Source organism: Scaptodrosophila lebanonensis, unplaced genomic scaffold (genome assembly GCF_003285725.1).
Source record: "Scaptodrosophila lebanonensis strain 11010-0011.00,11010-0021.00 unplaced genomic scaffold, SlebRS2 tig00000168-arrow-arrow-pilon, whole genome shotgun sequence".
Classification (NCBI taxonomy): Eukaryota; Metazoa; Arthropoda; class Insecta; order Diptera; family Drosophilidae; genus Scaptodrosophila; species Scaptodrosophila lebanonensis.
This window is the reverse complement of record NW_022060601.1, coordinates 339154-444439: the sequence shown is the minus strand read 5'-3', so window position 1 is coordinate 444439 and position 105286 is coordinate 339154. Positions and strand designations below refer to the sequence as shown.

Genomic DNA, 105286 nt, shown 5'->3' with positions numbered 1-105286 from the left:
TGTTGCGCTTTCAATGGAGTGCACAAATCGAAGTTGCTTTCGAGTCGATCAAAAGGTATTGAAACACACATTCAGAATTTGGATTTAAATCAAGTTGAGCATAACGGGACTAATCGTGATTTGAATCCTGTAAACCATTTGAGGTCGGCGCTGCTAATTTGTATACCCCTGTACTAGAGATGGGCACGGGCCGGCTATTTTCGGCCCGACACGACACGGCCACGAAATTAACTTTTGGAAACACGTACGCGCACGCACGACGAAAATTTTTCTTAACACGGCCCAACACGAACTTTTTATATATTAAATATAAACATTTAAAAAATATATATATTTATATATATATGTATATAAACATTACAAATTTTTATTCAGAAAGATTATCTTATCAATATTTGAGCTAAGAAGCCGAGTACGTCGCTCATTTAAAATATGTCCAGAAGTGGAAAAAACTCGTTCGCTTGTTGCAGAGCTGACAGGGATATTGAGTATATGCCTTGATAATTGCCGTAGCATTTTACATTTTGTTGTTTTTTTTCAGAATGTTAGCACACAAATTCCTGGATCAACTACACTACTTATATAGTCATCTATTTCAATATCCATTCTTGACCTGTCCAATTTAATTTTTTTTTTTTAATTATTAGTGTCTAAAAATTCAGAAAAGTCGTGTTGACTATTGGGTGCTTCGTTTTCTGATTTTAGTGTTCTTTCGTGTTTCCTCGTGCGTGTTTTGTCGTGCCTTTTTGGCTCAACACGAACACGCACGGCCACGCACGAAATCGGAATTTACAACACGAACACGCGGGCCCACGCGTGGCACGAAGTGCCACGACAAAAAACACGGCCCGTGCCCAACTCTACCCTGTACCCAAAAAGGGTACACTGATAAAAAAGTTGCGTAGTAGAGATGAATATTTTCATATTCAATTTAATATTCGTAAATTTTACCAAAAACATATTCAATTAGTGAATTAGTGAATATGAATAATATTTAAAACAAAGAGTAAAACTTCGTTATTAAAGTGTATCATATTCAATTTAATGAGGAAGCATTTTAAATATTAATATGCACACACTTTAAAAAACAAATACTTAAATTTACTATATTCCATAGTAAATTATAATATTTTTTCCTCAACTTTAATTTGAAGTTTTTTGTAGTCGATTTAAATATACTAGAAATATATTCGATTTCAATTGACTAGAATTCTGAAGTCGGTTTTAAGCGGTGGTGTGATATAAATACAAAGTGTAACCGCTTGACATACAGATATGGTCGTTAGATGTGTGTCAAGTAAGTGTTATTCAATCAGCTGCCCTCCTCACTTTTAATATTAATATTGATCCAAACTATATCCATACTAAAAGGCATAAAAAAACATCAAAAAAAAAATTCATAATGACAAAAGAATTTTAAAATTACTTTCTGCTAAAAATGGGTCTATCAAAAAAAAAAAAAAAATATATATATATATATAGAAATAAAATATGCATCATGGAAATTCAATTTGGAAAAAGAGTTGAAAAAGAAACAGTAGAGTAGACAAAAAAGTATGAAAAACATTTTATAATTATAAAAAATAAACCTTTGCTGTGAATGAAACCCACGTCTCCATATCATCACTTGTGATTTAATATCGTCACACTTTAAATTTAATATTTTAATATTAAATTTTGAAATTTAAGTATATACACTTCATATTTACTAAAACACACGATGGTACAAACCGATGGTAAAAATAGTTAAATCTACGTGTAAATATTGAAATTTCCGTGTTTTTATACTTGTACTCTGTACATGAAATGTAACAGGCAGAAGGAGGCGTGGCAGACCCCACAAAGTATATATATTCTTGATCAGCATGACGAGACGAGTCGATCTAGCCCTGTCTGTCTGTCCGTCTGTCCGTCCGTATGAACACCTGGATCTCAGAGACTATAAGAGATAGAGACACAAAATTTTGCACAAAGATGCGTTATGTGTGTATTCTATACGAGTTTGTTTTATTTTTTTGATTTCCCCCCCCCACTTCCCCCCTATGGGGGTTTTCCCAATTTTCCATTCGTATAATCGCCTATATCTCGGAGACTATAAGACCTAGGCACACCAAACCGATTTAACAAGAAGTTATAGCCATAAATATATTTGCTGCTGCAGCGCTGCTCAAGCGCTGCCCGCGGCTGTTGTTGATGCTGGTGCTTTGGTTGACTGCGAACATGCTTACACAGACACGAATATACGAGCATAAACATAAATACACTCACATAGGCGCAATTGCTTTGTATATGTGCAACTAGCAGGTATTGTCCGTCTTAACCCGGCTCAATATAATGTTTCAAATTGTATTTATTTTGTGTGTGCATAACCTACCCATATGTTTTCACCTTATAAGTTACCAGTAGGAAGGCATTTAAGGTATTTAAATGAACATTTTCTGTTCTTGAAAAAATTGTTCAGTAGTTACATTTTACATGACCACTATAACTAATATTTTTTAAAGCTCGTTTTCCCCCCTTTGGAGATAGAATTTTCCAAAAGCCTTTCTTAGTGTGCTCCTACACTATGATGGATACTATGAAAGGATACGTGAGTCCAAATTTCATCTTTTACCGTTTGGGCTGTGCGTTGATCACCAATTAGTCAGGACAAACTGTTTTATATATAGAGATAACGCAACGTTTTAAGATAGACTATGTGCAAAAAAGGGGAATAATTATAAGGGTATATTTTAATTTTAAATTCACGCACAAACTCGGAATATGAAACACGGCACTCGTGTCAATGCCGTGCAGCGATGAGCCACGATCAAAAAGCACTGACAATTCTCATCTCAATTTGCTAGAGTAAAACTTTCGATAGTTGAAGCCACCGATACCATCAAAATATCGAAGTTTGAATGCAATAAGCAGAATATTTAAATAATAAAATCTATTTATTTATTGAGATCAATAAGAACAAATCATATACATACATACATACATCTGCCCGCAATGCGAAGCAGAATATGCGTAGCTCCGTTATTCGGTTTCTACTTTACTATCGCATACGCAGTCGTTGCCTAGCGACGGTAACTGTAAACTTTTGGCGTTTGCCTTTGCAATTAACATTAAATGGTCAAAACGAAAGAAGAAGAGCGAGCCAATGATTTGCAGTTGTTGTTGTTTTTAGAGCATTATTTTTATACCCTGTACCCAAAGGGTACAAGGGTATATTAGTTTTGTGCGAGTGCACATGGAACACACAGAAGGAGGCTTGGTATATATATTCTTGATCAGCATGACAAGCCGAGTCGATATAGCCATGTCCGTCTGTCTGTCCGTCTGTCTGTCTGTCTGTATGAACGCAAGGATCTCCGAAAGTATAAGAGCTAGAATAACCAAACTTGGTATACAGATTCTCCCGAGACCGAGAAAGGACGAGTTTGTTCATTTTTTCTGATCCACCCCCCCCACTCCCCCCCCCCCCCCCCCCCCCCTATTAACGATTTTCTATAACTCCCGTAATTCTTGGAATTTTGAACTAAAATTTGGTAGTCACATTAGGTTAGTTATTATATAACCGTATACCAAGTCTCATTATGATAGAACGATCGGAAAGAAAGTTATAGCCATATAACCAGGCCCAATGCACACATACATACATATGTACAAGTACACAAACACGCATAAGGCACGATTCTGATGTAAATGTAAATGTATGTATGCATGCATGGAATATTTTATATTTAATTTAGTTAATTTATTAAATTAATTTAGTTAATTATTTAAATTAAATTAATTAATTAATTTAATTACTTTTTTGTGGGGTGGTACAGGGTATTTAAGAGTTGAGCCTGCTCGACTTTAGCATTCCTTTCTTGTTTTACAATCAAACAACTGTGTTCGATTGCCCAATGTATACATAAATACATGCTATTTTCATACACAGGCATACGTACCTACATATATATGTATGGTTCTCTTTACTTTTTCAACCGTACATAGAGAACTGCAACGGCTTCTCTGCCCGCCCTGCGTACGCCCTTGGTTGTTGCATAAAGTTATTAATGAAAACCCTAATGCCAAATGCACTAAACAAAGAAAAAATTACTTTTAAAAATGTTATATAATTTGCAATTAATTAACATTTCTTGCTCTGTCAGTGCAAGACGAATGTACATACATACATATGTAGATACATACATATGTACATACATAGATGTGCACATATGTATGGATATTCACACATTAGTGTCTCACATTTTGCTTTGGCTATTTCAATCGTTTGCACGCAACTACACGAACAGCTGCTGGCATGTGTGTGTGTGTGTGTATGTATACTTAGTTGTCCCCAACTGTTTGATATTTTGTATTGTTTGTTCTCCCTGCTTTTGTAAAATGCATATTTTGAAAATCCTTGAATGCAAAGTTGTAGATTTAGTTACGTAAACTACATTACCCAAATTTAAATCGATCGGACTAAATTATTAACACAAACTTTTCATTTGAAATAGTGAATAAATATTAAAACCCCAATAATTCAAGCTCCAACACCAATTTCAAAAATCTAAATATGCAGTTTTGTTTGTATTCTTTACTTTGACTTTGGAAACTAAGTTTTAAGTCGATCGGTTGAAAAATGCGGATTTTTCAAACAAACTTGGAGCTACTTTTTCCCCCTTTGGAGCTCGAATTTTCCTACTTAGTGCGCATCTACACCATGATAGGATACTTGAGCCCAAATTTCAGCATCCTAGCTTTTACCGTGTGGGCTGTCGGCTGTTGACGCGGTTTGCTTTTGTGCTCCAACATTTTTTTTACAGGAAAACTCCCATATTTTGGGCCCCAAAAAAAATATCAAAAAACCAAGTATACAGTTTTTCCTGTAATTGTTCTGAGAGTATACAAACTAAGTTTGAAGTTAATCAGATGAAAACTGTAGATTTTTCATACAAACGTTGGAGCCTGTTTTCCAAGCTTTGGAGCTCGAGTTTTCCAAAATCCCTTCTTAGTGGGCACCTACACTATGATAGAATACTTGAGCCCAAATTTCAGCTTCATAGCTTTTACCGTTTGGGCTGTGGGCTGTTGACGCGGTTTCCTTTTGTGCCCCAACATTTTTTTTACAGAAAAACTCCCATATTTTAGGCCCCAAGAAAAATTTCAAAAAACCAATTAATAAGTTTTTCTTGGAAATTTGCTGGGAGTATACAAACTAAGTTTGAAGTTAATCAGATGTAAATTGTATATTTTTCATACAAATGTTGGAGCCTGTTTTCCCCCCTTTGGAGCTCGAATTTTCCAAAATCCCTTCTTAGTGGGCACCTTCACTATGAAAGGATACTTGAGTCGAAATTTCAGCTTCCTAGCTTTTACCGTTTGGGCTGTGCGTTGATCACCAGTCATCAGTCAATCAGTCAGTCAGTCAGTCAGGACAAACTGTTTTATATATATAGATGTACTTGTTTTGCCACTGGCAAGTGCGTTGAAAATGGAAGCCGCTTTGTTTTTAAATGACAACGTTGTTAATTTTGAAATGCACAATAGTATTCTTGCGATATTACAAGATCAAAGTATACAAAAAAAATATTGGACAAATAAAAAACAGAGAGAACAGAGATCTCGGCCAAAAATTTTTTATGATGAAGTAATAAAAAGCTACCGGCTTGACCAGTTTAAGGAGCATTTCAGAATGAGTCGGATAACTTCCGAGGTACTTACTAAAGTAGATTGATAATTTCAAAAGCATACAGTTTTTAATTTAAATGCATATTTTAAGTTGCTTTTGAATGTTGTGGGTCATGAACCGACGGGATATAAGGAGCCTATACAAATGTTGTAATCGAAAAAAAATATTATTTACGATTTGGCTATTGAGTAAACAAGAGTCACTTCATTCTGTTGGAGACCGACTTGGCATCCCACCGAGCTCTGGCCACCAAATATTTATGTTCATCTCGTGGCATTCCGGGAGTTGTAGGAGCAAAAGACGGATGCCACATTCCTATTAAACAGTCGTTTGGAAACGCTCATGACTATTACAACCGAAAGCAGTCCCACTCAATAATTTAGTATGCGACAGTGCCTGTCGATTTATTGATGTTTTTATTGGACAGCCAGGTAGAATGCATGATGCACGAGTATTTACATCTAGCCCTTTGTATGCGCAGATGGTAAATGAAAATAACCCACTCATTACAAGGGACATGCACCTTATCGGCGATTAAACATACCCACTGTCCTTAAACTTATTCCGTTGACAAGTTATTGAACGCTCCTTTGGGCTTTTAAATGGAAAAATACGTAGACTTAAGTATCTCGATGTAAATTTTGCAAACTTCCTCGTAAGCGCGTGTTGTATGTTGCATAATTATAGCCTGTACCCAAAGGGTAAAAGGCTATACTAGTTTCGTGCGAATGTATGTAATGTATGTATGTCTGTCCGTCTGTATGAGCGCAAGGATCTCAGAAGGCACAAGAGCTAGAATTACCAAACTTGGTATCCAGGTTCCCCCAAGCCCTAGGCAGGTCAAGATTATTTTTTTATTCTGATACACCCCCCACTCCCCTGCAATTCGTGTTTTTTCCATAACTCCCGATTTGGAACTAAAATTAGTTACTACATCGTTACCGACACCGCTAGTGATTATGTGTCTGTATGGCAAGTTTCATCATGATAGGTCTGAAGAAAGTTATAGCTATAAATAAAATCGCTACCCATGCTCTGCTTGTAGCTCTGCCCGCAGCGCTGCCCTCAGCTGTTGTTGTTGCTGCTTTGGTTCAACTTTGTGCTGCATACATACACGCATATAAACACGCATAGATCCGATGATGTAAATGTATGCTGTTGAAATTGTACATAAGCATGTCTTCTATGTATATAATAAATTTGATTTGATTTAGTTAATAAATTCAATTTTTATACTCTGTACATAAAATGTACAAGAGATTATTAGGTTTGCGGGAGCTGAAAAATGTAACCGGCAGAAGGAGGCGTGGCAGACCCCACAAAGTATATATATTCTTGATCAGCGTGACAAGACGAGTCGATCTAGCCCTGTCTGTCTGTCTGTATGTCCGTCTGTCAGTCTGGCTGTCTGTCCGTCCGTATGAACACCTGGATCTCAGAGACTATAAGAGATAGAGACACCAAATTTTGCACAAAGATGCGTTATGTGTGTTTTCTATACGAGTTTGTTTTATTTTTTTGACTGTACCCAAAGGGTACAAGGGTATATTAGTTTTGTGCAAGTGCACATGGAACACATAGAAGGAGGCTTGGTAGACCCCACAAAGTATATATATTCTTGATCAGCATGACAAGCCGAGTCGATATAGCCATGTCCGTCTGTCTGTCTGTCTGTCTGTATGAACGCAAGGATCTCCGAAAGTATAAGAGCTAGAATAACCAAACTTGGTATACAGATTCTCCTGAGACCGAGAAAGGACGAGTTTGTTCATTTTTTCTGATCCACCCCCCCCACTCCCCCCCCCCCCCCCCCCCCCCCCCCTATTAACGATTTTCTATAACTCCCGTAATTCTTGGAATTTTGAACTAAAATTTGGTAGTCACATTAGGTTAGTTATTATATAACCGTATACCAAGTCTCATTATGATAGAATGATCGGAAAGAAAGTTATAGCCATATAACCAGGCCCAATGCACACATACATACATATGTACAAGTACACAAACACGCATAAGGCACGATTCTGATGTAAATGTAAATGTATCTATGCAGGCATGGCATATTTTATATTTAATTAGTTAATATTTAGTTAATTAATTAAATTAATTTAGTTAATTAATTTAATTAAATTAATTAATTAATTAAATTACTTTTTTGTGGGGTGGTACAGGGTATTTAAGAGTTGAGCCTGCTCGACTTTAGCCTTCCTTTCTTGTTTTCATTTACCCCCCATCCACATAGTCCAAGATGCCTTATGTGAATACGCAAAAAATGTGTATTTTAGAATTTCCCTTCTTCCCCCCTCTCCCACGCAATTCATAACTCCTGTATTTCTTGGAATTTCTCAATCTTGGCAAGTACCTCAAGTTTGTGTTTATAAGTCCAAATGTCAAGTTTCATAATGATATGCCGATTTAACAGGAAGTTAAAGCCATATATGTATATATGACCAAGCAGTGACCGCAACTGTTGTTGTTACTGCTTGGCACACACATAACACATAGCTTCTCTACTTGTTTTTATACTCTGTACATGAAATGTACAGAAGTATATTAGGTTTGCGGGAGCTGAAAAATGTAACAGGAAGAAGGAGGCGTGGCAGACCCCACAAAGTATATATATTCTTGATCAGCATGACGAGACGAGTCGATCTAGCCCTGTCTGTCTGTCTGTCCGTCTGTCAGTCTGTCCGTCTGTCCGTCCGTATGAACACCTGGATCTCAGAGACTATAAGAGATAGAGACACCAAATTTTGCACAAAAATGCGTTATGTGTGTATTCTATACGAGTTTGTTTTATTTTTTTGATTTTCCCCCCCACTTCCCCCTTATGGGGGTTTTCCCGATTTTCCATTCATATAATCGCCTATATCTCGGAGACTATAAGACCTAGGAACACAAAATTTTAGTCCCAGTTGCCTTATGTGAATACGCAGAAAATGTATATTTTGGAATTTCCCTCCCTCCCCCCTCTACCCCGCAAATCGTAGCTCCCGTAATTCTTGGAATTTCGAACTAAAATTTTGGAAATACCTCCAGTTGGTTATTATATGTCCGTATACCAAGTTTCACTATGATAGACCGATTTAACAAAAAGTTATAGCCATAAATATATTTGCTGCTGCAGCGCTGCTCAAGCGCTGCTCAAGCGCTGCGGCTGTTGTTGATGTTGCTGTTTGATTGACTGCGAAAATGCTTACACAGACACGAATAGATGCGCATAGGCATACATACACTCACACAGACGCAATTGCTATGTAAATGTGCAATTATAAACCCTTTACGTGAGTTCGAATACCGAGAGAGGTAAAATCGATCAAATTTTTTTTTTATTTTCTTAATTTTTTTTATTTCCTATAATTATTGTAAACATATGTACAGAGTATTTCAAAGTCGGGACACCCGACTTTAGCTTTTTTACTTGTTTTGTTTTGCTTTTAAAGAAAAAGAAAATTATATATGCATTCTAGACTAACCGATTATAATTGATTTAGTAAATTTTAATGGAAATATTTGATCAAATAAGTGATAGATTTAGATTATTCAAAAATGTCTGTAATATTTCTTGCAAATTTTGCTGGTTTAGTCACAGACACAGGTGAATTTTTGGCGATGTTGCCGAGAAAGTAAGGTTGTGTAGCTGTTGAATCAGAGGTGCAGCCGAGATTATTAAAGTTGCTTTGTTTCAGCACGAGATTATAGCCGCAGCAGGTTGGCCCTGGGGGGCCGAGGACACGAAACTCGATCTTTAAACGAAAAGAAACAGAACAGAACAAAGCTAACTTTATTGATTTACCTGGTGTAAAATTAACTCTGCTTCCTTTTACAAGTATTTTCTCTAATGTTCTAATGTTTAGTCCGCCCCTTAAATAAGATCTTTACTGCACCCATGATCCATATCAGGTTTTCTTAGCAATCGTCGGCCAATATATATTTTGGTCAAGGTCAATAATGTGGGTCCAGATGAGCCAAATCCGATTTGGCACAATGCCAGGCACGCGTCTCTCCAATGGAATACTGCCGCTTATTTGCCGATCGCGGATTGCCTAACTGTGGGGGCCGCCTTGGCCAACGATTTTTCGAGTCTGGCGAAAAGCCCACATTCGCTTGCTTAGGCATTGCGCAGTTCTACGTGTTTACGTAGGCCCTACTTGATATGCCATATTTTAGTGGGCGGCTTTTGTGCAATGTCCGACAATTGACGTGTGTTTGAACAGAGCTAAGCCACTGAAACTGGTTCGCAGGTACAGCATTCGAATTCAATTAATCGAAAGTTATTAATTTATGCATTTATATTATTATGCCAGTAATTTTTTCATTTGTCTTTTTATTGCATACACATTTAAAAGAAAATAACAAGTGGTTATTATTAAAAATTGTTTTGGCAAAAGAAAACAAAAAATAAAATCAAAACCGAGTCGATCCGATCTGAGCAAGGTGACCAAAACTAAAAGCGCTGACGACACTTAAATGCGCTTCGTATACGACCTTTTATGCAAATGATGATGCACTGATCAAAATTATAATGCAAATGCAACCCATTTAAACCTTGGCATTCCGAAAATGCTGATTTGGATGTCGTTCGTAATATTGATGTCGCAGTCAATGTCCCCAGCCACTTAAATGCATTGTTCCATTTATGTTAGATGCCTATTCATACGGATACTGACCCAATTACGTTCACATTCAAAGATTGACATATTGGTGTCCACGTATGCCAGTATAAAAATACAATGAACCAAATGTTGCGGGTATAACTATAGCGCGTATACCCGATATGAAACGTAGGTTGCAGCGACACCATCGCAGAACCAGTTTATTTTATCACGCTTCTACACGTACTGCAAAACAAGCCTCGCAACCGCCGGCCTTGACCGAACCAGAGATTTGTGCAACAGTTCAGAAATGTGCTTAGAGTGCAAGCTGTGACAAAAGCCACTGACCCAGGTCTCGGCTAATTCTCATAAGCACTTCAAAGTGCTGAGTCAATATTTGCTGTGACACGTTATATGAAATTTTAGCACGACTACCACTTGGTCGTCCCAAGCATGAATCGCTCCAATGACCAGCGTCGAACTTGAGTGGAAATCTTTGCCACGACTCACCATCACAATTGATGGGTAGTTGGCCCTATCGTGTTGCTAATAACACACTTTGCCAGACCATAGAAGTTGATGCCAATTTGGCTCAAAGTACAAAAATCAAACATCTCAACGCTTTACACGCATTGGTCCCACAGCCAAGCTTTAACATATTTAACTAATTTCCGGACAAAAAAAATAAAAATAAACACAAATTTTGGCAGTGGGAGGGTACATCTAAATTATTTATCTTCACATTTTTTTTTTTAACTGTACTTATGGTTTTAAATTGTTTCCGTTAAGAAGCGAGAAAGAAAAATGAAATGGTACAGTCGAGTGGGCTCAAATTGTAAATACCCTTTTAACCACCAATGGGATCATACATCGTCCGGGTTACTTTCAAGTAATAATGACGATTAAATCAATTTTTAAAATTTTTGACGTGTCTACGCTGTGCAAGTTTGATTTATTTATTTTTATTACTTCTGCTATGGGCGTACATAACTCAGTGCCCCGCTACAGAATTTCGTCAATACTGTAATACCACAATTCAAAAGCTACCCTAACCACATAATTTCTATATAATTATCTACTTTTGTTTAAAATTTCATCTAAATCAGTTAATTCTAAGAAAAGTTATTAGCGAAACAATTTTTGCATAGAATTTTTTTTTTTTCGTGTTTTCCCCATGTATATGTACTACACTCATACTATACTAATGTTTTGCTACCCCAACTGTTAAGTTGTTTAGTTTCTTAGAATAACCGTTGTGGTTACGACCTATTGACTGTTAATTTGACGCTTCTGTAATTGATCTGTTAATGTTTTGTCTAAATATTTGTGAGCACTTGTATATGCACACTCTTTTCAGCTCAGCTGTCATAAACGAATAATTGCGTCAACTAGCCCATGTGCCGACAACTTGTGCTGAAAAATTGCTTCGCCCTTCCCTCTGGAAAATTCAAATGATTATACCCTGTACCCGTAGGGTAAAAAGGGTATATTAGGTTTGTGCAAAGTATGTAACATGCAGAAGGAAGCATCTCCGACCCCATAAAGTATATATATTCTGAATCAGCATGACGAGAGAAATCGATCTAGACATGTCCCTCCGTCTGTCCGTCTGGATGAACGCAAGGATCTCAGAAACTATAAAAGCTGGAACAACCAAGGTTGGTATCCAGATTCTCCTAGGTCCGAGAAAGGAAGAGTTTATTTATTTTTTATAGCCTGTACCCAAAGGGTGAAAGGCTATACTAGTTTTGTGCGAATGTATGGAGGAGTGGCAGACCCCACAAAGTATATATATTCTTGATCAGCATGACGAGACGAGTCGATCTAGCCCTGTCTGTCTGTCTGTCCGTCTGTCCGTCCGTATGAACACCTGGATCTCAGAGACTATAAGAGATAGAGACACCAAATTTTGCACGAAGATGCGTTATGTGTGTATTCTATACGAGTTTGTTTTATTTTTTTGATTTTCCCCCCCACTTCCCCCCTATGGGGGTTTTCCCGATTTTCCATTCGTATAATCGCCTATATCTCGGAGACTATAAGACCTAGGAACACCAAATTTTAGTCCCAGATGCCTTATGTGAATACGCAGAAAATGTATATTTTGGAATTCCCCTCCCTCCCCCCTCTACCACGCAAATCGTAACTCCCGTAATTCTTGGAATTTCGAACTAAAATTTTGGAAATTCCCCCAGTTAGTTATTATGTGTCCGTATGCCAAATTTCATTATGATAGACCGATTTAACAAGAAGTTATAGCCATAAATATATTTGCTGATGCAGCGCTGCTGCAGCGCTGCTCAAGCGCTGCCCGCGGCTGTTGTTGATGTTGCTGTTTGGTTGACTGCGAAAATGCTTACACAGACACGAATAGATGCGCATAGGCATACATACACTCACACAGACGCAATTGCTATGTAAATGTGCAATTATACACCCTTTACGTGAGTTCGAATACCGAGAGAGGTAAAATCGATCAAATTTTTATACCCTGTACCCAAAGGGTACAAGGGTATATTAGTTTAGTGCGAGTGCACATGGAACACACAGAAGGAGGCTTGGTAGACCCCACAAAGTATATATATTCTTGATCAGCATGACAAGCCGAGTCGATATAGCCATGTCCGTCTGTCTGTCCGTCTGTCTGTCTGTATGAACGCAAGGATCTCCGAAAGTAAAAGAGCTAGAATAACCAAACTTGGTATACAGATTCTCCTGAGACCGAGAAAGGACGAGTTTGTTCATTTTTTCTGATCCACCCCCCCACTCCCCCCCTATTAACGATTTTCTATAACTCCCGTAATTCTTGGAATTTTGAACTAAAATTTGGTAGTCACATTAGGTTAGTAATTATATAACCGTATACCAAGTCTCATTATGATAGAATGATCGGAAAGAAAGTTATAGCCATATAACCAGGCTCAATGCACACATACATACATATGTACAAGTACACAAACACGCATAGACACGATTCTGATGTAATTGTAAATGTATGTATGCATGCATGGAATATTTTATATTTAATTAGTTAATATTTCGTTAATTAATTAAATTAATTTAGTTAATTATTTTAATTAAATTAATTAATTAATTTAATTACTTTTTTGTGGGGTGGTACAGGGTATTTAAGAGTTGAGCCTGCTCGACTTTAGCATTCCTTTCTTGTTTTTTTATTTTCTTAATTTTTTTTATTTTCTATAATTATTGTAAACATATGTACAGAGTATTTCAAAGTCGGGACACCCGACTTTAGCTTTTTTACTTGTTTCTTATAACTTCCGTAATTCTCGGAATTTTGATAATGTGTCCGTGTGCCAAATTTCATCATGATAGGTCAATTGTGAAGAAAGTTATAGCCATAAATAAAATCGCTGCTCATGCGCTGCCTGCAGCGCTGCCCGTTATTGTTGGTGCTGCTTTGGTTCAACTTTGTGCTGCATACATACACGCATATAAACACGCATAGACACGTGATATAAATGTAAAACATGTCTTCTATGTATGTATTAAATACATTTTCTTAATTAATTTAATAAATTAATTTAATTTTTTTTTAAATTTTTTTAATTTTTCTTTTTTTGTGGAGAGTACAGGCTATTTTACTGTCGGGCTTGCTCGACTGTAGCGTTCTATCTTGTTTAATTTTCCCCCGCTACCAAACTTTGCACACATAATTAAAAAATAATGATCTACTGTTGTTTAAAATTTTATTCAATTCGGTCAATTCCAAGAAAAGTTTTTAGCGAAACAAATTCTCGCCAGTACACGCCAGTACGCTCCTTCAATACTAATATTATATTAATTTCACATTGTTTCTAAAATATATATTTAAATAATAAATCAAATTCTTATGAGACCTACTTTCATACATTCTAACTGATCATGATCACAAAATTTAGTATTCATGATTTGGATCTTAAGTGTACTCTTTTGTCTTTGTATACCGCTTTTACGATATTGGCACTCGGAATGAAAACGCAACCTTTCTTCCATTTACATACATATGTATGTATGTATATCAAGTTGATAGAGAAAAGTCCGACAGAAGCTAATTCCAAGCAGATGAATGCTCAGTCAGCAGCGAATGCTAATTCGGAAGAAGGGCAGGCAGTGAGAATTGTTTGTCCGACTAATACTGCTTATACTATTAGTTATATTTTAGCATACAGACTTCGTTCGAGACAGACTTAGTTCGAGTCGGATTTGCCAGGCGTAAAAAGAAGTCTTATGGCAGTAAAATTGTCCGCCGCTTACCAGCTTTTGTTGCCGTTGTTGTATTGCTTGTGAAAAGCATACTTTGTAGATTTATTGTGTTTGCTGTTGTTGTTGTCTATCTGCTTGTTTCACAGTAAGTATGAGCGTTTGCGACTTCGTTTCCTAGTTCCTTAAGTGATTTTGGCTATTGCTTGCTTGCCTACTCGTGCGCACTTATTATCTTGTTGGCATGCAAGAGGTAATGTTTATGCGTAAGCCTGTAAAAATTAAATATATACCTACATACATATAACAATGTTGTTGCTAATTGAACAGGTTTCATTTAAATGCGCAGCTCTTTCAATTGCTATGCAAAATAAACCAAAACAAAAAGCGAAAAGCAATAAAAGATAAACGGAATTATGTACATACATGCATACATACATACATACAAATGTATACATACATACATATGTATAAATACCAAAGCTTACATAAACCTGCTAGCACAGACCAAACTTTATAAGCGCAAGAGCCGGCATCACACACACACACCCAAACATATATGTACATATGTATGTACATAGCTACATACATATGCACACACTGTAAGCCTATAGTATAACATTTTGATAGTCCGATTGTGTAATTATGACCATATGTATGTACTTACAGCCCACGCCCTGCCTGTAATACCTCAATCATATCGTGTCTCTTCACTTATGTACACGTATGTACATATGTATGTACATATGTATGTATGTATGTATGCATGTATGTAATTTGAAATCGGAGTCGGAATCGGACTTGTGCTCATGAAAAACATGACGAATACTCCAAACTCCACAGAGAACAGTTCATTGAGCTTCAGCTTCTAGCATGCCGATCTGCCTTTATGACTAATGACCATAATATAATGAAGACAAAGTTTTTGAGAATGTTTTTGATTGCTAAATTTACAATAATTAGTCATTAAATTTATGCATTTAATTAAAAACGTAAAAAAGTATCTAAAACTGAACCTGCTGCTGTCTGGCAAGTTATATTCTTTCTGTTGCTGTTTTTGTTTTTGTTTGCTGTGGCTCTTCGAGGAAGTACCAAACACAAATCTGCGAAAAAATTACAGTAGAATTCTTCAAAATGTACATACATATATACATACAAATATATACATAATTTTATGTACGTGTATATGGTTTTACTATCTTAATTACGCAGCTTTTTCGGTATAACCATGGTAAGCTTCGCTTGATGCTTCAACTTAATCACTTCGTCACGAATGACAAATAGCGTGATCTGGTTGCACCGAAGATATGTAACTGTCGTGTGACTTTCAGCCGAATGCAACGTATGCATGCCATTGCCCTTCGAGCTCCATTCGATTTCAGTCTGCATCAGCTTTAACCATAGCTCATTACCATATCTCAAAACATACCAAAGCGACGGCAAAGATAGGCACACGAACATACGCCTGCCGTTTCATTGTTAATTGTCGAAACTACGTAAGTATTTAAAATTCCACACAACAAAAGCTTGCATTGAACGCAGCGAGTGCGGCAGCGGCCTAAATGGCAGCAATGGCCAAGGTCGGTGCAAGAGTTGACGACGAAAGCAAATTGTTCATTTCATTTGCTTGCAAGACCATGCAATAAAACCAACAACAGATTCATATACATATATGTACTTACACACATATGTAAGAGTACATATTCTTATGTGTGTAGGTACAAACAAGGATGCACATTTTACATACACACACAGATTGATGGACGCATTAAACTAGAACAAATGGCCTGATGTACCCTGTATTGAAATGCTTTTAATAAATTTGTTTGAATTTAAACTTATTACATGAAAATAAAGCACAAACAAGGGAGAACGCTACAGTCGAGCAAGCCCGACAGTGAAATACCCTGTACCCAGGTAAACTTCCGGCACTGAGGTATATGCGCCTCTAGCAGAAGCAAAAGAAAGAAGAAGAGCGAACTTGATGCGCTATCTATATGTCGACTGGTGCGTTAGAATCTGCTATCTTTGTCGATTGTCCAGTGAGAATTTTATGACATCTCATCGATTGGAAGTGTAGTTATTGCGTTTTAAGTGTCAGTATGTTTGTGTTATCGGTGCGAAAATGAGCTTCGAAAAAAGAGCCAACATTAAATTTTGTTTTAAAATTGGTAAAACTTTTACCGAAATTGATGAAACAAGTTTATGGCGATGATTGCCTATCCCGTAGCAGAGTGCACGAGTGGTTTCAACGTTTTCAAAGTGGTCGTGAGGACATAAATGACGATCAACATGTGGGCCAATCAAAATTCGTGATCACCAAAAATGCCATCAAAACAGTGCGTGAATTCATCAAAATTCAGCCGAAATCATCATTGAAATTGATGGAAATGGAATTGAACATCTCCAAAACATCGATTTATCGCATTTTGACCGAATATTTGGGCTTACGAAAGGTGTGTGCACGGTTTGTTCCGCACAAATTGACTGACGACCAAAAATTGCTCAAAAATCAACCGATTGTGACCGATTATTTGACCAAAAATCTCATTTTAACCATTAACCACTCGCCGTATTCACCTGATATGGCACCGTGCGACTTCTACCTTTTCGGAAAACTACATTTGGCCATGAAAGGAAACCGCTATGCTGACGTTGATGCCATCTAACAGGCGGGGACCGCCATCCTCAACGCTATACCGACAAATGACCTAAAAAAGTCGTTCGCTCACCTTCTTGAACGTGCAAAACGTTGTATTCAGGCGGAAAGAGACTATTTTGAAGGCGACCAATAAATTTTTCCAAAAAAAAAAAAAGTTTTCGTTTTTTAATAAAAGTCCTGGAACTTTTTAACCTTGTAACTCGACAAGAGACAGGGGTCTGTCACACCTCCTTCTGTGCGTTACATACATTCGCACAAAACTAAAACATATATATTCTTTTACCCTTTGGGTACTGGGATAATTAGAAAACTAACGCAAATCTTTATTGGGAGCAAAACATGATCACATAAAAATAATTCCATTGGTATGCTTTTGAGCGTCTGCCGCAAGTGTCTGCCAACATCAACCGCATTGTACATTTTGATAATTAATGCTGACGCCAATGTAGATCAATTTACATACATACTTGTAGTTACATAGGTTGCTTTAAATTTTGCTTAGTTTCGTAGTCAGTTACAATCATAAGTCTCTGCTGCATTTTCATATTTAACAATTTTAGGCTAACGGCATTGTCGTTGCCGAAGACAGATAATGGAACTAAGTCAAACCTGTCTCTGCTTTTGCCTCTGCCCATGCCCATGCCCATGCCCCTGTTGTTTGAAACATCTCCTTGTTGTCTGAATTGTGTAAACAAAACTTCTAATTACCCGGCGCTAATGCGCGTTCGAATATTCCGGCTGTGGTAAAAAGTCTGCACTGCCAAAGCTGCTTGCCAAAAGCAACTGCAGCGACGAAAACAACAACGGACGCAACAACATCCACAAATCAAATTCAAAGCACAACACCGAGTAAAAATTCACACAAAATGCCAAAGAGCCAAAATGTTAACTCCATTGCAAAGGCAAGACCGTGCAACGATTCAATTGGAACCACCGTCGCGACGGTGGCACCTTGCTCAACTAGCCGTCAACCGCTTGCCCCTAACAAACCGTCAGTGCTGTGACATTGGAGATTTTCCCGCTAATTGCAGGAGAGAACACCAATTCAAATGTAAATTATAATACCACTCGTAGGTGTAGTCAGATAAACACATCAAAGTTACAAGAGTACTTTATTATGTTTTTGCAATGTGGAAAATGTAACAGGCAGAAGGAGGCGTGGCAGACCCCACAAAGTGTATATATTCTGACTCAGCTTGCGAAGACGAGTCGCCTAAGACGGGTACTGCTGTCTGTCTGTCTGTTCGTCTGTCCGTCCATATAAACACCTGGATCTGAGAGACTCGCCAGGTGTCCTATATGAGTACGCAGTACAATTGTATTTCAAAATTCTCCTTCCTTCCTCAATCCCCACATTTCCCACATTAGTGATTTTCCATAACTTCCGTAATTCTTGGCATTTTTTTAATCAAATTTGGCAAATAGTTTCTGCGTATTCACATAAGGCATCTGGGACTAAAATTTTGTGTCCATAGGTCCTCTAGTCTTTGAGATATAGGCGATTATACGAATGGAAAATCGGGAAAAAAATAAAACAAACTCGTATTGCGTAGACATAAGGCATCTTTTTGCAAAATTTGGTGTATCTAGCTCTTATAGTCTCTGAGATCTAGGTAATCCTACAGACGGACAGACGGACAGACAGGGCTAGATCGACTCGTTTTGTCATGCTGATCAAGAACATACATATATACTTTGTGGGGTCTGCCACGCCTCCTTCTGCCTGTTACATTTTTAAGCCTGCGCCTACCTTATATACTCATGTAAGTACATTTCATGAAGATAATATAATCATTGGAATATAGAGCTTATAGTAGGGGAAAAAATAGATCGCCACAACAGGACGCAAATTTATGAAATTACATCCCGACATTGCGCAAAGTTCCAAATGTTATAAAAATTGTACAAATAAATTTCATTTTTAATAAGTCAAATAAGTGGAATTCTTTAGTGGGATGAGATTCGCTTCATAAACATTTGCTTTGTATTTTTTTTAACAATTAATTGGCGTTTCCGCAAGTTCTCGCTGGCTTAATTCAGATGGCATATTTGCTTTTTATTTAACTCCGAAATAAAAACATTCGAAGTTCTGTGGCACCGACGGATTTTTTTTTTTTGAGATTTCAAAAACAACTGTATCTTGTATATGTCTGTATGTTTTATCGTAATAGGCAAATTTTAAAGGAAGTTGTAGCCATAAATGTAATCATCCAAAATGTATGCCTAAGCTCTGCCAGCAGCTATTGATGTTGTTGTTGTTTTGGTTCACATTGATAGACCAATTTTAATGGAAGTTAGGGTTATAGATGCTGATGCAAATTAACAATTGTGCACCCGTTGCGTGAGTTCGAATCCCGAAAAAGATAGAATCGATAAAAAAAATTAGTTTCGTTTTTATTAAATTTTGTTTATTGTTTTTTTTTTTGTCCTTAAATTTTGGTAAATTTTAAATTTCTATAATATTCTACACAGAAGGAAAGACTTTTTCGAAGACGGGTCACCAGACCAAAGCTTTTACACTTGTTTTTAATTCGATTCACTTGTTGTAGTAAAGTTCAGTACTTTCCATACATGCTCTGTTGACAGCAGGAATTATATATCTCCTCAAATGGCCATTAACCGTAGGTTTTACCTCTTTAACGAGCTTGAGGTTTGCAAATGAAATAATTCAGGGTCTTATTAATCTAATTCATCTGCTATGCAAGGAAGCAGTTGGAATTGGATGCATTTACTGGTGCTGTGTTTTGATCAAAAATATAAAATAAGCTCTTGTTGCCGTCCGGCTTAGGTTCTTAGATTCTAAATGCCAGGTTTGGTTAGAGGCTCTCATAGAAACGGACGGATATAGCTAGACTGATTTGTCCCGTTATGCTGATTTACTACTAAATAGTGTAACTGGGTTGGAGATGTTTCCTTGTGTCCGTTATATATTTTCACACTCTTTATCTCGTAACCATTTTGCCCTTCTGTTACAGGGTAGAGGTACAGATAAATGCATTTCAAAATGCAAAATCGGGGTTTTATTCTTTGACTCAAATGCAGGAATCAGCTGAATTTAGGGCTGAATTTAGGGAATAAAGCAAAAAGTCGTGTAAAAAAAAAAATTGATCATACATATGTTATTTTGAATCGTGCTAAATGGAACAAAGTCGTACAACCATATATACAAGTATGTAAAATTTTTAATTTTCAAACCGTGTTAAATCAAAGCCGTGTAATAAAAGACCGTGTAAAAACAGAATTAGGTGTATTTTTATATGACACAACTTTTATTTACAATTATCTGAAAACGGTGCCAAATAATGCCTGCTTCAAAAAGAAATTAGTTGTTTAAAACATGATTCAAAACTGGCTATGAGTTCATCTTTGCAGCCTAGTATATTTGAGACAAGAGAACTATATAATGTTTCGTTTTGTACGTGTATGTACACATGCATATGCATTTATTATAAAAAGTTAACAATTAAATATTGTTATCGGTCTTTTAGCGGTTACTCTAGCTTCTTTTTTTGAAAACTCTGACACCATCAGCCAACAGTGCTAGCAGCCACCTGCCATTAAAACTAAGTCAGCCGCTGCATGTTGCTTGTTGTCGCTTGCCGCTTGCCAGTGAAAAATGTATGCAACATGCAGTCACTAGTTGATGTCGACGTTGCAGTTGCAGTCACTAGTTGATGTCGACGCCAATATTGAACTGGACTGCGTCGTGTGTGCCGTGATAATGAGCATGTAGCTTCGAGCTTTAGACGGGAATTTTGCGGGCGCCGCATGCCGTTTTCTGCTTACTCGTTCCGCGGAACCAAGCAGCAAAAACTCGCTCAATGGGCCGATACTGTGCTGGCGCTGCCACAACTAATGCTGCTATGTATTGCTGTTGCCACACGCCGGCCAGTTGCCTAATTTTTGTTGGCCAGCGGCGGTAGTGGCGTTGGCAGCAGAACTGGCGGCGGCAAAAGTAGTGGTCTAATTGCCATTTGTGGAAAGAGAATGTTTTTGGCCGGAGCAGCAGTTGCAGTTGCAGTTTGCAGTTGTTGTTGCCCCGGCTCTGGTTCCGTTTGTAATTTCGTTGTCGCAAGAATATAATCGCGTATACATACATACAGACATATGTGAATATATACTATACATATGTTGCATGCTTGTATGTAAGTATGTATGTAAGTATGTATGTATGTATGTATGTATGTATTTATGCGCGAGCGGTTAGTCGTGCCGGCATTTACTCAGTTGGCTTTATGGCGAAGCAAGCTGCAAATTGTTTGCAATCAGACGCTCTAGCTGGTTTCAGCACAGACTAGGCCGGGCAGGCCAGGTCGGGCGTTTGAGTAATTTGATATTGGCAACCAGATTCGCTTTCAATGCATTTGTGTCAGTATGTTGTTTTTTTTTGTTTTTATTTTAATTGCTCTATGAGCTTTGCACAGATTAATGAAGCAGGTGCTGGTGCTATTTGCGTCCAGACAGCCGCAAATTCTTGCAAAACTTTTATAACCAACAAATTCTTTTCATGCCTATTCGATGCTTTTAGTGAGTGACTATTCATCGTCATCAATGTCTACATCTTCTTTTTGTTTTTGTTTCGCAAAAATTGTTATAGCAAAAGAAACAACATTCTGCGCTTGACTCTTTACTGCTGCCGCCACTTGATTTTCAGCCTCCTAAATACATAGATAGATGGGTTTTTATAGCGCTCGCTCGAAAGCATAAAAACAAGTTGTAGTCCACAGAGCGGGCAACAACTCGCAGCACAGGCATTGGCCAATAGTTTAGCCATAATTACAAATGGGTATAGGTTGTAGTCTTAATACTAGTTAATACATAGAAGCCAATGTTGCTGCTGAGATTTGCGACATCGTTGACACTTATCAAAGACAGGTGGCAGCGAACGTTTGACTAGCGCCTAGGCTCGCTTCCTCGCTGACTTATTTTCCAACGCACTTGCCCCGGCTGGACTTACAGCTACTACTATTGACTATTTTCAGAATGACCAAAATTCCATTTGAAAACATCATTCCCATTTTCTGCAGAACCATATTAGTATTCCCGCACCTATGTTTGTAGGTATTAATAGTTCATTTACAATATTTGAGTGTTGTGGTTTTTATGCTCTGTGCCGGGAGGGTAAAAGTTAATATTAATAATACGAACGCCTTAAGGCGTTAACTATATATGTATTCTTAATCAGAATGCAGAGACAAATCGGAATTAGACAATAAATAGCTATATTTATTGTTTGCTACTTCTATCGTTCGGTGTGTTATAGTTTCAAAATTAATCCTTACTTGAGTAATAAAGTTAGCAGGTTCAGTATTTAAGTTATATTATTCCATATTTCATATGCTTCTTATATCTAATCTCAAATAAACCATAATTTAATTTCCGATGTAAATGTGCAAATTTATATAATTATTCCACAATTGGGTACAGAATATTTCAAAGGCGAGGCACTCGACTTAAGCCTTTCCACTTGTATTTATTTTATTTAATTAATTTAAATTTTTTAAAATTTGCTTACATTTTTATTTCATTTTGTTTTTAGGAAATGCTATTTAAAGTCTGAGCATAGAAAGAGAAAATCGTTGCTGGCAATATGAATCAAATTATGTATACATTTTTTGATTTAGGATTAGTTCTAAGTTACAAATGTTAAATAAATAAGCAAAAGAAAACACAAAAACCAACAATTTTGGAACACAAGCCCAAGATAATATTAATTTTGGTTGTGGTATATAGTAGACTTGTCTTATACTTGTCATATTTGTTTGATTCAGACCAAGTTGTATTTTTACCGGGGAAACCCGACTTGGGAACTGTAATCAATGTTTGTCTCTACTTTACATTTGAAAAAATTCATTGAACTATTAAAAATTAAAATTTAATATATTTCCAGTATACCTAAGGCCACTAAAGAACTTTAAATCTACGTCGAGAAAATATTAATCAAATTATGAATTTTATTTTTATTTTTAAGCGTCTTGGAAAGGGTAGAGCAGGATTTAAAGTAGTCGGACTCGCATATTGCTTATTTTGTATCTTTGTATCTTTTTAAATAAAGCACTGTAAGCTGGACCTGAGATTCTAAGATAACGCACGATCAGCTGTTGGTGAAGAAGTGACACAACGCATGCGTGGCAGGTGGATGAAAACGACGATGACGCTGCGTCTATTGTTTTGGAATGCAAAGCACGAATTACAATGCAATTCAATGATGGCGGCGACGATGACGTTTTATTCTGAATGGAAATTGGCTAGATGTGCTGCATCAGCGGTCACACGCACAAACTGAGAGAGCCACACACGCACATTAACATGTTAACACAAGACACATATGTAAGCTTTAGTTGGTGTTCATATTCGCGTCGCGTTGAAAATTCGGTTAGCATTTGCTTTTGAAATTCGGTCCACACATACTTGTATATATGTATTTATATATAAATGTATTCCTAAGCCAACGCCGCTGCCAGCTTTTTAAGCTGCTGCGGCGCTGTCGCTGAGCGGTCTTCGCATGCTTGGCGGTACTTAGACAATCAGTTGACGTTGAATGTTTCGTCTTGGCGGTCGCTAGATTCAGTCGCTGGGCAGCAGCAATACCCAAACAACCGAAGTCGGGCTGCAAATCGAACTATCCCAAATTTTGAATAAATGTAAATTTAATAACAAATTAAATAAACGTACTTATAATGAAACGCGCCTGGTAATTGGAAACAAAATCCGAATTTGTGCAATTGTAGATGTAGATTGTACCTTTTTTTTGTTTTTACATCCATTTTTTTTTAAACTGTTGTGTTACATAAAATCAAAGGGTTTTAAAGAAATTGCATTGGTCCAACATTGAGGAACCAATTAGAAGTCCTAATAATTGTCGCATCAACATTAATTGGAGCTTCAAGACTTGGTAAATTTTAGTTAACAGTTTTGAAAATTCCACAAAGCTGAAATTATCTGTGATTATGTGCAATAGAACGGCCCACTAGTTTCAAAGTATCAAGACCAATTGAAAAGTCTAAGCAACAGCTGTGTGATTATAGTATATTAGTTAAAGAAAACTAAGAAATGGCCACGAAAAGAGGCCAAAAGGCGCTGCAATTGGTGTTGCTACTGATGCCACATCTTTGTTGCCAAGCACTGGACAGCGTTGCCAATCCCACATGCAACCTAAAGGACAATTGCAATTTAGGCGACAATTTGTTAAGTGTTGGTAACACTGTAAATAGTGACAGCGCCAACACGGGCGGTGACAAACTGGAGAACAAAATCACCTCCATATTCGAGGACAAAGTCAACTACAGTCTTAAACTGTTTGCGGATAGTGTTACGGAAACGATTATTGAGTACAGCGCCCTGGGTACCGCCAACCTCAGTACCTCCCAGACAACAACGGAGAGCGATTCGCTGGAAGACGACGATCAAGATGATTTCGAGGACAACGAGCGTGGTAAGTTACGGTACAAAGTCACAAATGAAAGCGAATCACCAGTTCCTGCGTTCGATTTTAATATCAATACTATGAATTGAAAATTGTAATTACCTTTATAGAAACCAATTCGAAGAACACTATAAATACATAGAAAACAGTAAAATAAGGAATCTAGAGTCGAGTGGGCTCAACTCTTAAATACCCTATACCAACTCCCACAAAAAAGAAAAACAAGATTTTAAAAACATTTTAAAAAATTACATTAAGTAAATATAAAATACTCAGTACATACATACATAAATGGAGACATATGCTTATGTACAGTACGGAATGGAAGTTATGGAAAATCATGAATAGCGGGGGAGTGGGATGCTTCAGAAAAAAAAACGCGCTGCTTTGGTTCAACTTTGTGCTGCATAGATACACGCATATAAACACACAGAGACACGATTCTGATGTAAATGTATGCTGTTGAAACTGTACATGGACATATCTCCACTTTTGTATGTATGTATTGAATAAATTGTATTTAACTTAATTAAATAATTTAATTATTATAATTGTTAATTTAATTTTTTTTTTCGTTTTTCCCTTTTTGGGAGGCACAGGGTATTTAAGATTTGAGCTTGCTCGACTTTAGCATTCCTTTCTTGTTTATATTTAGGTAGAACCAATAACTCCCGTAATTCTTGCAATTTTTCAACAAAATTTAGCAAATACCTCCAAATACTTGATAGGTCAATTTGAAAGTTATAAAATGTAATCTCTGCCCAAGCTCTGTTCGCAGATGTTGATGTTGTTGCTGCTTTGCACAAACACACGAGGCACGCACAGACACGCATAGGCTCGCATACACTCACATATACACAGTTCCTACGTAAATAACGGAAGTTCTAATACCCATGGAGGTATTATTGATCAAAAAATGTTTGTTATATTACAATTTTGTTACTTTCTTCAATTTTTAAGTTTTTTTTTTTTTTTTTTGAATTTCTTTAAATAATTATTCTACACATAAGTATACGCATAGAGTATTTCAAGTCGGAACACCCAACTTTAGCTTCTCCACTTGTTTTAAATGTTGAGTAGGAAATATAAACAATCCGGCCCATCGTATATAAATGAATGAATAATATGGTCTTAGTCAAGTAAGACAATATTTTAATATAATTTGCGTTTATACTTTTGTATGCAATACAAAGTGCAACAACAATAGCTGTTGGCAATTCATGGGCAGAGATCATTTTTATAGATATGGGATATAATTGTCAAATCTTGTGCAAGAATTTCGGAAGCTGTGCAACATTAGTAATGGCGAAGGCGTGGGGGTGTATCAAGAAAAACACAAACTTGTCCTGTTCAGGGAAATACATATAAATACAAGGCTTGGCTTCTAGCACTTTCTATCCGGATGAATAAATATTCCTTGTAACGCCTTCTACTTTGCTTCTGCTTTTAGTACGGATATATATATTTTTTATTAGCTAAAGTTCTCTCGGTATGTTAGGTACATGAGGTGTAGTAGGTAAGGAACGTAAGAGTAGCGATATTCCTTTTTTTTGATGTTTTTGATCCACCAGCTTCGCATTCGAGCGTTTATGTTGCCAAAAGCGTGTTAAAGAGTGGCTTCACTGTTTCAGGTTGTATCAAAGACCTCTAATCTTCTCTTTGCTAATTGATCTGTTTTTTCGTAACCCCCAATGCGGCTATTGCCCAGTATCCAAAGTAATACTATATGTATTATTTGTTTGCATACGGCTTTAATTTATATACCCTGTAACCGAACGGCAAAAAGGGTATATTAGTTTTGTTTCCCCGGGAGTTTATTTTATTTTATTTTATTTGATTTTCTCCCAAAACAAACTTTAGCATCAAATACGCTCTTCTTCTTCTTCTTTTTGCTTTTTCTATGGGCTCATAGAACTCAGGAGATTCGCTTGCGTTTTCCAGGGTATTGCACTGTTGAACCTGCGTGACTGTAGTATTCTCTCTTGTTTTTTTATACGCTTGGCTGTCATAAAAGATTTGCTCAATTTTCTTTGCTTTTAATAAGCCTATCTGAAAAGGACTTTCCTACTGGCCACAACAAGGAGCGTAGTGCTGGAATCAAATTGCTAATTCATTCTCTTAGGTTAATCTAATTTTGGTGAAATTTAAAATAGAGATAGGAAAAAGTTTATGTAATTTTTTTAATCCTTCCAGTTTCTCCGCTATTAGCAGTCCACAATCCACAACTCTCGAAATGTTTTGTATTTTCAGACAATTTTTAGTTTTTACGTTCTGTTTGTGCTGTTTGTGCTTATTTGTCTCAATACCAAGTTACATTGTAATACATTTATTCTAAAGTTACAGTCATAATTATCTCTATTTTTCAGTACCTGAAAGGTGAAAGAATGTAACAGACAGATGGAATCGTGGCAGGCCCCACAAAATATGTTTATTCTTGATCAGCATGACAAGACGAATCGATTTAGCCCTGTCTCTTGTTTGTTTGTATAAACACCTATGTATATCTCAGAAGCTATAAGAGCTAGAGACACGCAATTTCGCACACAGATGCTATATATGTTTTTTTGATGCGATTAGTTCTAGATCTCCGAGAGCTCCCGGTCGCAGTTTTTTATAACATACACGAATACTATATGTTCATACTCGTACTTCCATAAAATATGGCTATGTGCAGATCTCTTGGTAATTTTTTTACGGCGACGATTTAAGGTGATATTGATACGTTCGTATATATGGTATGTGCTACGTTAGAGGCCTTCACTGGCACCGCCGCTGCCAAACACTTCAGTTGTAATTTCTATCACTTAAAGCTTACATTTCAATTGTCCAATTGCTCATGTCGCGTACTTTTGCATAACCTTTCAATTGTCGAATTCGAACAACATACTCGTATGCATTGGTTTTTATCCGCATGCTGACAACGCGAAATTGCATAACATGTGCGTACATTAAATACATATATAATATAATATAATATCATATTATATATATAGTACATATACACGTGCAATATGTATTGTTCGCTTCAGTTCTCTAAGTTTCCAAAACCCATGGAAATTGATACATATACCGTTAAATGAATGGATTGTTTTTTTTTATTGCAAACATGTGTGATGGTCCATTGTTGGCTGATTGAAATCAAAATCTTTGAGTAGGACGTGCCCATTAATGCGTTTGGTCATTAACATATTACCACATTACCCCTCATGGCTGACTTGGCCGACCGTTTACAATTACATTTTGGCCAGTCGACTAATTTCAAGCGAACTACGTGACTTCCAGCACAGTGCCGCAAGTTGGTTTTGCATATCGGACATAGAGTACTATATCAGAAAGCACTGGTCTTTCAAGAATCTACAAATGCAGTTTCTGACGAGGCAAAACTTTTTTCGGGTCCCAGGGTATCATGCTCCACCATGAAGATAACAAGAAATACTCAATGTTTGCTCATTAGCAAGTCAGCTCGTTTTTTGTGCTGTTTTCTAACGATTGGACATGGCTAAGCATTAACTGCACTTATTCTTGCTAAACATTTCAACCTTGGAGTATCTAGCATTTGCCCGAATGCGCGTTCAATATTTGTGTACACACGAGTACTCGTACTTGAAGCGGTGCGGTGGTAAACAAAAAAAATTTTAAAAACATTTGGCAACTTCCTTCAAAATCGCTTACCAGAGGCCTTTGACTGGATCTGTCCCTTGCACTAACGCTTTTTCGTCACATTTCGAGAGCATTATTACATTTGTGACCTATACTAACTACTATGCTGCCGAATATTTCAACAGTTCGCAATGTTTCTAGCCTGACAATTATACAACAATTCAAAAATAAAGTTGTATGTATTTTTTAATAAAGTCCCGTTCTAAATCAACACACTTTTTTTAACTTTATAGATAAACAGTTTTGAAAATTCCACAAAGCCGAAGTTATCTGCGATTATGTGCAATAGAACGTCCCACAAGTTTCAAAGTATCAAGACCAATTTAATAGTCTAAACAACAGCTGAGTGATTATAGTATAGAAAACTAAGGGCTGCTGATGTATGGGATGGCGCATTTGACCGAATAATAAGCGTAGACACAAACTCGATGAGAAATGTAAGCAACTAAAAAAGGAATTCAATATCTCATATCTATGGGCTTAAAGCATCAGACACAAACGACTCTGGCATTCCATTCTTGTTTTCTTTCAGTGCACTGAAAAGTGAAAGCTTTTTTCAAATGCCTGAAATGATACAACTTGATCAATTTAATTAGTTGTCAATCCAATATTTGTTGAATTTCTGGGAATTCTCGTTATTGTTGCGATCATCGCTGGCCCGCAATTGACTTCACCTAACTGGTAATGTTCCGTTATTACATACGTATATGGGCATCGAAATAGTAACCAGTTTCTAAAAATTAAATAAAATCAAGTCATAAACGGATTGTTGCTTACACCTTCTCCCACCTTCCAGCTCTAAGTCGGATGACATGATGTGCAAATTTGACTGCCAAAAAAGGGTACTCATATATTCGTTCCCGTATACGTGTTTGTAACTGGCATTTGCGTGCAAGCTTGTTTGCCAATTGTTTTTTCTGTTCTTTATAATTTTAAATGGCAAGGTTTAATCGGAATTTAAAAGTCACGCGTATGTATCTCATCTTTTCTGTGATCCAATGTTTTCAATGATATCATTTGGCAGATTCCAGCTTGGCGAATTCTAAAATTATTAGGAACCAGCATTGGCAACGACAAGACCAATACCGAACGTAACTGCCAATTCAATGAACAAATAATATATATATGTAGTGTAAACAATGTGTCAGCTAGCTAACTGGCCGTACAAATAGCCAAAAAATAGCCTCCCTCATGCCCAACAACGACTAATACTGACAACGGCACCAAAAAAAGCCGCAAGAAAACTAACAGACTACCGCTCACAGTGGCTTCTTATTTGAATAATTTTAAAAATTTACTGCCACGTCAAGAATTATAATTCGTGTATGTGAATACAAATAAGAAGTCTCTAATGCTTTTAAATCGATCATGGTGGGGTCGAGTCAAACCCAGCACTCTAAGTCGGCTGCACCTTATGAGGTAGAACTAGCGCCAGCAGCAGCTAGAACAACAAAAACAGCAATGATCCAAAGCAATGGAAATTGTCCAGAAATTCAAAGTACAGTTAGGTTCGAAAATTCCATTGTTGTACGCCAAATTCCATTAAGCCATTATCTTTTGAGCTGATAAGTAGAAGTTTAAACACGATATGATATTAGCAAGCGAAATTGGCTGTTTGTAGTAGTACCAGAGAAAAACATAACAAGTGGAAAAGGTAAGTTCTGGTGATCCAACTTTGAAATACTCTGTACCCACGCATATGTATGTAGAATAATTTTATAATTTTAAAACAAGAAATGGAGTCCTGCGGACTTAACTCTTAAATACCCTGGTACTACCTTCTAAAAAAAACATGTGCATATGCTTAGAATAATTATAGAAATTAAAAATATTAAGAGAATTTTAAAAAAATTTGTTGATCGATTTTACCTCTATCGGTATTCGAATTCGAATATTCCCTTTACGTGAGAAAGGGAGTATGATAGCACATTTACATAGCAATTGCATCTATGTGAGTGTATGAATGGCTATGCGCGTCTATTCGTGTCTGTGTGAACATGTTTGCAGTTAACCAAAGCATCAGCATCAACAACAGCTGCGGGCAGCGCTTTAATGATTCTACACAGAGTATAGTATTTATCAGAGTATTTCAAAGTTGGGACACCCGACTTTAGCTTATCTACTTGTTCAGTAATTTATTTATGTATCTGCTATGGACTTACATAATTTACCTTAATTAATGAAGTTAAAATCTCTAAACCTATTGCTGTCGAGCTACGGAGAAAACCTAAAAATAAATAAAAACGTTACATTGTTAGCAAATAACCCCAGTTTCGTGTTTTGGCTCACGTTTACATCGATGCTTAATATCGTATGTGAAAAATAGATACTGTTTGAGAAACAATAGCAATAAAGTTCATGAGCTGTGAGGGCGCTGCCTGATGACTTTTCCCTGGAAGATCGCTTGATTGCATTCGATTGCTTTTGTCACATGAGTGCCAACTGTGTTCTTAAAGCTATTGCAAACAAGAAAGGAATGTTATTGAGCCGACTCGACTCTAGCATACCCTGTACATTCTTAAATACCCTGTACCCATTCCCGAAAATGAGAAAAAAATTATAAATTTTCAAAATTATTTTAAAAATTTAAATTAAATAAAAAACAAGAGAGAACGCTACAGTCGAGCAAGCTCGACAGTGTAATACCCTGTACCCAGGTAAACTGCCGTCACTGAGTTATATGCGCCCATAGCAGCAGCAAAAAGAGGAAGAAGAAGAGCGGACTTGTTGCTGCAGTTTGGGGGGGTTGTACTGGCGAGAATTTGTTTCACTAATTACTTTTCTTAGAATTGACCAAATTGAATAAACAACAGTAGATAATTATAAATAAATTATGTGTGCAAAGTTTGGTTTAGGTAGCATTTGAAATGTGGACGCTATTGACGAAATTCTGTAGCGGGGGAAGGGGGGGAAAATTCCAAAAAATAAAATAAACTTGTCCTTTCTCGGACCTAGGAAAATCTGGATGCCAACTTTGGTTATTCTAGCTTTTATAGTTTCTGAGATCCTTGCGTTCATCCAGACGAACGGGCAGACGGACGGACGGACATGTCTAGATCGATTTCTCTCGTCATGCTGATTCAGAATATATATACTTTATGGGGTCGGAGATGCTTCCTTCTGCATGTTACATACTTTGGACAAACCTAATATACCCTTTTTACCCTACGGGTACAGGGTATAAAAAAACTTTAACAGCATACATTTACATCACGTGCCTATGCGTGTTTATATGCATGTATGTATGCAGCACAAAGTTGAACCAAAGCAGCAAGAACAACAACAACAGATGCGGGCAGCGCTGTGGGTGGGGGTGTATCAGAAAAAAATATAAACTCGATCTGCCTTGGGCTTAGGGGAAATTGAATGCCAAGTTTGGTTATCCTAGCTACTTGTATTGTGCTTGCTGAGATCGTTGCGCTCATACAGACAGACGGACAGACGGACATAGCTATATCGACTTGTCTTGTCATCCTGATCAAGAATATATATACTTTATGAGGTCTGCCACGCCTCCTTCTGCCTGTTACATTGTTCGCCTCGCACAAAACTAATATACCCTTTCACCCTTTGGGTACAGGGTTTATAAATAAACAAAATACAAATATACATATGTATCTTCCCAATGCTTGCCGGGAAAAGCGAGCGCGATGCGCTGTTAAACTACGACAAAGCAATCGAATAATGGTAATAATGAATGATTCTATGGAATGCCCGAAAACAACATACTTATATACATCATGCATATATAAATCGCACGACGATTGTGCCTAATTAAAGCGATGAGCGGACGGTGATAGCAATTTATAATTGCGAAACGTTAGCTGCCCGACAATGTTAAGTTTGATATGAGAATTTTGAATCTAAATTCTTCCTTGTCCATTTGCGATCTCCGCAGTCGTAGTATGTATGCAAGTAGCATACATTCGCACGCAAATATTTGTATACATATGTATATATAGTACATATATACACGTACATACTTTTGAATGTATCGTACATAAGTCCACCCATTCCCATCACCAACATCTTTGGTAGTCTCAGTTCCAGTCTCTAGACGGATGCAGGCAACGAAGCACACCGAGTCGTGTTCAGAATTCTTAATTGCAAACAAAAGGAAAATTAGCAACTTGAAAATTCACTTAGCATAAAAAACAAGGCCCGATCAACCGTGCTGTGATTATAATAACAAAGGAACAACACCACAACAGCAGCAGCTAAAACTGAACTGATCGCGGACTGCATGCTGATGTTTGTGGTTTGCCATATACAGTTCAGACTATTTGGCGTTGGCGTTGGCGTTGCGTTGGCGTCTCGGCTTGGGGCGGGCCACGCGCTCATTCGAATTTCAAGCCCCATTCCTTCATTATGAAGATAACGCTACAGTCGAGCAAGCCCGACAGTAAAATAGCCTGTACTCTCCACAAAAAAGGAAAATTAAAAAAAAATGCAATTACTATATATTGAATTAATTAAATTAAATTAGAATACATGTTTATGTTCAGTTTAAACAGCATACATTTACATCACGTGCCTATGCGTGTTTATATGCGTGTATGTATGCAGCACAATGTTGAACCAAAGCAGCAAGAACAGCAACAGCTGCGGGCAGCGCTGCCGACAGAGCTGCAGGCAGCGCATGAGCAGCGATTTTACTTATGGCTATAACTTTCTTCAGAATTGACCTATCATGATGAAATTTGGCACACGGACACATTAGTACTAACTGGATGTACCTACCAAAATTGATTTTACAATTCCGAGAATTACGGAAGTTATAAGAAAAAATACGAATTGCGGGGGAGTGGGGGGTGTATCAGAAAAAATAAACAAACTCGTTCTGCCTAGGGCTTATAGGAACCTTGATACCAATTTGGGTTATCCTAGCTCTTGTACTTACTGAGATCCTTGCGCTCATACAGACAGACGGACAGACGGACATGGGTATATCGACTCGTCTTCTCATCCTGATCAAGAATATATATACTTTGTGGGGTCTGCCACGCCTCCTTCTGTGTGGTTTTTTTCGGCAAAATCAATTTATTTTATTCAAAATAGTCTCCTTCTGCTTCAATACAGCTTTTAGCACGATCCAAAAGCATGTCGAACGAGTGTTTTAGCTCGTTGGCCGGTATGGCCGCCAGTATGCCGGTGCAAGCCTTTTGAAAAGGTAGAAGTCGCACGGTGCCATATCAGGTGAATACGGCGAGTAAATCGATGTTTTGGAGATGTTCAATTCCATTTCCATCAATTTCAATGATGATTTCGGCTGATTTTTGATGAATTCACGCAGAGTTTCGATGGAATTTTCGGTGCTCACGAATTTTGATTGGCCCACATGTTGATCGTCATTTATGTCCTCACGACCACTTTGAAAACGTTGAAACCACTCTTGCACTCTGCAACAGGATAGGCAATCATCGCCATAAACTTGTTCCATCAATTGAAATGTTTCGGTAAAAGTTTTACCAATTTTAAAACAAAATTTAATATTGGCTCAAGATCATTTTCGCACCGATAACACAAACATACTGACACTTAAAACGCAATAACTTCACTTCCAATCGATGAAATGCCATGAAATTCTCACTGGACAATTGATAAAGATTGCAGATTCTAACGTACCAGACATATAGATAGCGCCACCAGGGGGTGCTAGATTCAAAAAGTCCGTTTTACTTTGGAATTTACCTTGTATGTACTTTATTGGGTTGGAGATGCTTCCTTCTGCATGTTACATACTTGGCACAAACCTAATATACCCTTTTTACCCTTTGGGTACAGTGTATAAAAATGTAATTTAATTTTGTACGGTAGTTTTTATTTATTGAATCTTCTCGTTTAGATACTAACGACAAGTATGCAAATCATAATCTAATATTCTATATTTATTTAATTAATTACAATGAATTATTTAAAATACGGCCCTAACTGTTATTACTGGTTGGGGATGTCTCTTCGCCGGAGTCGTGTATGGCTAATAGCCAAGTTAAGTACTGCGCACGTTAGAAAGAGACTTGTTTTTACCTTGCCGATTTCATCTTTAACAGAGCCTACATTTAAGTCTTTATGAATATTTTCATTCCTCATGTACCATGGTGTCCCTACAGTGATAGTTCTCAGTACCTTCAATTGAGCTCTCTGGATTACTTCTAAATTATTAAGTATTAATTATTAAATATGTCAAAATGGGTTTGAGAATTGCATTAAAAAAGAGTAATTTGCATTCCATGTTTAATGGTGAACGGACGTTTATAAGCCAATGTAGATTACTAGCTTTAAATTTCAATAGATTTCTCTTCGCTTCGATGTGCTTAAGCCAAGTAAGCCGCCTATCAAAATAGACACCAAGGTTCGGCCATGGCCATGGTTCGCCGTGGGTCGCTGCCGGCAGAAGCTGAGAGTTCTACGACCCGATATGCAGGCATATGTGCTGTGCTTGTGTGTATACAAGAATATTTTTGAAGGCGAAATGTGCGCGATCTCTTTCATTCTATTCCTGCTGCCTTATCCGTTTTGCGTGACACAGCTGTATTTGTGTATTTTGGAATATCCCTCTCTTCCCCCTCTCCCACGCGATCACTAATTGTTCATAACTCCCGTATTTTTTGGAATTTTTCATTGACATTTGGAAAATCCTTCCAGTTGGCTATTTTGAGTCCGGCTTCATTCATTATTCGGTTTCATTGTGGTAGCCATATAGCCACTATAGCCATATAGTTGTATGTGTGTTATCTTGCCCAAGCATTGCCCACAGCTGTTGTTGTTGTAGCTGCTTTGCATAGGCACACGAAACAAACACAAACATGCATAGACACATATTCGTATGTTAGGGTAAAATGATCAAACATTTTTATACTCTGTACAAGGGTATATAAGTTTTGTGCGAGTGTACATGGAACACACAGAAGGAGGAGGTAGACCCCACAAAGTATGTACAAGTATATCCTTGATCAGCATGACAAGCCGAGTCGATATAGCCATGTCCGTCTGTCCGTCTGACCGTCTATCTGTCTGTCTGTATGAATGCAAGGATCTCAGAACGTATAAGAGATCGAATAACCAAACTTGGTATACAGATTCTCCTGAGACCAAGAAAGGACGAGTTTGTTCATTTTTTCTGATCCACCCCCCCCCCCCCCCCCACTTATCCCTATTCAAGATTTTCTATAACTCCCGTAATTCTTGGAATTTGAATTAAAATTTGGTAGTCAGTAGTTTGGTAAGTTAACGACTATATATCCGTATACCAAATTTCATTATGATAGGTTGATCAGAAAGAAAGCTATAGCCATATAACCAGGCCCAGTGCACACATACATACATATGTACAAGTACACAAACACGCATAGACACGATTTTGATGTAAATGTAAATGTATGTATGCATGTATGGAATATTTTATTAAATTAATTAATTAATTTAATTTCTTTTTTTGTGGGGTGGTACAGGGTATTTAAGAGTTGAGCCTGCTCGACTTCAGCATTCCTTTCTTGTTTCTTCTGTTATAGGCGCATGTAATTCTGTGCCGGAAGTTTGTCTGGGTACAGGATATTTTACTGTCGGCCTTGTTCGACTGTAGCGATCTCCCTTGTTGTGATTTGTAAATTATTTATATGAAATTTTTTTTCTTCTTGCAGCTTATTTGTACAACATAGGCCAACGCTTTCTGGCAATATCTCAACCGTTCGATGCGTCACGAAATCCCGAAGCCTCTGACCTGTGTCGAGCCCAAATGCGCATCTATATGGATGCACTGAACAATTTTGATTTGTGGGCATTAAAAAGTAAGTACTAAGTAAGACTCTTCATTGCTAACAGTAAGGTGTGTCTTCGTAGTCTTCATAGTCATGGCGTTTACGTGTGTCTGCGCCCCGCCCCTCTCTCCGTCTTTAACATCTTCATTGCCGTCGTTGTCGAATCTGTGGTTAATGACGCGTTACTCATACACCCAGTAATTTAAGTTATATTTTTTATGTCGATGACTGTAGTACCACAGTACCATACTAAAAAACGAAACAAAGCAAAGTAACAAAAAGCAGGCAAAATGACAACTAAATATTCATGTGCAATAAGTGCAGCGAGTACAGCGAGCTGTTGACCAACTGCCCCTGTTTGCTTGCTTTAGGCTCATAAAACACTACACTTAGCCTACGCATGCCAGCCAATCAAAACACTTGCACTCGGTCCAATACATACTATGCATTAAGTGTTGTTGTTGCTGATAAGAACGCTTAGAACGCTTCGCGGGCCTCTGTGATCACATGTACGTGTATTCTAGTTCTGCTTGTTCGATCAGCTGCAGAAGCAGTAACAAATCTGAGTCATTGCCAACAAACATGCTGGCATTGTTGTTGCTGTAATGTTGCTGCTGTTGACAGAGGCAAGCCGCAGCGTGACCGCCAGACAAACCGAAATCAATTGCAAAAGTTGAGTGCAGAGTCAAAGGCATTGCATGAGCAAGTTCTCAATAAATGCATACGTATAGTATAGTACTGCCTATTTAGTATATACTATACATACATACATACATATTTCATGCGGCTAAAGTGAAGGCCACGCGTCGAACTTTACCCACATTCGCCTTGCTAGTATCAGTAGCGCTAGTGGCAGCAACAGCAACAGCAGAAACTATGGCAGTAGCAACAGTTACAATGCCAAAAGCTTCGAGCAAATTTTGCCTACTGCAGCATTTCGCAGACGCCACTACAACAGATTTATAAAAATAAAAACAACGACAGCACCAATGAGAACGTCAAGTGTTGTGCGAGCTTGACATGAAATGAGCGGCTGGACGGCCTGGCCAGCTGGCCAGTTGGCCAAGTGGGTGCCCGTGAATCGCGCACCGGCTGCTGAACGTTCAGAACAAGAACGAAATTGCAAGTGAATACACGGAAAGTCGACAAGTTGGTACACTCTATTTGTAGTTATGTTGACTTGTTTGGATTTAAACAGTTAAATCAGTACTAGTTAGTACTACTTCTCAAAAATTATACTATCGACTCTGACATCGCTTGATTTCCAGCAAAAAAAGGAATATTCGAATAAAAAGCATTTGCGCGCAAAAACACGACACATACATACATACATATGTATACATGTGTGTCCATTCATATGTACTTCCTAGTTTGTATACAATTTAACAAAACTGTTATATTATTTTCAAATTATGGGACTTTTTTGAACATTTAAGAGCGTATACCATTTTTTGGTGGCGTCTGCTCCATACGGCTTGGCAAATTCAAGAAGCTCTCCTATCCATTCTGGCCATAAAGTATAAGAAACGTAAAAACAAGCTGGCACACGACTGTGCCGCCGCACCACCGGCAAGTGTGCGAAATCACGGTCAAGGTCATAGCATTTATTCAATTGACAATTGCATTGTACACACGCTTTATTCCCAGTTGGCGTGGCATTCAAGCTAAACGGCAACAGTTTTATAACCATGCACACATACATACATAAATAAATACTTACATACATGTACTATACATACAATGTAGATTTAAATATCAACCCCTTCCTCTGTTGCAGTGCACGATGCTAGCGGCAAATTGAACTCGGGCATTCTGAATGGCAACATTAATCAGCCGGGCGACTTTGATCAGTGCTTGGGCATTCAACAGCGGCTACGTATATCTTCTAGTAGCGTTCGGGACAACGATGAGGAGAGGGAGGAGCAGCAGCAGCAGCAGCAGCAGCATGAACTGACCATGCGCGGCCAGTATTGCTTGGCCTATGCGCAACCTGTGCTGCCACACAAGTCCAAGCGATTACAGGCCTTCTTCAAACTAATGCAATCGCATGGTCCGTTCAAGAGTGAATTCAACGATGTGAGTATTAAATATACATACATATATACATATGTACATACATATGTATGTTCAAGTTCGTTGCCCAAGTCTTTTGTTTTGCCATTGCATTCATATGTTAAATCCAATCATACATTCATGCATACATAAATTTACACAGCAGGGTAGAGAAGGGGGAGTGTGGGGTGGGGTTGGGTTGGGCCGGTGTGGGGGTCGGCGTGGGAACCGCCTCAGTCTCGACTTTAGAACATCTTCAATTATTTCAATTAATTTATATGGGAACGTTGCGTTGTAAGTCTCGGCGCCAATTTATATGTACATATGTACATTTATCTATATACGAGTACATAGCATACATACAATAACACATAACTGTGTCCAAAATATAGTCATATCAATGTATGTATGTATATACGAGTATGTGTTTACGAACACAGTTTAGCGAGCAACTGTGAAAAAACCACTCGCCATATATTCAAAATACACACACCTCTCGACATTGAACTTGACGAAGAATGTGAGTAAAACGAGACGGTGAAAAAATTTAGTTTCTCCGATTACACTATACAGCTTAATATTAAAGCTGGAATGGACTAAGTCGTTGTCAGCTTGTTAGACCATACATTTATACCGACTCTTATCTACTGTGATCTGCAAGGACAGTTAATTGTCCTCTAATGCTTGTAGCGACCAGAAGAAGGCGTGGCATCCCTCATGTTTTTCTAGGGCGCATATGTATGCATGCATAGTATAGTATTGACATAAATGATTAGAATGTCTGTCTGTCTGTCTGTTTGTCGTATGCTTCTCTCTCACACTTGTCTCTCAGTGCTTATATTTTCACATGGGAATCTGATCCCTGCAAGCAGATCATTTGACAAAACCTACTGGATTGGATTACTGAATCTTAAAATTGCCGTCAATCAGGTTTTAAAGTTTTGCTGGTTTTCGTAGTTTTATGGAAAGTTTGCTGTCATTATGAAAGATGTTGCAAATTATGTATTTATTATTTATTAATATAAAGATACATTTTCAAAGGTATATAAGGCTCGGTGTCCGAAGTTGTTTGCTTTCAATTAAGCACGGCATATAAATTATATTGTCATACATTTTGCGGTAATGGCTCAGATTAAGAAAAACAAAGATATTTTTACTTGTTTGGATATTTGTTAAAAAAAATATGTTTACCCTTTTCATGAAGACTTTGATAAAGAACTGCATATATATTAATTATACAAGTATATGTTATAAGTATATCAGAAGTGCTGGAAACCCCAAACGTATGCATATTTTTGAATATTCTCTCCACATTCTTGGCATTGTTCGCGAGAACACCATTATCGTCTTTAGAAAAGTGATAGTCGGAGAAGAAATTAGTTAACCGTTTTTGTTATTAAAGTAGGATTTATCGAAAAGGTGAAATCACAAGAATTGGTAAAAATTTGTAGACGGCCAGAAGGGCTGTTCATAGACAGATCTACTGCCAGCTAATTGGGTTTGCTCTTGGTGTTACGGCTTTCAGTTTGTCTCTAACGTTGGAAAACAATAAAGCAATTGCCAAGCAAGCAAATTATTTTCATAATTTATTACAATGTTAAAATAAAAGAAGTAGAGAAGTTAAAGTCGGGTATCCCGTCTTTGAAATACTCTGTACATATGTGTAGAATAATTATGTAATTATGTATGTGTGTGTCTGTGTATGTCTCGTGTGCACGGCTTCAATGCTTTGAATAAACAGAAAAAAACAACAACAGCTGCGGGCACTGCTTGGTCTCAAGTACATATATGGCTATAACTACCTGTTAAATCGGCCTATCATTATGACACTTGGCATTTGGTCTTATAATCACTATCTGGTGGTATTTACCAAGTTTGAGTTCGAAATTCCAAAAATTACGGGAGTATCGATTTGCATGGGAGAGGGGGGAGGCAGGGAAATTTCAAAATACACATTTTCTGCGTATTCATATAAGGCATCTTGGACTAAAATTTGGTGTCCCTAGGTCTTATAGTCTCAGAAATATAGGCGATTATACGAATGGAAAATCGTGAAAACCCCCATAGGGGGGAAGTGGGGGGAAAATCAAAAATATAAAACAAACTCGTATAGCGTAAACACAAAAGGCATCTTTGTGCAAAATTTGGTGTCTCTATCTCTTATAGTCTCTGAGATCCAGGTGTTCATACGGACGGACAGACAGGGCTAGATCGACTCGTCTCGTCATGCTGATCAAGAATATACATACTTTGTGGGGTCTGCCACGCCTCCTTCTGCCTGTTACATTTTTCAGCTCCCGCAAACCTAATATACTTCTGTACATTTCATGTACAGAGTATAAATAGGTGTCTAAACTTTTTCTGAACTGCACAATTCAATTCTTTTTAACCAGCTTTTATGGGGTTTTAGTTTTCAAAATCTCCGAATACAAATATGACCACAACAATAAAATTGTTTTTTTTTTGTTTCTTTCTTGTTGCGTGGTGTAGAAGTGAAATTGGGTACAATATGCAAATACAATACAAATCGACATATAGTGTGTATGTATGCGTGCGTTTGTTTAAAGCGATGAGCTGCTCCATAACTAGTTCATTGAACTTAGTTATTATTAGCGAAGTGCGTCAATTGATTGTATTGGAAAAAGCTTTTAGGCAGCTTTCGTTTAAGAGAATTGACAGTAGGGAGTATGGGTTAAAGGTCACTAAATACAACAAATGTTTCTCCCCCTCTTCAGCCTGGTCACCGTGTGCCGCGTTACTCCTTGGTCAACTGGGGCATCTGCGTGCCCGCAGGATGCACACACCGGGACGTTGAGTATAGTGTCGCCGAGTATTTACGCAATCAGACGGCGGCAACTGGGATCAGCTTTAATGTGCGCGTCGAGCCGCAAATGTGTCAGGTGCGCAAAAGTGAGCCCTGGGATCGAAATACAACTTGGGCAGTGCGCTTCTTTGTTCTGGTGCTCTCGATGGCATTATTATCGACCATCTACGATCGCTGCACGAAGACGCAGGCGCAGCAAAGTATTTACTCCACCATGCTCCCAATCATCCACAAATTTGACATTCTTGGTAATTGCAGATGAGTGGTGCACGGCCTTCTCCTTGGACAAGAATCTCCGGTGGCTCTTCAGCACCCGTAGCTCCCCCAGCGACATCGAGGCAGTGCACGGCATTCGATTTTTAAATGCTATGATGCTGATCTTCTCGCACAAGTCTATGGCCATGTTTTTCAACCCGTACAATAACCGCACCGAAATGTCCGAAAGCCTGGGCCGCCCCTGGACAGTGATTGGGCGTGCAGCCTCCCTCTACACGGACCCCTTTCTGCTTTTTAGCGGTATGCTGACAGCCTATTCTCTTTTCGGTCGCCTTATGAAAAGCCAACCCATTCGGCTGAAAGACGAGTACATCAGTAGGCTGATGCGGTAAGTAATAAGTTTATTGTCAGCGTACTGAGTTAGTGTGAAAGTTATGACCTACATATTTTTGCAACATCTGATCTATTGCATAACAGCTGGTAGCAATGTAACTCACAAAATGTCATTGATACGTGCTTCGGCTGGTTGTGGGCCAACTTCATACTCGTACAAAAGAAAAGTTGTTAAAATAAAAATGTTGCCCAGTTTCTGTCGAAGAAGTTATTATCGAAAAACTTATTGCTTAGATTATTTAATTAGTTTATTAACTTTCCAACGATAGGTAAGGTGTATGGGATTGTGTCCAAATCATCAATTGGCCTTAAGCGGTGATATATGTGTATATATGTATATATATATACATATATCTATATATCCCTATCCAGGGCGTACGCAGCTTTTACCAAATTAAAATGTTGATTAATTAATGCAGGATGCATTTAAAAAATAATGTATGCATATGATCAATGAAAAAACAAATCCAACTCAGTTCCATTTTAATGGGAAATAGTGCGTCATAATAATGTCGACTTTATAACAATTTTTTGCCTGGCTACTACACTCTAGTATACTAACTGCCTTCTGTTTTTTGATTTGCAGCATTGTACCGCCGCTGGCGGCACTTATCCTTTTCTGCACTTATGTGTTGCCGTTGTGGGGTTCGGGCCCGCAGTGGAACCTGGTGGTGGGCCATCATGCAGACATTTGCAAGCGTCACTGGTGGCGTAATCTACTCTTCATCCATAATTACTTTGGCTTCAGTGAGATGTGCCTGACCCACACGCACCACTTGGGCATTGACACAGAGTTGTTTGCTGTGGCGCCACTTTTTATCCTTGGCCTGTGGCGCTGGCCTCGAAAAGGCCTGCTGACTTTGCTACTGCTATGCACGATTGGCACGGCAGCGCGTTATTATACGACGATTGTCAACCAGCTGTCTAACTACATCTATTTCGGCACAAAGTAAGTAAAGGATCTACATCGATCCCATCTCCCGTGCCTTTATTTGCCACATGTGACCATTTGCCACTTTAGCATTCAGCGTCTGTTCCGTACTGCCGATTACATGTACTCCTTTCCACCACATCGCTCCACTGTCTACATTATGGGCATCCTGTTGGGCTACGCCCTGCGTAAGTATCAGGGCGTCAAGCTGAGCCGCAACCAGTTGCTTTTTGGCTGGCTAATGGCTACGATCTGTGTGCTTGCCTCTCTGCTAGGACCAGCTCCTATGGGCGACATCAACTATGTGTATAATTCTACACATGCGGCCATATACGCGGCCTTTGCACCCATTGCATGGTGTCTGTTCTTCTCATGGATCGTCTTCGTTTCCCACAATGGATATAAAAGTGAGTCGCTCATTAGCACTTTTAAAATGAATTAATAACCTTGGCTTTACAGACAAATTTACGAGACTGTTTGCCTGGCGCGGCTTCCAAGTATCCACAAAGCTCTCGTATGCCATTTACCTGACGCAGTTCCCCGTCTTCTTTTTCAATGTGGGTCGACGACGCCACGTTCATCACTACTACAACTTCGTTTCGATAATTGTTAGTAGATACAATCTAAATTAGTAACGGTGCACGGTGTGGTATTTTTCAGAATAATCACTTATACACATAATCACTAACTGGATGTAATTGCCAAATTTAAGTTCAAAATTCCAAGAATAACGGAAGTAATGGGAAATCGCGAATAGCGGGGGAGTGAATGCGAAAAAAACACTCGTCCTTTCACGGATTTATGAGAATCTTGATACCAAGTTTGGTTATTCTAGGCCTTATACTTTCTGAGATCCTTGCGTTCATACAGACGGACATGTCGTGGAGAAGACTTTAAAGAATACGCAAAGCGCATGATTTAAACGCGCAAAAGAAAGTTTAATATACATATATACTTATAATATACATGTTACGGTTAAAATACCACACCCCACATCTCTGCTTCGTATTTAATAATTGTTTCATTTATGCAGCTGGATACCAACGAATTCATATCGATCTTCCTGGCCTCCGTGGCGCTGACAGTGCTCTTCGATGCGCCCTTCCAGAATTTGAAGAAGCTGCTGATGAAAGGTACATCTAAAACTCGAGACAAAGCATCAGCGGCACAGAGGACAACTGAGACAACCACGCCAAATGGTACTGCCCAGCACGCGCACGCCGATTAGTTTAACATGTCGTATATTATCTCGTAGCATTTAGTGGCAATTTATTTAATTTACTAGACTAACGCGAGTCCTGTCGCATTCCTCCTGTCACATGCCTTTAGAGTTGGAGCTTAACTCGTTTCCTTAATATATACATATGTATATATTAGGTATACATACATAAATATATGTGAAATGAGTGCTTTTCACGAGTCATATATAATACCAATTATTGCTTTTTGCATATACATACATACGCATTTGTATGTTGCTTATTGCTGCTCATTAGGTCCGACTTCGAAGCGGACACTTGTGTTCCGTTACTTTAAGTCAGGTCGAATGAGTTCTTTTGTTATATGTATACGTACCTATAATTGCTTAGTACTTACGGCACTGTATATAAAAATAAAATGTTGATTAAGCTAATCTTCAAATTTTTAGATTTCGCGTCTCACAGATTATATGCTATTTTATTACAATGCTTCGATTGCGCGATAAAATTTGTGGCTACAATTATTTTCCTCTCAAGAGGGAACTTCACAACTTTACCTTCGTATCCCCATTCTCATCCTGTTCAAGCAGCAACAATAGACAATTTGGCTCAGCAAATATGTATAGCAAATATGACTAAAAGATTTTAACTGCAACACAATTGTGAGCGGCGTTATCAAAGCGGAATATTAGCGAATCACTAACGAAATTAGCTATTACTAACAAATAATAACGAGAAAGGAATGCTAGAGTCAAGAGGGCTCCATTCTTAAATACCCTGTACCCACTCTCACAAAATGTGAGTCTATGCGTGTTTGTATGGGTCTCTTGTGTCTGTGCTAAGCAGCAGCAACAACAGCTGCGGGCAGAGATTACATACACTTATGGCTTTAACTTGGTTATTCGGTTTGTGCAAAGTGTATAACAGACAGGAAGAAGCATTTCCGATATATTTGTATATTCATAACCAGTATGCCGAGGAAAATCGATTGAAACCCGTCCGTCTGTCTGGATGAAGGCTTGTATTTCGGAAACGGCTGAGCGTACATTAACAAAATTTGTTATGTAGACTCTCCTAGTCCCAACTTGATTTTATCTTTAAATTTGTATACTCTGTACATGAAATGTACAAGAGAATATTAGGTTTGCGCGAACTGAAAACTGTAACAGGCAGAAGGAGGCGTGGCAGACCCTACAAAGTATATATATATATATATCGTTGATCAGCATGACTAGACGAGTCGATCTATGTCTGTCTGTCCGTATGAACACCTGGATCTCTGAGACTTTAAAATCTAGGGACACAAATTTTAGTCTTACATATGTACATAAATATGCAGAAAATGTGTATTTTGTAATATTCCTCCCTCCCTCTCTTCACCGTAATTAGCGATTTCCCATAACTCTCGTAATTGTTCGAACTTCGAAGGTAAATGTTTACAATTGGTGATGAGTCTGTATGCCAAATTTCATAATAATAGGCCGATTAAACAGGAAGTTATAGCCAAACAAGTACGCTCTAACCTCATGTATTGTTGTGTGTACTAAATGCAAAGAACTACTGTAGTAATGAACAACGTAATAGCAAGATGAAAGGAATGCTACATTTGAGCGGGCCTAACTCTCAAATACCCAGTAAACGTTCCTACAACACTGAAGTTACAAAATATTTTTAAAATTTAGTTTCAATTAATTGAATAAAAACTATTCAATGCAACATTTGAGTATAAAGACTTACTCTTGACATAGTAAGTATGTACACAGAAGTAATAACTTGATGCAATTGCCAAATTTGTGTGTTGTGATGAAAATCGCTAACAGCAAGGAAAGAGGGGAATGAGGAAAATACACTTGTCCGTACGTACACTTTTAAGCCATATGTGCGGCAACTTTGATGTCTCTAGCTGCTATAAAGAGATCTAGGTTCATACAAACAGGCAGGGATTAATCTACTCACGCTAATCAATAATACCCATGTTATGGTGTTAGTCACGCCTTCTTCTGCCTTTTACATTTCTCACTTTGCACAAACTTAATATACCCTTGCACCTTTTAGGTACAAAGTATAACCATATATTTGTCCCGCTTGTTCGTTTTTGCTCATACTTAGATTCCGGCGTTTTCACAGAGTTTATTTATTAGGACACAACATAAATACATACTTGATGTAATGACCCACGTGCATTGTTACGAAAATTGGTTTTCACAAGAAAAAAAAATGAAGAAAAAAAATGTAACAAAATCGACACATTGGTCGAGCACTAATAGTTTGTTGTGGCCTCTAACTTTGCAATTCGTTCACAGCGTCAATTTGCTAAACATAATTTAAAAAAGCACAACCAAACTTCACTTATTCAAAAAAAATGTAATTTATTGGCTCCCGCCCACTGCAGAAGTTTTAGAAAGTCGAAGCTTTAAAACATGGGGTTAAGCTATGATTTCATGTGTTGTGGGCTGTTGTGGATCCAGTTTTAAGCAGCGTTTTATTTGCCAGCCTGAACCGTTTTCTTGGGTTTGGCTTGGGTGCCCTCACGGAAGCCGTTGCGGAAACGGCGGCGCACAACCTTCAGGTAACGCATGCGGCCGGTGCCAGTGGTCTTCCTCCTCTTGGCTTTCACAGACCAGTTGTCTGCAAGCAAATACAAAAGTGGATGATTCAGAAATTGCTGCATAAAGAGCATGAAATTTGTATCGTCGATAACTTACATGAACGCAACTTGGCAGCTGGATAGCCGCACTGGGCGCATGTTGACTTCTGAATGTGGTAAGAGGAGCGTCCACAACGACGGCACAGCGTGTGCGTCTTATTATGACGTTTACCAAAGCTCGAGGTACCCTTCGTCTGTAAACATAATTATGTTAGAATCACTATATTTTTGTTGTTTGCACTATGTATGTCGCGATGTCATTAAACTATTCTTGCTGCCTAAGTTCTGCCGCGTGAAAATAAATTGCAGCATGTATTAGGCCGAATAGTAACATTGCAATAAATTCATGTGAATTTTCTCGTTTAAATAATTAAATTTATAATTTAAAATTCGCACGGATGGCACAAAAATTTATTGATTTCGTTTATGCTTGTACTCAAATTAATTGTTAACGCACCATCTTGTAAGGCGAACGCTCGAAGAAGAAAGAGCGAAAGAGAGGCGTAGAAACTCAACGTCAGTTTGACAGTTGCCACAAACATGGCGGCGGTTGATATGGCAACACTCCTCAACAGCTGACTGATGACAACAGCTGTGGTGGTATCACTGCTAAAAAGCTGATGGTGGCAGCACTGTAACAACTGTCTTTACATATCTGGCAAGGTTGTTGTTATCGCAAATACATAGATACGATTAACTTTTGGCGCTCCTGTTCGATTAAAGAGTGTAACATTTTAGTTTTTTACAATAAGCACTAATCAAGCCATGTGTTGATTCAAAAATACACAAAAAATACGTACGAGTAAACACGATCAAACATTTAATATCATTTTAACCGCTCAGCAACACCAAATAGCAACAATCTTACACGAGGCAGCAGTTAAAGTCACAATGCACAACTAGTGATGCCAGTTTGAATTTTTCCCGTCAAATCTAGCTGTTTTGTATATGCAATTGCGGGAAAACTAAAAATTGCTGGCAGCGGTAATTCTTGTTTAAAATGTGGAAATGTGGCATCCTTATCATTATTTTTTGTTATCGATATTTGCCAATCCCACCACTAGTTTAAATAAAACTAACATCATTATCCTAATGTAATTTGTAAATTTGAGAATAAAATCAAGCAAAATGAATAACAAGAAAAGTGCCGGAGTGCTTTGCTAAAAAGTTAAGAATTTAAAGCCTGGCTACAAAAAGATTTCACGAGCGAACGGAGAGTTATTACAAGTACACCTAATTCTGTTTTTACACGGTCTTGTTTTAGACAGTTTTGGTTTAACACGGTTTGAAAACTGAAAATTTTATACATACATATGTATATGGTTACACGACTTTATTCCATTTAGCACAATTCATTTTGCATATGATCAATGTCTGTTTGTACACGGCTTTTTTGTACACGACTTTTTTAGAAACCAACGTACCGTGTAAAAACAGAATTAGGTATACAGGGATTTGCTCGCTAATACACTTACAAAACAACTTCAAAAGCCCCGGCTTTGAAATACCCTGTACCTATGTATGCCTAGAATAGTTAAACAAATTTATAAAATTAAAAAAAGAAGAAATTGTAATAAAAAATTTTCGTTCAAGGAAGGAATAATATTTATTTGGAACATTTACATCATTGCGTGAGCATGTGCGCTTTAGGGTACATACATACATATGTACATACATAGTGTGCGCTGAAACGAAGCTGAAGCCGAATTGCTTGCGTTGCGAGCAAGCTGACAGGCTTTCATAGTGAAAGACGAATTCAAGGCTTACATATTTTCTTTAGCCGAAAATTTGTTTAAACATCGATGTTTTATTTCCGATGTTCGATGTTTTTTACTTTGGCGAATTAAAATTTCCGGAAGACAGCGTTTTGCCCAGTACCACAATATCGATGCCATATGTATTGGTGGCAATAGCAATGACGAAAATCAAATGCAAAGAATTTTTATACTCTGTACATGAAATGTACAAGAGTATATTAGGTTTGCGGGAGCTGAAAAATGTAACAGGCAGAAGGAGGCGTGGCAGACCCCACAAAGTATATACAGTGAAACCAACAATTATTCGTACACTCTTTACTTTTGACTTTAAAGGCCTATATCTTCGCTGTTATTTATAATACACAACAATTTTTAATTTCAAATGAACACTTAATATTTATATTTTATATTTTAAAAACAATAACAAACAATTTCATAATCGGTAATGGAAAAAACTTAATCTAATCAAAATAAGGCAGGTTTTTACGTCCATAAATTATTCGTACACTTAATTGTTTTCAAATTATTTTTCTTAAATTTACATCTTATTTAAATTTTAATATTTTGTAGGCCCGCCTTTGGCCTTAATAACGGCTAGTAAGCGCCGGTGCATGCTCTTCACCAAATTATTGGTCTCTCTTGGTTAAATTTTTTGCCACTCAGAAACTAATGCGGCTTTCAAGGATTCCTTGGATGTTATATTGTGCTTCCGTATCCTCCTCTCAAGCAATTCCCATATATGCTCTATGGGATTTAAATCTGGTGATTGGGGTGGAGATTTAAGCTGCTTGCAGTGATATATCAGCCACTCTTGTACCAAATATGATGAATGTTTTGGGTCATTGTCTTGTTGGAAGAAGAATTTTTGGAATCGAGCCCGAGCTTTGTGGCACTTGGATGTAAATTTCTTTCCAAAATACTTTTATAAATGTGCTTGTCCATTTTTTCATCTATGAACACCATGTTTCCAGGTCCAGATGCAGCTATACATCCCCAAACCATTACATTTCCTCCACCATGCTTGACGGTGGGAATAATGTTTTTCTCTTTCATGGCTTCATTCGCTTTTCGCCAGCTTTTGGGAGGGCCGTCGTGCCCAAAAATGTTGTATTTGGACTCATCACTAAAGATAACGTTTTCCCAAAACGAATCTGGTTCATTTAAATACAGTTTGGCGAATTCCAGCCTCTTTTTTTTATTAACCGCCGAAATGAATGGCTTTCGCCGTGCAATCCTTCCATGATAACCAGCACTGTATAGGCAATTGCGTATGGTTTGGTGGCACACTTGTTTGTTGCTACACTGTTCAATATTTTTGGATAGTTCTGAAGTGGTTATTTTTGGGTTTTGGACAACAGCAGCTACTATATTTCGCTCATCACGCTGTGTTAGAATTTTTGGTCTCCCAGCTTGTTTATGATTTGCACCCAAACTCCCTGTGTTTCCGTACTTCTGTATTATACTTTGTACAGAAGAGTGTGATCTGTCGATTAATTTGCCAATGGCGCGAAGAGAATAATTTTCTGTATACAATTTAAGAATATGTTTGCGCATATCAAGTGAAATATCCTTTCCTCGCCCCATTGCGTCTATATCAATCAAAATTCGTCTCAACACTAATTAAAAATCAAAGAAGAATGAATGAAAACTAATGTACATGCTGAATGCTGGCGACGGTAACGAAATTCCTTAAAAAGAATTGCCAATTACAGTTACATGCGATGAGAAAACATGATAAGGCACAAAGTGTACGAATAATTTATGGACGTAAAAACCTGCCTTATTTTGATTAGATTAAGTTTTTTCCATTACCAATTATGAAATTGTTTGTTATTGTTTTTAAAATATAAAATATAAATATTAAGTGTTCATTTGAAATTAAAAATTGTTGTGTATTATAAATAACAGCGAAGATATAGGCCTTTAAAGTCAAAAGTAAAGAGTGTACGAATAATTGTTGGTTTCACTGTATATTCTTGATCAGCGTGACAAGACGAGTCGATCTAGCCCTATCTGTCTGTCCGTCCGTATGAACACCTGGATCTCAGAGACTATAAGAGATAGAGACACCAAATTTTGCACAAAGATGCGTTATGTGTGTATTCTATACGAGTTTGTTTTATTTTTTTTATTTCCCCCCCCCCCCCACCCACTTCCCCCCTATGGGGGTTTTCCCGATTTTCCATTCGTATAATCGCCTATATCTCGGAGACTATAAGACCTAGGCACACCAAATTTTAGTCCAAGATGCCTTGTGTGAATACGCAGAAAATGTATATTTTGGAATTTCCCTCCCTCCCCCCTCTCCCATGAAAATTGCGATTTTTTCTAACTCCCGTAATTCTTGGAATTTCGAACTCAAATTCAAATACCCCCAGTTAGTTATTATGTGTCCGTATGCCAAGTTTCACTATGATAGACCGATTTAACAAGAAGTTATAGCCATAAATATATTTGCTGCTGCAGCGCTGCCCGCGGCTGTTGTTGATGCTGGTGCTTTGGTTGACTGCGAACATGCTTACACAGACACGAATATACGAGCATAAACATAAATACACTCACATAGGCGCAATTGCTTTGTATATGTGCAACTAGCAGGTATTGTCCGTCTTAGCCCGGCTCAATATAATGTTTCAAATTGTATTTATTTTGTGTGTGCATAACCTACCCATATGTTTTCACCTTATAAGTTACCAGTAGGAAGGCATTTAAGGTATTTAAATGAACATTTTCTGTTCTTGAAAAAATTGTTCAGTAGTTACATTTTTGTTCTTGCCAAACTATTTCGTTAAACGAACATGACCACTATAACTAATATTTTTTAAAGCTCGTTTTCCCCCCTTTGGAGCTAGAATTTTCCAAAAGCCTTTCTTAGTGTGCTCCTACACTATGATGGATACTATGAAAGGATACGTGAGTCCAAATTTCATCTTTTACCGTTTCGGCTGTGCGTTGATCACCAATTAGTCAGGACAAACTGTTTTATATATAGAGATAACGCAACGTTTTAAGATAGACTATGTGCAAAAAAGGGGAATAATTATAAGGGTATATCCTAATTTTAAATTCACGCACAAACTCGGAATATGAAACACGGCACTCGTGTCAATGCCGTGCAGCGATGAGCCACGATCAAAAACCACTGGCACCGATACCATCAAAATATCGAAGTTTGAATGCAATAAGCAGAATATTTAAATAATAAAATCTATTTATTTATTGAGATCAATAAGAACAAATCATATACATACATACATCTGCCCGCAATGCGAAGCAGAATATGCGTAGCTCCGTTATTCGGTTTCTGCTTTACTATCGCTTACGCAGTCTAGCGCCTAGCGACGGTAACTGTAAACTTTTCGCGTTTTGCCTTTGCAATTAACATTAAATGGTCAAAACGAAAGAAGAAGAGCGAGCCAATGACTTGCAGTTGTTGTTGTTTTTAGAGCATTATTTTTTTACAATCAAACAACTGTGTTCGATTGCCCAATGTATACATTAATACGAATGTACATATGTACATGCTATATTCATACACAGGCATACAGGCATCCGTAGAGAACCGCACACATAGACAAGAACTGTTGCTTGTTGTGTGTGAGTGTGTGTATGTGATGTCCCCAACTATTTGATATTTGTTGTTGCTGCATAAAGTTATTAATGAAAACCCTAATGCCAAATGCACTAAACAAAGAAAAAATTACTTTTAAAAATGTTATATAATTTTCAATTAATTAACATTTCTTGCTCTGTCAGTGCATATGTAGATACATATGTACATATGTACATAGATGTGCACATATGTATGGACATTCACACATTAGTGTCTCACATTTTGCTTTGGCTATTTCAATCGTTTGCACGCAACTACACGAACAGCTGCTTGCATGTGTGTGTATGTAGTAGAGTTGGGCACGGGCCGTGTTTTTTGTCGTGGCACTTCGTGCCACGCGTGGGCCCGCGTGTTCGTGTTGTAAATTCCGATTTCGTGCGTGGCCGTGCGTGTTCGTGTTGAGCCAAAAAGGCACGACAAAACACGCGCGAGGAAACACGAAAGAACACGAACATAGCACGAAATAAAATGAACAACTAAAGTAATAAAAAAACGAATGTTGGGTAAATAATCAAAATATATCGATAATTCGATTACTTTTAGCGTTTGCCCATATTTTAGAACACAAGCTAAATACATTTTTAGACAATTCATTATCAACAAAAGTTTTGTCTGTGACATATGATAATATAAGGGCTAAGCTTAAGATTGACCTCGCTAAGCAGCAGTTGGCATTTACCACCGACCTTTGGACAGATATGTATACACAGCGGACTTTCATATGTCTTAGTGCCCACTATATTACAGATTTGTTTGAACTTAAAGTTGCTATGTTAAGTGTAAAAGAATTTGTACTTTCTAAAACAGGATCTAATATTTTGGAACAAGTCAATTCTATACTTGATGAATATGAGCTACGAAACAGTCTTAAGAGTAGTGTCATAATAACAGACAATGGTTCAAATGTTGTTTCCGCATTTAGCCACCACAAAAGGCTTTCTTGTCACAATCTTAATTTAGTTAAAAAATTGGTAAAATATTTTAAACATTCAGAGCTTAATTGCAAGCTGAGCAAAACTTTAAAACAGGAAGTAAGCACAAGATGGAATTCAATCTATATTATGCTAAATAGCATTTATGATGTTAAATTAGAAATCCAGCATTTGTTACTGGAAAAAAATGAATTAAAACGTATTTCAGGGATTGACTTTGACCTGATGCATGACTTATTCAATTTTCTCAAACCATTTAAAGAATGCTCAGAGAAGCTTAGTTCTGAAAAAGAATCAACAATTGTTATATTTGCGTTGTGGTCTGAAAAGCTGAAGAACCACTGCGACTGGGGCGTTGTCGATTCTGCTGTTATAACAAAACTAAAGAATCGAACCTTAAATTCTTTAAAAAAAACGTTTTGAACCAACCACAGTTCATTTATTGGGGCTATTTTTGAATCCACCTTTTAAGGAAATGAACTTTTTAAGTCCCGATAAAAAGGGGCACGTCATTCTGACACTAAAATCGATGCTAGCTGAAATAAATGATAGCTTAAATAACGATTTAACACTTAAATAAGAAAACGAAGCACCCAATAGTCAACACGACTTTTCAGAATTTTTGGACACTAATAATTAAAAAAAAAAATTAAATTGGACAGGTCAAGAATGGATATTGAAATAGATGATTATATAAGTAGTGTTGTTGATCCAGGAATTTGTGTGCTAACATTCTGGAAAAAATCAACAAAATTTAAAATGCTAAGGCAATTATCAAGGCATATACTCAATATCCCTGTCAGCTCTGCAACAAGCGAACGAGTTTTTTCCACTTCTGGACATATTTTAAATGAGCGACGTACTCGGCTTCTTAGCTCAAATATTGATAAGATAATCTTTCTGAATAAAAATTTGTAATGTTTATGTACATATATATATATTTTTCTTTTTTTAAATTTTTATATTTAATATATAAAAAGTTCGTGTTGGGCCGTGTTGAATGCAAAGTTGTAGATTTAGTTACGTAGATTACATTACCCAAATTTTAAATCGATCGGCCTAAATTTATAACACAAAATTTTCATTTGAAATAGTGAATAAATATTAAAACCCCAATAATTCAAGCTCCAACAAAAAATTTAAAAAACCGAGTATGCAGTTTTGTTTGTATTCTTTAATTGATTTCAGAAACCAGTTTCAGTTTTATGTCGATCTGCTAAAAAATGCGGATTTTTCAAACAAACTTTGGAGCTCGTTTTCCCCCCTTTGGAGCTCGAATTTTCCAAAATCCCTTCTTAGTGCGCATCTACATCATGATAGGATACTTGAGCCCAAATTTCAGCACCCTAGCTTTTACCGTGTGGACTGTGGGCTGTTGACGCGGTTTGCTTTTGTGCCCCAACATTTTTTTACAGGAAAACTCCCATATTTTAGGCCCCAAAAAAAATTTTAAAATACCAAGTATACAGTTTTTCTTGGAATTGTTCTGAGAGTATACAAACTAAGTTAATCAGATGAAAACTGTAGATTTTTCATACAAACGTTGGAGCCTGTTTTCCCCCTTTGGAGCTCGAGTTTTCCAAAATCCATTCTTAGTGGGCACCTAGACTATGACAGGATATGTACAGAGTATTTCAAAGTCGGGACACCCGACTTTAGCTTTTTTACTTGTTTCGTTTTGTATATGTTGCATTCCTACCTTCGCAATAGTTTCAATTTTTGAAGGCATTTCTGCTACATCAAGTCTGAATTTTGCTGAGGATAGAATTTTGCCAGGTGATGCATGAGCTCGTTGGTAAAGAAGTTACCTAATACTCATGGTTAAGTCCAATAGGTGGAAATAAAACTCTAATTTGCCAACGAGAACTTGTGTCTACCGATAATACTGTCAATTAAATCAACGTTAAGATCCATTGTCTGCAAGGTGTTTTCAACAAAGGAATTGACGTGAAATAATTGTCGAAATACAGTAGAAAATCTTCATGTTGCGGTATTCCTCTAGTTAATCTCCCAGAGTAATTTGATGCTGAAGCAAGAACCTGGCTCATATGGTGAGGCTACATTTCCCTTGCCAGTGATTCAAATTTGTAGAAGAACCCGGATACACCCATAATCATTTATGGGGTATACTTGGGTTGTATCTCTTCATAAAATGTATGCTTTTGATGGAGCAAGTCTGCTCATCGGCAGAATTTTAATTTAAAATTTTAAATTTAAAATTCTTGATCAAGCGATCGTAATTGAAACAGGCAGTCATGGTTAGTATCTTTGTTCATTATGGTTTCTGTTCGTTCATAATTTCTTGAGAGGCATATTTCTTGCACGGTTCATATCCTAATTTTCGTGCTCCAATATTGGCCAAACTTTGAAAGGTGTCCTTAAATAGGTAAAAGACGACACAAATAACATCATGACAATGAATTGACGAATTTCCAAAGCTGTGTGGCGCTAACATTTCAGTAAGGATCCTTTTGACTGCATAAAGATTATCATTTATTTATTTATTTAGTAAATCAACAATAATATATAATATTATAAAATAAAATAAAGATATTTAATAATACAACGTTATAATTTCAACTTAACAGATAAGAAAGCCTAAGAAAAAACTATACAATAACGTCTATTAATGCCTCCGACCCGTTGGGGGAATTTTATTAGCCATTTGGTCAGCTATGCCCCGAATCACAGGCATATGTGGTCAGAGACATTATTGACCTAACAGGCTAAAAAAAATAGTAAGTAGAGAAGGAAAAGTAATTCAACTTAACAGCTAATTACTTGTAAGTAGAGTAAAAGGAGTAAAATCTCCAACCCGATGGGGGAAAATTTGAAAGCCAGTCTGGCAAGCTATGCCCGACTCACAGAAGTAAGTGGTCAGAGATTTCCGCGGAGATACCTATGAAGGATACATTTTATAGAATAGAGAGAGAGAGTTCTGCCGAAAGAAAATGTGAAAGATCATTGTAATTAGACCGCAAATGACCCGAAAACGATTGTGCACAGCGTAATCAGTTGTGCATCTAGACAAAATGAATGGCCTTGTTGGTCTACAAGGAACTGAAAAGTTATGGCGACCTTAGTTTCGCACTTATAGTTAAAACAAAGATAAATGAAAAAAAATGAAGGCTGCGATAGTTTCATTATCTCGGTGTTCATCAGGAATTGAAGGTGACTTTCATTTAAAATTAAATTAATAGATTACTTTAAATTTTCATCGCCTTACATGGAGCACGCTCAGGGTCCACATCTGTGACATCTATGACAGGGGTACCTCTACCTTTCACGTCTAACTCATTTGGACGTTCAGCTTGACTCTCCGTTTTCCGTGCTACTAACTTCGTTATCCTCTGGCAAGTAATCCTAGTGTGTTGCAGGATATGGCATCTGAGTTTGGGGCGAAAATAAGTTTGTGGTTTGAAAGAAGTGGCCAGGACGTGGGAATATGGTATATGTTGTTAGTGGGACTTTGGTAGAGTTGCCATTTTTTTGTACTCTGTAGCCAAAAAGTATAAGAGTACGAGTATATTAAGTTTGTGTCAAAATTTGTGGGAAATGTAACAGGCAGAAGGAAGCTTCTCCGACTCCATAAAATACTTACATATGCATATGTATACTTGATCAGCATGAGAAGACAAATTTGAAAAGCTATAGAAACCACATGCGCGCGCAATTTACACACAGACATATACATAAGTAACTACATATATACTTTTATTTTAAATTTCATCCAAATCGGTCAATTATAAGAAAAGTTATTAGCGAAACAATTTCACTCCAGAGTGAGTGTTTTTGATAGTTTGTCGACAAAAAAGTTGCTGTTTTCAATTGAAAAGATTCCAGATTCTATTAGCATAGTATTCTAAAAGTAGCGCTGGAAGGTTAATAGTTTTCGGAGGTGGATGAGGTCGCCATAGCCGTAGATTGGAAATCAGTTTTAAATCTGTTAACGGTGGTTATGCGAAAGTTGTTTCTATGAATAGTGCAGCGAAAGTTGTGTATGTGTTGCGGAATATGACCACCAGGAATATAACCAAAAGTTTTCTATTGATCTAAGCAGCTGGATGAGGTTTATTTTTTTGTTAATTTTTTCTTTTGGGGCAATGAAAATATGGAAATCATCTCTGCAATCTTGCCAATGTGATTCGCGCTCATTGGAATATATTAGGTTTGCGGGATGTGAAAAATTTAACAGACAGGAAGAGGAGTAGCAGACCTCACAAAGTATATATATTCTTTATCAGCATGACAAGACGAGTCGATCTATGTATGTCTGTCTGTCCGTCTGTCCGTATGAAGACTTAGATCTTAGAGACTATAGGAGCTAGAGACTTTAAATTTTGCACACAGATGCCTTATATGTGTACGCTGTGCAAGTTTGATTTAATTTGGTTGGTTAAATTTTTTTGATTTTCCTTTCACTTCCCCGCTATGGGTGTTTTTCCGATTTTTCCATTCATATAATCGCCTATATCTCAGAGACTATAAGAGCTGGGGACACTTAATTTAAGTGTCTTATGTGAAAACGTAAAAATGTGTACTTTGGAATTTCCATGAGTAGGAACTACGATCGGGTCCAGGTGTGGCTCCTTTAAGAGAGTTACGATTGGAGCTTTACGCAGGTCTAGGCAGTAAAAAACATAAGCTTTTCCCTACTCGGACTTCGGAAAATCTTAATACCAAGCTTGATTATTCTAGCTGTAATATATTCTGAGCTTATACAGACGGGCAGATAGACGGGCATTTATAAATCGGCTCATGTTGTCATGTTGATCAAGAATACAAGTACAAGTACACGTACACACAAGAATGCCTTGGGAAGAAAAAGCTGAACAATAGAAGATCGTCAAAATTAAATACAAAACTGCCAAAAAAGAAAAGCAAAACGTGTCTGACACTCTCAAGAGTAAAACTGTAAACAGTACAATTTTTATTTAAGAAATAAATTATTATTATTTACATTGGAAATAATGCACGAAGTACAAAAAATAATGCACATTTTGCTATTGTAGTAACGTTAAATCGAAATATGTAGATACAACAGGGATTTAAAAATAACTAGGCATAAAAATGTCCATTATAGTATATGCGAATATTGCAGCAATCAATCAATTACTGCAGATCAATTTTGAACTCCCATCCTCGTCTACAACAACTGTTGCCTGCGATGGCACACTGACTACAATATTCCATAAACAATTCGATGCTCATTGCAGTCTGCAGTTAACTGTTTACTGATTGCGGGATTCAATGATACGTACTATTTTGTCTGTGTTTATACATACTTACATACATATGTACTATAAGTATATATGTAAGTAATTGTTTGTAACTATGCGTCTATACATATAATACTACTATGCGCAGGTCGATTTGGCTTCTGGCTTTTCATACAAAGGCACGTGTACTACGTGTACTTGTATGTGCCGCAATTAGCCAAACCAAGTGGCTCATAGTTTGGTATCAGCCGCTGTTGGGTCGGTTTACGAGCGGTCGCGGTAGCGGTCGGTAAGGTTGTTCCTAGTGGTGTTTATTGTGTTGGTGATGCTTTACTTTGCTCTGCTCTTTTTGCCTACAACTCGTATGTGTATGTATAACTAATGGGATTTAAGAATAAGCCAACCATGCCTCTTTTCAAGCGCCAAGTGATGCCTCTTCTCCTTCTTGCTTTCTACAACTTACTGATGAAAATTTTAACTAAGAACTTTAAAGAAGCTAGCCAATAAATATGTATATAATATAAGTATACATTTACATGTACACAAGTATAAGAAGCCTACACGAAAGTCGGGGAGTGGCGCCGAAGTGGATGACACCTTTATATGTACATGTATACGTACATACAGGTATGTGCATACATATGTACATACATACAAGTACCATATAGCCATATAGCGATTATGAAAAAAAAAAAATCAAAATTCGTATTCGTATATAAATGGTTAACGACTTGAACTAAAACCTTTTCTAACATTTTTTGCTATCAACTTAGAAATAAAAACACGCGGCTCGATGCGGCTGCCTTGAAATTGAAGAAAAAAACGTTTAAAAGTAAAAATAAAAAAAAAGTTTGTTGTGCACTCGGTCCATGCTTGCTTCACGATCGCTTTATGATTAAACGTTCAATGTCCGCTTAAGGCTCCTTCTGCTCCTTTCATTGCTCCACGTTGATGGTGATGACCATGGTTGGTCAATAGTGGGGGCCGCCGCCACCATTTCCACCACCGCCGCCGTTGCTATGCCTGTGGTGTTCGCGTCGTCCGGCGGATTGGTCACGATCGCGGTAATCTCCATTTCGGGAGCTGCTTTTATGATGGTGATGGTGATGGCGCTTCTTTTCCCCCTTCAAGCACACATCGGAGACAACCATCTCTGAGTTGTCGCGCATCCCATAGTTGTCGCGACCACATCTGCAAGCGTCAGCACCAGTGGAATTAGTGGGATCGAGCCAACATTTGGCTGGTCAAGGACTCACCTGTCCAAGTTCTCCCGCGAACGCTGCATGTTGTCACGCAGATTGTCGCGTGAGCGGGTCATGCTGGGCGGATCGAGCGTCTCCTTGCGGCGCAGCGCGTTGTGTGAGCTGTTCTTGGAGGCGGACTCGTGCAAATTCTCCCAGGCCTGGCGATAGTATCTGAAAGATTGCGCGAAGGACATTAGGATCAGTATCAACATGGCGAGACTATCACAAACCTGTTCAGGCCGTTGCGAGAGCCTGAGGTGGAACTGTCGAAGGAGGCGACTGTGTTGCAATCCGGAGAGGCGCGATGGCGATAATGTTGTGTGGTGCGATTCCTGAAAACGAAATGTCTACGTATTAGTAAGCCGTTGGCTCAGGTGTGCGGTTAGCAAGACAAAGATCAAGCGAGGTGTGTGGATTGTGCCGAGTATTATGGGTTATTTATATTTACATACATATATGTGTATCTAGATTCAATTAGCACAATGATACACATAAACACATACATATGCGAGTACATACACAGAAAAAGTGCAAAGAAAGGGGAAGAGCTATAGAAAGAAAAAATTATGATACGATTACGTTAGCGTGCAGGTGAAACGACTAAAATGATTAATTACATGTACAATTTAGATTCCATAGATATAAACCTCATACCAACAAGTAATAATCTGCGGGTGCCATGGTGTATAGTAATATTCTTAGATATTTTAAACATCTTTCGAATTCACCCATAATTTCTCAAATTAATTTGTACTTTAATGAACATAAACTAGTCAAATTCGAATGCATAAAATGTATTCGTATTAGGATATTCTGCTTCTAGCCCTAATGAAATGTATTAAAAAACTGGTTTTAGTGTTGTATTTTTTTGCAATTGGTTTATACATAATACCTCGTCCCTGTAAATGATCTTTGTTTGGGGCTGGGGATATCCCCAAGATGTCCCAATATGCCGACATCCTGTTTTCCTAAAATGGTTCACATTGTACCGATATTTAGAGCTACATATGTGGTAAGTATTATGTAGATTGCAAAAAAACTTTATGGATTAAAGGTTCCAAAAAAATGTAGGTACTCTTAGAATTCAATGAAATCTACCCATTTGTTATCAATAGAGAGAGAGAGAGAGAGAGAGAGGGAGAGAGTGAAATAGACAGTGGGGGAAATCAATGGGATCAGTGTTTTTGCCACATTGGTGAAATTGTGTGTGTTCCCTTAGGCAGTGCATAACAACAACAACAACAATAACAACAACAACGGAAGCAATAAAACAACTGCTTGTTGAAGAGAGCATGGAATGATTGAGGTGCATGACAAAATGAAACAGCAAGTCGGTCACTTTCGGCTTTCAACGAACTTTCCGGATTGAATGTAGGCTTTGGCTTTAGCTGTGGTGTTGGTTTTAGTTTTGGTTCTCTTGGTTGCATGTCGTAGTAATTATTGTACTAGTAGTAGTAGTTAGTGTTGTTTGTTGTTCTGCTTGATTGATTGAAAATTGTGGTGGTATGTTGTGGTATTTGTGTTTGCTACTAGTGGACTTGGACTTGCTCTGCTTACATTTGTGAGTATGGCAGCTATATTTCAGTTGTACTGTTTTAAAAGGCACTCTCTAGGCACGATTGCTTGGTTGATTGATTGACTGTTCGTTTGATTGCTGATTGAAGCATGTATGCAGTATGTGGTAATAGTAGTTTGGATGTAGTTCATCTTTGGCACATATTCGACTTTATATCGTAGGTAGTTCGGCTCGATTTATTTAATTTAGTCAATTCTCTTTCTTTAGCTTTTGAATTTGGTCGCTCTTTGGCTTGCGCTTCAATTGACATCATATGTGCTCCCTCTCTCTTATCTCTTTCTTTTTCGCTACTTGTGAGTGCTGCTAAAGAGACCTGCCCGGGCGCGATAGCTGCGTCCGTAGGTGCTTAGCTCTCGGCGTCCCAGCTTCTGGTCGTCAAAGGGCAACGCTAGAACGCTGTACCACAGGGATTGCGGCGGATCGCAGCGAAAACTAGAGCTGGTGCTGTTTACGCCTATGCCCCCACCCTCGCCACTGGCATAGCCACCGCCGTAGGCACTGTAGAGCCGAAGTGGTGCTATAGGATAGCCGCTAGCTTTGGTACGCGTCAGCTTCGCCGTAGACGCGTAGCTGGTGGCGCTTGTGGTTGTGGCTGTTGCATAGCTGGGAAGGCGTTGCTTGTACTGCGACGGTGGCGCAGGTTGTTGTTGCCGCTGCTGCTGATGATGGTGGTAATTGGTAAAGTGTTTTGCATTGTGCCGTCGTTTGCTGTTCGGGGTGCTGACGAATGATTGCCCAGAAAACAAAAAAAATGAGAAAAAGAGAACGAAACGAAAACGAAAAAAAGAATTGAACAACGAGAGAAAGAAAGCGTTCGATGTTGATGTGCAAGTGCGCTCGTGTGCGTGTATCTACATATGTGTGTTTCAGAAAGAGCATATTTAGTGGGGAAGATCCTGGCCTAAAAGATTCTCTGTGTCTGTCGCCTAAAAACAACCCGTAAACTAATGATAATAACTACAATGTTCAATCCTCTCCGACCCCCTGACATGATATGAATTGATATACTATATGTAGCCATGTCCGTCCGTCTAGATGATCGCCTTGATTTCGGAAAGGGCAGAGCCCAATTTGTCCAAACTTGGCCTTATCCCTGGCCAACACGATTTTCTTGAATTTTTTGGATTTTTGCCCCCTTCTTCTGTTTGGGGTTACTGTACAATTCTCTCTTATTGTAAGTTCAAATAGTTCTAATGCATTCTTGTATTTTATTTTTAAGTTAAGCTATATCATGCTATTTTAAATTCGGATCGAAAAGGAGTGAAATAAATAAATAGATAAACATATGGGTCAACTCGGAATAACTTTCAGCTGTTGCATTTAATTCTGTTTTATTAGCTATTACGATATTGAATTTAAGTGTTACGAATACAATTTATCCAAAGGGTTTTGTAGAATTTGTGCATGGAACCTAAATTTGGTTTCTAATCTTGTACGAACTATGTATATTTTGATAAGGTTTGTGCAAAGTTTGTAGCAGGGAGAACGACCCCATGAAATACATATATTCTTAATCAGCACGATGAGGGAAATCGATGCAGCCAGGTCCGTCTGGATGAACGCCTGGATTTCGAAAACGGCTGAGCCCACAGTGCCCAAACTTGATATGTAGAATCTTCCCATCTCCTGGCAACACGAGCTTATTTAATTTGTTTGATTCACTCATTGGGCCAGACGGCCGATTTTTTTGAAAAAATTCAAAAATTGCATGGAAAAAATTCTTATTTTGATATTACTTTCTTAAAAAGCATACCCTAACTACAACAAAAACATAAATATTTTTGATCTTTATGCAACACTGTAATATTGATAATACTTCAAAGTCAGTTGTTCGATCTGCAAAGCGTTTTGGTAAAAATGGTGCGAAATTTTTTGCTAACTTTGCGAGCTTGTTAATATCTTAATTTTGAAAAATACGTCAATGTTAATAATGGAAATTAAAGGCCTGGGTATGTAGGAAGTTTATATAGAAACAAAATTTGTTCGTATTTGTTAATTGGTTTTTTGTATGCATTTATTTGTGTTGTTCATATTTTTATAAAACTTAAACAAAGTGTCCGTCTATTGTGGAGTGAAAACATACTTTCTTCAACTTTGTACGAAAAAGTAATATTGCCAAATTAAAGTTGAATATTTATATTAACTTACATATGTTAAATATGCTTTTTGCGACTTTTTGCGACTTTTCGGCCACTTTTATTTTGTAGCTGATGTTGAAAGTGCACAGAAATCTTTATTTGTAATCACTAGAATACCCCTAAATCAATCGGTCCAAAATGAAACACAGTTCTTATACATGTCATTACAAGCACCTGTACCAAATTTCAAGTCTTTAACTTCATGCTTCGAATTTATGCCAAAAAATCGGCAGTCTGTCCCAATGTGCACTGTTGAACTTTGTTTACTGTAGCATTCCCTCTTGTTTCAATTTCAGATCATCTACACGAAGCTGTGGCCAATATGTTTGTATGTGTGTGTGTGTGCGTGTGTGTGTGTGTGGGTGTGTGTGGGTGTGTGTGTGTGAGTTTATGCCTGTGTGCGAGTATGTACGGTGATGAGTGCGTGCATTTGTAGAAGTCAAATTGAGTGCACTGCTTGGGCAATCAACATCAAGGTAAACTCTCTTCCGTGGACACATATGTATGTATGTATGCAAATACAGTTAGGTCTCATAAATATGTAGGAATTTTTACATACATACTATGTATGCTTATTTCAGATGAATTGCGCAAAATGTACATGATGCTCAGAGTTGGGAGGCAGGCGCTGCGAGATAGTTCCAGGGTTGTCGATACGAGGAATGAAAAACGTTGGACACTAAATTTCTGCGATTAGTTTGGGAAAATTGTGCTTAGAGGGTCCACAGGAGCAGTGTCAGGTTTTAATGTATCCGGTTCTTGTGGGGCATTGGCCCTGCCGTGATATCCCCACCCGGAGCAAGTGCATTATATAAATACATATGTATACTACGTACTATTGTTGAATGGTTTGCTCACCTTCTCACTAGGATGACAATCGTCGTAATGACAGCAGCCAGAAAGACAAAGCCACCAAATGCGCCCAGTGCCACAATGGCACCAAGATTAAGCTTTGCTTCCTTGGTCTCTTTGCGTTCGGGGTTGTCCACGGAGAAGGGAACATTGACATTGGGTGATTGGTTTTGCCGTATGTTGACACTATCTGCAATCTCATTGTCTTGCGGATGTGAATTAAGAATAATCTGGTGTGTGTTGCGCGTCGTTGTCTCCGGAATTGCTGTGCTGGGACGGGTGCGGGGCGGCGTGGGGGCCCACGTAGATGATGCAGTGGATGTGATGGTATAGGCAGGTGTGCTGCTTGTTTTTTTTGGAATGAGTACAGGGCGCACTGTTCGGCGTGGCGGGAACTCTTCACGCACTGTACCGGGCACCAAGAAGTTGACGTCCTCTTCAGAGTCAGCTATGAGGAAGTGCCAAGTTAAGTTAGATAGAGAAAACGCAATGGAAGAGAGAGTGAGCGATTATAACTTTTTACTTACATTCGCCATTGATTTCCACCTGGGGTGTATTGCTACTGGGATGCGTGGCCACGGTGCTGCTAGTTGTCGGCGAGGACGGCCGGAATGGTGGACGGGTAGTGCTGGACACAAGCTTGGGTCGGTATGGCGTGGAGGCCGGCAATCTAACGGTGGGTGTGGGTGAGGGTGCAACAGCTAGCGTTGGTGGCTCTAATTTTATGCAGCGTGGTAGGGCACTGCTCCACTGGCCGCTAGCAAGACAGGTGAGGATCTGCGGTCCTTCCATTCGGTACCCTGGCGGGCAAGTGATATCTGCTTTGGAGCCATAATATGTACCATTGGGTGCACTGATTATGGTGTTGTAATAATTGCCTGGTAAGGTATCGCACTCAACAACTGGAAGCGAAAATGTGAATGGTAGAAAGGTGAATAACACTGACAAAAAAAACCTTCTTATTTAGACAATTTTGATGAAATTTCCCATAGTTAATAATCAAAGTAGAATGTTTGGTGTATCTCGGCATTTACACGATCAGATGATCATATAGACTGATCAGCGATGCTGATGAAAATACTAAGGACATGGAATCTGGTACAAAGGCATATACCTTTGATGTCAAGATGCCAGATTATAGCTGAGGTTTTATTTTTCTCCGACTATCTTTTGTCCATTTTTTTAATGGGTTAGCATCCTATATTAATCACATTGGGCGACCAGGCATACTTACTATCACAGCGTGGTGGGGGACCGTTCCAGCGTTCATCAAAGTCGCACGTGAGCAGTGCGCGACCGATCATCTCGAAGCCCTCGTCGCAAGAGTACTTTACAAGACTAAGGTATCCGACTGTGTTGTTCAGCAAGGCGTAAGAACCGTGCGCAATTGAAGCTGGAAGACCGCATTCGATATCTGAAGGGTGAGTTTTATGGGAGTGAAGAAACTGTTATTAAATCACTGCTAGGTTGTACAGGCTAGCTGCCTTAACTTACATTTGCACACCGGGGGAAACTCGTTATAAAAACCCGTCTCCAAACAGGTGCGAGTGGCCGGACCCACCAGCAGATGATTAGCGTCGCACGAATACTTGATCTGAGCACCAACCTCAAAGCCATTCAAGGCAATCATAGTAGAGTTCGGGGGTTGTTCGGGTCTGCCACAAGTCTTAGGTTGATGCTGGCAGATGAAGTTAAGCAGTGTATTGCAATTTGTGTCGCTCCATAGCCAGCCCTTAGAGCCGTCAAAGCGTGCACAGTCCTCATCGCCTCCCGGATGGTTCCAAAAGGAGACAGTTACTTCCTCTCCATTTACCCATTTCCAAGTGCTACGATCGTTGCCATCGCGTACCGCACCCATCCAGTACTGAGAACTCACATCACTGCGATGGCGTCGCCACAACTCCCAGCTGATAAAGCCCTGTAGTGCCGGATTGCTTTCGCTGATGAGAGTCCCGCCACGTGACCGGCAGAATGAGAGGGCATCGAGAAAGTTCAGCGGTTGGCGGTTGTAGAATATGTAGCACTTTCCATTATATGAAGCTAGTGCGCCAGGTGGCTGATCTCGGAATGTTGGACAGCGTTCAATGGGCAGCGCTTGATCAGTATAGACAAAGGCTTCACATATGGACAAAGGATTCGGTGTATTGTTTTCTAGATGCACACTAACAAAAGCGCCAGGCATTGGGGGATTGCAGGGCAGGAACAGCGGTTGACCGGCCTCCAAAAGGCCCTTGAAGCGATTACAGATGGGATTGGTACCCAGATCAGGGCGATTGTTGCCAACGCGCACGACAATTGTAGCTGGTTTGTTACCTGCCGGAACAAATGCCGATGAAATATGTAATTAGTAAATGCTTTGAGTTTAATACTGCATAATGGAGCTAACGCTGGACTTACTGCACAAAAACTAAGCAATTGTGCCTAATATCGTGCTGTGAATCTCATCGTGCTAGTGAAAAGTTATGAGTCTCTTGAAAATAGTGTCAATATATTTATGTTAACATATACAGAAAGCCGAAGTTAAGATTATACAATACATTCGTGCATAAAGATATGAGTATTCAAACGAACTGCTTTGTAAATAAATGTTTTCTTAATATGTTCATGGAGTGATTTCACAATTCATGAGAAAAGGATTTTTAAACTATGTTCCCCAATACTTAACTATCTAATTTGTTTTGGCAACATAAAAAAATAAATTCTCTTATATTCAAAAATGGTGGATACCATCCGCATTAATTATAACTATAGAAAAAGCTTCAGGTATTTTACTCAATGTGAAATGAGTGTGGTATTGATTGCAAGTTTTAGTATTTCTTTGGATAGTTATTCAAGAAATTTTCGACCGGTTCAATTTATTTCAATTAGAAATGCGTAAAAATAATAACCCAAATATTATAATAATAAAGTTGCATCAATTTTTTTAAACAATTACTTTATCCATAATTAAGAAGACAGTTCAATTCATTTAAGAATAATGTTTTTTTCAGTATAAGAAGGTACAATGGGTGTCTGAGTATGTATGCAGTACGGAGTTGAGCAAAAGCAGCAGCAACAACAACAGCTACTGTCACAGCTTTGGCAGAGATTACATTAATGGCTATAACTTCCAAATTGACATATAATGATGAAACTTGGCATACGGACACACATTCATTAACAGATATTTTCCAAATTTGATAGAAATATTCCAAGAATCGGCGTAGCTATGGAAAATAGCGGGGAAGCACATTGTACTTGTGCAGGGTATATGGGATCAAAATTTGGTATCTCTAGCACTTATAGTCTCTGAATATACGAACAGAGTTTTGGAACTCGCCTACCGAGGGAGTGGGTATAAACTGACACAGCGTACACATATGAGGCATCTGTGTGAAAAATTTGGTTCCCCTAGCTCTTCTAGTCTTTGAGATCTAGGTGTTCGTGCGGACAGACAGACAGGGGTAGATCAACTCATCTTGTCAGGTCATTTATAATAGAAGTATATGCATATACTTTGTGGCGTCTGCCCCGCCTCCTTATTAACGCCTCAGACTCGATGGGGGAATTTTATTTGAAAAGCGGTTTTGATTTTTGGAACCTGTTTCAGTTTACAGTGCCACTATTCATCGTTTCAAGTATTTTACGATAGTACTGACATTATTTGAAAAAGCTTTTCAGTTTATAAGCAAAATCTACTACTTGGTATAACTATATTTGATGGAAATGTACTCGTATATCCCATAGTGTATCGTCGGGAATTGTTGTTATTTCTTTTGTTTGTTTTGGTAACTGCTTCTGCTGACTCTGCCAGCAACGGGTCAAGCTGGTTCAACGGAGATGGCCGCGGCTGTGGTGGTGGTAGCGGCAGCAGCAGCAGCCGCCGCAGCCGTCGCAGCCGCAGTGGCATTTGGCTGCAGTGAAAGTAATCATAAATTTTCGATGCTCGCATAGTGAAGGCGAGTGAGTGAGTAAGACGGATATGGAAGTTGGAGTGGGAAAGCGATTTGCAAAGCGACAAGGCGCACACCTAATCCGCGCTGACATAGCCACCGCAACACACTCAGTCATTAAGCCAGCGCCACTACAGCCGCTGCAAAAAAATCACATAACAATCATTGAAGCAGAAGCTACAATTGCTGCCGCTGCCGCTGTTGCCGTCGTCGTTGCCGTTGCCGTTGTCGTCGCAGTTGAGACGCAGTCTGTGCCAAGTGAAAGCATTGGCAATAGGGAAACTTTTCAAGATATGTGGCAGCAACTGCTAGCGACTAATAGTGGTTTGGGCTCTTAGTTGGCAGTTGTTTGCCTTTCCCGCCGCTCACGTTGCGCAATTTGGCAACCCTTTCCCCAAGTCTTTTGACACGACTGTCCCGATCTCCCTGCCAAGTGTGTTTTGCCTTAGCGGGTATGTGAACCGACGACTTCGTGTAGTTTTTTCCATTTAATTGAGTTTCTCGCGTGGCGGGAAAAATCAAGAAAAATTTTAAGACATGAGCCACGGCAGAAAACAAAAATATACCAGACACTAGTATTGACATCGGTTGATTATGCGTCAGTGTCGACGATGTGGATATCGTCGATGGTGGTCGATAGCTAGTGGTGCACTGCATTGCAAAATGCGTTAAATGACGGCGTGAGCTCCAAATTTGCATGTTTTTCTGAAACTTGGTGGGTTCTACTTACCGCAACAGGATTTGCCAAAATCTAAACGCACCAGCTGGACCATATAGGGTTCTAGAAGGTTCACATACCACCAGGGTGATCGTTCCGGCTTGGTCAGCGAACAAGTCTCCGCCGTAAAGAAGGCCGATGTTGAGCCATCGATAGCTTTTTGCGGTGCCCCTGCACCTTCTGTTGAGATTTGCATTGGGGCTTTACCTGCAGCCACGTTCAGCACTGCAAGAGACAGATAATAAAGGTATGAGAATGGTCGACAAACTTCCAGAGTGTATATTTATAAACTTCACTAAAAAGTGCAAGGGTGTTTTGTATTTGATGTGTAAGTTTGCAACACTCAGAAGGAAGAATGGTGTCAGGTGGTCAGGTGATGGAAAATCACTTTCCCCACAGTTTTAGAACTATCGTGATTAAGCCTTGTGCCGAGGACTACATAATATCATGTCAGATCGCTAAGTAACATTGCTGTCATAAAAACAATATAGTTTAAACCAAGTGGAAAAGCTTAAGTCGGGAGTCCCGACTCTACACATGTGTAAAATATTTATAGAATTGAAAAAAATTTCAAAAAATTGTCACGAATTTGTAACATTACAAACATTTTTTGATCGATTATACCTCCTTGGGTATTCGAATTCCGACAAGGGGAAAACAGAGCTATATCGACTCGTCTTGTTATGCATACACTCACATAAAAACGAAGTGACACGATTCTAATGTAAATCTATGGTGTTGAAACTGTACAAATGTAAACACTTATATATAGATATGTGTATATATTGAGTGATTTATATTTAATTTAATTAATTAATTAATTAAATATTTTAACATTAATTATAGCCTGTACCCAAAGGGTGAAAGGCTATACTAGTTTTGTGCGAATGTATGTAACACACAGAAGGAGGCGTTGCAGACCCCACAAAGTATATATATTCTTGATCAGGATGAGAAGCCGAGTGGATATAGCCTTGTCCGTCCGTCCGTCTGTCCGTCCGTCTGTATGAGCGCAAGGATCTCAGAAGGTACAAGAGCTTTGAATTTTGATATCAGTTTTAGAAGTTACGCCCAGTTAGTGCTTATGAATTCTAAAGAATGTTATAGCCATAAATAAAATCGCTGCCCATGCTCTGCTTGCAGCGCTGCCCGCAGCTGTTGTTGGTGTTGGTTCAACTTTGTGCTAGATACTACACGCATAGACTCGTGATGTAAATGTAAAACTGTACATAAGCATGTCTTCTATGTATGTATTAAATAAATTTTCGTAATTAAATTAATAAAAATTTTTTAAATATATTTTTTTCAATTTTTTTTTTTGTGGGGGGGTGGCCCCCCCACTCACCCCTATTTATTCAGAAAAAATGAACAAACTCGTCCTAAAAAAATTTTTTTTGTGGGGTGGGTACAGGGTATTTAAGAGTTGAGCCCACTCGACTCTAGCATTCCTTTCTTGTTCTGATTCTCTTCCCCCACCCCCCCTCTAGAGAATTTCGTCAATTCCGTCCACATTTCAAAATCTACATAAAACAAACTTTGCACACGTAATCTACTTGTATATACAATTTCTACTTTTGCTCCAAAGTTTAGTACTACGCCCACAAACTGCAGCATCAAATTCGCTCTCCATTTTCTTTATGCTTCTGCTATGGGTATTTCACTGTCAACTGTAGCGTTATTTGTTGTTAAAATGTATCTTTCATGATTCGAAGTAAGCAAAATCAAATGTTTGGTAGGATCTGGGGATGTGTGATGATTCTGCATCCTCGATATTGAAAAGTAAAATATTTGCCACAGCTTCTCCTCTGACGGTAAAATAAGAATCTACCATATATTAGTCCCAAGGAATGTTGCTATTTGATGGCAAGGTTCTCTCATTGTATTTACTTATAATCATTTTCCCACTGCTGTCAAAATTGTTCTCCAAGGTCTGGGCTCTAAAACTTCTGGCTAAAGCTTCAAGTGCTAATTGGCCATGAATAAGTGTTGATGCCAACATTACCCTGACACGCTTAGTGGCACAGAGTTCTTTATTTCATGTGTTCACCGCTGTGTGCCCAAGTGAGCTGAAAATTTGTCAACAATTTGTCATTAGCCAAAGCTGGTCGCAAGCTTTTATACCTCTATGTATGAGACTAAGATTGCATGTTGTTGGCACTGTTTTTGTAATTGTTGCGTTCTTTTCTGCTCATTGTATTTAACAGGCGTTTGAAAATGTGCGATTGTTGTTGCCAGTTTTCTCATTTTCTTTACAATTTTGGTTACAAGGCCGCTGGCTTGTTGCCTAAATGCAAATTATTTAAAGGCAGCAAGCGCATACAGACATTAACACATGCAAACCAAAGTGTGTAATTATGAGTGGAGTCTAAATCGATATAAAAATTCCTTTCCGAGGTAAAAAGCTTCGTGGAAAAAGTAAAATACATGAATCTAGTTTACACAATTCTATTACAGTTTATTAGTACTGTGTACAAATACATAAATCATTTATTGGTGAAATCGAGTCTTCAGTGCTTTTTTAGTCAAAGAAACTTTGCTGTTCCTTAAAGACATGCAAGATCTTGTACACCATTAAGTTTAAGTCGTTGCACCACTAACTATGCTTTGCACAATTCGTTTTGGGTTCTAACAATTATAATCAATTTTTGCATTTCTTTGGCCCTGAAAGCTCTATCAATTTGATTAGATCAAGTATACAGAATTTTCCAAGGTCAGAATATAATATTTTAATATCAATTTCAAATATTTTTAATTTTGTTATTTTTATATTTGATTGAATACATATTTGCCTATTATTAATATTTGCGACTGTGACCCTTGTTTTCATATTGACAATTCTTTGTCAGAAATAGATAAAATATAAAAATTATGATCCTAAAATCAAGCAAGTTCTCCGATAGGGACATATCTTTTTATTTCAAGTTGGCAACACAGTAACAATCGGCTATACTAAATTTCGAATCATTGGGCGCATTCACCAGAGCACTTTGATCACTGACCATGGATCTCTGATAAGTCGCAGCTGAATGTAGTTTTCAGTTCATTCAGAAGGGAATATCGGTGAAGTAAAAAAATCAGTAAAATTACTGATCAGTGATCAGATTTCCCTGGTGAATGCGCCCATTATCTTATATCAAAGAATTGCGACTATACAAGTAGTAACCATTGTGTAAAGAATGAAATTTTTGCAGCTAAAATGTTAAAAATGTTGACAAATGCTAAACTGTTCGAAGCTGAAGCTAAAGTCGGGTATCCCAACTAAAAATACTCTGCAAAAAATTTTAGAAATTAGGAAAATTGAAAAAACGTCGAAATTGTAATTTTACAAAAAATGTTTTTTAATCGATTATATCTCCTTAGGTATGCCAATTTCCATAAGGGGTTTTTTACCTGAATTAGCAATTGTGTCTTTGTTAATTCATGACTGATTTGTGATTTGTGGCTATTACTCCCTTTAAAATTGACATATTAAGGTCAAACTTGGCATAATGTTAGCATTATATTTGCCAAATTTGAGTTCAAAATTCCAAGAACGACGGGAAAATCACATATTGTGGGAGTTTGCTAATTCAAGCTTTTATACTTTTCGAGATCCTTGCGTTCATACGGACAGACGGACGGACGGTTATATCGACTCATCTAGCCGTACTGTTGAAGAAAATACATATATGCTGTGGGTCTGTGGTCTGTCACACCTCTTCTGTATGTTGCATACACGAAACTAGTATGTATACTGTATTGAGCGGAGCAGGATTGGTGCGAGGACAATAATACGCGACAAAGTTTTGTGGATGAATGGACAACGTCGATAGCTCGACTGCTTTATTTATATATAAATTCTTATCCTAGTTCTTATGTTATCGTCTACATACTATCATCGATTCCTTATCTTCTACGATGTGTGCGTGCTTTATCAGGTAGCTCATGTTAGCCAGCCGCAGCATGCTCATCCAGCGCGGTGGCGAGCCTTAGCTAATGATTTGTGTACGTACACATCCTTCTCTATTGAGCTGGCGCCTGCCAGCTACGAAAATGTTGGTGTTATGTTCGGCATCTGAGGCCGAACTCATTATTATGTGTATAAGAGAGCATATCTGTGTCCCTTATCGAGGTTTTATCTATAATGTACCATTCGTGGTCCAGACAGAGCAAATCTAGCTTATCAATTAATTTACGTTTATTTAGGACCTCGTTAGGATTGAACATACTTGTATACTCTTTCATCCCTTGGGTACCGGGTACAAAAATCGAAAATCGCAGTATTCAATCATAAATTCTAATCCAAATACAAAGCTCAAAATCAGTGTACTTGGCTCATACCATGAGGTGATACTGATCATACCTACATTCGCTTTTTTGATCAGCAGAGACGATTGCAAAAGTGAAATTTTTATGCTTGTAAACTTTTTTTATTTCACGCACTTCAGTACACACCATTTGTTGCTGTTGTGGCTGTAGTTTTTGGCCTCGACTGGCCTAATTACATCGCTACGCATTTCTACGCGCCAGCAAGAGCGACAGACGTGGCATTGAAATTCATTAATCAGATGCATCTCAGCAACTTGCGACGCAGCCATTATCTCCGCTATTGCTCGAAAAAATTGACTGCCCGTCTCCTCTAACGCTTTCTTTTTTCTCTCTTGCTGCTACTGCAGCTGATTTCGATGATGACGATCACACGATTACGGATGACACTACAAGTTGTGCTTGAGCTGCTGTTGCTGCAGTTCCCGCTTATACACGTAAGCGCAACTTTATAGCCGACTTCCGCTGCAGCTGCCTGTTGCTTTCGTTCTAAGCGAGTGCGCATGTACATATGTATGTTCTCGTACTTATGTATAGTACGTGTACGTGCGTGTGACCAACAGTTTCATTGACTTTAAAGTGCGAGTAAATGTTATCCACTGTCTGTCGACGCCACATGCCACATATTACAGCCACATTGGTTAGCCGTTTGGGGGAACCAACAAAGCTTATAAAAAAACCGTGGAGAAGCTAAAGCTAAAAGTCGGGTGTCCCGATTTTGAAATACCCTGTACATATGTATGTGTAGAATAATAATTCATGTCTATGGGTGTATGTCTCTTGTGCCTGTGCAAGGCAGTAACACCAACAATTGCTAGCAGTGCTTGGGCAAAGATAACATACACGTATAACACATATAACATACACATATAATATATATAACCTCTATCTCTTACATATATAGTAGTCTCGGTGATCTAGGTGATCATACGGACGGACAGACGAACAGACAAACATAGATCGACTAGTCAAGAATATATATAATTTTTGGGGTCGGAGATGCTTCCTTCTGCCTGTTACATACTTTGCACAAACCTAATATACCCCTTTTACCCTACGGGTACAGGGTATAATAACAACACATTTATATTGTTTTGCAATATTTGTCCAAGGACTACTACAATTTTGATCGTGCAACACTGAGAATAATTGTGAAATATTTAAATATCAACATTAAAAGTATATGCACAAATACTAGAAGGATATATTATAACAAGAGAGAACACTACTTTCGATCAAGCCCGACATTGTAATACCCTGTACCCAGACAAACTTCTGGCTCTGAGTTATATGTCCCATATCAGAAGTAAAAAGAAGAAGAAAACAATTAGAGAAGGTAAAGTCGGGTGTCCCGACTTTGAAATACTTTATACATATATGTAGAATAATTAGAATATACTCTTGTACATTTCATGTACAAGACAAAAAAAAGGACAAATGGTTTTTTCGGCAAAATCAATTTATTTTATTCAAAATAGCCTCCTTCTGCTTCAATACAGCTTTTTGCACGATCCAAAAGCATATCGAACGAGTGTTTTAGCTCGTTGGCCGGTATGGCCGCCAGTATGCCGGTGCAAGCCTTTTGAATGGGCTCTACGTCTGCATAACGCTTTCCTTTCATGGGCAAATGCATTTTTCCGAAAAGGTAGAAGTCGCACGGTGCCATATCAGGTGAATACGGCGAGTGGTTAATGGTTAAAATGTGATTTTTGGTCAAATAATCGATCAGAAGCGTCGATCGATTCTGAGCAATTTTTGGTCGTCAGTCAATTTGTGGGGAACAAACCGTGCACACACCTTTCGTAAGCCCAAATGTTTGGTCAAAATGCGATATCGATGTTTTGGAGATGTTCCATTCCATTTCGATCAATTTCAATGATGATTTCGGCTGATTTTTGATGAATTCACGCACAGTTTCGATGGAATTTTCGGTGATCACGAATTTTGATTGGCCCACATGTTGATCGTCATTTATGTCCTCACGACCACTTTAAAAACGTTGAAACCACTCGTGCACTCTGCTACGGGAGAGGCAATCATCGCCATAAACTTGTTCCATCAATTGAAACGTTTCGGTAAAAGTTTTACAAATTTTAAAACAAAATTTAATGTTGGCTCTTTGTTCGAAGCTCATTTTCGCACCGATAACACAAACATACTGACACTTAAAACGCAATAACTTCACTTCCAATTGATAAAATGTCATGAAATTCTCAATGGACAATCGATAAAGATAGCAGATTCTAACGCACCAGTCGTGCGTGTTGATATGCGTGTATGTATGCGGCACAAGGTTGAACCAAAGCAGCAACAACAACAACAGCTGCGGGCAGAGCTGCAAGTATAACTTTCTTCAGAATTGACCTATCATGAGGAAACTTGGCATACTCATATTCACTAACTGGAGGTATTTACCAAATTTGAGTACAAAAACCCAAAAATTACGGAAGTTATAAAAAAACACGAATTGCGGGGGAATGGGTGGTGCATCAGAATAAAAAAAAAATTGCTTAGCTCTAGCTCTTATACTTCCTGAGATCCTTGCGCTCATACAGACAGACGGACGGACGGACAGACCGACATGGCTATATCGACTTGTCGTGTCATCCTGATCCATAATATATGTACTTTGTGGGGTCTGCCACGCCTCCTTCCGTGTGTTACATACATTCGCACAAAACTAGTATAGCCTTTTACCCTTTGGGTACAGGCTATAAAGAGTGTACTTGATGCTTCAGCTTGTACTTTCTACAATGGACTGTTTTAGATAAAATTTTTATACCCTGTACCCGTAGGGTAAAAAGGGTATATTAGGTTTGTGCAAAGTATGTAACATGCAGAAGGAAGCATCTCCGACCCCATAAAGTATATATATTCTGAATCAGCATGACGAAAGAAATCGATCTAGACATGTCCGTCCGTCTGTCCGTCCGTCTATTTATTTATTTATTTATTTGTTTTTTGGAATTTTCCCCCCCTTTCCCCGCTACAGAATTTCGTCAAAAGCGTCCACATTTCAAATGCTACCTAAACCAAACTTTGCACACATAATTTATACATATTTATATACTGTTGTTAAAATTTTAACAAACAAATTCTGGCCAGTACAACCCCCCCAAACTGCAGCAACAAGTTCGCTCTTCTTCTTCCTCTTTTTGCTGCTGCTATGGGCGCATATAACTCAGTGACGGAAGTTTACCTGGGTACAGGATATTACACTGTCGGGCTTGCTCGACTGTAGCGTTTTCTCTTCTTATACCCTGTACTAGAGATGGGCATGGGCTGGCCACGGAATGAACTTTTGGAAACACGCACGCGCACGCTCGACGAAAATATTTATAAACACGGGCCAAGATGAACCTGTTATACCCATTAAATATAAAAACGAAAAATATATCCATATTCAAATTCAAATTTGTATTAAAGAATATGCACTCATCTATATTTGAGCTAAGAAGCCGAGCTCGTCGCTTATTTAAAATTTCTCCAGAAGTGAAAAAAACTCGTTCACTTGTTTGAAAAGCTCTCAAGAATAATGACTATATGTCTTCATATTTGCCTTAGCAATTCAAATTTTGTTGTTGTTTTTTCCAGTACTTTACCACATTTATTCCTGGATCAACAGCACTGCATATATAGTTATATATTTCAAAATCAATTCTTGACCTACCCTGAATACTGTCCACATTTCAAAAGCAACAGAAACCAATTTTTGTACACGTAATAGAAAAGAAAAGCTATTAGGGAAACAATTTCACTCCAGTACTACGCTTACAAACTGCAGCATCAAATTTGCTCTTCTTCTTTTACTTCTGATAGAGGAGCATATTACGCAGTGACGAAAGTTTGGCTGGGTACAGGGTATTTACCTGTCGGGCTTGCTCGACTGTAGCGTTTTCTCCTGTTACCCTATGGAGAAACTTAAACTCGTGCTTAAGTAAATATGTACTTACCACAAAACGGTATACCCTCTGGTACCCACTGTCCCTTGTCGCAAACACGCCGTGCGGGACCGAGTAGCTCGAAGCCACGCTCACAAGTGTAGGAAGCGACTGTGCCTTGTGTGAGATTTGAGTTCGAGAAGACGACAGTACTATGAGCTGGTGAGCCCAAAAAACTGCATGCATCTGTAAGAATAAGATATAAGAAACACATTAAAAAATAGTAATGTTTAGGCTCTGTATTTAATGGTATCTAAAAAGTAAAATAGCATTTAAGGCTTGTGAAAAGTGAGCTGCAAGGAGCTGTTGCTGCTGCTTTAGCTTAACTCTGTACTGCACACATTCTCACACACAGACTCGCGTTGACACATAAACATATTTCCGATGCAAATATGCATTCTAAAGTACTACCGATACAAAATTGTCAATACCCAGTACCCGTAGGGTAAAAGGGTAAATTAGGGGTGCGCAAAGTATATAAACCAAATTTTATATACTTAATCTACATATAATAATGTACTTTTCATCCAAATCGGTATTGGCGAAACAATTCCACTCCAGTACTACCCCCACAAGCTGCAGCATCATCTTAGCTCTTCCTCTTCTTTTTGCTGCTGCTATGGGCTCATATACCTCAGTGACGGAAGTTTACCAGGGTACAGGGTATTACACTGTCGGGCTTGCTCGAGTGTAGCGTTCTCTCTTGTTCCATTTGTTATTTATTACCTGCTGTTTGGCAATTATGTTGGAAGCAATAAGCAGCAAACACCGACCTATGCGCAAATCAAATGGAATTTATTGGATGCTATTGCTGCGATTGAACTAACCAGTTGTTATGCCGCTATCTACGAGTATAACCTGCCTGGCATTTAGACAAGTTCCGTTCCAGTTGCCAATTGACAAGGCGTTAAATAATAACAAGCATTTGTTTGCCAAATGATCTACTTGTTATTGTTGTTGCTGTAGCGTGAGAACACGGTTATACAAGAGAGCTACATTCGAGCAAGCCCGACAGTGTAATACCCTGTACCCAGGTAAACTTCCGTCACTGAGTTATATGCGCCCAAAGCAGCAGCAAAAAGAGGAAGAAGAAGAGCGAACTTGTTGCTGCAGTTTGGGGGGTTGTACTGGCGAGAATTTGTTTCGTTAATAACTTTTCTTAGAATTGACCGAATTGAATAAAATTTTGAACAACAGTAGATAATTACATATAAATTATGTGTGCAGTTTGGTTCAGGTAACATTTGAAATGTGGACGCTGTTGACGAAATTCTGTAGCGGGAGAAGGGGAGGAAAATTAAAAAAAAATAAAATAAACTCGTCCTTTCTCGGACCTAGGAGAATCTGGATGCCAACATTGGTTACTCTAGCTTTTATAGTTTCTGATATCCTTGCGTTCATCCGGACGGACAGACGGACGGACGGACATGTCTAGATCGATTTCTTTCGTCATGCTGATTCAGAATATATATACTTTATGGAGTCGGATGTTCTTCCTTCTGCATGTTACATACTTTGCACAAACCTAATATACCCTTTTTACCCTACGGGTACAGGGTATAAAAAACAACATGAGCAACAGAACAAATAACAGCAATAATACAACAAAAACAAAACCAAAATCAATTTATCTTGCATTTGTCAATACACTTTACAATGCAATTTGCATTCCATCCAACCCAAAACAAGTTTTGTTTCTAAAATGAACAAGAGAGAACGCTACATTCGAGCAAGCCCGACAGTGTAATACCCTGTACCCAGGTAAACTTCCGTCACTGAGTTATATGCGCCCATAGCAGCAGCTAAAAGAGGAAGAAGAAGAGCGAACTTGTTGCTGCAGTTTGGGGGGTTGTACTGGCGAGAATTTGTTTCGTTAATAACTTTTCTTAGAATTGACCGAATTGAATAAAATTTTGAACAACAGTAGATAATTATATATAAATTATGTGTGCAGTTTGGTTCAGGTAACATTTGAAATGTGGACGCTATTGACGAAATTCTGTAGCGGGGGAAGGGGGGGGAAAATTCCAAAAAATAAAATAAACTCGTCCTTTCTCGGACCTAGGAGAATCTGGATGCCAACTTTGGTTATTCTAGCTTTTATAGTTTCTGAGATCCTTGCGTTCATCCAGACGGACGGACAGACGGACAGACGGACGGACCGACATGTCTAGATCGATTTCTCTCGTCATGCTGATTCAGAATATATATACTTTATGGGGTCGGAGATGCTTCCTTCTGCATGTTACATACTTTGCACAAACCTAATATACCCTTTTTACCCTACGGGTACAGGGTATAAAAAGAAGTGAAGTATTGTGCACTATACCTTATCATCTAATCAAGAGAATGGACTAACTTAAATTATTTTATACTTATGTTCAAATGTAAATGATTAAAATGCATACATATAATTAATTAATAATTAATCGTATAGTACATACATTTGATCATGTATATATAGTATATTATGTACATGGCTCGGAAAAACTGTTCTTTTAAATGCTTAATACACCACCCCCCACCCTTAAAAAAAAATTATAAAAATTAAAGCAACAATCAATTTGCAATAATCTTTTCCATGTCTTGTCTTGTCAAGGTCTGTTCGCCAGTTTTTTTATGAACCTTAAAGTTGATTTCCAGCACTTATATACTTTTTCTCTCTGATGAACTTGATATTTATGACATAGGTGTAATATATTTTTGAATTTTACTAATATACTTTTATTAACTTTATTTAATTAATTAAAATAAATGTACATATATCTTTTATAATTTTATTTTTTGACTCATGGGAGTGGGTACAGGGTATTTAAGAGTTCGGCCCGCTCGACTGTAGCATTTCTTTCTTGTTCTGTATATAGTAGTAGTTCCCAGACACTGATGTGTACATGGCACAACAGCGTTAATTCAAAACATGTTACTGCTGGTTTGTATAAATTGGCGCTTCATACATATATATATGTACATACATATGTATGTATAGACACACATACGTGTATAAATCTGTATCTGTAATTGCGAGCATATCGCAGGTTTCATTTGTAAAATATACCCCTTACGTAAGCGTACTGCTGCTAAAGCATCAGAAGCACAACTGCCACTGCAACGCTACTGCTGTTGCTGCACCTAAATGAGGCATTCAGCATTGCTAAGAACAACTACATACAGTCAGTCACACAAGCTGTATTAATGTACATTAGACATTCGAACTGCCGGAGACTGGGGCTTTGAATCGTCAAGTAACTGCGCAGATTCTGCCATGATTTGACCAAAGCAACTATCAAAGCACCAGCCTTAAGTTGCAAGAAGCTGAGGCTACAGCAAGTGCATAGCACTCTTTGTGTCTGCATCTTGCCACACACTCCATACCATTCTTCGTCGTGTTTTTCCTATTTCCCTTTTCTTTCACGGCAAGGCACACAATAAACGTTGATTATATAATACAGAATGTACCATCGCGTGCCACAGTGGTAAAACAGAGAATCAAAGTAGCATTCTCGGACAGCCGAGAGGCGCTTAAGGTACTGGATTCCAATTCCGATAGCTCCAGGGTCATCACTGACTGTCGTTGATCTCAGCTCTGCCCGCAGTTGCTGTTTTCTCTCAACTCTGTACTGTTCAAAAACACACACACGCGCATAGATACACAAAGACGAAACCTAAATGCCCCTACAATATGTCTCTAAGCACGTTTTATATATTTTGTGTTCAATTTCAATAATTTTATTAATGAAATTTATACATTTTTATAGCCTGTACCGAAAGGGTAAAAGGCTATAATAGATTTGTGCGAATGTATGTAACACACAGAAGCAGGCGTGGCAGACCCCACAAAGTATATATAGTATTGATCAGGATGGCAAGACGAGTCGATATAGCCATGTCCGTCTGTCCGCCTGTCTGTATTAACGCAAGGATATCAGAAAGTATAAGGCTTAGAATAACCAAACTTGGTATACAGATTTCTACTAGGTCCCAGAAATTACGAGCTTAAGTTTTTTCCGATCCACCGCCCCACTTCCCCGCAATTCCGTAGCAATACATATAATCTCTGTCCAAGCTCTGCCCGCAGCTGTTGTTGTTGTTGCTTTTTTGGTTCAACTTTGTGCCATATATATTGAATATATTTATATACCCTGTACCCAAAGGGTACAATGGTATATTAGTTTTGTGCGAGTGCACATGGAACACACAGAAGGAGGCTTGGTAGACCCCACAAAGTATATATATTCTTGATCAGCATGACAAGCCCGTCTGTCTGTCCGTCTGTCTGTCTGTATGAACGCAAGGATCTCCGAAAGTATAAGAGCTAGAATAACCAAACTTGGTATACAGATTCTCCTGAGACCGAGAAAGGACGAGTTTGTTCATTTTTTCTGAATGAACAAACTCGTCCTTTCTCGGGCTCAGGAGAATCTGTATACCAAGTTTGGTTATTCTAGCTCTTATAGTTTCTGGGATCCTTGCGTTCATACAGACAGACAGACGGACATGGCTATATCGACTCATGCTGATCAAGAATATATATACTTTGTGGGGTCTGCCACGTCTCCTTCTGTGTGTTCCATGTACACTCGCACAAAACTAATATTCCCTTGTACCCTTTGGATACAGGGTATAATTAGTAAATTCCAAGAATTATGAGAGTTATTAAAAATCACGAAATGCGGTGGAGATGGGGGAGGCAGGGAAATTCCGAAATACACATTTGCGTATTTATATAGGGTATATTGGAATAAAATTTGGTATCCCTAGGTCTAATTCTCTCGGAGATATACACATGTGATTATATGAATGGCGTTTCTGAATATTCCACATAGGGGGGAAGTGGGGGTGGGAAATCAAAAAAATAAAACAAACTCTTATAGCGTACACACATAAGGTCTCTATCTCTTATATTCTCTGAGATCTAGGTGATCATATGGACGGACAGACAGACATAAAGCGACTCGTCTTGTCATGCTGATCAAGAATATATGTATATACTTTGTGGGGTCTGCCACTCCTCCTTCTGCCTGTAACATTTTTCACCTCCCGCAAATAATACGCCCACAAACTGCATCATCCGAATTTCGTCATTACTGTTCCGAAAGCTATATATATATATATACAATTATCTGCTTATTATGCAGTTCGGTCAATTTTACGAAGAGTATTAACGAAACAATTTCACTCCAGTACTACCGCCACGAACTGAAGAATCAAGTTCGCTCTTCTTCTCATTGTTCCTTTGGCTATGGCGCATATAAATCAGTGCTGGAAGTTTGGTATTTCACTGTCGGGCTTGCTCGACTGTAGCGTTCTCTCGTGTTTTCCGAGTGTAGATCGATAGATGAAAAATTTTACACTTTTTGGTTTCATGGCACATGGACTAAGGCAATGACGAGGGGATGGAGATGGTGTGGGGGGCTCTGCATCGGACCCAAGATCGCGGTGACAATAGCGGACTAAAAAAGTCAGCAACTTAAACTCCCACGCAGTGCTGCTTGGCCTTCCAGCATTTGGCAGGTGGGGCTGAGCTTGCTCACCGTTATTATTGTTGTTACCTACGAGTTTGTGATCTTCAGGTACTTTGCCTCATTTCGTTTTTACGTAAATGTATTTTCTTTGCTTTCATTTGCTTTCTACGTGCGCGAACTCAGTGAAAGTGATACCCCTACATATTCGTATACGCACACACAGCGTACATACAAACACACATAGCTAAATATTTACTCATACGTATAGTATGAACTACGGGTACATACTAATCTACGCGTATACCGTATAACCGCCGCTCGCCAACATTTTGTCGATGGCATTGGTTGACATGCTCATCGCTGTGTTAGCTTTATGAGATCTGCGCCGTACTCTTACTATTAGAGAATACATTTCGGCAGCTACCCATTTATGTACAAAAAGGAAATGACAGGAAATGTTTCCAAAATGTCGAGCAAGCCCGACAGTGTAATACCCTGTACCTAGGTAAACTTCCGTCACTGAGTTACATGCGTCCATAGCAAAAGCAAAAAGAAGATGATGGGCGAACTTGATGCTGCAGCTTGTGGGCGTAGTACTGGAGTGAAAATATTTCGTTAATAACTTTTCTTAGAATTAAACAAGTAAAAAAGCTAAAGTCGGGCGTCCCGATTTTGAAATGCTCTGTACATATGTTTAGAATATTTATAGAAATTGAAAAAAGTAAGATAATTACAAAAATTTTGGATCGAATTTACATCTTTTGGTATTCGTACTCACATAAAGGGTGTATAATTGCACATATATAAAGCAATTGCGTCTATGTGAGTGTATGTATTCAGATCAGAGCCAAAGAGAATCGAATCAAGAGAGAAACGCTACAGCCGAGCACTTTGTAGACCAAATTTGAATAGTACATATCATTCTTGTTTCGAGCTAGTGCCCATTGAATCGAAGAGAAACGTGAACCACCTCTCTGCATACAAATAAATATGCTTAAGAGTATATTAATGCAAAATAAATCACGATTTCTGGGTGATTTGAGTTCTCCGTTAAATATATTTAAATGTGTGGCAGGTGCAGCCGGACAGCAAAAATGAGGGCAATTGTTGATGCGAGATGTAGGCACTTCAAATGGACTGTAGTTTGATTGCCCGGGCAGTTAATTCAAATGCAGTGCAGTTTCCTCGAACTCTTCTTAAATTGTTAAGTTCATTTCACAAGCAAAGCACACAGATCGCCAATTGGACAAATTTATGTTGTTATTTAAAACAGAAGTACTGAAGAAGACTGATGCATTGCTTTGCCCTCAAATCTTCTTCCATTGCGCCTGAACAATTTAAAGCCGCATCCACTTCATGCACTGATTACGAAAGCGTCGCGGGCTCGCACTTGGCTGACTTACCAAGTAACTGTCTGTATACCTATTTATAGGTATACGTACATACATACATTCGAGTAAATGCTAAGCTACATACCTTCTTTAAGTTACTTGATACGTGTATGTTGGTCGGTAGGTAGGCAAGGCTAACGGCTTGGGTTGCTTCCGCTTGGTCTGCTCACATTAAGCGACCATAGAAAAAGATTCAACATTCAAATTACGAAATTGAAAAGTGCAAGTGCCCCGCACCAGCACACGCATTGCCTTACACCATAAGCAACAAGAACAATATACAGGGGCAAAACAAACAAACAAACAAACAAACAAACATTTGACTTGATGACCCAATTGCGATAGGTAAGGTGCAAGTGAAACGACGCAAGTTTTTCGTGCAAGCAATCAAGTTTCCCTTTTCAGATTGGTGAACAGGGAAGAGAGCGAGAGCGTGTGACAGTATGTGTGTGTGTGTGTATGTGTGTGTGGGGAGGGGGGGCAAGGTGCCACAAATATACGAATAATATACTTGTATGTGTTACCACAAAAATGCGACTGCTTGTTTCTTTTTTCGTTTCTTCTGTTTTCGTTTTCTTCTCAACTCTTTTCGGCGACTTGGGCCATCATTTTTATGCTCAAAAACGAAGAGAAGCCGTTGAAACAGTTAGACATCAATGGTAAAATAGTTATAATGATGATAATGGCGCTGGTGTTGTACTTGATTTCATTGCATTTAAATTTAAATTAGCACGTTGTTGCGCGCGAAATTTAAAGGTTCCGGTTTCCTCTGCCTCTTACAAGCTTTGCACAAACCTATTATACCCCTCTTACCCTTCAGATATCGATAGATTACAATCGGCAAGATTAGAGATTAGATAGTATGGACACGGTAAGGTATATACCCTATATTATTCGCGACCTATTACGATAGAGACACAAAGTTGTTATTAGAAGACACAATGAAGGGTATATAGCTTTGGCGCAGGCGAAGAAACCTTTATTGCTAGTTCGGTATAAACGGTCACCCAACCGCTTGTGCTTCATTTGACCTAGTTCCCCGCTGCCGTTAACGTCGACAGCCACGCTAGCTCGGCGGCAAATTAGTAGAACCGCGATAAAAGGTTTCGCAAGCTGTGCATTTTGCAATTCTGCACTGCCGCTGCATCTTTCGACTGCGACTTGTTACCGTTGAGCAATGGCTGCAAGTTCGTTGCCTAAGTTTTTCGATGCGGGGTGGCTGTTTGGTTTTCACGCACGCAGCTTGAACTTCCGCTAGCTATAGTAGCCCATTACAGTTCGTTGTTGCTTGTTGTTTGTTGTTGCCCGAGCTTTTGCTCATTTATCATTTGCAGAATTAAAGTAGTGTATTTTGTTTTGTAAGAGCTTCTTTTGAGAATTAACTGTGCGTAAAAATTGCCCATCATGCTCATTAAATGAGACATCATGAGTAAGACGAGTATACTCGTACATGTACAAGTATGTACATACATACATATGTTTTTTCTTGTGTGCATTTTTGCATGGTAAGAGCTATTAAACGTACACCTATTAAATAACCATGCGATAGAACTAAGAGTACCTGACCAAACCAGCTTTGACTAATTTTCTATATCGTTTTTTTTTTTAACGGTACTAAGCTAACGTCGACCGCCACGACGGTTGCGGCAGCGGCGCGCAGCTGTCAGTTAGCAGCTTCGAAAGTTGGCCATGCCGTCAATAGTTGCGACTCGAGTTGGCTCGACTCGACAATAATTTCAACCGTTAACAGTTACGTAAAAGAAAAAGAAAACTAAGACGAAACTACACGTAGGTATTGGCTATAGAACGGAGCTCAAAATGACAGCAAAGTAGCAATGACAGCGCGACACCATCATTGGCATCCCAATTTCCCCAGTATCTTTGGGTCTTTGATGACAACGCTCAAAGCTGTGCGCATAACAGGTTCATCCACTAGCCCCTTGCCACTCTTTGATAGCCGTTCGTCTGGAAGGAAACGCGTGATTGGCTGCTTCTGGCAGAAACAACATCATCGACATTGACCGTTGGTCTCGAGCGGCTCGCGGGAGCAACGGTGCCTTCACTGGCTGCTGCAAGTTTTCAGAGCTGACCGCATTCCAAACCAGCCAAGTCAGAGAGCCGACATTCTGACAAACAGACAAGCGGGCAGTTAAATAAATGCTAGCAAGCAGCTTGGCTAAGGCTTAGCGGGGTACACGTTCAATCAAAGAAAGGTGTTGGCGACAGCAACAAGAAACGAAAATCGTTTTTTCTTTGCTAATGCGAATTCTGTTACGTCCTTATCCAGCACTAAATGAACAAAAATAAAATAAAATGAAAACAAGATGTAGGCCACGCCATCCGAATTTGATGAAGGCAGCGCAATTTATGAGCACCTGTGTTGGTGTATGCATCTGTGCTTCAAATGTATACATAGGTGTGCACAAGCCACCTGCAAACAGCAATAATAGCAGTAACTTGAATTGGCATTGCACAGTGTGGCCAAAAACATCTCCCTGACAAAGCTATGTCGGTTGAACATTTTTAGTTAGCTCTTTAACAAAATAAAGTGGTTCCATGCAGAAATGCATCTCCGACGCTATTAAGTATATATATTCTTGATCAGCATGACGAGAGAAATCCATCTAGCATGTCCGTCCGACTGTCCGTCTGGATGAACGCCTGGATTTTGGAAACGTTTGGGCACTCATTAACCAAACTTAATATACAGAATTTTGTCAATACTGTCCACATTTCAAAAGCAATATTAACCAAACTTTGCCCAAGTAATTTATATATTTTTATAAATATCTGCTTTCGTTTCATTTAAATCGATTAATTCTATGAAATGTTATTAGCGAATAACTTTCACTCCACATTTTGAACGTAAACCAAAATATCAAGTAAACTCTTCAAATATCCAGGCAACACGAGATTATTTTAGTTTTTGGATTTCCTTCTCCTCCTCCTTCCACTACTGTCCAATACACACAATCATGCTATCGTATAGCTTTCACACATCACACATACTTACAAGTATGTACATATGCCTGCCTGCACACAACTGCTCACGGCCTCAGCCTGCCTACTCAAAACGATTCACGGCAGGATTTCCAATGAGCGTGAATGTGCGATGCTCGCATTTTACGAACCCTGCAACAAAGTAGTCTCTTGGTTTCTTTTCTTTCTAATTTGTTTCTAGTTTACTTACAGATACTTATCTACTAATTTCCAATAAAATCTCCCGGATTCTCCCACTTTTCTTACATAGGATGCTTTTTATTGTCGTAGTCACAGATTTCCTTAATCACATTTCTTATTAGATGTGGATATTTGATTGTACTTGTACTTGTATATACATGGAACACTACTTAGAAGAAGGCGTGGCAGACCCCACAAAGTATATATATTCTTGATCAGGATGAGAAGCCGAGTGGATATAGCCATGTCCGTCTGTCCGTCTGTCCGTATGAACGCAAGGATCTCAGAAAGTATAAGAGCTAGAATAACCAAACTTGGTTTCCATATTCTCCTAAGACCGAGAAAGTACGAGTTTTAGTTTTTTTTCGATGCACCCCCCCACTTAATTAATTAATTAATTCATTCATTTTTTTTAATAATTTAATTTAAACAATTTTTTTTTTTTTTAATTTTTCTTTTTTGTGGAGAGTACAGGCTATTTTACTGTCGGGCTTGATCGACTGTAGCGTTCTATCTTGTTTAGCTAAGATTCATTATGATAAGCCGATTTTAAATGATTTTAATGTTATAGCCATAAATGTAATCTTTACCCAATCACTGCCCGCAGATGTTGTTGTTGCTGCTGCTGTGGTTCAACTTTGTACTGAATACATGCTCACACAGGCACGCATAGACACGCCTATACACGCGAAGACTCACATAGACACAATTCTTATATGAATACACCCATTCTTTTACTTTTTTCAATTTCTTATTTTTTTAGTTTCTTTTATTATTCTACACATCTGTACAGAGTATTTCAAAGTCGGTACACCCGACTTTAGCTTCTCCATTTGTTTTGCATTAGTATTTGGAATGTTCCTATTTGTTGCTCACGTTGAAGTCGTACATTGTTGTGGCTTTTCTATTTTCATATTATATACATTGCATACGGAATTTTTTCCATACTATGCGATTTTTATACTCTGCACATGAAATGTACAGAAGTATATTAGGTTTGCGGGAGCTGAAAAATGTAACAGGCAGAAGGAGGCGTGGCAGACCCCACAAAGTATATATATTCTTGATCAGCATGACAAGACGAGTCGATCTAGTCCTGTCTGTCTGTCCGTCTGTCCGACTGTCCGTCCGTCCGTATGAACACCTGGATCTCAGAGACTATAAGAGATAGAGACACCAAATTTTGCACAAAGATGCTTTATTTTTTTGATTCCCCCCCCCCCCACTTCCCCCCTATGGGGGTTTTCCCGATTTTCCATTCGTATAATCGCCTATATCTCGGAGACTATAAGACCTAGGAACACCAAATTTTAGTCCCAGATGCCTTATGTGAATACGAAGAAAATGTATATTTTGAAATTTCCCTTCCTCCCTCTTTTCCACCGCAAATTGCGATTTTCTCTAACTCCCGTAATTCTTGGAATTTCGAACTAAAATTTTGGAAATACCCCCAGTTGGTTATTATGTGTCCGTATGCCAAGTTTCACTATGATAGACCAATTTTACAAGTTATAGTCATAAATATATTTGCTGCTGCATCGCTGCTCAAGCGCTGCCCGCGGCTGTTGTTGATGCTGGTGCTTTGGTTGACTGCATACATGTTTACACAGACACGAATAGATGCGCATAGGCATACATACACTCACACAACCGCAATTGCTATGTAAATGTGCAATTATACACCCTTTACGTGAGTTCGAATACCGAGAAAGGTAAAATCGAACAAATTTTTTTTTTTAAATTTTCTTAATTTTTTTTTATTTTCTATAATTATTGTAAACATATGTACAGAGTATTTCAAAGGCGGGACCCCCGACTTTAGCTTTTTTACTTGTTTTTTTTTTATATTATTAATCGTACTGAAGACATTCTTGTGGTTTTTGTGTGCTACAAGTAAAATTTTCGATTTTGATAGTTAACTGGTAGGCAACATATTGTAAGGAGATAGAGAAGGTTATTTGGAATTTTGAGTTGAAAATAATTTGTCTGTGTAATTATTGTTGGGGACATACATTTGTTGAGAAAGAGACATTTAAAAGTTTAAAAAGCAATTTGCATAAGCTATTAAAAAAGAAAATACAAAACGACACAAAAACAAAGAAAATAAAATAAAGAACTCTGCAGTATGTAAATCAAAGATTCTGGAGTTGTTGTTGGCCTTTCTCTACAAAGCTTTTGTCGTTATGTGTGCCCCAATATGCAAATGTAAAAATTTGAAATCGGAGAAAATTAAAAGAAGCAGCGCATTCAATCAGTAGTGGTTGTGGTAGCGGCAGTGGTAGTGACAGCGGCAGAATTTTGCGGCTAGCAGCTACTCAGCGGAGTCAGCGCTTTTGTTATAAAAATTTCACTCGTCGTGGTTTTCGATGGCGCAAGGTCTTGGCTATAAATAAAATATGTATTTGTTCGATTTTGAATTCCAGCGTTGGAATTGTCTTTTTACCGCTGTCTTTTCTTGTTGCATTATGAAATCGACTCAAATCTTTGCATTGCTTCCATTTTGTTATTTTATTTGTTGCGTGCCAGTTTGAAGTGTTGCAACTGGTGAGCTGGGCAAGCTGACTGGCTTGCATAAGTGTCGGGTTAGCGGTGGAAAAGCGCTGAACAACAAACGACAACAACAACAATGAGCAGGTGAAGCGGCTGCTAATCGAGACTCTGAATGGTCACTGTAGTGTGTGGCAAGTGTTTAAGATAGCGGTATTTGGTCTTGCTGCGTGCAACCACTTCTCAATCTTACATATTTTCATGTTCGTGGTGGCATACAAAGCTTTAGCTTACCAATTATATGGCTTTGATGCAAAATTGTCTATAATAATCTTACTAACTTAATAACAAAATACTTTCAGAAAAATTATGAATGAAATATATATTTCTACACCCTGTACATAAGGGTTAAAATAGTTTTATCGTGATTGGTAATTTGTTACTATCCCATAACCCATAACGCATACAACATGAATCCCTCTTTTGAAAAAATGCGAACAGTGCAATATATAGTATACACGTACTACACAGCACATATTATTTCATTCGTTCATACGTGTATTGTATATACAGCAAATGTTGTTGTCCGATAAATGAGGACTCTTCGTAATTGAAATTTAATTGCATAGAACGGTTTGATTTTTAATTGATTGGACTGGGGCAAGTGGCAAGAGTTATGAAAAATACATTTTTTAAAATATAATTATGTGTGTCTCTATGTGATTTAGAAAATTTGTCTTACCGTGCAGAACATTTTATTGACGAAATAAGTGTAAAATTTTGACCTAACACTTTTTTTGTATGATGAAAAAGTCAGAATTACATAGCTTTGGAAAAGTCCACTTACCAGGGGCGGAGACGGGGTCGAAGATTATAAAAATAAATTTACGAGTGGCGATGTAACATTAAGACCGTTCGGGAAAACAAATTTTAAAATAAGTTGACCAACTCTGATACCAGAAAGGTTTTATACCCTGAACCTGAAGTGTACAAGAGTATTGTGAAACTGGACTCTTTGCTCGGAGCAACATGTTTCAGAAAGAAAGATATCAATCCAAACCAATCCTCAACTTGAAATTTATTTTACTCCATAGTCCGCATCTCATCACAAATTCATTAAATTTAAGACGGTTTTTTTTGCTTTAGTTTTTATATGTTTTTGTTTATTTCTTTGCAATTGCAAAATTTTGTGTTGAAGTTACCAAATTCATTACACATGAAATATGTACACTTACGAGTAGTATATATGTATATAATATAATTAATAAACAATTTCGATGTCTGGCATTGACGCTTGCGAAGACATAGAGACGAAGTGAGGAGGGCAGCACACAATAAGGCGACGCGTGATTCACGATCGGCTTGACGGGTATTGTGAAGTATTGTTGTCATTGCTGGTTTCGTCGTCATCGAAAAAAATTATGATTATAAAAATAGAAGAAAACATAAAGAGGCAAGCGCACATACTTATACACATAGATTACAATTAATTGAATCAAGTGGCTCATAAATTTATTGAGTATGTGTGTGTTTTACATTTCTGTCAATACTGTTAGCCGATGTGACTGCTTTTTACATGTACATATATACGAATATGTATATATGTTCGTAGCTAATAACAAACAATTTCATTTATTTATTTGATGATAGTTTCACTTTTAAGCATTTCACTGCGACACAAATTAAAATTTTTCACACACACACAAAGTAATGAGTTAGGAAACGAACGCGAAAGTTGGAATGCCAGCTAATATGCGAGTGTAAAAGTATTTGTGCATCGATGAATGTATGTGTATGTATACGTACACGTACATACTATATGTGAAAAGTGTAAAAATATTTAGCCATAAATGGCTATTAAAAGCAACAATAAAGACAATGATAGCTGCAAACAATGACGACAACAGTTGCTGACAGCATGAGAATCTGGAAATGCTAATGAGCGAATGGTAATAACGTTTATGTTAAAGACAGTACTTATTCCAATTGATAGTGCTTGGCTTAATCAGCCCTGAGATGTGTGCCTATCTAACAAAGCTGTTTCATTATTCAGAAAGGCATGAATGTACTTGATTTCATAAATTGTTGGTGGATGGTATTGTAATACTCTGTACCCGAAGAGAAAAAGGGTGTATTCAGTTTGTGGAAGTGAGTGTAATACATACGTACATAAAGAATTATATTTTTGGCCAGAATTCCAATACAAATCGATCTTCTCATGTCCGACCCTCGGTCCAGATTTTCATACTCTGTACATGAAATGTATACAAGGAGGCGTAGCAGACCCCACAAAGTATATATATATTATTGATCAGTCTCCTTCTATGTGTTACATATGTACATTCGCACAAAGCCTTTTACCCATTGGGTGCAGGGTAAAACAAGAAAGGAATGCTAAAGTCGAGCAGGCTCAACTCTTAAATACCCTGTACCACCCCACAAAAAAAGAAAATAAATTAAATAAATTAATTAATTAATTAAATTAAATTAATTTAATTATTTAACTAAATTAAATATAAAATATTCCATTAAATATAAAATATACCCTTTGGGTACAGGGTATAAAAAGTATGCAGCTTTCAAAAAACCCAATTTTCAAAAAACCCAGTATACATTTCGTTTCTTATCGACTACGAGTATATATTTTTAAATTGTTTTGAATTGGCCATGGAAAGCCGATGACAGCAAATAAATAAATAAGCAGCGGCGTCAACCGAACGCTTTCCCAAACCAGCAACAATTTTGGAGCTTACAGCAACAGCTCTTCTGGCCATCTAAAATGAAGCCAACATAAACATGTTGCGTGGCCGATGTCTGTCACAAATTACTGATACCTACCACGTAGTACTTACATATGTATGCTATATATGCTTACTGCTATTTATGTATTTTCTGCATGCGCATTATTTCTAAATCGCCATACAAAACTTGAAAATGCAGAAATGCAGTACATCATGTACTAAAATGTGAGTTCAAATTATATTTCAATTTGACTTCATTGGCCCGCTCATTGGCCCCACTCACCCACTCTTCACTTCTGAGTAAGGCGTAGTTTTAAGGTAAACCTAACTTGCAAGCCCCTTACACATAATGACCTATTTGATTGTTAATTTAAAACTAATAAATATACTATAATATTACACAGTCCTTAAAGGCAGGCAAGGCTTTCGTTTCTATAAACACATGAGTTACAAAGATCGGAAAAGGTAGAGTTCCCTTGATATTTTGTTACATTAAATGTTATTGATATCTCGTATATTAAGATCTATTGGGAATCTATGTATGCATGTATGTAACAGCCAACAAAAGCATAAAAGATCCTGAATATTATACGTACATATTACGACATTAATAGACTACTTTTTCATGTCGATATAGATATATATATATATATGAAAAAAATGAAAAAATAGTCTATTATTAATAAAATTTTTTTACATTATATTTATTTGTTGATATTTAATGTTTTTTGAAAATCGTTTCGTCTCCAGCAATGCACGCCAATTTAACAATCAAACCAAAACTCTAGTTTAAAACATACTACTGAGCTATTTTTTCGCCACAAAAAAGGGTGTGAATTCAGAAAGAGACCCGTGCAGAGAAGCACAGCCTCCCGTAAGAAATTGCAGCACATGGTTTTCTCCATCCAAATTACCATATATTTTTCATCCCCATCGTTCGTAAGTAATTAGTTGCGGCTTAATATTGAAAATTTATGGATCCGGTAATCATAGGCTTAGATTCAGCATTACCTATAGTTCAAGCTCTTTTCGCTTCCTACTTCCTAGTTGTTTATATAAAATGTGTAACCGCAGCAGCCGCAGTAATCTTTGTTTTCCTTGGCATACGCATGCGTGCGCATTTCAGTTGCTATTTTCCCCACCTCCTTCATCTGTTGCCTCGTTTTCAAATTGCTTAGACTTTTGGACTGCTTCGGTGGGTTCGCTCATAAAACAAAGCCTCCACCCTATCGCTCATATTTGAAGCAAGGCGTCCTATTCTGCGTGAGTGTATGTGCATGATTGTGTGTTACACAAAAGTAATAACTTCATTGCAAGTATAGATACTCATATAGTGCTCATATATGTAGATATCTTATGGGTAACATATCTTTTCGTAGCTTTTTCATATTGCAATTATTTGGTCTGCGCTTCCGCAATGTTGCCAAGAGACCGCAACCACCGCAATATGTCCATACAACATACATAGGTACAGTCAAAAGGTACCAATACCTATGTATATACATACAAGTACACCTATATTCGTACGTACTCGTATGTACAATATTAAGCGCATTTTTCAACATCCAATTAGCCCCATCATCGTAATGAGAGTACATCTTGTGCAGATCTTACTTACACAGTACACACATACCTCAATGTGTATGCATATATAGTATATACTTTCATACATATATACAAAGAAGTGTGGCTGAATTATATGTATGCACTTATGCCTCGTTTTGTGATTATTTGCGCGCTTGCGGCTTTTTGTGCGACTTTTGTGCTTCAAACCAAACATGAAGTGATTTTCACAACACAATAACAACAATACCATTGTTTGTTGTCATCTGGTAGTATGTGTGTGAGTGTGTGCACTTTTACTTTTTATATTGTCAATTCGAAGTGTTGAGCAACAACAACTCAAATGAAATCAAATATAAAAAAAATGTGGAGAAACTTTCCCATTTGGTAAAAATGTTGCTGTTTTTGATATTGCTATTGCAACAATACGAGTATACATACGAGTATACACAAGTATTATATACGAGCATTTTAATTTAATTTTGGGCTTTTTGTTCTTCCATTTTTCTTGTGCCTGTGTAAATGTGAAACTTTTCAGTTAGCCGTAAATTTTATTTTAATTTCCTCACCAATTTTGTAGTTTTTTTTACGATGCGCCGCACAAATAATTTTGATAAATGTTGTGCTCAGTGACTGGAAATGATTTTTAAGAGGCAATCAGGCGGTATTAGTTTATGTAGCTGCTCTTTCTTAAGCTTCAAAGTTTAAGTAAATCTTCTAACACACATTCTCTTTCTGACCCGAAAATGCGATCATTGCGTGTGTGGCTTTTTTTGTTGTTTTTGTGCTAACGGTATATATTAATTGATAAGCCAAGACTCTTTCACTACATACAAGGCATTGTGGACCTTAAGACGCACTAAGGCTAATCACAAATAAAAATTTTTTTCTGATGTCGGCGAATAAAATGCTACAAGATTTTTAGGATTTACCTATACTTGTAGGATAAAAAAAGTATATTAGGTTTGTGCCAGGTACGATTATGTAACAGGAAGAAGGAAGCATTTTCGGCCCAATAAAGTGTATCTATTATTAATAAGCATGAGGAAAGATATCGGTCTAGACATGTTCGTCTGTCTGTATGGATATCGAAAACGGCATAGATTCCTGTACTGTAGTATTATCTCTTCTTTTTTTTGGTGACTTTTTTTAAATGTAACTCACAGAAAGGGGCGTGGCAGATCCCCTACTCCTTCTGATATTGCTTAACTCTCGAAATTATTTACTCAAATGCCAAAGTTCCATTAATCAATGGAAAAGGAAGTTATAGCCATACTACCATAGTACTACTCTTTTTTATTCTATTAATCTCATTTAATTTATTTTGTTTTAACAAATATTAATTTTGAAATTTTATATTTTTGTGTTTGTTTTTTTTTTTGTAGGAGTGGGGGGTACAGGGCATTCAAGAGTTGTTTCATGTTTGTAAGCAAACTCCAGGCCTGCGATGATATTGCCAAGCGACGTATAATATAAATTCTTGCCCTTTGCGGTACTTAGTTCGTAATATTATTTTTATTTACATGTACATGGCAACGACGACAAGTAAATCAAAACAACAGCATAGTAATAAACACTAGAAAAGACTAAAAAGTAGCCTTGCAGATTTCGTTTGCGATGCGGAATGGTGAGACCAACAAAAACAAACATACAATGTCTATTTAAAGTATGGTTCTTGTGAACTAAAAATGGGTATGTGCCAAAAAATGCCGTTACCATCATGCCGTTACTATTCACGAAATAGATTTTCTGTCATAAATGTTTACTAAATTTCCGGGGGTTTTATATATATATATTCATATATTTCTAATCAGCACGACAAGAGAAATCAATCTAGACATGTTCGTTCGGCCGTCCCTCCGTCTGGATGAACGCTGGAAACTTCAGAGCGCACATTAGCTCCTAGCCCCTAGGCAAATTTTATTTATGGGGTCAGTGATACTTCCTTCTGCCTGTTACGTACTACTTTGCACAAACATAATTTACCCTTTGAACCCTACGGGTACGGGGCATAAATAGGCTAAAAATGAGATTTCTGCTAAAGTCGCGTGAGTTTCTCTTATATATTTTATATACCCTGTATCTAATCCAGGTATTAATTATACTCTGTACATGAAATATACAATAGTACTATATATTAGGTTTGCGCGAGTTGAGCAAGACGAGTCGATATATGTATGCCTGTCTGTCTGACCTACGGGCACCAAATTTTGGTCCAAGTTGTCTTATGTGAATACGCAAAAAACTTGCATTTTGGAGTTCTCCACTTGTTTTATAAATAAAGTATTGATTAAAATAATTACATTATAGTATACAAATAAACCTCAATCTAACACTAAATAAATGTCAGAATTTAGTTTATTTTGTTTTGAAATTATCGACAGTATTGTTAATTAATGATCTAAATTTGCGAGTGCAATGACGAACTAACTATTTCCGTGCCCAGCTGGTTTTTGGGACTGATGCATTTTAGTTTCTACCAAGCAGTTTTTTCCCGAATTCGGGCGAAGAGTATAACTGGCAGGTGTAGCTTAATGGCTGGCTGACTACCATCCATACATTCATAGAAATCCAAACTGAAAGAGCTTTTATTGTTGCTGAACGAGTAGTTGTTGTGGTGGAGCATCGACTGGTTCACGCTGCATACTACGTGATGTGTGCGGTAATATGAGCGGACACGTGGCAAAGAGCTTATGGTGAAGTCATCTCTTCCCTTCTCGGCACTTCCATGTGGCAATACATGGAATGAGCACGCCCAAGTTCGTTTCCTAAGTTTTTTGATTTCTCACACTTCGTGCCGCAAGTGTGAAGTGAGTTGGCAACTGATGTGAGCAGAATTTTTGTTTCTACTGCTGACCCAAACAAACATCCGCTTCCTGCACACTCACTACAGTCTAAAACGTTGCCACGCCCCTTTGGTATCGCCCATGTCGAGAGCCGATAAAGAACAGTGGTAGTTGGTTGGCAGAAACAAGCGTGACATTAACATCAACATTGGAGACAAAAGTTGACAAACAATCGCCGAGACTGGGACGCACTTGACTCGACTTTCCACGACCCGACTTGGGTTTATAACGTGGGAATAATTTGGACGAAAATGCGGCCAAAACGAACTAATTTTCGTTTCGGGTTCATGCTTGCAACCACTGGTTAGCATGCCGCACAACCGGAAACCCAAAAAGAGTGGAATGGTAGCTTTGTGCGGCCAAACTTTTAAAGAACCTATACCCACTTCAAAACAAGGTTTAACATTTTGAATTTAATTGACAGACAAACATGGCTACATCGATTACGCTTTTTATACTGTTCAGAAAATATATACCTTGTGGGCTCTGTCAAGCCTTGTTTATTTTGTTATACGTATATACATTAGCACTAAGGTAGAATATAATTTTATACTTTGGGCTTAGAGTGACAAATCGTGACTCAGTAGTGATTTCAACTGTGCAACATTTGGTAAACAGTAAACTTGTCAATATCTTCATGAACGAAACCTATGCATGTAGTTCGATTTTGTTTAAGTACATGTTGAAATAGTTGGGAAACATAGTTTTGGAATCAAAGCTAAATCAGCCGATTTTATTTATGGTTCTAACAAATGAAACAGATACGTAAAAAAATAGTAATGCAAAAGTAAATGGCGTCGCATTGCGTGATGAGCGAGAAGCCGCAACAATAACAACAACATTGTGTTTGAGTGCATGGTGAACATTGGTTTATTGTTGTTGTTATTGCTTATGTTCTGTTGTTCGTTGGCATTTTTCGTCGTTGGTTACTGCTGTTAAATTTTTAAGTTCGCTTGACACACTCACCTATATTCTGCGCCAAAGTGCGGCCGTTGCGGAACGACAGCAGAGCTAACGTTAGCATTAGCAGAGCCGTCGGCCGCCACTCGCGGCCGCCTAACAGCGTGCGTTGCATACTGTGCTCCTCCTCCTTAATTTCTACTTTAAGTAGGTGTTGCTGGTGGTGCTGATTTTTGAGGACGTTTATTGGTTGTTGTTTTCTTAAAATTTCCAATTTGTTGTCCACACTATTTGTGGTTTTACACTTTTAGCGCTTAGCTATTATTTTTCACGGTTTGTACTAGCCAAAAAAATAGCAAAAAATATAAATAACCAGTTGAGTGCTTCTGCGTGCACGTAATAAACTTTATAAAATAATAATAATTAAGAGTTTAGAACTAAAAAGCCACGAAAAATAATTATTGAATTTAAATCAGGTGAGAGTCGGAGACAAAAGAAGTGCGACAAATGCGGTCAGCGACTCAGCAGCTTAATCACCGAGCCAGCCAAGCAAGCAGCAAGAAGCAGTTATCGCTGTCGCTGCCGCGGCACAGGTGAAGCGGCGCTGGTTTAAGTATGTCACCGTTACACGAAGCATGGAAAAGCAGGCAAAATGTGCAGCAGCAGCCCCAACAAGTTGTTGCTTCTGGTTATTTAGTATAAATTTTTTATTTATTGGAATTATCCTTAGAGCACTTTAAACAAAAAGAAAAAAATTGCGATGACTGAATCGGGAGAAAAAAACCTTAAAAAATTTTCAAATTTTAAATAATATGTAAATTTTTTCCAAGCTGAGCGCGCGTACCGTTATAAAATTTCTGTTGTTTGTGAGACAAATATATAAAGAAGAGTACCACCAGAAGTAAAAAGATAACAATAACAAAAGACGCTAACCACACGACGCCACACGCGTATGCGCAACCGCGTTCCGTTTGCTTTGTGCTGTCGTAAGCAACTAAAACTGCAAGCCCCGACGTAGCAGCAGCCAAGCTCGGCTTCGTATTAAGAGCGAAACAAACGAAATTGAACTGACTAACGACGACGACGACGAAGGCGACCACGACGCGCTGCTCTTTCACTTTTTATGTTGACTCTCCGCTTTTATACATACATACACGTACAATAAGTATGTAGCTCTTTTTGCTAATAATGTTGCTCTTTGTTGCGCGTCTGTTGTTGTTGGACGGAATGTGCAGACTCAAACATAAGACAACCGTCGTCTTGTATAGCTCGAAAGCAACTAAAAGTTGGAGCAGCTGCGCCGAGGGTCTGTTAGCTGCAGCCAAGTAAGGCATGCTGGCAAGCACTTAGTGTTGTGGCCACCATAGTTGTCGCTGCGGTTATGGTTTAGACGTTCCATTTCTACTTTGTTGCGACGGTTTCCACTTGTTGGCTGCTGCGTTTGGCAACAAGTGCTATCGACTTTGATTTGTATTGCTGTTGCTGTTGCTATTGCTATTGATTTTGTTATGGTTTTCTGTTTTGGTTTTCACAGTCAGCCTTTGAAAAGGGGTGCTTTTACCCATAAATTTTGAAACTCTTTCATGGCCGCACTTTAACTAAAAATGTATACATACACGTACACGTGCATACATATGTACATACGTATACAAAAGTGCATATGCATGTACATAAATAAGTATAACTATTTCCAGAAATATACATATTTTGTTAACGTAAATGTAGACGTAAATTTTGGCTAGATAAATGGGGTACACTTGCGCGTATTATTCTTGGTCAGCTGCAAAGCGCATCAGTGTCATTAGGAAAAATCAACAGTGGTAAGTGTGTGTGTGTGTGTGTGCCGCAAAAATGCCGTGCTTGGACGGCCGCTGCTAAAACGGTAATAACAACTAATACAGGTTATGCAACTAGCTCGCAATGTGGCATCGAATTGAGGCACTCAATCTTGCAGCCAGCCGTTGCAGTTGCCGTTCATGGCTCAAACACTGCCCCCCACTTACATACATGTACATACGTATAGTAGAGTAAGTATGTATATGCTTGTAGTATGCATGAGGTACAGGTGGGTCGATGGACAATGTTGACATTAATTTTCTACAGTTGCACAGTGCAAATGCAGAGCAGCAGCTTGTCAAAAAGGGGGCCACGAGCCGGCAGTGGTACCTTGTAGGGGACGCAGAGGGATGAACAGCAACAACATGGTGGGAGGATAGTGACAGGGCCGAGGGAGTGAGTGCGGGGTTACTTTGCATGCGATGTGAATATGTCAAATGGCTAAGACAAGTATTGTGGTTTATTAACTGGCGCAGTGTTTAGATCTTTTGTTGCTGCTGTTTTTTTGTTTATTGTCTTTTTTTATTCGAAAATACAAACAAAAAGTGTGTGTTACGATTCATTTGGGCCAAATACTTTTAAACAACAACAACAGCAGCAACCATCACCATTTGATTCCAGATATTTGCAACTGCCGCTTTGCTGTCCAGTTGTTGCTGCCATCGATGTTGTTGTTGTCGTCGTTTTAGTAGTAGACAAAAACAATGATATCGTCAAAAGATGACAACAGAGCAAGGCACCAACAACAACGATAGCAAGAAGCTGGTTGCACCATTTCTTTGTATACTCTGTATATGAAATGTGTAAGAGTATATTGGGTTTGCGGGAGGTGAAAAATGTAACAGGCAAAAGATGGCGTGCCAGACCCTACTAAGTATATACATATATACAAGGTGTGTTCCAAAGTAAAAAGGACTCTTTTTTAAAAAAAAGAACAAATGGGTTTTTTGGCAAAATCAATTTTTTTTATTCAAAATAGTCTCCTTCTGCTTCAATACAGCTTTTTGCACGATCCAAAAGCATGTCGAACGAGTGTTTTAGCTCGTTGGCCGGTATGGTCGCCAGTATGCCGGTGCAAGCCTTTTGAATGGCCTCTACGTCTGCATAACGCTTTCCTTTCATTGGCAAATGCATTTTTCCGAAAAGGTAGAAGTCGCACGGTGCCATATCAGGTGAATACGGTGAGTGGTTAATGGTTAAAATGTGATTTTTGGTCAAATAATTGGTCACAAGCGTCGATCGATGAGACAATTTTTGGTCGTCAGTCAATTTGTGCGGAACAAACCGTGCACACACCTTTCGTAAGCCCAAATGTTCGGTCAAAATGCGATAAATCGAAGCTCATTTTCGCACCGATAAGAGCTAGAGACATCAAATCATCAACACAAAATTATTCCCAGATGCCTTATTTGAATACGGAGGAAATTAATGTAATTTCATTCATTTCTTCCGCAACTAGTGATTATACTCTGTACATGAAATGTACAGAAGTATTGTAGGTTTGCGGGAGCTGGAAAAAGTAACAGACAGAAGGAGGTGTGGCAGACCCCACAAAGTATATATATTCTTGATCAGCATGACGAGACGAGTCGATATAGCCCTGTCTGTCTGTCTGTCCGTCTGTCCGTCCGTATGAACACCTGGATCTCAGAGACTATAAGAGATAGAGACACAAAATTTTGCACAAAGATGCCTTATGTGTGTATTCTATAAGAGTTGTTATACTCTGTACATGAAATGTACAGAAGTATATTAGGTTTGCGGGAGCTGAAAAATGTAACATGCAGAAGGAGGCGTGGCAGACCCCACAAAGTATATATATTCTTGATCAGCATGACGAGACGAGTCGATCTAGCCCTGTCTGTCTGTCTGTCCGTCTGTCAGTCTGTCCGTCTGTCCGTCCGTATGAACACCTGGATCTCAGAGACTATAAGAGATAGAGACACCGAATTTTGCACAAAGATGCGTTATGTGTATATTCTATACGAGTTTGTTTTATTTTTTTGATTTTCCCCCCCACTTCCCCCCTATGGGGGTTTTCCCGATTTTCCATTTGTATAATCGCCTTTATCTCGGAGACTATAAGACTTAGGAACACCAAATTTTAGCCAGATGCCGTACGTGAATACGCAGAAAATGTATATTTTGGAATTTCCCTCCCTCCCCCCTCTACCCCGCAAATCGTAACTCCCGTAATTCTTGGAATTTCAAACTAAAATTTTGCAAATATCCCCAGTTAGTTATTATGTGTCCGTATGCCAAGTTTCACTATGATAGACCGATTTAACAAAAAGTTATAGCCATAAATATATTTGCTGCTGCAGCGCTGCTCAAGCGCTGCCCGGGGCTGTTGTTGATGTTGCTGTTTGGTTGACTGCGAAAATGCTTACACAGACACGAATAGATGCGCATAGGCATACATACACTCACACAGGCGCAATTGCTATGTAAATGTGCAATTATACACCCTTTACGTGAGTTCGAATACCGAGAGAGGTAAAATCGATCAAATTTTTTTTTATTTTCTTAATTTTTTCATTTTCTATAAATATTGTAAAAATATGTACAGAGTATTTCAAAGTCGGGACACCCGACTTTAGCTTTTTTACTTGTTTTATTTTTATGATTCCCCCCCCCCCCCCCTTTCCCCCTATGGGAGTTTTCCCGATTTTCCATTCGTATAATCGCCTATATCTCGGAGACTATAAGACCTAGAACCAAATTTTAGTCCAAGATGTCTTGTGTGAATACGCAGAAAATGTATATTTTGGAATTTATATTTATTTATTTATTTATATTATTTGGTTTATGCAGTTTTTTAAATGTGGACAGTATTGACGAAATTCTGTAGCTGAGGAAGGAGGGGGGGATTGAAACTAACCTCTTGTAGCTTGGGAACTATACCAACTTTGGCTCCCGAAATCCAGGCGTTCATCCAGACGGCCTTGTTTTTACTTTTGCTGACCAGGGGGAAGGAACAGCATCGGAACAGTTGAACAGGGTAGACAAGAAGTTGCTTTTCTCCAAACGATGGTCGATATATGTATCTATATATGAAATCGAGGTGGGTTCGCTGGATTTGTGAGCAGCAAGCCGCTTTGTTGAAGTCGAAACAAGCTCGATGCCAAACTTGTTGTTTGCTGTGAGTTTCATGCAATCAGTTTGGTAAGTGGCAGGTGCCGAAGAGGCAAACAGTCTAATTAATGTTGCAAATAACAAAGCGAAGCTTTTTGGAGCATCAAGCAGCAGTAAAGGGCAGAATAAGCCACAAGGTTAGCATCCGTTAGTGTCCATTTGCTTGAGCAGTTTTGATTGAAGCAACTGAGGCTGCCCTTTTCACACACTTAAATATACACACGCAAGTTCAGCATTCCACATTGAGGGTTTGATGGTTGATATCATTGTTGTTGCGGCACTTAGGGTTTTTGGCATTCATTGAAGGCTATGCCGTAAATGCGCACACGTTCGCCTTTTACTGTTAGCTAGTAAAAGAAAAATGAAGAAACATTTAATTAAATAATGCCACAAATGGAAAAACACCAATACCAACAGCAAAAGGTGCTCGGGCTATGCCCAGGTAGTCATCGTTAAAATCTACGCATGCGGTGGTCCCGCTAGTGCCGCCCACTGTTACGCTTCGTTGGATGCACCGTTGGGGTCGGTTTGGTCGCTTGCACATGTAGTCGACACTGTGTCCACAGTATGTGTGCAGTTATACCATATAGTATAGTATGTATATAAGACTATTGTGGGCTTCTGTTCCTCTTCATTGCTGATAGGAGTAGCTCTTCTTGAAGATAGTACACGGTTACTATGTATCTGCACCGAACGACATGTGCATTCCATTATTGTTACAAACCAATAAGCCAACAGTTTCTTGAATTTTGATTAAGATGTCTTTTGTTTTATATGCTTTTATTCGCAATCAAATGTACTATATATATATATATATATGTATACGTTTTGTGCAAATGTATATGACGTACAGAAGGAAGTATCTCAAAACAATCTGCGCATTTGTCTGGAGGAACGCCTGGATTGACCAGACTGGGTATGCGGAAGCCATTCTCACACAAATGTATTTTGCGTTTTTGGCCCCTTCCCATATAGTATACTGTATTTAGTCAATTCAGACCCTAATTTTAAGGACACACGTACAAAGCCTTGAACTAAAACGAAATCTGTATGAACTGATTTAACTTCTACGTCAGTCTGGCTTTTTTTATACTCTTCACCCGAAAGGTATGTACATAAGTAGATTAGGTTTGTGCAAAGTGGCAGATCCCACAAAGTATATGCATAAATTCTTGATCAGCATGACGAGACTAAATCGTAATTAAAACACCCACCATTATACCTTATTCGCATTCGAACTTGCTTAAAATTTATATCATACACCAGTCATTCATATTTACATCGGTACAGTATAGAGTTAAGCCAAAGCAGCAACAAAAACAGCTACTGGCAGAGCTGGTGCAGAGATAACATTTACATGTATGGCTATAATTTTTTTCAAATTTTTCAATTTCAAATTTCAATCAATCTTACCTTATACATGTATACCCATATTTTATGTACAGTGTATAAAAATCTTTAAATCGAAATACTTCCCGTTATGATGAGCAATCTGAATCGAAATGTTGAGAGTTTGTTCCGACTGATATACTATGTCAACCACCCCGATAGGTACAGCCGATCAAGAGATTACAATTAGCTGTAATAAGTGTTAATGTAATGTGGTGATACAACTAGCAGGTACTTTCGCCACTACAAGGACATGGGTGAAAGGGCTTACGCCTTGCTTAAAGGCACGGCAACTCATCAGCAGGAGCACACAAAATTTGCTGTTCATTGGACAGTTTTTGCGACTATGGTCTTACCTCATATAATCGTGAATAGCATTTGGGGTGTTTCATTTGACTGTACCCGCCTAGCTGAGTTTTGAAATGCTGTCATTTAGGGAGGAGTACCGGCGAAAAAGTGAAGTTACATTCACTTTCAAATCGCAATGTACTCATGCATGGTCATACACATATGCTATATTTCGTTAATATGGCTACAAGCAGCTTGGGTGTAGGGTGTATCTCTGGTAATGGTGTTGCATCACTTCCTGCGCTGATTGAATTGTTTGGTAGCAGCACTTAATGCACGATCTCTGTGACTGACTAAGTGCTTGCCAGTGATTGCCAAGAGCTTAAGCCTGTTACGACGTCTGCACTTGGCCCACAAACAGTTCCACAAAGCAACGCCAAGTAAAAAAAAAACAAAGATTAAGCAAAAGCTCAAGTGAAATGTTTTGCTTTGTATAATGTTTTCGTCTTTTGCCTGCCCCTTAAGTCCTAAATGAACGAGTGTGAGTCTCTTTCTCTTGGACCATACGCAAAATGTACTCAGCTCAGCTCACAAAGAAGAAACAAAAAAATAAAAGCAATGCGGGTAAACATTGTTTTTTTTTTGGAGATTGATTTCTGCATAATTTCGATGTTCAAATATTTCGGTTGGTTTGCCGGCGTAAAAAGCAAACAGAACTGCGAATATCTTCCATGTGGATTTCGGAAACTTTCCTAGCTGCAAAGGAACATGGTATGGTAGAAACATGTTAATGGCACATATAAATATAATCAGCTTGAAGAGATGGATCGCGATGACGAATGTCTGCTTCAATCACTTATCCGCGGAATTTTTACATAAAAGGTACAGAGTATAATACATAGCTTTACGGAAAGTAAAAAGTGTAACAGGCACAACGAGGAGTGGCAGCCCCCCCAAAGTATATATATTCATGAGCAGCCTGACAAGACGGGTCTATCTAGCCCTGTCTATTCATCCGTAACACCTGGATTTTAGAGCCTATACGAGATATAGATACCAAATTTGTATACTCTGCGCATGAAATGTACAAGAGTATATTAGGTTTGCGGGAGCTGAAAAATGTAATAGGCAGAATGAGTCGTGGCAGACCCCACACAGTATATATAATATTGATCAGAATGACAAGACGAGTCGATCTAGTCCTATCTGTCTGTCTGTCCATCTGTCCGTATGAACACCTGGATCTCAGAGACTATAAGAGCTAGAGACACAAAATTTATCACAAAGATGCCTTATTTCCCGATTTTCCAGTCGTATCGCCTATATCTCAGACACTATAAGAGCTAGGGACACCAAATTTTAGCCAAGATGGCAAGATGGAATTACCACACCCCCCCCCCCCCCACTCCTCTCTCTCCCCAGCAATCACTGATTTTCCATAATTGCCGTATTTATGGGAATCTTTGACTCAAATTCGGCAAATACCTTCAGTTAGTGATTATACGCCCGTGTATGTACCGAGTATTTCAAAGTCGCACCAGACTTTAGCGTTTTTATCTAGTCCTAGTCAATTTTGCCTCACGAATACTGAATCAAAGTTTATAA

The 105286-nt window shown here is 38.3% G+C and overlaps 3 protein-coding genes across 4 annotated transcripts; 1 reads left to right on the top strand and 2 right to left on the bottom strand.

Annotated features, from left to right (window-relative positions):
* Nucleotides 1-23744: 23744 nt before the first annotated feature.
* Nucleotides 23745-44024, top strand: LOC115629871 (nose resistant to fluoxetine protein 6). The gene is made up of 9 exons (XM_030526466.1): nucleotides 23745-24566; nucleotides 35858-36004; nucleotides 37752-38050; nucleotides 40762-41050; nucleotides 41109-41454; nucleotides 42046-42408; nucleotides 42481-42797; nucleotides 42850-42998; nucleotides 43424-44024. The coding sequence occupies exons 1-9, from the start codon at nucleotides 24185-24187 to the stop codon at nucleotides 43616-43618; spliced, it is 2487 nt and encodes an 828-aa protein (XP_030382326.1). The 5' UTR covers nucleotides 23745-24184; the 3' UTR covers nucleotides 43619-44024.
* A 1909-nt stretch (nucleotides 44025-45933) lies between these two features.
* Nucleotides 45934-46739, bottom strand: LOC115629870 (probable 60S ribosomal protein L37-A). Its single transcript, XM_030526465.1, has 3 exons — nucleotides 46694-46739; nucleotides 46295-46430; nucleotides 45934-46217 (listed from the first exon to the last, which is right to left on the bottom strand). Exons 1-3 carry the CDS (start codon nucleotides 46694-46696, stop codon nucleotides 46072-46074), a joined length of 285 nt encoding a protein of 94 aa, XP_030382325.1. The 5' UTR covers nucleotides 46697-46739; the 3' UTR covers nucleotides 45934-46071.
* Nucleotides 46740-57506: 10767 nt separating this feature from the next.
* Nucleotides 57507-97169, bottom strand: LOC115629867. 2 transcript variants are annotated; one of them, XM_030526459.1, is made up of 11 exons: nucleotides 97100-97169; nucleotides 76476-76649; nucleotides 68230-68442; nucleotides 65062-65880; nucleotides 64802-64981; nucleotides 64095-64469; nucleotides 63574-64015; nucleotides 60869-61297; nucleotides 59232-59333; nucleotides 59014-59172; nucleotides 57507-58948 (listed from the first exon to the last, which is right to left on the bottom strand). In XM_030526459.1, exons 1-11 carry the CDS (start codon nucleotides 97155-97157, stop codon nucleotides 58729-58731), a joined length of 3171 nt encoding a protein of 1056 aa, XP_030382319.1. In that variant the 5' UTR covers nucleotides 97158-97169; the 3' UTR covers nucleotides 57507-58728. The 2 variants fall into 2 exon arrangements, with proteins under 2 accessions (XP_030382319.1, XP_030382318.1); XM_030526458.1 differs by lacking the exon at nucleotides 60869-61297.
* Nucleotides 97170-105286: the final 8117 nt, after the last annotated feature.

Excerpts from the sequence above, each read along its gene's own strand:
- LOC115629867 (XM_030526459.1), bottom strand. The coding sequence starts at position 97,157 with ATGCTAACGTTAGCTCTGCTGTCGTTCCGCAACGGCCGCACTTTGGCG. Across the intron at positions 64,470-64,801 it reads TCCCCCACCACGCTGTGATA|TTGTTGAGTGCGATACCTTA; the intron begins GTAAGTATGCCT and ends TTTCGCTTCCAG. Across the intron at positions 64,016-64,094 it reads GGTGGAAATCAATGGCGAAT|CTGACTCTGAAGAGGACGTC; the intron begins GTAAGTAAAAAG and ends ACTTCCTCATAG.
- LOC115629871 (XM_030526466.1), top strand. The coding sequence starts at position 24,185 with ATGGCCACGAAAAGAGGCCAAAAGGCGCTGCAATTGGTGTTGCTACTG. Across the intron at positions 41,051-41,108 it reads GAAGACGCAGGCGCAGCAAA|ATGAGTGGTGCACGGCCTTC; the intron begins GTATTTACTCCA and ends TGGTAATTGCAG. Across the intron at positions 42,409-42,480 it reads TACATCTATTTCGGCACAAA|CATTCAGCGTCTGTTCCGTA; the intron begins GTAAGTAAAGGA and ends TTGCCACTTTAG.
- LOC115629870 (XM_030526465.1), bottom strand. Across the intron at positions 46,218-46,294 it reads AGCTGCCAAGTTGCGTTCAT|ACAACTGGTCTGTGAAAGCC; the intron begins GTAAGTTATCGA and ends ATTTGCTTGCAG.